Source organism: Teleopsis dalmanni, chromosome 1 (assembly GCF_002237135.1).
Source record: "Teleopsis dalmanni isolate 2A chromosome 1, ASM223713v2, whole genome shotgun sequence".
NCBI lineage: Eukaryota > Metazoa > Arthropoda > Insecta > Diptera > Diopsidae > Teleopsis > Teleopsis dalmanni.
Window position 1 is genome coordinate 211,307,541 of NC_051846.1, and position 144,179 is coordinate 211,451,719.

Genomic DNA, 144,179 nt, shown 5'->3' on the forward strand with positions numbered 1-144,179 from the left:
GTTTCATTTAGCAATCTCATCGAAGATGATTCTGTGGTTTTTAAGAATATTAAATAAAACTATGATATGGAAGCATAAGCTCTATGCACTTAACATGTGTGAGTACTAGAATGCATATGCAGAAACCATAAAATTGCAGTTAAATTATGTAGTATTTAGATTTAAATGGATATTTCCTAGAAGAATATGAGGTTGAAATTAATAGACAGTTTAGCATATATCAGTTTCTACATACATATATAATTTTATATATTTTTATATAATCAAAATCGATACGTTATAAAGCCAAATTTACTTATGTGTATGAGTAATTTAACTAGATAAATTGAACTGGTTGACTTCAAGATGCCTTTATAGATATGCTGCTCATTAACGATGTCATTTAGAGATATCGGTAGTATATAGTAGTTGTAGTGCTATTAAGGATTGCTTTTTCATGTTGCAAATACAATACTGTGACCCCTTTTGACTTCAGCAATGAAAATGCCAGATTTCTCTGTATAAGTAGCTCTTAACTCAGTTTAATCACTGGTTTCTTAATTCAAGTAACTTTTGTGGAATAACACCTTTGAAAAATTGGACTAAAGGATTTCAACTAAGTTTGCAAAGTTTATAAAAATGTTAAATGACTGAATTTTTCGTCCGTCTTATTTGCTTGCTGCATTTGCGAATGTAGCAGTATCTTTATTCAACTTTTATAAGGACGGCAAATATGAAACCAAGAGATATTGCTTTTTTCGTCAACAGCTTATATATGTTATGCATAGAAGGTGTCTCTGTACATGGATAACAAAAGATCTTATAAGTGGCAATGTATTATTGTCTGTGCTAATAATACCTAAGTGTTCAATGAGGTCATCCTTATTCTCTATTTGGTTAGTATAAAAATAAATATCTTTATTCCGAATTTAGGGATTATTACGCTTTTCAGTTTGGCAATTTTTGCAAATCTGTGATATTGGATTACACTAAACAATTTTATCAGGATTATCCTCGATAATACTAGGTATACAAATTGCACATATTTTAAAGATTCTTTTGTTTAAGCATGAACCCATCCTGTTACCTTTTACCTTTGAGAGGTAACGTGCACTCATCATTACTCAGAATTTCTTTGAAAGAAGAGGGAGTACAAAATTAAAGCAACTGGATTTTATATTCAGGGTTATGCAGATAGTTTTGGTTGCCCTAAATGTGTTAAGTCTTTGTCATCTGCCCCCTTCGCGTTTTTTGTTAAAATAACTACTAGAGTAGTATTGCATGTTTCATGAGCATGACGATGTTAATTTAGTTAAAGTAATTATATACCTGACATAATGTGGAAGGCTTTCATATCTAGGAACCTAGAAAATAGGAACTATTCTTTGATGCAATATTTCTCTTACTTTTTATTGTTTGGTCATTTGTTCGAAATTTTCGATTTCTTTTGATAAAATATAACCATAAAAGACCTTTTTTTTAAATAAATTTTTATTATATGATTTAGTTTTACTTAAACTTTTCTTTAATCCATTTAACAATCTGGTTCCAAATGCAAACACAACTTCTGTTCAGTTTTTCATGTTTTCGTATTATAGTAAATACTTAATTTAATTACTAAGTATCAATTACTTTTCCTAGAACCGCAGGAAAAGAAAAAGAAGCAACACAAAAACAACAACAGCACAAAACACTTGTTCTTCATTTAGTGCAGATACTGTTAATTAAGCAAAGATACTTAACTCTATTAGAGACTCTTTTTTCATGAATTTTAGGTCACTCGCTGGTGCCTTCACAGCAAAACGTAACAACAAAAATGGTTGAGGCGCGTGTCTCTCTTCAGCCAACTTTGGCTTTATTGTGATATGGGCACTGCCAGTAATAGCATTACAAGTAGTGCAGTTGTTGCTTTAGTTGTTGTATCTGTAACCGACCCAACCGAGCTTAATTGCAGTATCATTTTTCTACCTTTTATGAGTTGCATTTTTTCTTGCAGTTGCCTTTTATGAATGTTGTCAGTTTTCTGTTTTCAGTTTTTAGTTGTTGACTTTGTTTAACCCTCTTTGGTTAATATTGTTGATTTACCATTATTTTCATTTTTTCTTCGAAGCAATTGTCAACATTGTGCTGGCAGCAATTTTCCATAGCTATGCACTAGTTTGATAATATACGACGTACGAGTATTATGTTGTTACGCTGTCGTCAATATTAAAAGGAGTTACTGATTTCTTAGCACACAAAACACACAAAAGACACAGTTCAAGTGCGTGTTTTCCCCTTAGTTTGGTTCATTTGTTGTGATTGTACTTTAAGTGGTTTAGAAAGTGTGACAATCAAATGATTGGGTTTGACATCATACAAAAATAAGTAATAATGTAAACAACTCTCTTGACAGTCGATAGTCCTACATGAACAAAATTTTTTAATTAATAAACTTCACTTTATTATTTTTAAAGCAGTTGCTGCGACTTAAAAATGGGTGTGTCAGAATACGGTTTAATTAATTTTTCTGATATGGAAAAATTGAAGTTAAATATACGAGTATATTTTACTTAACTCTTTTATACTTTTGTCACCTGTATTTATAAATAAAAATATGGTTTTTCAATATTCATAATATGTATTTTAAAGATTTTCTTAAAATTGTTCTCATTTTTACTTCAGTTTTTTTAGTGCTGTTGGTTAGCATTATTAGTTTTTACTTTTCGGTGTAGTCGGCTAATGTTTTATTTTATTACAGCTGGTTACCGCTGCTTAGTAACAGAAATAAACATAGTACTAGCTCCAGTAGAGTGAAAAAGTGGGCCTATGGTACTACTTTTTAAGTTCCAAACTGACCCCATAAAAATACAGAACACTGACCTGTTCGAATTTAGTTAAAAATGTCATCTGTTAGGATTTTTTAATATCAGACGATAATAAGAGCTCTTTGCCTAGTATTCTCCTTCACATTTAAACCAAAACAAAAGACTGCATTCTGCCTTGCAGAGGCACAGACTATAGTGACCCATCAAAAAAAAAATGCTAAATAGCTCAGCTCTGTTCTACTAAGGAAGTCATGTCTCCCGAAGTGTTACTAGTGATTTGCTTTATTTATAATCGATTTTTCTAGCAGAGTCGTAGTTCTGAATCAACACATTTCGCAGTAAGACTTTTATTCATAAAATTGATTAACTGATCTAGTTCGTGTTAGATTGCTTGTAGATCTAATATTATTGATTTCTATGTGCCTAGGCACTACACTGTTTTTGTTTGTCAGTTGTTACAATATGACATAGCAACCCACCAAGCCTCCCAAAGAGAATATATAAGCGTACTATAATTTGTGTGATTAATTATCTGTAAACATATCGATATGGGTGCCTTTTTATTATTCGGTAATTTTGATTTGATCACAGACCTCAATAGCATGTACGTCCGCTTGGAAGATAGTGGGCTTTAAGTAACGGAAAGTAGTGGACCAAGATTTTATCACTAAATCAAAATGAAAATGAAAATTTGATCAATCTCCAATTATAATATTTATTTTATTCTCACAATTATCATTATCTTAAACTTAATAGAATATCTTTAATGAAATCAATCATTTTTCTTTCTCATAAATACAAACTCTTTAGAAAGCTAACTTTTTAATTAAACCTTATAGTAATTTAAGCAGATATGAGAAAACAAATCATCAAAACCATTTTTTCTTATTATTGTTACTACACGAGTATCTACTTGACTGCAACTGCACATCATTAAGAAAGTAGCTATCATTCATTTCCACGCAACAACAAAAGTTGAAATTGATCTGCAACACCTCTTAATTTCACTCTTTAATGATTACAAATAAAACTCGGTCAAGTCGGGAGCTTCTCCGCATATCAAATTCAACAACAAAAAAATTATCTATAAATAAACGTAGATCATGTTATATGGAATATTGCATTTGTAATCCTATCAAACCCATACTTAACCCGCACATACCCGCTGCTACCAGCTCATGTTAACCTTAATAATATTAGATACTTTTGTATTGGTTTTTGTTTTCAATTGAAATCTGAGTGTAACGAATGCTTTCTTTTTATTGATGCGTTGATTGAAATTGATTTCAAAGTATCGAAAATGAAACCATTCTTTTGTTGTTATGAATTTCATTATTTGCATTGTTTTTAACAAAAAATTTCACAGCTTAAACCGCATATATAATCAGGCTTTTGTTAAACACACTAGCATTTAAGTGTGAAGCAACATGTTGCTGCAGCATGTTGCGCTTGAATATGTAGAATATATAAAGAGAAAAGAAACAATTATATTTCGGTATGATTTTATTTTGTTTTATATTTTTTTTTTATGTGACTTTCAATATTACTACAATTGTAACAATTTTTGTTCAATATATTTTTATTATCAAGTATCTTTAATTTCACGCAATGTAGCAGCAATAATGCGTTTAAGTTTTTATTGCCACTTGTGAGGCTCCAGTATTGCAATTGAAGAAGTGTGTGCGCCTTCCAATGGGTTTCGAGAATGATTTTTGATTTTTTCCATAATCAATGAATCTGCAATTCATTTTGTTTATATTTCTGTGACGTTGGCGTTTCTAATTTTAATAGGTTTTTCTAATTTCCCAGATACTTTTTGGTTGTTTGTTACGTGGTCGGTGCATGACAAGTGCAATTTGACTTGCTTATTGATGCTCATTTATGACTTTAAGCATTTGAGTATATTTTTTTTTATTTTTTTTTTTATAAAATGTTTCTATGGGTCTCATCGGAGCTAATAATGATGCATCTCTCAAACTCGACTTGAAGTGGGAATTATGTTAATCTCAGCCTGCCGTACACTCTTCAAATGTGTAGCCGTTATAGATGATATTTTAAATGCTAAGTGGTTTTAAAAGTAGTTTTCAAGTGACTTGACATAAGATCGATGAAAAATTATTAGAAACAAAGTGCAGCGTTATGTAATGATAATCAAATGTTTGTTCATAATGAGCACACAATGAAAAATACTTGAGCCGATAATCCAAAACTCTAACTATCTGTATCTTATATTGTTAACATTTTGTTACTGTCATGATCTGACAATGAATGAGATTCGCTGCATTTGCTGATTACATAAAATCAGTTTTCAGTTTTCGGTTTGAATTGATCTTTCACACTGAGAAAATTGTTAAATAAATATAATGTAATAATTTTATTAAGTTGTTAGATAAAATTCAAATATATATAACAAATATTCAAATATAAATAAACATTAAAATTACGTAACTACTAATTACTTATTGCAAATAAAGCGAATATCAAAGGCAAACACACTTTCATTTTTACTCTTAATTAACCTCGTGTAAACAGAAAAAGTACATCAAAACTGAAATTTTTTGCGCTATAACGGCTAGTAATCTTTTTTTATTATCAAAAAATTGTTTTATTGCAATTAATTTCAAATGAATTACATAAAAAAGCAAAATAACTCAGACAACAAACCAAAAAAATCAGAAAAATCAAAAAAAAGAAACTCATATTAACGCCCATAAAATCGTGTTTGAAATAATAAATAACAGAAAAGTACAAAAAGCGCTTAAAGCTATGAAAAACATAAATTTTTATAAAAAAAAAACAAAATTAAATAAAAATTTTACAGCAACTGGAACCCCAAATAAAATACACGAATTAAAACATGCAGCAGCGGATGTAATTTTGATACTAATTTCATATTAATAACCGTGTAGATATACAGATATTCAGATACGTAGATACACTGATATGTAGATTTGCTTAGTGAAATGTGCAAAAGTTAACGCACCAACGTATCCACCAAAAGCCGACAATTGTTGTTTTCGTGAAAAACAAAATTATAAAAAAATATGATCACACCATGTCACTAACAATTAAAAAGATATAAATATCTGGATACATAATTTAAAAGATTGAAAGATAGCTAAATAGAAAGATAGACAATAGATGATAGTCTCTCCAGTAGATTATTTGTGTGACAACTGAACTGAACTGAATAGAAAATGCTCAGCTTTAAGTGTTAAAATCAGAATATTTCTCGTCGAGAACTTACCAACATTAGGGCTAGAGATACGACTAGAAATCTGAACCTCTTACAAACAGAAACCTCAGTCTATCAACATGTTGCAAAGATTATAGATATTATAGCAAAGGATATGATGTTATGACAGGTAACTTGATAACAACGAAGGTATCTCATTTTAATCTGCTTATTTTGATCTGATATAATCTGATTTAAACAGAAACTCCATTCTATCAACATGTTGCAAAGATTATTGATTTTGTAGCAAAGGTTATGATGTTATGACAGGTTACTTGATAACAACTTCTATACTACTGACGAAGGTATCTAATTTTAATCGAATCACAATTATATATAAATTATTTAATATTAAATAATATTTTTATTGCCTCATCCCGAATTATTAACCCATATCACCGCTGGGTAAAAAATCTATCAAAAAAACAAAATACATCTTCAACAAGAGAACCTAAATTATATCTTTAAATAATATTAACACTTTGATTTTGTTAAAACAAACAATTAGTTAAAGATACATTATCTGTAAGATTTCTTAGTGTTTGCCGAATAGCATCGCATTGCACGTAATATACTATAGAGTCATTTACCCAGACATACTGACAATAATTTATCATATAATTTGTTACGCACTCATATTAAGTGTATCAGAATAATGAATTGTATAAATTTCGAATAATTTATGACAATACAAAAATAAATTACAGAGCCTGTTATACCATGTATCGCTCTTCTAGGATTCTTATATGCTTTTTTTGGTTATTGACTCCTTCCTATTCTTTAGGTAAAGTGAGCAAATTGAGCCACTGCGTGTATGCCGCTGATTTACATTAATGAACTAATGACTACTCTTCTTCATAGTTCGACTATATATCTTTCTATATTATTCTTAAAGAGGTTTCTCGAACAATAGTGAATTACAACAACAAAAATTTATTTATATTATCTTAATTAATTGAATTTTTGGCTGATCATACAGCTGTTTCGAGTATTGCCAAATACCCATCATCAGTGTTCTTGGGAATAATTATTGTAATTATTCGTAAATAATTGTTTGAGACTGCAAGTACCAGGAATCGAACTCGTGCCCTGCCAAACTTGAAGCTCAGAGTCAGCGCACCTTAATGAACTGACCCAAAGCCGTACTTGACTTTTATATTCGCACATTTTTCTGGAGTTTTGTTAATTTGTTGTGCAAGTTTTATTATTCTTAGTTGTTGATGTTATCCTTAGACCCTTGAAGTTACCGAACTTTCTTATTCTCATATCTATTGCTTTACAACTTTTGTTGGTTTGTATGCTTTAAGATATTTGAAGTAATATCTGACCAAATGGAACTGAGCTAAAAGGTAATCAATTAATATGCTTTGTATGTAATGTAATTGCTGCGTTTTACGAGTAGTATATGAAGTTTAGAGACAAAAATCTATCCAGTGATAGAGTCATTCACATATACACGTATCGAATTATAATGGAAACAACTTGTTGTGATATCTCTTGATTATATAAAACAATTTCAGATCCATTGGGTACTATGTATTGGTATTTTGTGAGGCAAGAGATATTACTAAATAATTGTATAAGTTTATATGAAATAAGCCTTATGAAAAATTTTCTTTTTTACATTTTTAGATGCCTCCAACAGACTGAAACGTCCCTCACCGTCCGTTGAAAAATCGCAAATTACAAAAACTCCCGGTCCACCACCCAAGGTAAGTTTCTATATTAAATTTGAATATTTTTTAATTATTTGTCACATTCAAAATATCACGATCCCATAAAAAATCACTTAAAATGTAGTAAATACTTTGCTAAAGTACAGTGAAATATATTTAATTGAGAATTTTAAAATAAAAACAATAACAAATAAGTAAGATATAACTATATGTATAATATAATTCTACATCAAATGTTTTTTTTTAAACAATTTTTTAAGCTAATTGTTCTAATTTTTTTTTATAATATAATATATTTCACTGTACAAAAATACCTAATTACATTTAAAAATCTATTGGTTTATTATAATAAATTGGTAATTTATGTGTGTATATGTTTATATCATATCTTAACTAATATTTTTCAATATATTATTGTGACTAATTACACATGATCCATTAGAGAAGTCTAATATTTCTATATATGTATATAGATAGTTATTATCTATATAATAATAATGTGATTATTTTTATATTATATATATTTGTATGGAGAGACTCGGCATACACTTCACGAAATTATTGTAAATAAAGTACACTTGTTTATTAATTTTTATTATTTATTTAATTTTTTTTGCACTATTAGAAAACAAATAAATATATTAAAAAGATATAAAACAAAAATTTATAACATCATTAACTAAAGTAATAAAACATTGATACTATATTGATATATGGATATTAATAAAGTTATACCTTATATTAATTAAATGTTCTTAAGTTAATTTTTTTTTCTTGACTTGGATCCATGTTCAGTATCTGGCTTTATTACTTTAGTGAATGATGTGGCAAATTTTAGATAAAAAAAAATATTATTTATTTTTTTTTCTTTCATATCCAACCAATTCTTTATTCAATAATGTTTCTAATCTGCCTTGATTTTACTATAACTTCACTTTTAAGTAGTCATAATTTTATTCGGATTTTTCTGATATTTTGTATATTTTTGTATTTAGAGTTGATTATCTTTTAAGTTCAATGGCAATTACATATCACTATAAAGATATAGGAATAACTGTCAAAATTACTATTATTCCCAAACTAAAATAGTATTCGATCTGCAGTTACCTATAAGCTTAATTGTTGTAATGTTTCGACTTTGGTAAAGTTAGACTATGAGCTATATTGTCAAAGTTCACATCTCTATATACTTCCTTTCACATTCCTAAAAATGTAATGAAAATAGATTTAACTCATAGCAGATTCATGGAATTTCTTGAAATCTTCTATAGAATATTGTTGAAGTACATATGTACATACATACGTACATACCTGTACATGTATTTCTCGAAATTCTTAGTGTTTCTAACTCAGACTCTCTTTACTTAGAACATTAATATTTCCTTTTTAAGCCTTACTTGACATATTTATTTTAGCAGCAAATAAAAAAATCCTTTCCTGGTAACACATTGGCACAGTTCCCCACTTAAATTCAATTGAAATGGCACAAAAACAACAACAAATGAAATAAAAATTCCAATTTGTACGCGATCGATCAACAATAAAGGCAACAGTTACAGTAACAGAAACAACAACAACAACAGCAACAACAACACAACGGCTTCTATACTTTAGCATATTTATAGACAACAACACTAACGACGACAACAACAACAACATCAACATCAACTACAATATACCAGACCAGTAATATACATTTTTATGTATGTATGTCCATATAGAGAATCCTTTTAATGATGCAATCCACTTCATTCGCTCCCTTCCTGAGTTGTTGTTTTAATGCTGACTTTTTGTTGTTGCCATAATGCATTTCAACTTTTTAACGTATTTAACCGGATTGCTAATGGATAGACAACAGCTATGTGGAGTCGTGGTAGCAGCAAAAAACGTTACCATACCGATCATTAAATTGTAGATGTGCAACCAAAAGCAATGCCATTACACAAAAATCAAAAAAAAAAAAAAAATGAATCTCTTAAAGCCTTAAACCAACATGACAACAACTTGCAATGCAACTATTTTGCTTCGGAAACAGCAACAGTTGCGAAATTTGAATAGGCAATAGCGAATACATTGTGTCGCTATTTCACAGGATCTTAAAAATGTTATGAACTAGTGTTAATGTGATTATAGAGGGTTCTTGGTCCGTAGGTGTTCGCTACCAATTGGTAACTCAATGAAATATATTGCAAAGCAAAAAGTATAAGACTATAAACACTAACGTCAAATTTCTGTTTTTTCTAATATTGCTAAGGCTTACTCATCAAAAGAGACCGCGTGAACACTACAAAGCTTACTGCAGTTCTTTCTGGTCATTGGTGTATAGGAACCCATGCAGAGAAACTGCGCATTCCCCATAATCCTAACTGCAGAAGTTGTAGAAGCCCGCAGGAAAAAGATACCATAATACATGTTCTCTGTGAATGCCCGGCTTAAGCGTTCATTAGATGTAGGCTCTTAGGAAGATACTTTTTTGGTAGTTTATCAGACTGTTCAGCGGTGAAGACGAAAGATCTATTAAATTATCTAAATTCGGCGGGATAGGTATAGTCTCTACTCTTCTATACTAGGGTTCTTGCGAGGAATGGTACCAAAACGACAAAAAATTAATTGAGGTACATGGAAGTTATTTATAGCATTTAAAATAATAAATATTCAATATTATTTGCTTTATGAATCTGTGTTAGATTTTGAACTAAACCACTAATCATACTTAGCATTGCAACCAAGCGTATGTTGTAATTTTATAGATCATATGCTTCTATTACTTTCTGTTGAGAGATCTGCAAGTATAATTTGACAATCAAATATTCAGTATTATTTTTCGTATATGATTTTTATTGTCTCAGCTCATTATTGCTTTATATCTACAGTTAGCATCCATTTGTATTATATGGTCTGTTCAAAGTTAAACAAAAAGCTGGTTCAAATAATCACGATTTTTTAATTAGAATTATATATAAATTATTACATTATATATATACCTATGTTACATAAAGAATAGAGCCCTGAAATTATTTACAAAAACGACAGGCTTATCAACACCGCGTTATCGCATCTCAGAATGGTTACAGGCTCCCCGGGGAAGTATGCAGATCTGAGGTCAATTATTGCTTAGTCTGATGAAGTGATAAACAATAATCCAGTTAAGGCATAGAAATGGGTTATGAAAAAATCTCGCAGTTAGAGAGAGTAAAAGTGCTCAAGTGCACTGACTCAACTATTCTCAACATAAATAAATAATAATTTATTAATTACTCAAAAGTTTGTAGTCGACTTTATTAAGCTTTTTATGCATATTTACTAAATATATAAAATTATAGTGTAAATATATTGTTTACCTTTTGTGAAGGATTAAGTAGACATGCCGAATAATTGTACAACAAGAAAAACCAACAACAAAAACATGAACAGTAAAATCAACAACGTACCAGCTGTATGCCTCCTCATTATATCACCTGTTTTATGTTGTAGTGGTAAAATAGTTTATTTTAAGTTGGCAACACTCTCTGCAAGTCTCCATTCAAAGTTATTATATTTGAAGTTAGCAAGTTTTTCCATGCGCCTCCCTAGTCTCGTCTTGTCGTGCCTTTTCCTGCTCCTTACTGATAAAGCGTAAGCGAGTATTAACCAGCAACGAAAGCAACTTGGGCACAGTTTTAAGTGGCGCAGTTCGCAGTTACAGGTTACAGTTAAACGGCCTTGCGGCGCGCTATGCACACTCACTAATTCACTCGCTCACCTCGTACCTCGTACCTCGAACGTCGTACCTTGTACCGCAAAGCATTGCAAAAAATAATAGGTTGCCCATGGCGTTTGCGGGGTAATTGTAAAAGTGTTTTTTTCTCAGCATTTCTGTTTGCGTTAAGGAACTGCAACTGTAAGACGTTCTCGTTCTTGCGATCTCTGGTCCGGTCGGTGTGCGATCGATTGTATGTGTGTAGAATCTCATTTGTCGAGTTTTTAATATTCAACAATTTATTAGTTCCAACAAAAAAATTCTTTCATTGATGAATTTTAAGACTGCTGGATATGTTCACGCGGCCTATTATATACAAAATAGCTTAAGTAATGAGAAAAAAAAATATTTTGTTCTTTGTTCCATTTTTTATTAACCAAAAGTAAAAAAAAAGTTTTTGTTTTGCGATATGGGAAATTATCAAAGCTTCGGGCTCCAACTTTTAAATATTTAGTAACCCAAAATCTGCGATCGTCGAGCTATAATAATTCTAAGCAGTTGACAAAGTTTGCATATTTGAGTATTTAAAGAATTATTACACTCATACGATCAATCCTGTGTTAAAGTCAAGACTATTAAGATGAAATAAGATTATATCGTAAAAACGCTCGGGAAGTAATAAAAGATCAATGGAAATCTTCTTTATAGGTCCCTAAGCAGTTTGTCCATCCTTGTCGACAATTTGCTAATTATCATCAATATTCACTTTAAAAGAATCCTTGGCCAGCATTCAATCCATTGGACGATGCATGCATCTGCGATCAGCGACATTGATGGACAAATGTTCATAAATAATCGAATATATTCTAAACCCATACTCTTCCTTCCATTGATCTGAGTTGCAAAAAGATACAAAAAACTTAAATTACCATTGTGTGCTAAATACTTCCAGGGCACAGGAAAAATTCAATAGAAGTTTTATTCCTTTTATATAGGTTATAACTATTGACCTTTTATATAAGGGTCAATAGTCATCTTATTCAATTTTCATTGATATTAGCATTTCGTCTTCGAAAAGTATCCGTTTTCCTTTCTTCCAAGTACTTCCAAGTAAAGGTCAAAACTTAAGCATTGCATTATTTGGTAAAGAGTTCCTGAAAAGAGATAAGAACCAATTGAAGTCTTGCCTTATCATTAAATAACTATTAATAGTATCTAAATGTCATTGATCTCACCTTTTCTGTCTTTCTAGCCCTTGCTAGCATTAAGTTTATCTGGACGCACCATGGAACCAAATTTTATATCTTACATATAAAAACAAAAAAAAAATAGAAAAGGAGGAACGCGGAAAAAAGTTGTTAAGTCATAATCAAGTATTCGAAATAAACTACATGCGTTCCTCAAAGGTGTTTTTCATGTAGCACAACTTAGAAATAGGTAGATCCTGTTCTGGATCATTCAATTAGGGTGTTTTATCAACCGTTCCAGGATCTCGTTGTAAATCTTCTTTTAATTTCAGTGTGATGAAGATTTTTCTTCATCAGGTTCTTTATAATAACCGTCAAGACGCCGGAATCATCTGTTAATAACGGTTAAAAGGTTATTTGTTAGTTGCTAAGCAATTTTTCTTCAGACGAATTACTACAATAGTTTCTCCAGCGCCGACGAGAAACTGCTAGAAGGATATATTCAATTAATTATTCACTAATTTCTACTCAGTACTAATAAAGTTACGTACCTTGAGATTTTTGTTTTCGATGTTTATTTTAATCTCTTCTTAGCATTAGGGAGCCATTACTTACTTTCTTTAAGAAATTTATTTTTTTTCTATGCAAAGATTTTGGCTCATGTAGATGAAATAACTTAAATTTTAATCTTTGCATAGTTTTTGTATTCTGCGTTAAAATCGTGTTAGAAAAATGTTTTTTCTGATTTTATACTGACAATATAATAATATTTTCTTACCTGAAGTTATATTCTTCGATTCTTTTTACTTCAGTTTTTTAGCCCGGCGAAACTTTTTGCCGGGTGTATTCATTCTACGTTCAGCAACATACTCATCGTCCTCACCGTTGTCCTCATCGTTCTCATCATAATTACTTAATTTACCGGTTTCGGCATTCTCCTCATCTAAGCCCTCTAAGGGCCCAATTAGAATGCCGCGTACGATATCTTCTTGTATCTATAGGAAATTTATGTATTTATATCAGTATGTATATGTATCAGTAATACATTGATTTATATAAATATTTGTCACAAAAAGCAAATATAAATAAATTTAATTTATATTTATATTATTTATATCCGTCATTTGTTTTTTTCTTTCTTATAAATTAAATTTTTTTCAATAATGTTCACTTCTTGCTTGCTGGCAGTTCAGGTTTATTATAGATACATATAGATATATTATTGGGTGTTTATAAATTAGAGTTTCTATATCTCAGTTTGGTTTCTCCAATGTGAAATGTTCAAAAAATCACTTACGTTGTGCTTCTTTGATATGCGCTTGATGATCTGGTCGTTTGTGCCGGGCCTACAGTGGTCAAGTGCTGTCGTAATTGTTTTGATTATTTCATCCATACTTTCGCCTTCCATTTTTTTATCGGAAGAATTAACCACTACAAATTTTTTTTAAGTTTTGAAATATTTTACAAAATAAATATATTTTTCTTTTTTCTTGCACTGAAAATTTCGGAACAATACTTAAACGAATAAATTTTAAAATGAGATATACTAACAATATTTTATCCTAGAAATTTTTGTTAATGACAGAGCCAACTACTTTAAAAAAATTTTTGTGATGCACACATACTTTTTTAATAATTTGGATTTTACAACATAGCCAATTAAATATGCCAGGGCCTATCTATGGCACTCAGTTTTAGTCCGCTTAATGAAAATTTCGTCATCTTGCGTAGACTATGCAAAAATTCATCACTGAAATATACTACAACAGCATTAAAACAGTTTCCCTATAAATATTTGTCTGCAACATTTTACAATGCCCTTAAAACTGTTAACAATTAAAAAGATCGTATTGTTATTAATATACGGTCTCTGTGTCTTTTAATTAATGTCATATGTGCTTTAACTACGATTAGTTGCCTAAAATATAATATTTTTGCGTGATCGCAAATTTATTGGTTATAAAATAATACAATTTACCACGTAATTCCTTAAGATATTTTCAGTTTCCGAATGATATGTAGTCTTTATATTAATGCGTAATAGCTATTCTACTCGAATATACAAAACTTTTTTTATGCAGTACTCTACAAACTGTATTGATTCATTTCAGTGCATCCAAACTGTAGAAAAACTTTTGTACTGTACACAGCGAAAATCACAAAAAGGTGAAAGTATAAAATTATTGCCACAGGGCAAAAAAATAACTTTTATTTATTTTTGGTGGAAAAACGCAACAATATAATTTTTATCACCATTCCTAAATATATATACTATATACATAATCTGTTACAAGCGATGTTACATTATTACAGTTATATGTAAAACACAAACAAGTAATGTATTATGTGAACTCAGTTGAAATATTCTGAAACTTGCAATATATGAAAATCACTGTATATACGATAGATATATATCGACTCCAGTTGTTTTTTCCTATTTTATTTGCATTTTGTGTTATCTTGTGTTTTCAAGTATTTAATGAAATTTTAACATGCATAATTTGTTTCCAGCCAAGATGATGGCAACATCCGAATAAAGATTTTATGCACTTCACAATCAATTTTCAGGATTTTGTTTAGGGTTTTAATTAGTGTCTAAATTCGTATTGTTTTTAAACTCATAAGTTAAATATGACAATTATTACCCTGGTACGCATGTCTTCCTAAATGCCCAATAAAGATGTGTCCAATCTATAAAAATTAAGTTGATATTTTGAAAGCAACTGTTTAAAATATAAATTTTTAATAGGAGTTGCGCTGGGTAGCAAATGTAAATAAAAAAATATTATTTCATATTAAAATCTAAAACCAGTTTAGTTTAAGGTTTGATTTGAATTGATCATATATGATACAGCCAAACAATTAAACATATGATTTGCTTCATTTTGCAGCAGTGTGAATAATTTCCAATATCATAATTTAATTGATCTTTTAATGCAGCTTTAGGTTTTGTGTAAAGATCGTGGTTGTTATATAAAGTAAAAGCTAAAAATGTTGTCTTTTTGTTCAATGTATGTGTAATATATGTATATGCTTTAGATATAAATGTTGCAATTAATCACGACAGCATATAAATTTGTATACATATATATTAAATGATTTATTACTTGTATAATAGAAATACTTAAAGGTGACCAATCATTATTGTTATTACTCTTAATAAAATTATATATCATTTTATATATTATTTATCTCTATACACTATTTACTGAAACAGTTATATAGTAACGTTGACTCGAATGAGAAATTTATACTCTTGGCACTAAAATTATTTTTTAATAAACAAATATTGCTGCATATGCAGCAAAAAATGTTTATTTAATTATGATATATTAAAAATAATAAATTTTAAAACAATACATAAATAATTATACTATGGAACTGTCAACAATTAATGAACATATGTAATTTATACAAGTGATTATATATAATAATTGTTGATTTTATACTTCGCCGTAAATTGTTTACCGAAATGACGAATCCAACGGCCTGGCATCACCATTCACGGCGAGGCAACTCTTTGTACGGCAAGTCAGTCTTGTTTGTTTTTTCAGTTTCTTTTTTAGTTTCGTGGGTTGAGGTTTGTTTTCGCATAAACTTTTCTTCAGTTGAAATATTCTCCATGTAGTTTCAATAAACTTCGTGCACTTAATAAAATTATACGCAAAATTAAATGTTTGCTGTCAATAGTCAATAATTCAAGCAAAATGCATATTTTCAAAATTTTTTGTGAAACGTGAAAACTCAAATCAGCACAAAATTCTAGTTGAGTTGAGTAAGAAAAAAACTGTTTTTAAGAAAAAGTGCTTAATAATTTATACAAACCACGACGACTAAAAGTACACATAAAAACTGGCATAAAAAATCATAAAATAGCAATTTTCGTCTTCGTCTTCGCCTTTTGTTGCATTTAACAATAAATAAAGCGAGAGGAGCAGCGCAGCAGATTCGAGGCAAGACAAGACAACAACAAAGCAAAGTCAAAACAAAACAACCGTAAAAGCCGCGTAAAGGAATTTGTCGTCTCTTTAGGGAAAAGTGAAGCAGTGAAGCAGCGAAACAGTCGAACAGTGAAATTTGTATTAAATTGCAGCGTTTATTGTGCTTTTTCGCATTGACGAATTAATTAATTAATGGCATCGCATTTGTAAAAGGTGAGAAAGCATTCATAATTCAATTCAAATCAATTCAATTTTGTAAAAATAAAAAAAAAAAGCGTAAAGTGAAAATTCTTATTGGAATTTTCGATCGAAAGTTAAAAACGTTGACTGACGTTGTGAGTCATTTTGTGGTTTCGCTTTTCGTCAACATCCACGTCATGACCTTGCTTCGCATAGAACTGCAAAAAAAGGGTCGCTTATCAGTTGCTTTGTTCCAAGAAAAGAAATAATGAGGCTTCGATTTCAGTGATTCAACTTTTTAGAATGCGAAGCGGTGAATTTTAGATTGATTTTTCACTTCATTTTCAAAAAAATTCACATTTATTTATACTGCATTTTCCTATAAAAGTTATGTTATATTCATTTATATTGCAAAGGTCAATGAAACATTACAGCATTTGAGAACTGTTGTGCTATTCCTGAAGACAGAGTACTATTGATAATTCTACAAATATCTCTGATTGCAGTACCACAGATGTAGACCTATGGTTTATTCCCAAAGAAAGTCTACTATTAATTAATCTTACCCAATCCCTTAGTGCTGCATTCTAGATGTCATTTGGTTCAATGGCAACCAAATAAAGGTATAAGATCTGATTCCTAATAATTACCAGAGACGGACAGCCTCAGCATTTCACTCAGCGTTTCACAGAACGCGCAGGTATAAGTGTGGTGTAAGACCATCACTGATAGTTGATACTGAACAGTTACGTTAGATTCTTTAATTAAAGTCTACGCTATAGTGACTGGTTCTCACTTTACAAGCCCATATCGGTTTACATGCCTATGAAAACTAAGAAGTTCTTGAAATATTTACTAGGAATCGAAACAAAAATGATCTATATGTGAATGATTGATACCGGTTGTACTTACAAATGTAATATTAATCGACTTAAGAAGCTAGTGATAATGAGGGGTTTGATATACAATATATTTCAGTAAATAGTAGTTGTATATCTATATATATTTATATCAATTAGAAACGTTAGGTGACATTATACGGCTTTTAACTATAGTTGATGTATTATTTGATTGCTATAAGTTCAGTTCTATTTTAAAATTTTATAATTAAATACATGTATAGAAACAAACTGTTTCCATTTAAAAGTTCATATTACTCATTATACAAACGTACAGATTATAGTCCAATAAATAAGATCATTTACTGGTCCATTACTATACCACTTACAGTTGAAATTCTTTCTCATTTTTTCTTATTTTAAAAACTGTCAAGATTCTTATATGAATTGTGTCTATTAATTTGTCTATTTCTATTAGTCATGGGTTCTTATTAAACAGTGTAGCGATAAACTGTCAATAAATATTAAGAATTATTTGATGTGTTGCTCTATAAATAGAATAAAAAAAAATTGAACAAATATTTTCTACTTTATTCTAATGAACTCTACTATAGCATAAAAGATACGACACCCTTAAATCTGACTTTGTTCAATGTTTGAGTACAGATGTTATTCAATGTTTTGCAGTAATAATGTTTTCTTTATCCTGATTGTTTCACCAGTTCTACGGCTTTCTACAGATTAAAATCTTAGAATCATAGTGCCCTTTGGAGTTTAAGTATAGATACCATGTATATATACTTTTCTAAGTTAATAGTTATTCTTCAGGTGCAGAGTAAACGGCCTCATTTAAAAGTTTGAACTTCCGTTCGAAATGATATTAAGCTTAAATATCATTTTGACTAAAGTATGCTGTACACTGATTAAATTTGTATGCTCAAGAGATTATTCGTTTTTAGATTTTGAATCAGTCACTTGGTTAATAACTACTCTTTGTATCATATTTCAATGTAAAACCTTAGTTTTGGGTGTGTGTAACTCATCTATTACGAATTGGGTTCTTTAATTTCCTATTATATACCGAATAGGTTTGTCCGGCTTCACAATTTTATCTTGGTCGGTTGTTGCAACCAACATCTTGAATATATTAGTTTAATAGACTTATTGGTAAAGAATTGGATATAAGAATTTGTTAACTTGGTGCATTGCTAGGTTCCTTTAATAGAGAAGCACAGATTTTTCATTGGAAGTAAATATTGGTTTAGTTTTGAACCATATATGAAAGTTGAAATTTAAAATTTTTGTGGAAGATGATAAAATGTTTCAAAATACAGACAAAAGTTTTACACAAAATTATTTTATGTATTATAAAATACCGTCTTTTCAATTATAACCTGCAATTTTCCTCTTCAACAATCTTGAGCTTTATTATTATTTTTATTATTAAGAGAGTAGACGTGAAAATTGCCCAACAGCCGGTACTGCGGCCAGAAGAGACCTATTGTACCAGTTTCACTATTGATTAAACAAAGCTTAAAGCTTTGTGAATAAAGTCTAGAACTAAATCTAGAGAAGAGTTCTTAATCTGTTCTGGTGACAGAAATTCTTTATGAAACAGGTTTCTTCTGTGCGTTATTAAAGCTGGACAGTCACAAAGAAGAATGTGCATGCAGCTTAAGTTGCATACTAGTTTTATTTAATATTTTTGGTTGAAGATTTTATTTCAGAAATCGATTGACCCAATGGAGTGCAGAGTGCAGTGATTTTGAGAACGATTAATTTATATATATTTATGTTTGTATATAATTTATATTAATTGATATATAATTCGTTATATTTGCATAATAGAGAAATGAAAGCGAAGTAATTTTGATGTTTCGTATGCTTAACAGTACGAAATAATATTTCTGCTGACCCAATTTAGTGCTGCTACAGGCCACAATTAAAAGCCAATCTCAATTTACAGTGGAAAAGAGGCTAAATAGTGTTTTGTGCAGGTTTGCAGTTTAACCCTGAAATGCTTAAACTTAAACTGTGGAGTGACACGCAAACCCATTTTAAAAATCAATATTTTAACTTAAATGTTAATAAATCTTTTTTGTTAATTTTTTTTTTATTTTATATACATTTTTGTTATTTCTGTATTTTTTCTTAATGAAATATGACTCAGCGATAAGCAACTATAATCTTTTCTTAAAAAAGCCAAAAACAGCCAAAAAATAAAATAAACGCAAAATAATTCAAGTTCCATTTTGATTCCCAGCAGAATTCATAGCGTGTTTGGGGTCGTTACTATGGGCATTTCTAAGCACGCTACGGTCCACACATGTTTCTGTGTTGCTGATTTGTGCTTTTTCTTTTAGGAGCTGTTAGCAAAAGAAAACGCTGCCAGCCCATGCCACACCCCGAAGCAAACCAACCAAACCCAAATGAGCAATGAAAAGTATCTTTCAAATAATATATGCAGTAGTAGTTGTTGTTGTATTTTGTTTTTTATTGTACCGCATAAAAATGATAATAAATAATATTTATTTAATAATAAATAAATGCGAAATTAAATTACATTAAAATAATTACATGCTTCAATTATTAAATATTAAAAAAATATATAAACTTTTTTAAAAATTTTTGGAGCGATAAAAATGTTAAATTTAAATAACAAAAAAAAAAATGATATTTATTATGTGAGAGGCTTAAGATACACAATTTAATTTGTATTTGAGTTAGATTTTGTATTTTATACTAAAAAAAGTAATATTAATAACAAATTTTGCGTATCGTCGAAAAGCAAATCAAATCAGAAAGAATATTATGAGTAATTTGAAGTCATAGGTTGTGAGTTCATAAGCGATCTTAGATATTATAAATACAAATAGCTATTAATTTTATTATTTTGATAATGCTGAAAAGATCAGTTACTATAACAACTTATTCAAATCGAAATTCAGAATCAGTTTGGAACGTTGGAGCAGTCTCTTTAATAAGTATATTATTTTCCATGATTGTAGCAGTGAAATCCTAATCAATGATATTTAATAAGTCTCTTAGCTTACAAATTAGTTTTATAATTTTTCTTGTTTTTGTTCATATAATTTTTTCTAAATTTCTTACACACTCTTAATTTTCGTTTTAGTAATAAGCATTCACTCTATTCAGAATCCATTCGAAAGCTTGCTCTTCAAAAAATATATGTGAATTACACAAACCATTGCTTCTTAACTTTAAAAGTAATGTAGATCAGAAAAATATTTAAAGTGCTTTATAAAAACCGGTACCAATAACTTCTCAAAAGTTATTATATCATTAAAATTGAATATACAATATTTTAAGAACTGATGTTTAGAAAACATTGATAGAAGCAACAACTGCTTTTGTATGACATAAAAGATAGAATAATGAAAAAAAAACATAGTGTTGTTAATAATTTTTCTTGCTTGCTTTCAAGAACAAGTATTCACTCATTCGATATCTATTTGTTAGCTTGATATGTGCATTTTATTCATTACTATTATTCATATAATACAAACAACAATTGCTTCTGTGTGGCACGCTAGGTAGGACTAATACAAGAAAAATAGACGTTTCTACCTAACAAATCGATTCGCTATGCCATTTTCTCAATGAATAGATACTGTGATAACTATTGTACACATATCCTTTGAGATATAGTTTTAATTATCGAACACTTAACATATTTATTACTGTTTTACAAATATTTTACTACTGTAAATATGAGTTACTCTTCAAACACATTGTGGTGATAGAGTTTATATATAACGTATAACGATGATATTATTACTCGTACCTCTCCACTCTTATTAGGTTTAGTATTGCAATTCTGTTTGTCTGTTTTATTTATGTTGTTCTATTTTTGTTTTGCTTTTTTTTAAGATTTGTTATAGATTATTTTTTTTCGTTTTTAATTACAAGTCATCAGAAATGTTCTAGAAACAGCAAATCTAAAATTTTGAGCATTTACGCTTCAGTGCAGATTCACAAAATAACAATAATTACTGAATGATTTTGCACTTATCTAGTGAAGATATAAATTTAATAGTAGATAAATGTTTTTTATATAATTAAATGAAACTCATTTTTATTGTTATAGTTTAGAAGGTTTCTGTTGTGCCACAAGTGTTCTAAATAATAATTTTTAGATACTAAAGTCTAGTCATAGTGCCTAAGCAATCTATGTATGTTCTGAATGTTATGTATTAAACTATATATTATTATTAAAACCGTATCATTTGTCGAATTTGTTTATTATGTACAAAATGAGACCATCTAATTTCTGTGGTACAACGTCGACGGGACGTTAATAATAAGGTAATAAGGTATCACCTATTTTGGGTATAATCTTCATATATACAAAACGATTGATTTTTTTAAGACAAATACTGAATACTTCAAAAAAATAGTGAATACTTCAAAAGCAAGTATTGACTTATTCGATATGTATTCGTTAGCTTGCTAATATATGCTTTTAAAATTAAGCAGCAGCATACGTACTTACTTTTATGTATATGAATACTCAGTAATCAGTACATCTAATTGATGTTTTATATAATTTAGAACTTGCCACAAATAATTTAGTTCCAAAGGGCATTAAATAGAAAATAATTGAAGTTAAATTCTTTAAAGTAAGTTAATTGTAGGTTTATACTGCATATATCGCTTCACTACTCGTTTTTCAGAGCAAAGGTTCTTTCATCGATTGAGTAGGTGTTAGGTGGAAGCAATATAAAAGACGGACATAAAAAAAAAAACCTTAAGGTATAAATAATGTGGAAGTAGAATAAATAAAAAATAAATAGAATAAAAAATAGAAAAGTCAGATATGTAGAAATTATATATATAGAAGTTTTTACGCTTCTATATATATAGTTTTTTTTGAAACCTTTTTTTATAGACTTTAGATTTTGATAAATATTTAATGGTCTTGAATTTAAAAGCTAAGAAATTGCTAACAGAATTACGACCAAAATTTATTGTATTCGCATTAAATATCATATGTTAGCTGTGATATTGGTTTGGTTTGCTATAGTTCTTTTTTCGTTTCATTTGTTTACTAATTCTAAGTGATTTCTATCTTGAAATAGTGTAGGTTTAGGAAATCAAATAAAAGTTTCTAGACAAAACTTTCCTACTTGGCAAGTAGAAAACTGTGTGGTCTGTGGTTTATTAGAAAAGAACAGCGAATTTTATGGATAATAAAAGTTTCTATTTTATATTTTAGTGATAATAAAAAAATTTAGATGGTTTGAAATTTTAAAGTCGTACTAATTACAGTTTCTACCAAATATTTTTTTGATGAAAAGAGAAAATAACCTTCTATTAACTGATTTTATAAAACAAATATTACTAAAAATAAGTTCAATCCATTTTCAATTCAAATTGGAACTAAACTCATGATGATTACATGTTGATTATAGCCTTTTCGAAATAATTTAAAAACAAATTAGAGATAAAATCTACAATTGAAACGAAGGTCGACCCCGAATTAAACAGTATTTTTTATATTTTTTGTATTTTTTGTATTTTTTGTATTTCAGTATTTGAAACAAAACTCATTGTTTTCGATTGTTTTCTATATGAGATTTTGAATGAGCATTAAATGAGTTTTACGATTGAAGCCTTTCTCAACAGCAGCGTAGGTTGTGGAAATTGTTAAAATGAAAGGCATTTATTGCATTTGGAGGTCTTTCAACCAATCATAAAGACCAATCATAAATAACTGTTTTTAAGACATTTTCCATAAAACATCTCAAGTTATTGCCTAAATTTCTGGCATTAGTAGATTTGTTTAAATATTTCACATAGACAAACTCAGTTGTATAAAGAAAGCCATTGCAATCTGACACCGTTAGCACTATTCAAATAACCGCCACAAACATTAAAAACGTAAACACGATACGATACAGGCAGATGCAACTGTATCTGCAAGATACTTGTCAGGTATGCTGGATTTTCTCATGCTTGCTAGCTGTCTGTGTTTGTCTGTGCTTGCACTGCTTATCTAACAGATGAACGCGAATTTGTATGATGAATGAAACAGATTTTGTAACTCAAACTGTGGATTAGATTGTCTTAAGGGCAAATAGATACAAGCAGCTTAAGTTCGACTTGCCACAGGTTAACTTTAACTGAGCTACATGAGCTGCTTATACACACTATATGGAAATGCTGTTCTTCTACGCTGAAGTGGAATTGTGGAGTTCAATGACTGTGACCACTTAACCCCAAATCATTTCCCAAAGAACCGGTTTTAAAGATATTCAAAGATTCAAAGATTTTTCTTACTTAAATGTTGTTTCATTCTCAAAGTATGCTCTGCTCTGCTCTGCTCTGGTGTTATTATTGTTGTGGCTTCTTTCAAGTCTCTTGTTTATCTCAAAGAAAGTCAAAATTTAATTGCTTAATAATGTTTTTTTTTGTTTTTATTATAAAAATAAATTTCACACTTTATTAGATTTCGTAATTGGACTTTTGAGATAATCAAATGCTGCGAATTTGTGAGATTTTCAAATAGTTTCCGGTCTGCGTGCAATTACAACGCAAAGCGTGAACAATTAAAGTTGCTATAAAATGTTTGTTAATTGCTTAGAATGATAAGTGCTCATATATATATAATAAAGATGGATGTTTAGAATCTTCTACTTATTGTTCTTTTATTATATTATTCTAGTTCACACAAAATACTGATATATGTTTCTGTTTTCTCTTTTAAATAAGAGAACTGATAAGCATTAAAGTATGAACCATATAGACTATTTAGATTTGAAAAAGTTCTTGCGGCAATCTTTAAGATATAGGAAACAATGTGTATTTCATCCCATTGTGAAATGACATATAGAAAGTTTTAAAAAAAATATTGGAAATCATGAGCTTTTCATGTTTTTTTATGTTAAGGAAGATCCCGACTTCGTACTGTTTTTGAAATGAACATTTCATATAAAGCGCAGTTTATTATAGTTAAAATAAATGGAATTTATATACCTGGGATCTCATTTTTATTGTAATCCATGGATATAAGTAAATTAAATGGATGAATGTTTCCCCTCTTTCTTGTTAAAATCCTGGTGTTGTTGTTACAACTCTTATCAATCCGTCATTATATGAGAGAACTACTTTCTTATTTTTTTTTTTTCGCTAAAAAATATCAACGTTTGTGATATACAATTGACCAAGGAATTTAGTTTGGTTCTATTTAGGTTATATATAGATAGATAGATAGTTTACAGATAGTTTTTTAACCATTACGGAATTTTGAATTCAGTCACAATCCTTTAACCTGTGGTTATGAGATCTCTTTCAGTACAAAATAAATATAGATTCTGTTCGAAAAACTTTTATAATCTGTGCATGTATGTTGATTGAAACAAAAGTAGAGTAAAATTGATTTATATAGTATTTATCTAAATCGAAATATTCTTTGTTAATGTCATCTAATTGCCTATTATGGAAGATAATTTAAAAATGTAAAATTATTTCAAGCCTTAAACTTGACTTCGAACGTATTTTCTGCTAGTTTTCTATGTTATATACTTTGATCTTTAGAATTTGTAAAATAATTTATTTAAATACCAATAATAAATTATTTGGTTCTTAAATCATTTATGTATATAGGAAATTAAGTAGTATACATAAAATTAATTTGCAATACTAAAGTATACGAGTATTGATATTCATAGTTCGGATGCAGCTTATTTCCTTCTAATGACTTTATTTTCAATTGCTTCAATTGCTTATAAAAAATCTTTATAAATATCTTTAACTACTGAGCGATAATTAAAGAACAACAAAAGAATTTTAAAAGCAAGAATTCGTTTATCTTCGGTCTTTGGAATTAGTGATGTCTAAAGTCTCTGTCTATTTTCATAATGAATGCCTCTTACACGTATTTAAATTCGTTGCACTTGTAAATTTATTTCAAGTGTTCGTATCTGCAATTTGCAAAATTTAGACATCAAAAATGACCTTTACGAATGTTCATTTAAAATTAATTTTCACTATTTAAAAAGCAGTAGCTTAATGAATCTGTCTGGGGTATCGGCCGATTATAGTTTAGCGGTTAAACACTTCTCAAAATGAATGCCATTCTTAAGACTCAAATACCAACGAACAGCAATAAATCAACCATATCAGCAACATTATATAGTTGCTTCTGCTGAAAATCTGTTTTGTTAAATATTTATTGGTAGTCAATGATAATTAGAATATCAACAATAAAATGTAATTTTTTTAGACATAAATGTTTAACATTTATTGTAGATAAATTTAATTACCTGAATAAAAAAAAGATACATTTGAAGTATAGATTTACTCTTGTATCTTGTATCATAGATTGGCTATATTTATCGTCAAGGTTATGTGTTAAGTTAGGTCACCGACATAACAGTTCCAATAAACACAGACTTAAATAAAAGTTGTATTATTGCAGCTCAGCACTTATGTTATATACCACTTCCTGGTTAATCCACCTATCATAAAAATAGATCCTCGGAAAAATCCTCATCAAATGAGACCGCGTAAATACTGCAAGGCTTACTGCAGTTCTTATTGATGTGTAGGAACTCACGCAGAGAAACTGCGCATCCCCCATAATCCATTTTCTCTGTAAATGCCCGGCTTTGGCGTCCAGAACATATAGGTTCTTAGGAAGATACTTCTTTGGTAGCTTATCAGGCTGCTCATCGGTGAAGACGAAAGACCTATTAAATTATCTAAATTCGGTGGAATGGATTTAGTCTTTACTCTTCTATACTAGGATTCTTGAGAGGAATGTGTTAGCAAAACGGCGAAAAATCGCTAATTGAGGTACATGCAAGTTATTTGATGACATGTCACTGCAACCAACCAACCAACTACATCTCAGATCATTTAACTTAGTATACTAAGTTTGAGCAACATTCTTAGAGTAATAATTAGGAGAAATAAAGTAAAGTTCTATTCATATCTCACTTAACATAGGTATTCTTCTTCCTCTTATCACATATTAGAAGAAGTCCAATCCTTCAATTAGATATATTAATTTGATAACAAAGACGATAAACTTCAAGTAACCTTCTAAACTTATATCACATTTAAGGTGTGGCTTCTTTTTATTTTTAAACTGGCTATATTAAATTAAATCAAAGTGCTTTTATTAAAACTTCGGTAACACTAGAAATATAGTTCTACTCTTCTATGAAAGAGAAAGAGTAACTTCATCTTATCACTTAACTGGCTATAATACGTTACACTAATGTTCTCATAGTAACATTCTAGATAAACTTAGAAACTGATATGCTTATATGGTAGTAAAAATAAAAACTCTACTACTTATTCATATTCTTATATTCTTATTCAGTGTATTAAGTTTGATTATTTTTCAACTTTTATAGATTAATTCAGAAAAATTTGAAGTAAAATTTCTTTTTTTATCTGACAGATAATGAATATGTAACCTGACTTTGTTAGGTTACACCACTGTTCGTTCTCATAGTTCTCTAGTTCTCCCATACCACAATGACTATATTAGATTACACCACGGCTCCATTCTTATATCAAAAAAGAGTTTTTTCTTTTTATCGTTTCACTTGGAACAAGTTTTTGTTCGTTTTTCATTGATGGGTTCTGCTAATATTTCCTCCAATGGAAGAATGCATCTCTTCATACACATGCAAGCTATGACTTGCAAAATAATAAGTGTCTATGATATTCCATACATCTAATCACTCACTCCAACTTTCCAGACAAACTTTATTGTGTTTTTGTAAAGAACTTAACATTTGTCGACACCCTTAATTGCATTTGCATTGCATTGCATCATCGGGCAAACTGCATCATCATCATCATCGGTATTATACATTATCGGTTACTGACCGCCTCGCCCTCGCTCTGCCCGCCATATCAATTTTCAATGCACTTCTATTAATTTTTTACTTTGTTTTATTTTTATTTCTTTGACTTTTTATATTTTTTTTATTGAAAAACTACAAAAATAAATTATTTTGCATGAGAACATCTCAGTATGTGTGCGCTGAGAATAGTTAAGTGATGCAGATACTTACTTGCCTCAGCGCTACACTCCGTCCACATTCACTACTCCCTGCCGCGTCCATAAGGCAATTGCCTCAATTGGCTTCAATAGAAACTTGAGTAAATAAATTGCATTTAAAAAGTGAACGTCCTTAAGTCTTTCAATCTGTTTAAATATTGTATCTTTATGTGGCGAGAAGTGTCCAAATGTGTGTGTAATGCAAATAAATATGCGTTTATTATCAGCAAATATAAATATTTAATAAAGAAATTATGTGTTCCATTTTTGTGATTTTTGTGATTTTTGTACTCGAATTCATCTTATTTAGTTTAAATATTTTTGTATAAATATTTTTGCAGATCGCTAAGTAAAAATTCACGCTCAAATCGAAATCATTTTCATTTGTGTACGAAATTTTGCATTCTTAAAATAAACTTAAAGGTGGTATCCATATCTTTCTTTACTCACTAAATAAAGTATCTTTTTTCGATGTTGTGTTTTGTTGTTGCCGTTGCTGTTTCTGTTCGAATCGTTTTTTATTATCTTCACAAATACTCAAAGTTGTTGTTGTTTATTACTTAAGCATGATTTGCATTTGCATTGCTTGCCTGAATCAGTTTTTTTTAATATTTTGCTTCTTAATGACTAACGCAGTTGTATAATTACTTATGCATATATTGAGTATTATAAGATATTTTACTATATTGAAATTTTAAAGCATAAATATAAATCTCTTACTTGTCTTTAGTTAATATACTATTTATAAAAATAAGTTAGTATAAGATGTAATTTAATAATTGTTAAAGAAATGAATAATAAGCTTAGAGACTAGTTGCAACGAACATAAAATAAGTTAAACACCTCAAGTAATCACGTCAGACATTGAATATTAAGATGTGGAATTACTTACATGTAATTGTATTCATGTTTTAAAAGGAAATATACGATTTACAAAATCTATAATAAAATAAATACCTTCACTTCACTTACTCATACTCACTCATTGTGTTCATCTACTCAGTTGGAAGTAATCGAAAAAGTCCTAAAGATATGGATATATACTTCAAAACCAAATATCTGATGTTATGTGAGTAATATCTGAAAAAATATAAAGCAAGTGGAAAAACAGTTAATTGCATCCAAAAATTTAAAAAAATTGAAAGGAGTGGCAACACTGTTGTCTAAGTAATTGTACTAGAAACACGAATAAAGGAGACATCTCACAAAATTTTATCTTAAGAAAGATATTTGGCACTAGAATAAAAAGTTCCTGCTTCCGTTAGTCACAGGCGAAAATGAACAGAAGATTACTTGTTGGGCTATATAAACAGTAATTTGTTTAATATTACTTCAGCACCTAGATCACAGGTGAATAGATCTATATACCCTAGAATTTATGACTCAATTCGCGTGAACAAGAAAGTATCTAAAATAATCTCACAAAATATACTACTATAAGAATACCATATATGGGATCAGGCTGTGTCTGTCCTACTTAAATTTCTGTAGATTGTATTTGTCCATGCTAGAGTAAGAAACTCCGGAACATCTACTATATTACTTTGCAGTCTTGTTGAGATCCACGTTTAAGCATATATGGATGCCTTTTTCTTTAAGTCACGCAGCAACATTTGCAAGATAGAAATCAGTATATAGTTTATTTTATTAGTTTAGTCTTCGTGTTTCTCTAAAAAACATTAATAGTTACATTTGTAGTCATAGTAATTATATAGTTATTAACAAAAATTTACTTCCTCAAAAGTTATAAACTTTATTTGTTATTATTGTGGTAAAATATTATTACTTTGCGTCATCTCCCTTAATTGGGATTCATAAGACACAAGTGAGTTTGGTTGCCTACTTCTCATCATTCCAAGTAACGAAGCTATGTCGCTACTTTGCCTCGACTGTCAATTTTTATTTTTTAACCTCATTCACAAAAAATTTGTTATAAATTCTTTTTTATTTTTTTTTCCAAACCACATCGATGATAGAAAATGTATATTATTTTTTTTTCAAACTTCAGTTACTTTTCGTGAGCAATCACGATCACGTTCAGCTTTATCGTGAACGATTGTTTATGTTTCAATAACAGGCACGTTTATTTTAAATAGTTTTGAGGCTGACGAAAGAAACACAAAAATTTCAATAAATAAATTATAAAATACAAATAAATAAAATACTTTTTATTTTAAGATTTTATTTGAAATATTTTTTTCTTTTAAAATGTCGTGTAATATATTTAGAAATATTAACTGCAGTTTACAGTTGATGGTATAGTTTCATTTATTTTTATTATAAAAATATTTGGGTCAGTTGGTTAAGGAGCGCTGACTCTTACCTTCAAATTTGGCAGGGCACGAGTTCGAAAGTTGTTAACGAATAATTAAATACAAGAATTATTTCCAGGACCACTGATGATGGGTATTTGGTAATACTCGAAACAGCTGTATGGTCTACCAAAAATTCAATTAATTAAAATAATATAAAAAAAATTTTTGTTGTTGCCGAAAACCTCTTTAAAAATATTTTCTGTAGAAAGTTCTTCAAAAACTTCTTTTTCATTAAAAATGAAATATTTAAGCAAATAATATTATAAATAAAATATTGAGATATTAATTTTTCTAAAATATTATTATTTTGTATATAATAATAATTAGTGTATATAATAAATTATATTATATGTATTAATAAAATTTTTAAAACATTTTTCCCATCAAATATTTTTGCTTATTTTCCACAGTCTGTTTGGAAAGTAATCAAAACTAATTTCAAAGGAAGTGAAATAATTAATTTTTATATATATATAATTTATATGTAATTATATGTATACAATTTTGTATATATATATATTCATTTAGATACATTTTCTGTCAAATTTGACTAGTTCTGGAATATTTAATTTAATTTATTTTCATGTAGGAAGCTAATTTTTATCGACTAACGCAGCTTTAATTGCTTCTGTGCACGCTCGAGTTATTTTAATTTTTTTTGGACTCTAATAAATGGTTCTGATAAAATTGGATGTTAAAAAGTTTATTAACACAAAAGCTGTTTCTCTAAATTCGTGATAAATTATATATATTAAAAAATATTTGCTGCATGAATCTCAGATTTTAATTTATTGTATATAACAGCTGGAACTTTAAGTGAAGCTGCTGATATAGCTTAGAATAGGAAATCAGTTTTAACAATAATCGAGTTTAAGTTCCGTAGCTATTGTATATAAAGAAATATGTAAAAAAATCTATCTATATATTGATTAACTTAAAACAAAAAATAAAGAACTGTATGTAAACATTTAAAGTATCTAAGAGTAAATAATTGAAATTTTATAAAGCCTTTCGGAGTACTTTTGGAATGCACTCGTCGAAAAGCATTAACAAAATTGCTGCTGCTTTAAAGCACTAACAGAAATTTTTTCTCTAACATTCTTTTCATAATTTCGTTAATTATTGTATTTTTATACTAATAATAAAAAAATAAGTATATTTTTGTAGAAATATATAAGCACGCTTTAATTCTTACTAAACAGTTTTTAACTTTGTACACCAATATTAACAAACCCTAACCTGAACCCTTAACCCTCGTTAATTTCGCAATTAAATTTTGACATTTACTATATATTTTGTATTTGTTAAAAAAAGTCATCTATAAATATTCGTATTTTCTCTTTTTTTCATTCATTTTTGGTACAACACAGGATGATAAAAGTCTGGACATAATGGGACAATACAAACCAGAAATATTTTGTTAAGAAATTACAAGAACAAAAAAGAAAAGAATGCTCAGTTACTTTTAGAACAAAAAGTGCTAATCGAACAAATGAAAAAATAAAACAAAAATAATTAATAAAAGCATCCAGAACAAACTTAAAACACTTGAACAATTTATTAATAAAAAATATATTATATATAAACAAATTAAATAAAATTGAATCTTAAAGATAATCATAAGCAAATAAAAGTATCTCACACATCACCTTATTATATATCATTATACATGTTAAAAGAGTTTATTAAATAACAAAAAAAAAAAAACATTAAGTTCATTATAATTAAGTTTAAATTAAAAAAAAAATTAATTGATTTTATTTTTTTAAATGATTTCGCTTGTATGTGTTAAATCTGAAAATATATAAAAATAAAATAAATAATAAATAAAAATCGAATATTTGAGTCACTTGAGTCACAAGAGTAAAATCTAAACAAAAAGTGCGTCGCTTCCAACTGCAAATGTTTCAATTTTAAACGTTTCGCATTTTAAAGCAATGTAAAAAATCTTAGTATCTTCAACTATTAATGCATATTTACACACATTTACATCTACACTTTAAGTACACGCACATAGATACACATATACATATACAATAACAACTTTAAAATCGGCTTTAAAATTGCGTTGAAATACAGGTAAGCTTAATGTAAAGTATAGAATAACAATAATTACTAAAATCTGTTACTAACCTACTTTAGATATAAGTAAGTAACTAAAACATATAGTCTAAAATAGATATTTAGCTCAATAGAATGGTGTGACTAAAAATCTGTGTTCTATATTGTCTATCCTTCTCTGTTTTGCTTTTTTTTTTTGCAATTTTGCTTATTTGTTGCTTTCTTTCTTGTGTTCTTCTTCGTTAGTTGTCATCCATCTCTCACTCACATTTTAACCCATTCTCATTGTTCTGTATCGATTTATGTGAAGAGTGAATACGCCTAAAAATGTTTATGGTAATTCATGTATTAATTATTGTATGTTAAGGGTTTTATATGTTGGCGCCTGAAAGTATGCAACGATTTATCGAACAAATAATGGTATATTGTTTAGCATGCAAATAAATCGTAGTTTGAACAATTTAATTGTTATTAATAATTAATAAATTTTAAAAAAATTATTATTAATATACAAATACTTATATTAAATACTTATTATCTTTATTCTGTTCAGTTAGAGGGAAGGTTAGCAGTACAAAAGATCTGCCATTGTCGCATTGCTTCGTTCCACTGAGAATCAGTGCCCTCTTCATTTCTATTTTATTTTAGTACCATACATTTATATTGATAGTAAGAAAGTAGATTTTATATATATTTATTTTTATTTAAAACCTAAATATTATTTTTTGCAGATTTATAAGCAAAATTAGTTTTGTCATGTTTCCTTTGAGGCTACTTAATGCTAAACAAAAAATATCATCAAACAATTCGTTTAGTTTTCATAAAAGCTTAAATCCTCAATTTTTACAAACCAATTATTTATAATAATTAGTTAAAATTTTGAATAGCATCAATATTAATAACTAATGATCGTTATCTTAACATAATCTATTTATTACGAATTAAATTTATTTAGTAATTTCAATCCCAACTCAGGGCCTTTGTTGGAATGTAGATATAGATATTGTCTAATTCTGTCACTTATTGCTTTGTAAGTCTTAAAATAAAAAGAATTAATCCATAGCATGTACTGTACTATGTGACCTAGAACTACCTACAAATAAACAAAAGGAATACATATTCGGATGAAGACATTTTTTCATGATAATATACAGAGTTCACTTAAATAATTGATTTATTTTGTCCAACCAATATCTCTTAAATATATATTTATATATATATATATTTTTTTTTTGCGGCTCTATATTTTATTATCTTTTAACTTCTGATATGGTTTTAAAATTTTTCAGTATAGGCTTTGAAATGTTAAGCACCTCATGAATGTTTGATGATAAGTTTTATATTTATATTTATAATCATATTCATTGTTTCTTTTTATTATCGAGTTTTAAACATTCTGGTATTTCAAAATTCCTACAGTTGATCTATGCAATGCCAAAGAATTCTTTAATTTTGAAATTGTTTATACTTTTAATTATATTACTCAATAAGTGCTAAGATAAACATAATTGTTAGAATGGGTTTTTTTGAAATTATATTATGAGTTCGATTAAAGTTTTCAAGTAAAATATTAATAATTTTAGAAAGAATTTAGTTCGGAATATTTCTATAAAATTGTTTATATATTAAATAAACACAATAATTTTGTGTAGAAGTTGCTTTCTTTTCAATGTATACCATCGATTAATTATTATCTTTATAAATATTTGATATTTCGAAAATATATGGTATATAGTTAGATTAAGGTATCTACTTTATAAACTTTCGAACTATTGAAAGCTTATCATAGATATCATAGATGTGGAACTTGGAAATAAATCTTCATTTTTAAAAGAGTAGATCAGCTTTACAAAAAATAAATCTTCTTGAATTTTAACTACGGATGGTTTGAATATAAGAGGAGAATCTAATTTAATTGCTATAAGTTTTTGTATCCTAAGAAATAATTTAAGACGTTTAAAATGTTGTAATGTAGAGAGAAGTCCAGCAAAGCCATATTTATTATTTTTTGACTATCATTGAGAAATAGGGTTCCTTTTATGTGCAAAAGGTCATCTGCAACTCCAAAAAACCTTTAAAATATATTTCTTTACTGAAGAAATTTAAATGAATGAATTATTTATTTACTCTAAAAATGTATTAATAAAGTTTACTAATAAAATCTAATAAATTTCTTTAAATCTCGTTTTCAGTAATAATAATTGAGTTTTATTATTTGTAGATGGCTCACGTTGGTGTTCCCAGGCGTGATCCCTGTCAAAAGTGTCAGTTGCCAGTGTTTTTAGCAGAACGTCTAACAGTTGGCAAAAGAACTTATCATCGTACTTGCCTTAAATGTGCACGATGCGGTTCACAACTCTCTCCAGGCAGCTTCTATGAGACAGAAGTAGATGATGAGTACTGCTGCGAAACTTGTCCAGATGAAGAAGTGCTCGCTGCTGATGTATCCACCAGTAGCGTACAACTGCGTACACCCTTAAGTGATCATACTGCAGACAATTTAGCAAGTACAAGTACAGCTGTAGCTTCTGGTCCGCAGTCAAGAAATGTGCGTAGTTCCATTGCAGATCGTTTAGCTTTCTTCGAGAAAACTAAACCAGTTGAGGATAGCAAAACAATTCAAAATCATAAACTGCTGCAGAAGAGTGTTAGCGATGAGGAAAAATCGAAGAGTCTTAAGCACATGGAAGCAAATGCAGCACAATATAAAATGAACAGTGCTTTCAATACATTCCTCAACGATACTATCGATGGTGAAAATGAACCAGAAGCGAATAGTGAACCGATATCCGTTACTGAAGACAGTAAAACTGACACCCAAATGGATACTTCAGATACTGAAACTGACAATGAGACACATGCTGAATTAAGTTTAGACAATGCGCCGCCACCAGCTTTGCCGAAATCGCAACCACCAGCGGAAGTAACAGTTTCTGCTACAACAACACCAATAGCTAACAAAAGGTTCACAGCTACCGCACAACTGCAATTAAGCAGCACAACAGCACAGCACGAGAAAACTACAAAGACCAGTAACGAACATGATTCGCCGGAGAGAAGGAAGAGTGAATTGCAATTAAATTTAAATACCACAACAACACCAGTTGCGGTACCAAGAATAACAACTTCATCAAGTGACAATTCAAATAACAATCACAGTTATACTCCCATCCTGGACAAAGATCCTACAACAACAAATGAAACAACAACAGCAACAGCAACAACTACAGCAATAGCAAGCAATTTAACACAAAAAAGCAATGAAATCAATTTAGTCTTAAGTGAAACTAATGATAATGATTGTGTTACCAAAGACATAGCTGCAGATACATTGAAAACTGCAGCGCAGACACAAAGCGCTGACAACAATACAGAAAAGTCTGCAGTAGACGTTGAAATGAAGAATGAGAGTGCAGAATCTATTGATGCAGACACTGTAATGCCAGACACTGTGGAATTGCGTGAAAAACCTGTGAAGTCCATAGAACAGCATCAATTGCAGCCAGAAGATGCAGCAACTACAGAACGTCTGAGTGTAGTACGTGCGCGTCTGCAACAATTTGAAGTAATTTCAAATAACGAAAATAATAATAATAATCATATAGATATAAATAATGAAAACGTAACCTTAGAAAATAATAAAACTATTGCAATTCCCACAAATTCTAATGCTGAAGAAAATGCACATGAACTCATAACAAAGGAAAGTGACGACAAATCAACATTGCACGTACATGTGCAGCAAATGGAAACTGAAGTTGCTACTGAAACTAAAAAGCCTGAAATCAAGCCAAGCCAGTCAGCCGTTGAAGAAACCATAGTTCAACCTGAAACTGAAACGCCAAGTAGTCTTAATGAAGTGCCTTTATATATGAAAACAAAAGACAATGAAAATGAAAATGAAAATGAAAATGTAGAATTTAAGCAAAAAGAAATTGAAAGTAACAAAAAAGTAATGGATACAAATCAAACTGTAGAAGTTAGTACGAAGACGGCGGATACAAGACGTGCAAGTGAAGACTATCCCGAAGATTTGAATCCATTCAAATCAGATGATGAAGATGAAGATGAAGAAACTGTAAATAAGGAAAACCTTGGACATTCCGTTAACTCAAACGCTTCGTTTAGTAAAACTTCCAAACAAAAAGCACAAAATTCAAATCCGTTTGATAGCTCGGATGATGAGATTGAATTGGAGAAATCACACAGTTCCACTGCAGCATCGACGCCATCATCAGCGAAAGTACCACCACCACGTCCACCGCCACCACGCATATCACGTAATCCATTTGGCGATGACACCGATGATGATCAAAACTTTTCAAGACGCTCAAGCCTGTCTTCTTCGCTTACTAAAAGGACGCCTGTACCCACTCCCAGATCGCATGTGTAAGTATTTTTTTTAATAATAAATTATACACACTTTATCTTCATACAAAAATTGATTTTAAAATGAATAAGCAAGGATTTTATTTTATTGCATTTATAATGAAATATTTATTATTTTGATTTTCAAATGGACTGCTTTCATTGCGTTATTATTATTATTGTTGTAGTTGTTCGTACCAAAGCAGTTCCTATACAGAAAGATTATGTCGACAATGTGTTATAATTGAGTAAATTACAATATCAGTTTTATAGTACTCACTATGGATATAGTGTAATCCAAATTAGGGATATAGTGGTGTATACATCCAATTTGTAGGGTAATAGGCCGCTGGCATATTTTTCGACATTACTCCGTTTACTGTGAAATCATAACAAAAATTGCCCACCCTTGTAGTAAAAGTTTGAAAGATTGTTGCTGTGGTCCGCGACGTGATTAATGAATGGAAGTTGATAATTGATCATCTCTGTTATTGACTGACTTGAAGAGAAGACCCGGTGTGTAGTGTATTAAGTTGTTGCTGTTGTAGCCCGCCCGAATCTGCTTGTGTGAACTCTTTGGGAGATGTTGAACGGCATTTGGTCGTCTTCGATGAGTGGTTCCGGGGCGTAGACCCGGCCGTTCTTGAAATCGAGTTCATTATTCCATCATTATTGCGAATGGTACAATAATTCTGGTGCATTATTTCTTAGCTGCATTTTTGTAATTAAAGTCGTGCTTAATCGTCGATAATGATAAAGCTCATTTGTTTACAAGTTAACTAATGACGCTTCGTTCTTGTAATTGTAAGACGTGCTTAATCTTCTAGAACTTTTACTTGGGTAAAAGTTGATTAGTCTAACCCATGTTTGACTAATCAAAATCCATGTTGTAATAGGTTTTAAGTTTATTATATCTACTCTTCGTTAGAGTGTTATTGTAAGTAGTGCTTAATATTCTAGTATGCTTACTGTTCGTAACTAACTTTTAGTTTTCGAATATATACATAATTTATAGAACAGATTTGAATTTTTTTTGCAATATAAGTTCTTTGTGAATAGTTGCAGCTAATATACCTTAACAACTACTGTCGCAATTGAAGGCTGATGAAAGGATAGAAAAATATTTTCTCTGCCACTATCTGGGACTCGGCACAAGATCCCTATTCATTATTTGTTCTTATCTTTTAAATCTATGTGATATTTCTTATGTGTACATTGAAAGCACAGTGGTTCTGCGGTCCAGGCTATATAGTAAGAAGAAAGAAATGTTGGTAAATACACTTTCATGTTGGTAAAAGCTCCCGCATCTTCAAAATATTCACCTTTTACCCGACACAGTGGTTTTCTGGTTTAGAATATGTAAAGTATGTAAAATTTGTACAGTCAGCTAATACCTTAAAAGTTCTCTGTGGGTTCACTTCATAGGACTTAAGCAAGGTCGTCTTCGCTGAGACGGGATTCTGCGTTTATTTATCTATTTAATTCGCTTAAGAACTATTTATAATTATCACTATTCTTATTAAATGCTCAAGTTGCGCTTTTGAGTTTTTAATCATCTTAAGAGAAAATAGTATTCTTAACAAAATAAAGGGATTCGTCTATTTTTATTCCATTCTAAGTATAAAGAATGACCTCTGTAGTGTAGTTTACGGTCGGCTAGTGTGAACTACATGCAATTTGTATTGTATATTAATTTATTAATCAATTAATTTATATTTATTTATATGGTGGTGTGTTTAGTTGCTCTAGTAAACGCAATAAGACTTTGATCTTTATGTAAATTATAATCGGTTGAACTCTAAACAACTTGAACTTGAAAAAAAAACACTAAAGCCAATTAAAAATCATTGTAAAAATATGAATTTTAAGTTGTCTAGGCAAATATGGCAATTGAGCTTAATTTGCATTTGTATGGGAACCTAAAACTTGAAAATGGATAATCCAAGTAGCGAAAAGATAAATCGAAGTGTAATAATTTAAACAAAACTGCCCACATGCAATTAAAAGTTAAATGAAATTATAACAAATCATGCATATCGCAAATATCTTCAATAAGCAGCAGTTGATTGAGTGAGTTGCGTGCAAATACAAGTCACTCAGATACTCAGATACATATCTCACAGTTAAGCGTGTCTCAAGCACATTCCACTCATATCGCACAGCGCATATCGTCGCATATCGCCGCATAGTGCAAATGCAGCTCAGTGGAATAAACGGCTACGAATAATAAAAACTTCATACCTCATACCTCATAGTACCCGTAGACTTCATTCAAAATAGTTGTGGCGCGTTAACCGCATTTAACGTTAAACGTTGAACGTTTAAATAAACTTTAAATGAGTTAAGAATAAGAAACAAGAAAAACAATAAAAAACAAGAAAAAGTTTAAATTATTTGTCACTTGTAAACGGTTTAGCGGTTTATTGTGCGGTAGAAGAAGATTCATTGTCATACTAAATTTTACACTCAAAGCGCCGCGGGTTTAACGAGTCAAGAACGGAAAGTACGAATTCGTGTTGTGGCACTGGAGTTTTGAACTTTCTGCATTGCTAATGACAATCACATGATTTGGAAAGAAACTTCAAGTGAAAAAACTCTTAAGCAAGCAAATCGCCATTTAACTTCAATTAAAGACTTTTTTCAGACTTCCCATATATTAAAGTCTGTGCTGCGTCTGCTCTATTTGCCGCAGTTTTCTATTAAAGTAAAAAATAGATAATAATTGTGAAGAATTGTGTTAAGTAACCTAAGTAACCGAACATGGAGTAGATAGTTTCACTTCCGGTGTAATTTTTGAATACGATCGTATCTTGTGCTACTCCTTTTTTATTGATTTGTCACGAATTGCTATATTTATCATAAAATTGTTTCATTTATCACAAAATATTCATAGATCATTAATGTCATTGTATCTGAAATCAACGGGAAAAGAAGTTGTCTGGTCATTTGAGTATTCGTGGAAAATCTAAGTAAATGAATAATTGAATAAATAGTTTCACTTCCGGTGCATCACATATATATATATTAAGGAATTTGCACTGCGACCTATAAATCTATTGTGCCTCTTTCATAAACTTAGATATATTTATCCTCTTCCGGATTTGTTAAAGTGTTGTATGTCAGTTTTATAATTGAGTCTGGTGTCACTAGGAGTTTGTAGAATGTAGAGCATTTCTAGGAAAAAGCGGTTTCATATATTTTTTTCTTGATGTAACACCTTTACATTATCAAGGTCCGTCCGAGTCTTGTTTTAATGTGATACAATGGGCTTCACACTGTGCTCTTTTTGACTTAATATTATTTTTATACTTTACGCTGTGTTTATGTCTGGCTATAAGCGTCTTTATAGTTTTTTTTATCTATATCCGATGTAAGATAATCACGTAGTTACTTATTTCGTTTCTTTTAAGCCCTTTGATTTCCACAGCTTTACTTGTCAAATAATAGGTTTAGATAATGATAAAGTATTTCCGTTCAATGTCAAAAGGTAAACATAATTCAATAGTTGTGGAATAAATTGCGCCTAAGTGACCGAACTTAGAACGAATATAGTTTTATTACTAATCTATTATTTTATGATCTTTTTGTTATCACAAAATATCTATAGATCATTGTTGTTATTTCAGAAGTATTAAGAGTAAAACCGACACCTTAATAGGTGCTGTCTGGTCAATTGCATGCTTTTAAAACTAATATGAAGAATTATATTATTTAATTTAAATTTTATTGTTTCATTTAAAGTAGCATTAGTATTAGTTCACTATAATTAAGAATTAATAGATTTTGTATTATAGATTTTTTGCTATTTAAGCTCTTAACACTTATTGGACTTTCCTTCCTTTTGCAACGCGTCGCCTTCTTACAACTAAAAGTTTTTAATTTAAATTGCATTTAATTGCATTGCTCCGATTACTGCAAATAACGTTAATGTTTTTGTATTTTTTTTACATATTTTACTTCATTCAGCTATAAAGATTGCAATTATTGTTAATGCCACATGTGGCGGCAGTGACATAATTTACCTTAAAAAATGAATAGTAAAAATTTTTGCACTTGTTTTAAGCTTCATTTGAATTTTATTTTGCTTAAGTTTACTTAAAATGTTAACTAATTATGTATTAATTACTCATTATCATAAATTTTAACAATTTTTACAATGTCTTTAATTGGGTGAATACCATTTTTTTCCAATTAATTTGGTTTGTTGCATGTGAAACAGCTTCGTTTTCAAGTGTGACAAGAAATCTTCAAAATGAAAACATTTAAGGTTTTTAATCTGGATATGATATGAGTAGAACTTTTTTCAATATAGACTATTGTCAATTTTTTCCTTCTCAGAAAACTTATAAAAAAATTTGATGAGATAATATGTGGTTAGAAAAATGACCGAGGCACAGGTTTCAGTGTTACCATGTAGTGCTTTTCTTTCTACTTAATTACACTGGGATCAATGGCAATTTCACCTAGACTGTATTATCTATTCATTTCTGTAGATCGGGGTCTTATTGTGGATAATTTAGTACGCAATCAGTCTCCGATGAGAAGTCGGTATTAAATTAAAGACCTCAGTGCAGTATCTCAACAGAGCTGGTTTGTTTCTATAACTATGTAAAACCGTTACTTTACTCACCTTGGTCTCACTGACCATCTCAACAATATAGGTTTGCTTAACGGGATGATATGATGCCTTTGTTTGAAAGATATGCCAGCTCTGTTTAGAAGCTTTATCATTCAGTCACATTCTCTGTCAGGCTTGACAGGCTTTGATCTGTGCCAAAAGAAAGATGCTATAGCGTGAGCATTAACTAATAACGATCTGATATCAAAAAATTATTGGGGGAACTATTTTCTTCTGGTTAGTTAAAGTCGGACGACTGTAGCATTAAAGGCATGTTATATTCGTAAAGCTTTGATCGGTCGAAAGTACCCTATTAACCCTATTTCTATTCTTTTCTTTTGTAAAAATCTGAACAACCTTAATAAAGTTGAGTCAATTAAGAATTATAGTTAGTTGCCAACCAACCAACTATAGTTAGTTGGTTTTCTTGTAATCTTTAATTGTGTGATTAGATCGGCTTTATCATGCGTACACATTTAAATTGTAGTGATTGTGTCTATGCATTTCGTAGCACCTACTCTAGATTTGAACTCTCTAAAATGAATACAAATTTTAATATAATCTATTTATTATATGTTGTGGATAAAATATAGTGTTTGAATTTCTTCTAAATATATTTGTAAAATTTTTTGTTTTTGTTGTGGAAACTGCATGATACGCGTTATTCATGAAACTTTCTCATAAGAAATGTTAATAAACTTTTTTAGTATAAAACAAGACTTATTTTTTAATTAGTTTAATAAGCATTTATCTAATAATGATATCCTCTTTTTTATATGATTATGTTAATACTCGTGGTGAATAAAAAGGAAACCATTTCCTTCACATTATTAATTTGTCTGCTTTTTTATTTTAAGTCTTCAACTTATTTTATAAATGATTGATACAATATTATTAAGTAAACTTTCACGAGGTGTTTGTTTTAAATAAAAAGAATAAAGCTAAAATGCTATTATTGATGCTGTGGTCTTTGTTGGATATTGCAATGATTTACTTATCACAATTCTTAATTGAATTAAATATTTAAATGGAATTATTTGCATTTGAAGATATTGTGTTGGAAGATGAAAAAGTTTAAGATACTCGTATGATTAAATACTACTCTTGAGAATGAATCTGCTCTTGGTCAACACTATTCGGTATACTAAAAGCCTCTTAATTTGTTATTTACTTCAAGACCCTTCTTTGTCGTTATATATTTTGGGATGAGTGATTCGTACGGCGCGAGTGGGTAAGATAAGCCGCCAATTCGCTCTGCACTTCACAGAATCTGCAGTTGTCGGTGTAGGTTTTGTTTCATCTTTGAAAGATGGTAGCAAAAAGCAGTATGTTCAGTTAGAAAGTCAGTGAATAATTATTCATAGTGTGACACTAGATTTTCATTTTTATCTTACTGTGTTATAGCTTAGAACTATTTAGGCTGAACTATCTGCCATTTTTAGTGTTGATTCGAATGTGCTTTTGGACATCTCTGCTGGAGGTACTCTCATACAGTTTATATACGATATTTTTCAGCACAGATGTAGTTTGGCATATGATTCCGAACCAGTGAATAGAGTTGTTTCACCCCCCTTTTATTGAGGAATCTCTTATATCCAGGTATACAAGCGTGTGTTACTTTATTCGTAGTAACTAACTCAGAATATGAGATTTGTACACCTTCTTTTTCTAACTTGGACTAAGTATTCTAGGATTGGTGAGATCGTTTGAATATAAAATAAATATTATATATATAACACAATGGTTTACAATAGTGTACACTTCTGTTGTCCGAAGACACAGATCCGACCTTCTACTCTAATAATTATAGTGCACAATTATTGTGTAATTTATGCACAAAACAATATCAAGAAGAAGATTTATTTTATGTATAAGTTCTTTAAGTAAAATATACAGTATTTGATAAAGTTATAAAATATCAGTTGGAATAAACTGTTGGAAGTGTGAAATCTGTTGTGACACCTCTTCTCTACTAGATTAGGTAAGTCATTGCTCCTAATGAATATAAAGTAAGTTGTTGTTTGTTAAATAAATATCTTCTATTGCGTTCTTCCCTTATCGTTTTCATTTGTTAGTTCTCACATTTCAAAAGAGATAACACAGACATTCTTTCGACGACTGCTTCTGTCTTTACGCTCTAAGATGCATTGACTGAAGATGTTTCGTCGTATCTTTGTATCTTTGTATCTTTGAATTTTTGTAGCCACAGCGGAAGTAAGCAATTTTTTCTAATTCATTTGGTTTTTTGTGTACTATGAATATTTCAATTAAACACAATTCTTGTTAGTTTCTTTATCTAAAGTTTGCCTTGTTCTTCTCAGTACTGCAGCGGAACAATTTCCAAGTTAAGAAACAACAAAATTAGCAGGTGTGGGCGTGCGAGCATTTAATGTAGCGTCGTTATAAGTGCTTTGTAGGTGTACTTTTGCCAGGTTTCTTGCCTGCTTTATAGTGCCAATTAATATAAACAAAATAATGATGTACTTAACCGAGTGTTTTATGAAATAAAATTTGCTTTATGAACACTGCTTATTGTTGTTGTTGTTGTGCGTAATTTATGAAGTTATTAAATTGAAATTCTTTTTATGAAACTTTCATATACGCATTTTGTTTGGAATTTTATGGTTCGTGGTTAACTATAGTGTTTCTTATGTCATAATTCTAACTGTTATTGTTCCGCTTTTGTTGATTGGTAATCGGAGTCCACGTACTCTACTCTCACATTCATGCCGGACTCACCTGGTTGGTTTATTGTTTGACCATTTCTTAATTTATATTGTTATTAAGTAGCTTTAGATATAAACAAAAAAAAAAGACACAATAGCGTCGCATATTAATTTCAAGAAAAAAGAATTCATTCAAATTATGCTCTGTTGCGCCTTTATATGTCTTCTCTGTTCCATGTTGCTCTTCAGCTTTTAACCAGTCTTTGGTCTATTGTTAGAGACAACAATACACTTGTTGTTTATTTGGTTTTGTTATTGTTAATGGTGTGTTTGGTCAACAACCTAACAAACTAACAACCTGACAATCTAACTACTAACTACTGAATGAGTTGCTGACAATAGGTGTCACTCGTCACATACAAACGTATGACTGCAATGTTTTCCAAATTTACAAGTGCTTACATAACTACCACTGCTCACTGCTCACTGGTCACACATGTACATACATACATTCTTCCTATGCGATTTTCCATAAAGTACCTGAAGACCTATTTCTGCAATTTCTGGTTTGTTTTTTAATATCAAATGCGTTTTCTTTCCATTTCGTGCGTTCATATTTGTTTAGGCGTTGAAAAAACAGCTGCCGGTGCTCTCCGCATTTTCCTACATGATTTTTAACAAATAAATAAATTTATGCTTGTTAATTCAGTTTTTTATTGTTGTACTTCGAAATTGTACTTCAAAAGAAATAAATATTTTTTCTACTTCTGCTCCGCGGTCAGTCGGATTCATTGGCAAGTGTTGGCCGGTTTGCTTTAGACCGACGAGCGGTTCAGTGCGGTTAGTGCGATTTTTAATAAGAAAAATTTTGTATACTATTTTTTGATACACTTTTAATGTGAAATTATACTTCATTATTAATGTTTATTTTAAATTCAACGGAGAAGAGAACATTAATTAAGTAGCCTTCTGGATTCTAAAAATATAATGCAAAGTAGCCTTGATATGAAAATCTAACATTGTAAAAGTTTTATTTAAAAGTAATTCAATAATTTTTAATTTTTTTAGTAAATCCTTTTATGCTTATTCATTTTAAAAATGATTCTTATCAATCACATTTAACTACTAAACAATAATCATAAAAAGAAAATAGAAGTAAAGAAAAAATGCTAAAATACAAGTATATACCACCACACAAACTTAGATCACAATCACAAAATCCTACACCGGAACCAACCCCACGTCTTAGCACAAAATCCACACAAGAAAGAAACTCACAATTTGTGCTTCAAAATTCCAGCGACTATTACGGCAGTGTCAACTCGCTTGGTACTTCCACGCCGCAAAGCCTACAGCGTAACTCCGATGTACGTGGTTCAAATAACTCGCTCACATCTTCTTCCGGTGGCACCGTAAGAGGGCGTAAAAGTCGCAAGGCACCAGCGCCACCCCCACCAACTGTCAAAGAGCTGTTTGCAAGTAATGCCTCTCCGAACGGTTCCATTACATCCACGCCCAGTTCGAGTACAGTAGGCACGCCCAAATCCAGTAAGAAACGTTTAGCGCCAGCACCACCAAAACCCGCGCGTATGGATCCGACTTTGTTGCCACAAATCACATTAGAACTTAGTACGGAGTCAAAAAACTTGCATAGTTACCCTCTGCAGAGTGAATTAGACTCGGCATTATCCGACGAGGAAAAAGCTTTGTTGGAGGGTAAACAGTTGTCAAGAATTGACAATAAAGAGGAAGATGATACAAGTCGACGAAGTTCGAGACGATTGATACCATTAGATGCAAGCCTGCTAAATGATGAGTATGTGGATGAAGAGAATGTGAGCAAAAGTGATGACGTCAAACATGAACAACAGCATTTGCATAATGAGGAAGAGTCTAATGTTGTTTATCGTCGTGTTATTATACCTCCAAATATAGACACACCCACACACGACAAGAATCCTTTGCTAGACGATTTGAATGGTGAAGTGACTCACGATCGGCAATTAGAGAAGTTGAAAGACAATAAAGAGGCCAAAAATCGTAATAGACAATCACAGATATCTGCTTCATCTGGTGCTGAAGATGGTGAGACATTGCATTATAATAAATCAGTGCATGGCAAATGGAAAAGACGTAAAGGTCCGGCACCCGCATTGCCTATACCTCCTAAAAAAGTGTTACAAATGTTGCCATTACAAGAAATTCGACACGAGTTAGAAATAATTGAGGTGCAGCAACAGGGTCTAGAGAAACAAGGTGTCATATTAGAGAAAATGATACGCGATCGTTGTGAAGGGCAAAATGGCGAACCTATAGGTAAACCAACTGAAGATGTGAGTGATGGTAAAACTACAACCGCAACTGATTGTGTGCAGAACTCCAAAGAAGTTGAAGATCTTATCTTACAGTTATTCGAATTAGTAAATGAGAAAAATGAACTCTTCCGCCGACAAGCAGAGCTGATGTATTTGTAAGTATTTTAGTGGGAGAAGTTTTTTTACATGCTTAACTAAACTTTATTCCCCTTGCAGACGTCGTCAACATCGTTTAGAACAGGAACAAGCTGATTTGGAATATGAAATACGCGTGTTAATGGCGCAGCCAGAATGCAATAAAACTGATACAGATAAAGCAAGAGAGGAGGCGCTTATAGCACGGTTAGTGGAAGTAGTGCAATTGCGTAATGAAGTAATTGAATGTCTAGAAATGGATAGGCTGCGCGAAGCAGAAGAAGATTTGGTATGTATTTTATTAAATTAATATTTTCTATATGTATATTTTATGCTATTCTTTAATAATTATCTTCTGTTGAACTTTACACATTCCATGTGGACTGCTAATGGGTCAATTGCATTACTTTTAGGCCACTTGTTTTATGATGTCCCCTATTCCTATTTTCTATTCCTATATATCCCACTTTAGTTAGTTTTCTAAAGCGTTTCTATAATGCATATATTCGTGATTCAAGAGCTTCATATCAGTTCAGTTTAGAATATTTATTTGATTTTCTTCTATCAGTTAGTACTGATAATAATAACGCTGATATTTATTTTAATTAAAATAGAGCATAAAACAACAATTGGAACTGCATAGTGCCAAGCGTGAGGATGATGAAGAATCCCGAAGAACTTTAACAAAGCTATCGAAAAAGGAAAGAAAAAAACAGAAAGAAGCAAAAAAATTGGGTAAAAGTAAAAAAATCGACGCAGATAAGGTATTTTTACAATTATATACATTTATGCAATATGTGGATTTAAGAGTTGAATTTTTTTCAGGATGCGGATGAATCTGAGCTAAATGCAGCAGAGAAGCAAAAACTTAAGAAGAAAAAAAGGAACTTTTTTTCCAAGCTAACTTAGGCTGCAAGCTATATATAGTAATAGCAAAAAATGGATAGTCTTAGAGCTAAAATTTACTTGTGATACAAAAAACGTTACGTTTAAAATGAACTTATTGATTTCCTAACTGGCTTAAAGCAATTCTTGCATTGATGGCTTTAATTTAAAGATAATTCGTTTGAGATTTTAAACTGCACTTCAGTTAAATATAAATTCATTTGGCGATGTTCTCAACAAATTCCATATTTTTGGCATTTAATATTTAAAATTAAAAAAAAATCTCTGTATCCCTTCTGTAATAATTAAGTTAATTTGAAAGTCTTTTTGCAATTAAATATATATTTATTTAGTTTATTTTATTTACCGTTTAATGTAGTTTTAATATACATTCAATAATTATTAATAATTAAAATTTCATTTGACTGTTCTCCAAATTTCGTTCGTTCGTTCGTTATTTTGAATTAGTTTTGCTATTTAAGCTATTTTATTGAAAAAAAGAAATATTTTCTTTTGTAAAAATCTTAACTTAGTATTAAGTAATAATGTGTGAAAAAAAATGTTCTTGAACAAAAAATTATTAAATAAGTATAACATCCACTTACCTTATTTTACACATTTAATTAAAACGTTTGTTATACACACACTCGATTACACACTCACTCATGTATATGCTTATATATGTATTTAATAATAAAAATATGTATCTTTTTATGTTATGTATAAGACTTGTATTAATTGAGAATAACATAATGTATTCACGAGAATAAGTCTGTGTACTTCAGACAGTAGGAATGATATTTCGAGTTTATTTGAATTCGCAATGTTTCTTTTTATTCATTAATACCTATTTGAATGGGGCTAATATCAGTGAGTTCAAGTATAAACGAGAGGGAACAGCCATCTATACACGTCTAAGCACGTTTATACTGCAGCAAAATTCACAACAACCTTCTGCCTGAAAACTCTACACAAGAAAGGCACCTTCTTCCAACAACAAGTGCTGTACTTGCCTAATCGAAATCACGATATAGCAAAGATCTAAATAAATACTTAAGAAAGTATAAATACATAAATATATACATAAATTGTTTATGCCATCGACTACATGTTTTCATGCCTTCATCCAACAACTGAGATGAGTGCTACTGATTGATGGTTTTGCCCTATTGCAGTGGGTAGGGAACCACACTTAGTCCGGTTAGCATCCAATTAAACTGTCATTCATGCTCTTTTTACACTCTTCATCCTAATAGGCCCACCGATTGCCTCGTGTTACCACAACAAGTGTTTCATCTACTCCTTATAATAATGTGTTGCAGCAACAAAAAATCAATCTGATGGTTTTTATAATGACTTGTAAAGGTAATAAAGACCACTCATGGCATTATGTTAAGCAGAAAGAGTATATTATATTATTCTAGTAAAAAAAAAAATATATGAAAATCTGATAGTATATTATTAAGTTATATAGTTATCAATTTTTTTTTTAAATATTCAATCAACTTCTCATTTAACAACTTTTTGTAGATATAACCTTTGTTCATATATTTATACATTTCAGTGAACTTCGTTTCTGATTTTATTTTAAAAAATTAAAAAAATTAAAAAAGTTGTTAACTTCAAAAAACACAAAATTGTTTGTCCTTTTCCAAATTAAAATTATACTTTGTCATTTTGTCATCCGTGATCAGTTCTGAAACCCTTATTTTCAAAAATTTTAGAAACCTCAAGCTATGTCCTATCAAATCAAGTCCACACCTTATTTTCGACGCCTAGTCGCGACTAGCAAACAAAATGGGGAGCTTCAGAGACTTAAAGAAGAGTATGATCGCATAAAGGAGTTTAACGAACGCTCAATTGAGAAAAAAATGCGACAAGTACGTCTAAAGCGTCTCTTTAAGGAAATTGAAGAAATTAAGGAGAGTAGCTTTTCTGGTGGTCGTCGTATAAGAAGAGAACGCAAAAAAACTCAAGAAGATTTACGTGCTGAAATGATACGCAGGGCCAACGAGTTGGGTAAGGAATATTCAAAATTTAATGGTTTACTTCAAAGTGGCAGTTCTGCGAGACAAACTCAGAGTATAGGTACTGTACCTTTGGAGAAAATCTTAGCTGAAAAACGTATTAATTATGGTAATTCTATATCACGCTTGAACATGCAAAAAATGAGTGTTCCGAAGAAAGTGCCACGCCCCTTCAATGACTCACCTAAAAAAGTACAAAGTTCAATTCTGTATAAAAAACGTATACAATATGGAAATGGTTGCATGAAGAAGTTCATGTCTAATGGGTCACGTATAGTGAATTCTGCAAAGATAGAATTCCAGCATCTTCCGGAATCAAAGCCAGCTGACAATGTCTTTGGTAGAGAAAACTTTATTCTTCAGAAAAAGGGTGTCTTAAAACCATTATCAGCATCAAGAGCAGAACGTGCCAGAAGCAACTGGAATGTAGCAATAACAAGCATATTTAAAGCCATCGATTATTTGGATGGCGAAAGTTATGTGCAAGCTCCCACTACGGTGGAACCAATTGATTCGTGCTATGATGTGAAAAGTGCTCATAGCAAAATGAGTATTAGTGATGAGGAGGATGTTGATGCTGAAACTTCGGACACTTCAATATCCTCATACCATGATAGCAGCAGCGAGCTAATCGCCGTCGATCGGTATGACTCTATTTCTCACCCAGTTTCATCAGTAGGCACGCTAGATTTTCAAATTTTGCACGAAGAAATAGCAAAACTCGATCCAATACCAACAATAATAAAGCCATCTGCCATACAAACAAAATTTTTGGAAAAAATGCCCAACGGTAAGGATAGTTTCGAATATGGTGTCAAGGAGCTGCGGCACATTTTCGAAAATCAGAATTAAGGGGCATAGTTTGTTACCTAAATTGACAGCTTGAAAATCGTCTCCCTCTGGTAGTACAAATAATAAAATTGTTTTTGTATTTGCTACAATGTAAGCTTATTCGAATAAATTATTTTGGAGTAATTGGAATAAAATAAATACAAATTGTAAGTTAACAAATCTTAAAAATGTGTTCTATGCTTTAAAATAGTTTTATTTCGAATAAACTTTTATTGTAACAAATCGATAGCTAGACAGACCGTACTACAGTTGACTAAGTACATTGCGCATAAAAATTCCCAATAAAATAGAACAACCCACACCAAGGCAATATTTTTATTTTAAAGGAAGCGCACTGGGTTTGTCACTGGGCACTGGGTTTGTCAAGGAAATGCTTGCAATTCCACACGAAATCTTTTGTATTTAAAACTAAAATTTTCGTTTTGCAAACTTTTTCTTGACTAACAGCTATAGGCGTAGCTTTGAAATCTATAAGGGATTATAATGTTGAAGAAATATTTCATAACGAATGGAATGTAAAAGTGATATTGTACTTCACTATCTTTTTCCCAATATTTAATCAATTGATGACGACCTATCCGTGTGCAGCAATTTATACAACAAATTAATGAAATGAGGTAATTCATACCTCATTATACCTCAGCAGAGGTAATATACCTCTGCTGTGTTTTTAACAAATAAATAGCATAAGGCCAGCTTTTTTGATTTTTCATATCTTACTGCATTTTTTGTTTTTGGTCCCCAGTTTCATCAAATATAGATCTCGCTTCATCAGTTGCTTTAATGTTAACATCTATAATCTACAATCATCTATAATCTCGGTAATCGTTTTTAATAATGAAGTTGTTCAATAAGTTTTATGTTAGTTTGCGAATATGTTTCTTAGTTATTGATTAATGTTGTTTTGCTATATACATATATTGCTATATAGTCATTTCATAGTTCTGAAGAGTTTCTTAATATTCGTGTAAAGTCACATGATCATAAATTTAATAATATTCTTAAAGATTAACATTCTTTTCGATTGACATAAGTTGGACGACATTCCGTTATGTCAATCGAGAACAAGTTAATAATATACAAGCAGGTACTAAGTCCAATTTTGGACTACGGATCTTTACTCTGGGGTTGCACATCTGAGTCACATAGACAGATAATCCAATAATATTAAAACTACATTCTAGGAACAATTACCAATGCTCCATGGTATATCCGTAACAGCGACCTTTTGGTGACTTGTATGTGTAGTCCGGCAGTAGCTGAAATAATCACTCTTCAGGCTGAAGCGTATGAAAAAAGATTTGAGGTTCACTGCAACACAGAAGCTTCCTCACTCCTTCAAACAGAAGACCTCGTACGACGGCTTAGAGAACCAAACCGTCTGATTTAACTAATTAAATTAAATATTAATCAATATACTATAATATTATAAATAAGGACTTAGATCGACTATTTTAAGTCTCCGATATAAAAATATTGCTAATTAGTTTTTATTTATATTGAATAAATAATAATAAAAAAAAATTGTTTTTAAAGGGTTTTCAATAGTTTGTACGTTTGTTGTTCTTATCTGAAATTGGCTGATAGTAATTTTAAATATGGATGTCAGCTGACCTCAAGTGGATGCGCCGCTTGTCTAAAGTTATTTCTTTCACATGGATGGACAAAAGGCAAAGCTTCTTGGAATCCATTATATTTTGTGCAACGAGCCCAAGTATATATTCATAATTGTCGGTTGTAGTTTCAGCTTCTTAGCTTCTGTATTTCTAAAAAAGTACGAGTACTTTTGATTTTATAAAGGAAAGATACATATTATATATTTCAATGGGCGAAGAACCTACTGGTTCAGTTTCTTATTCTTAGTTAACTTCAAATATGATTTTAGTGTTAACTTGAAAATAAATAAATATATATTCCAATCGAATATATATCCGAATGTTTTTAAAATCGAATATGTTATTATAAAATAAACAGACTCATCATTTTAAACTTCACAGTATTTTATTTACATTAAATTCATATACAATATATATTTAAACGGCACAGAGTTCGTAGCACAGCTTTTAATTACTCTTAGAAATTTTACATGCCTGAGTTACAGAATATCACAGTGATTTCATAGTCCTAGAAACAGCGACATCTATCCACAGGACATTCAGATCCGTAGTTAAGACATTCATCCATGCAGTAAGTATCCGCACCTTCACGCCCTTCAATCTCTCCAATAGCCACACATTCTTGTCTGAAACCCAAAATTTTATTACCGATTTATTTGATATGCAAAATATAATGTATCTCATTTTATTAAGTGATGCTTACGGGCAATAACAGGCGGATTCTGGACAATTGGGTGGATAGCGTAGACAATTTGTTTCACACCAGTTATCCATGCCGGGTAGGGAACGAAACGCTGGTGCGGCAATACATTTCTGGTCACTGAAAACAGAATGGAAGAAGGAAAAAGTAAGATAGTAAATAGAAAGAGGATTGATTCTGTTGAGGTGCAAAATACAGGATCCAAAGAGTATATAAGTATTTAGAATTCTCCTTTTGTTGTTGGGAAATATCATAAATCTATAGATAATTGCAATAAATGAACGTGTTAATAAGGTGAGTATGAACAAAATGAAAAAGAAATGTTTAAGGTGTACACTTTATTAATTGGGTTGTTAATTCACCACTAAGAAAAAATTAATGAAATGAATAATGGAATACTATGTTTACACTGATATTTATCAAACCTCATTAGTACATTTTGTGGGGATATTGTAAGTGCAAACGTACTGTTAAAAAGATATGAAATAATATTTTTTTGATTTTATTTTTGAACGTTTGCTGACAGCATTTCTCTAATTGAAAACAATTATAGAATAATTTTGCCGTGTTGATTTAATTGTTTGAATATTTTTAATAGCTATACAATTACTATTAAATTCCTTTTATCAAGATGAAAAACTTGCTGTGCACACGAGAGCTGTCATTACCGCTCAGAATAAGAATGCTGCGATGCTATATATTCTCTATATTTCTCTATGAGATAGAGGCGTTGACTCTGTCTGTTGCATCGATGAATAAACTCGAGGCTTTTGAAATATGGTGCTATCGACGTATGCTTAAAATAAGCTGGACAAAAAAAATTACAAATACAGTGGTACTTCGGCGTGTCAACAAAGAGACAGAAATATTAGAGACAGTAAAATGCCATAAGTGAGAGTTTTTTGGTCATATTCTGAGGCATCCGGAAAAGTACATACTACTGAAATTAATCATTGCAGGCAGAATTGAAGGCATAAGTGGCCCTGGAAAACAAAAAATATCATGGCTGAAGAACTTACGTCAATGGTTTAATAAAAGTACAAGATCACTTTTTCGAGAGGCTGTACATAAACTCAAAATAGCAATCAAAATAGCAAGCCAACGTACAAGGCACCTAGAAGAAGAAGATACAATTACTAACATAATTATGAAGCCACCTTAATTCAGCTAATGTAAACGCACTGCTAATTAGATATATTGATTTAATTAATACTTTTGTAAAATATTTTTTTTATTTTCATCATATAGACCAAGTTTTTCAAATAAATCAATAAAGAGAGAAATTAAATAAATTAAATTTATTTTTACCAGAGTAAGAATCAAATAAGAAGCAGTAATTTATAAAGCTACATGTCAAAATTTTCTAGGTTATTAAATTATTTTCACCGATTTAAAAAGGTCTGACGCGATTATAGCCTTAGTGGAACACATTTATTTCAAAAAAAAAATTCAGTGAAATAGTTGATATATTTATTATTCAAGACTATTTCAGGTGTATTCCATTAACACAGGTTTGTCATCATGCATCGCACAATGAATAAGCTCGGTAGCTATGTAAAGGAAGATAAGGAATTCGAGAACCAGGATATTAAAAAAAAAATCAAAAATAACCATCGTGGTGAGTACTAGATTTTTATTTGAATTTAATTATGTTGAGGCTAGTTGAGTTAGTGCACTTGAGCACATTTACTCTTTACTAACTGCGAGGTTTCTTCATAATACCTCTCTACGCCTTGATTGGATTTTTGTTTATCAGTTCAACAGACTAAGCAATAACTGACCTAAGATCTGCATACCTCCTCGGAGAGCCTGTAATCATTCTGAGATATGATAACGGATGTTGGTAAGCCTGTTAGTTATTGAAGTCGTATTAACGGTGTAGGATATGAACATGATGTGCTCTGTAGGCCGTACTTGCAAGGAGTTAATATAAAAACTTTCTAATGAATGTTATTTTTTTGATTTCTAAATTTTTTTTTGACAAATTCCGGAATGTATAATAAATATGAATATATTAAAGTCAGCATAGTCACATTATAAAAAGAAAATCCTAAAAAGGGAATGAAGGATTAATTTTGAAACATTATTGCGTCAATATTGCGTCGAGGTCTGTTCAGATAATGAAGAAATACAAGTATTTATAAAAAAAAACAATTTTTGTAGTAAACATATTTGTAGCCGACTATTTAGTTTGAACCTGTCGTTGATATAATTGTATAATATATGATATATCGTAGCGTATATAGCGTAGGATATATATATGTTATATGTAAAAACATATCCTATATATATGGAGTAATTATGATATTGTTTCGGACAATGGCATTAGCTTTCTTCATTGTATGCAATTTTAGATCGCGTCCTTATGGCCAGACCTTTGACTGTTTGGGAGCGTTTAAGTAAAGTTAAGAAGGCAAGTAGTTTAGAACATGTGCCTGAACAACGGCGCGGCCATGCGCTAAATCGTCTTGGACCGCCAGTTTCAAATAGTGTGCCATGGCAACAAGAATCACACGAACAAGAACCAAGGAAAACCGGTGTGCGTCCTATTTTGCCAGAGTCAAGAAACATACGACGAACCACAGTACAGCGCACCGTTATATTGCCTCCACGTAGTGAGAATGAAAACACAGGTGTCTCTAATAACTCGAACAACTCCGCGAAAAATTCAATAAAGGAGTTACTGCAGGCTCGTAACATATCTTCTTCATCTTCGCACACTAATTCGTCGGAAAATCGCGCAGACAGCAGTATTAATGTAAACGTGATGACTTCCATCGATATTGATTGCAAATCGATTCAAGAACTCCAAAAGAAAGAATCAAATGACTCAATGGAGGAATATGTTATTGCACCCCTTATACCTGTGCCCACCAGAACTTCTCTTAGCAATGCATCGCGTTGCGTAAGTAATTTCTGTCACATAGTAGAGCAGCAAAAGCGTTTGACATCTAACGAAGATACTGAGCTGTTGAAGAATGTAGTTAAATCAGATGAACGTTATACTAAACTTCGTGAGAATGATCCTGCCTTATTCAAGGACATACTTAAATCGAAACTGGAAAATATAATGCGTCAGGAGCTCATACTTAAGAATGCATTATTTTCATTAGATATGAATGCACATGAAATCGAGCACTTAGAAAAGGCAGCTGTTTTGGAGAACTCAACTGCATCAAAAAAGCCCCAAGTTGACGTTATCTTCAAGAATGTGCCCACACTCGAAAAAGAAATCATTATTTTAAAAGCGCTTGGTGAAAAATTGGAGGCTACCTTACGACGCACAAATGCAGAAGGTAAAAACGAATCAGAGAACGAAATTCCATTTGTTACTTCTCTTCCTAATATGGAGTCAGCACATTCTTGTGCTTGGATTGAAGATATTGCAAAAAGTGTTCAGATTGAAGCGAAAGTTGAAGGTGTTAAGCAAGACATAGGTATCGCTAAGGAATATAGGAGAGCAGACAGAACCTTGGGTGAATTAAAAGCAGATGCTGACTCTAAATTTTGGATGTTTAACGGTGAAGAAAAAAATAAGATGAAGTGTACATCGTTTAATAAACTTGCTCAGAAGCCAAATGTACTATTAAGTTGCTTGAAGTCGGATGGACTTCTAACACCATTTAATCTTGTAGATCAAGATCCAATGTTTCTTAACAGTTATTTTTCTAAAACTCTAGGAGAAAATTTCTTTGCTGATGAAAAGCTTTCCGATTTGTCTGAATGTTCATCCGAAAAAGCAAGTTTACTAGGTGAAAGCGGAGATAGTACACAGGACATACAGTTAAAAGAGACATCCGAAGTAGAGCCACCAAAAATAGAAGAAATTTTTGAAACTGCCAAACAAAAGCTTGTAAATAAAAAAACGCAGACTAAGGATAAAAATAGTGTTGCACGCTCCAAGGTTGTAAGGGAAACAAAGAACACTAAGAAATGTGTAAAACGTCCTAAATCTACTAAGACTGATAGTGTACCCAAATTACATGGAAAGCGCCCTAAACGTGTAGTGACTCCCATGCCACTTGATAAGTTCCTGATCGAGCCCAAAAATGATTTAATTAAAACTATTGTCATTGGATCGGTGCAGGTGTCAGTTTTCTTGTTGTTCATCATGGCCTTCACCTATCCAGATGCCACTTGCTAGCAACTAATAAAACCAAAAATCCGGTCAAATAAATATATTTTTTTTATATACTACGAAACTGCTCCAATATTTTGACATTTGTCGTAAAATTTTTCCCAGTAATTTCTATACAAATACCATTTTACGTGAATATTTGTGTTGTGATTCTCATGTGGGATTCTTCAAAATTTTTGTAAGAAAATTACAGAAGTTAAATTTAAAATTTTAGTGTCAGATATAATAAATTTAGAATCTGTAATTTTTTTATTATAAATTTATTGTATTGTTAAATATATACATATTTTAAAATAAAGTGATTATTTGTTGTTCTGATGATGCAGTAAATAAAAGTTTTAATTGTATGGATGTGCGATGGTAAGGTGGTTAGAGTATCTATGTATAAATCAGGGAATCGGTGATTCTAACTCATTTGACAGAGAGCGAGAGAGAAACAGAGAAAGATGGGATAGGAAATAAGGAAGAGAGAAATATATAGCAAGACAAGAGTGAGAGAGGGTGAAAGAAATATAGATAGAATGAGTGATTGAGACAGAGATAAAGAGAGAGGGATATTAAAAGAGATATATAAATGATAAATTTTGAAATACTAAATATTGTAAATATGTAGGGATCGATTTTTTTTTCTATTAAAATATATTGGAGAAAATGATCTCAGGCATCGTTGGATGGAATTTACTTAAACTGTTTTTGGCTTTTGTAGAAGTACTCTAATATTTTACTTTAGAATATTTTGTTTAGAAATATTTGAAATAGCACTTATTGAAAAGAAAGTGGATTTTTGTTCTGTTAACTGAGAAAGGCCTTATATATCAACTCCCGATTAGTATCGTAAGGGTATTAGGTAGATGGTACTGAAATACGGTAAGTTAACTGCGTGCTAGTTACAGTTATATCGGCATGAATAGCAACTTAAAGTACAGTATGATATAACATATAAGATTGTGTTGACAGTGCCTATCGCCTTGAATATGGTGGTTAATGACAGAAAAGGAGACAACAACTCCTGCTATATCTGATATGAAAATGTTGGAAATACTTATTTCGGCCAGTTCGAAAGGAATTTATTTATAGAAGGAAATATTATCTTGACTTGCACTAACTCATAGAGAGTAATGTAATAACACATTAACAAAAAATCACAGACTTTGATGGCTACGACATAAATTAGAATTTTTACTGAAAGAAACCGACTTAAGATAATCGAATGCGAAAAGCTACGGATGCGCAAAAAAGAACGATGAAGACAGATATGGAATAATGCTGTTATATATGATTTGAATACATTGCGGACAAAATGTTGGAGAACTTCTGTAACAAATAGAGGTTAACAGAAGAACATTGTTAAGCAGCTCCAGGTATAAAATAAATAAACAGTGGAAGAACACTGAACGTCTCGAAAAACGAACTATATTAATATACAACGTAGTAGTAAATGTGGCTTGAAAATGATGTTTGTACCAAAATCCGTTGTCAAATGGGTGAGCCCGCCATATCGGAATTATGCCAAAATATTACATGAATCGTGATATTTTGGATAATGCGCTGCACTTAGAGATTTTCAGTATTTTCTGTGTACTTTATGAATTACAGTAAAAGTCAAATAAAATAGTTAGAAATTAATAATTATTCAACAAATGCTGGCACAACCTGTATTAATGAACAGCACCCTGTTAATTAATAATTATTTTCTTACTTCCTTGTTTATTTGTTCCAGAGAAATATTTTCATATATATGTCACAAATAATCCCTAATCTTATTACCTAATATGACCATCCGTGTGTGTACACAGAATTGTATTTCTTAAGTTCTACTACTCATTATAATTGTTTTTATCCACGACCAAATTTAAATAAAACAACAATGATTTGATTAATTAAAAATGTAACAATGAAACATTTATTTAATAAAGTTGAATATTTTTAATACCATTACCAAACGCGATTTATGTATAAAGCACTTAAAACTAGTTCAAAACTTTAACAAAAAACTTATAGTGTATAAATGCGATATTGTAGTGTAATATAATATATGTATATTTACATATATACGACAAGTAAAAATAAAAATATTAATATTAATTTTAATAAAATAAATCTTAAAGCAAACGAAACTGTTAATTTATTTGGCATAAGTAATTTTGTTTTGATTTGTTTATTAAATAATAGTTTTTTGGACTATTGCGTTCACCATTAATTACGAGTATTGTTGATAAATTTATAATTAAAAATTAATAATTAAACTAAAAGCATAAAAATTTCCTAAAAGCAACTAAAATATGCGTTATCTAAAAATATTTGTGTGTTAAGCATTTACAGCGACTTTCTGTGTAGCGGTAGTTCACGCTTTTTACTTTACATATTTTGCTAATGCCTTGATGAGTTGCTAGAAGCAAAAGCAAATATTAAAGAAAAAATTATTTTCATTATAAAATATTTAAAATTTTTTAAGCTGAGATTTGAAAATAATTTATCGCATCCTTTTCTCCAAAAAACAAATAAACAACTATAATAAAACAGCTGAATTAACTTACCGTACAATCAAGGGGAATATATTGTTCTCCTCAGGTGCGCGATAATCCCTAAAAATATTTAGAGATTGAAATTTTCATTTTTAAGATAATAAACTACATTAATAAAGGTAAGAGTTCTACCTGTAATACAGTAGGTATGGAGATTTATTGTTAACAAATATTGGCGGTACACCACCGCCTGTATTGGAAATAATTGCTATATCAGCACAATTGCGGAAGGTTTCTATAATTAAATAACAAATTATATATAATTTCAAATTAAATTTAGAAATAATACAATTACCTGCTTTGCCGCATCCTACGGCTTCAGTGCCGTTCTCACAAGTACCCCACATATTAGCCGTATAGTAGGTCCATTGAAGCACACACTGTGTACATGTGACGTAAGCCGGTAGACGTACTTGGTAACGGAAAATGTCTTTCTTTTTAGCATCTCGTGGTATAAGGAATCGATGTTCTCGACTACTGCCAGATATGTAAAGCGGATAGCGATCAAAACATTCTTGTGTGGCTTCTTGACGAGGATTATTATTCGGACATAAGAACATTTCGAACCGGCCATAATGATTTGCGGTAAGTTCCACTTCCACATCGATTTCCTAAAAAATAAAACATTGTGTGTATATTATTTATTGCTATAATATTAAACAATATTAGGCAATTAATATAATAAATTTAAACATTTACATCAGTTCTAATGTATATTACATATTGTAATATTTACTACATTATATATTACAAATTTATTTATAATAATTTATAATGTATATGTTAAGTACTTTTTTTTTAAAATTGTAAAAAAAAAATAAATAAAAAATATTTATAAAAGGTATATAAATAAAAATATATACTTAAAATAATTGTAATTTACTGTCATTTATTTTGGACGCCACTGTCACTATTGAGCTTCAAAAGCAATGATGTGAGCTTACAAAGAAACTTTGATACATAATAACAGTGAAGGCAACAAATATTGAACCCTTTATATATATATAAAACACATGAAAATATAAATTTTATTATCCAGTAGTATAAATAAATAATAAATAATACTTCAAATATTATTTAAATAACTATTTTGCGATAGGAAATTCGTGACTTATTATGTTAAAATAGCGAGATGTATAAACCTCCATACTGTCCTAATCCTAATAAATGGATGTCTATTTTGGGGGCTTCACAAAATGCATTATTCAAAGGTTAGTTAAATTGAGTAGATATATAGCATTGAGATCGTTTCCCACTAGCGCGGGCAATGATGTATCTTCCATTGATATTCACATTAAATAAATGGGTACCCTTATTTTACAATGGTTTAAAGATATTAACTGTTGCCGCTCGATGACACTACGACTACGACAATATTCTATCAAACTATTCTAGTACAAATTGTATTGAATTGAATTACTTATGTCATGGCTTATACTTTGATAGCAACTTTGCTACCAGTACAAAAGGATAAGGGGAGGCAAGGCTTATTGCAACGATAAAAGATAAATAGAGGCAAGTAGACAGAATCTATCTCTCAAACCTAGGGATTTGTAAATCCTACCATCTTCTCAACTCCACTTCAGTATTTCAGGCAGAAATTTTCATCAACCGACATGGCCTTTATACTCAAAATGTAGAATCTCCAACTTAGTTCATAGAAGAGGATTAAAAGTATGTAAGTAAATATCAGTCCTAACAGGACTTTGCCTTATTAAATCTGACATATGTCTACCGTCGTTCGAGGAGATGACACTAGCACACCTATTGTGTTTATGTCCAGGCTTATTAAGAACCAGTGTATCGTTCTCTAATAATTTCAGAGATATTTCCAATATTGGCGTTGGCCAGATACTTACATTAATCAAAGTATCCGTTTGGTTGCTAACTTTCTACCCTCAATACTAGATAATTGGGAAAGATTTGATTTTCCTTTCACTATAACTATGTATTTAAAAAAGATGCTGTAAAGTGTTAGGACACATATTATACTATTATATACTGCAAGGAAGTTAAAGGTTGCAATTTTATAACAGACACATTTGCTTACTGACCTATATTCTCTTACTAGAATAATTTTCTTATTGAATACTTACTTGACCAGCTGTATAATATCTTGAAATTATTCCCTGCGCATATTCTCCACCTGCTTCATGTGGTCTCGGTGTTTTGACATGGAATGCATCTCCACATATGCCACATCTGCCCTTATTCTGCTCCCATTGCACGGCATAGCCTCCACAAAATAGTTCATTGTCATTGTAATTCACTGGATTTGGATACCCAAAACGCCACATAGCATTACGTGCAGGTGGATCCATCAAACGTCCATGACCTAATACAATGGTAGGATATTGTAAACAGCTGATAACAGCCTATTGAAAAGAAAAAAAATAGAATATACGAAATTATATATGAAGCAAACTACTAATTGTAGGCGTGTTACCAGAAGGACTAGTGAAGTTAGCATGCTTGGTGCTCAGGAAACTCCAATCGATGAACTACAAAGAAAATAACATAGAAGAATTAACAAGTTACTCGCGCTTAAGAAAGAGGAAGTAAGTAGCAGAGAAAATACTTAAATAAAATTTAAAATAACTGTAAAAAAAGAAACTTATAAATAAACTTACAAAATATAAACTTAATATAAAAACTTAAATAAAAAAATCAATTTCATACTGTTGTCAATGAAAGTATTTATGAATAAAATACGCACAATGCCTTCCATCAATCTTTCAACTTCATTACAGAGGTTATTGTGTATCTTCAGATTGAATCTCATAATCATTAAAAATCTGATAAAAGAAATTAAATTTGTCATTTTCAATTAATGCGACAACCTCAACGCCCTCCGACTACTTCGCCATCCCATTCCATCCAATTCAATCCAATTGAATCGACGCGAAAACCATAAACTGAATCAGCACACTTCGAAAAACTTTTATTATTCCTGTGTGCAAGGACAACTGCTCGGAGATATTGCAATGAGTTTTACGCCTTGCACCTTGAATTCGAGTGCTCTACTCGTACCTGTACTGCCAGTACTGGCACAATTCATGGCGAGCAATTGTCATATTTCATTTGGCAAAGAAATTCGAAATATATGAAAAATTTAAAAGAATTCAAAAAATAAATAAAAATAAATTTTATTTTAAATAAATAAGAAATCAAAAAAGTTGCTGCAGAAACTTTGGCAATTTTGGAAACCCTGCCGGCTTATTCAGGTTTTCAAGTAACTCATTGGCCAGTCATCAGCCCGGCTGGAAGGAAAGCGCGTCAAAAAGTTGTCTTCGTTGACAAAACGTTCGCTTGTAGACAGGAATTAATTGAGTCTGTTGCACATTTTGTGGATTCTTGGATTTTGATGAAGTTGCGACGACAGTTCAGGCAACGCCAGTATGGCAAATATTTTGAGTAATGACCGGAGATGCCAAAAATTTCAAGCAATTTGCTTTTGTGATAAATTTTTGGTAATTTGTTCATACTATGAAACTATAATAATATGTTTAATCCACAAATCATTTTTTGGTGAAAAGAGTTTCTAAAGAAAATAAAATAATTAAAAAAATTTGTTACTTTTAGATGAACTGGAGACTGATAGCAAATGGACTTCTCGTAAAAATTGCAGCTTGATATGTGTGAGTTATCAGGGCAATATTCATTGAGAGCAGCGGATAAGATTGTCATACAAATTTTTGAGGTGCTTGCAGTGGAGTTTCTTGTATAAACACCAAAAGAAAGCGCTTAGGAAGGAACTAAAAGTGGTTCAAGAGAAATCTTTAATTATCTATTCCAAATATAGATAATAATAAGTAGTACCATTTCAGTAATCTTATCGTTTTTTAAGTCTTTCTAACTTAAAATTCAATTAAATAAACCTGAATTTTTAATTTACAGAGAGAGAATACGAGTATTAATTAACAAGAAGAAGAACACTAGAAAAAATTAGTGTTCACTTATACGTTTTCATGAATTAATCTTTTTTCATTCATCACATTTATCACTCCCGGTGGAGAGTAGGACTCACGATATACAAATATATACCAGTAATGTAATAGTGCTAATTTTAAAGGCAACGTTTGGATTTCTGGGCATAAAAAAACAATATTATGTAAAAACAACTGACAAATTTGGAAAATAGTGAACCCTAAATACTATAAGAAAATTCGAAATTTTATATAGAATACTTCCGTGACTACATCAGAACCTAAAAACAACAAGAACTTCTTCAAAATCAAAACAGTGCCTGTTAAGATAATCGGCTACTAGTCTGGACTGTAAAAATATGTTCTATTAGAATTTCTGCAGATACAAATATATATTCAACATCGTACATTCTGATGGATGTAGTCTACCTTTAGATCTAGTTGCAATGGTACAAGTATTTGAATTTAGTTTATATTTTTTTGTTGTGTGAAATATTTTTCCTTGATTAAATATTTCACAGCCACAATAAATGTATCTGGACAGTCTTTATTCGAAAGGATTTGTGTGATTATACTTAAGCTAATTGTATTTCTAATTTTTAATAGTATTAGCTGGATGTTGGAATGAAAATTTATTTTATTGAGCGACTTACAGTATTCAGTTAAAGACGCTATTTGTAACCGAATAAGTCACCTGACTAATCTCATCTAAACGGTTTAAGGCTTTTAAGGCTTTAGGTTCTCATAATACACATACTATTCCATTGCTACTCGTATTAAGGCGGTGCTTTCTTTACTGTGGATATATTTATTGCAGATTGACTAATCTAATCTAAACAGTTTAAGGCTTTTAAAGAGGTATCAGATTCAGATTCTTATAATACACATACTATTCCATTGCTACTACGTATTAAGGCGGTGGTTTCTTTACTGTGGATTTAATACATTTACTGTAGAACGATAACATTCAGTAGAATCTGCTAAATATCTTACATTTATGTAATAGTGGTTATGTTGATTTAATTTCTTTTCTTTTTTTTTGTCGGAATACTATGCATAATTAATCGTTCATCTGCGCTAATGAAGACAAGCCTGAACTCATTGTTTATTAAATCGGTTTCGAACAAAAAGGTTCTTTCACTCCGAACCGGTCTTCTGCAGAAACTGATTTAAATATTTTATTCTAATAATTTTGTTATTTTTAGCGTTCTTTTAAGTAATTTAATTTTGTTATCATGCAAATTGGATGAAGGAAAAAAATGTGATGCGATCAAATTTCTACTAATTCGCTTTATATTTTGTCGTAAAGTTCGAAAAATTATGTTGGCGCGCCTCCATTTCGAAGTGCTGATTGGAATGATGAATGTTGATTGTGTGTCCAGAGGGCACATCTAAAAACTTAATTGACTAATTGAATTAAAATAAATATGATGATTTAGTATCGAATTGGGAATTAAGTTATAAGCTAAATGATGATGATTAAGTGTTTTGATGAGTAAGGCAAGGGGAATGAATACATTTATTTATTGTCTACAATCGCATTGTAGATGCAATAACGATAACATGTTAAAGTTTATAATATGTTTAGGTGCACATAAACTAAAGTTTTGTCTCTATTATGAGATTTTTAAATTAAAAGTTTTATGTTTAATTTTGCGTATTACGAAATACTTAAAGTTGTTAAAACTTGCTGAACTTTCATGCTCAAGAAAGCCACAAAAAGACTTCAGCATATTCGTTGATTAAGCAGACCAGGATAAGAATTTTAATTAGCAAAGCGAAGTTGAAGTTTTAGGTCAACTCACCGACATCGAATAAAGGCGCTCACATGCGAGTTTATGTAATTGGAAAGCATAAGTAATTCAACGGATTGCACCGAGCGTCCCGCTGCCGGTCACTTTACGCAACTCATGAAGTCACACATGCAAGTTTTAATAATTAGCAAACTGCAATCGGACAGATACTTACGCATGCAACATGCAACGAACAACAAAAAGTTGTTATTGTACGGCACATGCCATACAACGAAGGAACTTAAAAGTGTTTGTTGTTGTTGTTATTGTTGTACTCCTTGCTTTCAAGGGTTACATAAATTTTGTAATTGACGTGAAGTTCGGTATTTTCTACAGCCATGACATTTTGACACTCATTAAGGACTTTGAAGATATATGTTGAGACGACCGATGACGATGAGAGGTGCTTGAAAGGAGTGTAAGGACAGACACCAGCTAAATAATCTTTCATATCTATTTCAAGTTTTATTGTACTTACTATAATTAAACTAAAACAATAACCAAATATTATTACTGCATAAAAAGAATTTGAAATAAGATAGAAAGTTAGGTTTGGCTTTATAGAAGCTTTAACTTATAACTTGTCACGCAGTTACGTTCTGTTACGTTGAAAAATGTTATTCTTGATACATTTTGAAACATCTGTAAACTAGGAAGCTAATTTATTCTTATAATCACAAAAAAATGTCTCTACTTAGTAGGATAAACCTAGAGTTACTGACAAGTGATCTCGCATCTCAATCTGTGCTATCATATCAACAAGAAACGAGTAGATCTCTGCTTGGAAAAAGTTGGGACTTTTAATCGTAATCTTTGTGGCGATCTAGATTAAGATTTCAACCAGTCCTTATTTGATATTAGAGATATTTTTACAGGGGACATTCAGGTCTTTATTTGAAATGCCATTCGTTTTCGGTTTTGTTAGAGGCAGTTATTGCATCAAAGTTATAGCACATTCGCAGTGGTTCGACTCAATAGAAGTCTAAATCCAATATTTTAAAAGAAATTTCATATATACCGATAATTCATAAATATTTGTAAACAAAAAACGTGATATTAGAAAATTTATGTATACATAAATCAAAGGAAATCGTTCAGAAAGGCTATTGTCGAGCCTCAAATTAGATTTAAAAGTAAATTAGAATAAAAAAAAAAATAAGGGTGAAGGCATATTCTGTATAAGCTGTATAATTCTATATATAATATGTAAAAATCTATTCCTAAATAATCAAAGCATTTGAGTTAAGAAATTCATTCTGTTTCAAGTTAAATGGAATAAGACATTGCACTTATTTTATTAGGATTCGTTTAACATGCGACCGCATATCCAAATTATGATTATGTCCTAAAGGTAGTGAAGTATTTAATAAGTAAAAGACTATATATATATGTAAATTTTTAAGTGCGAATATTAATTAATAAGTATATTATTACAGTTTTACTACAGCAACATAAGTATCTCAATATTACTGTTCTTAATATCATTTAATAGTAACTACGTTTGCCTCAGATGGTTTTTATGTATCTGACTATTAATATATTTTTGTTATTGTTCAATATATATTTTTATTGACTTCACTTTCTCAATATTCAATAAAAATTTTGTAAAATTTCGAAAGTATATTAAAACCTATGTTAGTCAATAATTTTAAGAAGTTATGCGAAAACCGTTCTAATAGGCCAAAATCTTTTTTTTAATCGCAAATAAAATTATGCAAAATAATACAAAAATAACAAATTCCTTAAAGATTTTAAAATTATTAAAATTGGGTACAATGAACCCGAATGGCAACAAAAAAAAAAAATATAAAATTTAAAATATTGAACAGAAATTAATGCGACAAACCTGAACTTGTTCGCAGAGATCAACGCATTAGTTCAGTGCTGGAGATAACCAATTATGACCCATTTTACTATTTGCCTCTATCGACACCAATGGAGATTGTTACGCAAATGTCAGCGCTAATTTATTTAAGCATTTATCATCGAAATTTTTATTGATTTTATTGATTCGTTTGATACCTCGATGGCATTTCTTTGAGCTTTCGGTCGCTGTTGGTCTTCCAACAAAGACACGGGAACCTGTTTTATCTCGAACTGTTAAACTAAGAAGATTGATAGTGCGAGTCAGACACCCACGTTTATGGAAGATTGTAGCTTTTAAGGGATTTGAACGAAATAAATTACATTTTAATTACATATTTCGCGTGAAAGATTTGTAAATAAATAGAATATAAAATTGATAGTTAATACAAATATTTATGTTCATCTTAAGATAGGTCATCGTAACTTGTATTTGGAGTAATTTCAATAAATTTAAAAATATGAAAAAAAAACAATAAAATTAATTTACTTAGTCCGCTCCGAGTGACATCACTTCGAAAAGTTGAGGTCAAAATCAAGAATTGTAAATTTTATGGGCAGTCACAGTTTGGTTTATAGGAAGAGAACCGATTGTAGTTCAATACAACACATAACTAACAAGCACAGGATGCACTATAGAGCCTTTATTGTCAGTGGCTGCTTGTCCTTAAGGAATGTGAGTCTGCTATATTCATTGCTTGAATAATAAGTAACCCTAGATATACCACTGTAAATAATGACAGACAATTGATAGTATTTATCATTTGTTTTATAATAAAATTTACTTATTTTCATAAAACTCATGTCGAGTACTAAAAATACAAAAAATTTTTTTCTCCACAATATTCAAAAATATATTATCGTAATATTTTAAATATTTTTAATGGAGCCTGAAGGCCTCCAGTGTATGTAGTAACTCTAACCAAGTGGAAGAAAATAAAATTGATCACCATAAATAAAAAAATGTCACAAATTATCATGCATAATTGGACAACTTAATCGTGACAAAGTTGAACACACAGACAGACAGTGTATGTAGCAGTTTGGATGTACGGCAGTACGAATATTGGAATTGGATTACATAAAAAAATATTATGACTGCATTTCGTCTCCACAGCACGGATCTCAGGAACTTAAAAAATGTGCTCCGTAAAGCGCCACAAAGCTGTCAACTGATTTATAGGATGAAGCAGGATAAAAGAACTGACTACCGACTTTCCAAGAAAGAAAGTACGTACATTGCAAAAAGCTTGTTTGATAAGCGCATTAAAGAAGATAAGCTTAAGTGAGGACTGCCGCTGAGAAGGGGCTATGACAGAAGACACATCATGTGTCGAGTTTGTCGCCAAAATCTTCTGTGTCTTTCCGTGGTCTGGTGCAACGATTTGAAAAATTTCTCAGATAACAGCTTTAATGGCTTAAATTTGTCAGACTGTCTGGTTCCAAGATAATTTACTGTTTCACATATAAAAAAATTATTTAATTGAATTTTGATTTATTTAAATTTCTTTCCCACTTAAGTCGTCATTATTGTTATTGTTATTTATGTTCTCATTTTTAAATTTCCGACTGATATCGATTTGTCATTTTTTCAACTGCAATAAATTTGAAAAACTGTCACATATTAATAATTTTTAGTTTCTTTTTTAATTTGCTGAGTAATTTGAATAAAAACGTGACTTGTGGCTTTTTTTTGTATATTTTTCAGATACATTTTTGTGGTCGATTTTCTTTTATTTCTCATTGTCAGAGCTGAACTTACTCATTTTGGCTGGTTGGTGGCAAAAAGTCGTAAATTAAAATGCAATGAAATACAATAAACGCCTTAAGGTAAATAAAAGACTAAAACATAAATAAATAAAATCATTTTTTTATAAATAATATGAAGTTAATACATTTTAGATGATCATTGACGAACTTGAACTTATCAAGGTTAAAACAATACTTGCATCGGGTTATTGGGGGCCATTACAAATCTATATGTAATTTTTTTATGAGATAAAGTATATTATATTAATATTAATAATAATTTAATAATATTAGAGATATATATTTTAAAATCATATTTATATTATCTACAAATAATAATCCTTTGTGAATCAGTCCTTAAATGTCCTAAAAATATCGAACAAGAGTCTTCCAATCCTTTAGATGTGTTAGCTTTTCTTCCCATGAGTATTCTCTGCAGGTCATTATTCACTTCATCCATCTTCTGCGAGGTTGTTCTCATCTCCTGTTACTCGATAAGTTGCTGGTACAAATTTTATGTTGTGAATCCAAACAATATGGATGCTATTATATAAGCTTAATGATAACTCTGCAGACATAACATAATATAACATAATTCAACTAGTGAATATGAGGCTAAGTTACTAATCAGTTACAATTCTTATGTAGGTATAAGTAGACATATGAATCATAGCAACCGATGTTGTTTTCAAAAACACAAAAATTTCGAGATAAGCCAGGGTTGCTAATTGAGTGCCATCTATTGATACTATATAACTGATCTCTTTCGATCTATATGATGTATATCGTCCCCTTTTTACGATATATCTATCGATGACTAATTAAACTGACTGACTTATGCGACTTGATGCAATACTAATACATACATATCTTTTCAGTAACATCACCACATCATCCCAACGTCGCGTATATTTGGACATCTTGTAATGTTTCTGTTGTAAAGGCAGAGAGTACTTCCTGAGATCTGAGCTTATCTTGAGAATATTTGCAGATAGTGGAAGCATGAAATATCAACCATATGATAGTCTGGAATCATTTAAAAAGAACAGACACCGCAAAGATACTCTCTGTGCGGTGTCGCCGAATAAACGTAAAGAAATTTAATTCACCGAATTACCAATAGTGAAACACTGCTTAAACGCAACGATATTGAAACATTTTTAAAACGATTGATTACGAGTGATGACATATAGATATAGATATAGAGAATATTAAACTGAAACAATCAGGGTCAAAGGGTGGTGATATTTTTGAAACGACTTTAAAACCTTGATCAACTGCAAATAATGTTGTGTTGAGTGTTTGATGGAATTGGGAGGAAACAGTTAATCTCTTGTTCCCTACTTTTAAAAAGTCAACTCGACTACTTCAACGAAACAATCATGGAACAGCGACCAGAGTTGTGTCGCTCAGTACACTCATCATTGTACTGTTTTGATTAATTAGTTTGGTGGGCGTGTCAATGAGATTATAATGGAGTGTTTGATGGAATTGGGAGGAAACGGTTAATCTCTTGTTCCCTACTCTTAAAAAATCAACTCGACTACTTCAACGAAACAATCATGGAACAGCGACCTTAGTTGTGTTCCATCATGATAATGCCGGATTACACATATCTTTAATGTTTCGGAAGAAATTGACGGAATTTATCATGAGTTCCATCATGAATTTGCCGGGCTACACATATCTTCGAATGTATCCAGAGTATAGCTCGAGCTTTGTACTATTTCTATATCATTTGCTTTTTGGTCTCTACAAAACTATTATAATAGTAAAGAAATAGGTTGACAGAAAGACCATAGGAAAACACTTGGTTGGGTATTTCGTCAATAAGCTACAGACGTTCTACACTGTTGGAATTATGTAGCTAACTGAAGAATGGCAAGAGGTTATAAATAATAATGGGCAATATACCCATTATACTTGATTAAAAATAACTTTCAATAAAGAAAATTTGTGTTCAAATGTGTATCAGAAACAGCGGATACTTTTTATATCACCTAATATTATCACCTGGGTTTTTCTCTTTAATTAAATTAAATTAATTAATTAATTTAATTACACTGTTAATGTCTTTTCCTGATAATTTGATAATATTTATATTGAAAAATAATTTTTATTTTTATTCTCAGACTTGAATTAAATCGAGCAGTGTGAGGTTTGATGTATGTATATTCATCCAGAAAATCTCTTATAGTAAAATAAAATCAGCAGGTAAGCAAAATCGCACTTTTAGCAAGAATTAAAGCAAAAATTAAAGCTTTTTTTTAATTCACTTCAATGCATTTTGCAACAAAGGACATCGATTTGGCTTTTATTAGAGCGCAACGTGGAAGAATTGTTGAAAGGCATTCCTTTAAAATCACAGCATATCGCAGCTTAATTACGTGTGAATTTATTGTTTGAGAATTGCTTGGATTGCACGGATTGCTCGGATTGCTCCTTCGACTAGGGACGAGTTTGAATTTTTAATTGCGACCGAAATGAATGTAAATGAAGGTGCAAATGAAGGTACGGGAATGGAGCCGTGAAAGCGTTAAAATATGGTAAAATGGTTAAGAGGATTTATGGGAGAAGTTGGAATTTAAATTACGTTTACATAAGTAAAATGTGCGAGTGCAAGTATCAATGGAAATGGCTGTGACTGAGGTTGGAATAGAGGTTGGGGCTGAGATTGAGGTTGATAGAGTCACAGTGGAATACGCGCAGACACACACAAACAACGTTGGTGTTTAGCGGTGAATGCATAAATTAATCGAAACGAATTAATTAATATTTGCTGCGTTTGAGGTGTGAAAGGAATTTCTGCATTGATATTTACAACAAACATTTTTTTCTGTCGTTTTGATTTAATTATGCTGAAGTTAAGAAATCTTGAGAGGGTTCTGCATAACACAAAGCCGATTACAACGACAACGACAACAACCGCAGCATATGTAAGCCCCAGATGAAATTATTGATAATAAAAGGCAATAAATTGAAATTTAATCACACAGAAAACTTTTAACCAAAACAAGATAAGATGGGATTACAAAAATGCCAAAATAACCGAAACCCATATCGGGACGGCATCTTATTTATGAAATCATTTTCGGTTATGCGCATCCATAAATAAGTGCCCGCCGCATGCGGGCTAAGTAAATATATGAGCTGCAATAATCGTAATAACAATAATTGTAAGCTAATTTATGTTAAATCTTTGAAGTCAGTTGCATTCTTCTGGATCTTCGTGGTGTTCAAGCTGCCATTACTCCTGTTTTTATATGATTTTTATCGGTTTTTGTCTTGGCAATTCACTTAAACGTCCTTGCGTGATTGAGTCGTAATTGCGGTCTCCTCCTTAACTGTGGCGGCGAAGATTCCCAGCGTAGGCATTGAAACCAACAGTACAATCGAGACAGTACAATCGAGATACCCGCACTTTGGAGGTATAATAAAAATTAAAATGAGTGATGAAGAAGAAAAATTGCTGTAAACAACAACTAAACAAATACAGTAAAAACTGTTGCAAATGGGCGAAATAACGACATTGATGTGTGAATCAGTTGCAGATACAAAGCATCATTTAGATTTATGCTTTTTGTAGTTACTTTCCTGACAGAAGTTACGCAATAAATGATAAGTAGCCACAAACGTGAGTGAAACTGCATTGAAGTTCGGGAACTCGCTCGCTCGCATACCAAACAAGTACCGCGAAAAGTGCTAGGCAGTATGCAGTGTGCAGTGTGCAGTATGCAAACTCTTATCTTTAATCTTCACACAATTGCCTCACGTATCGCGTGCATACATCTGACAATAATAATAACAAGCGTAACAACAGCGAAACTGGCACCGGTTCCTCCAATCGGCCATACCAACCGCAGCCATGTTGCCTGCAACGCTCCAGACAAGCCGTTCATCATTGATAGGGTGGATGACTTGACAAAGTTGACTGCTACTGGCCAAGTATGTGCGATTTTGCATGTGCATTCTGCACTCATTTAAGCGCATCTCATTTCGGTTCGCAATGAATTATGCGATTCAATTTAAATGTCTTTCGTTTTTATTATTTTTTAATTTAATTCGTTTTTTATTTGCCTTTTCATGCTCCATTTTTTCCGCCGCAACAACAGTCCGCGAACAGTTCGCGATACGCAAATGCAGTTTCAGACTGCTCTCCTCTTAGAGCGCCTCAGATGCGGATGCTGATGTCAATGCAGTTGCGGATTGCCGCCAATATATCACGAAGGGCAGACAATTTCGGCATTCGCGTACACGGCATACCACTCCAAATAGGCATAAATATAGATTATTTATCGCACAGTATGCGCGCCTCCAGCTATTGTTGGCTGCGCTCAGCTCCGCTGCTTACCGATCAGGACAACATTAAGTATCCTTTCGGTGTTTAATGAGTTTAAATGTGAATGCATGTAGGGATGTAAATCCCTGCAAATTATTGCAGATGTAAAATCTGAAAGCCGCTTTGTAATGAATTTGTATGCGGTTGCATAACACACTCATCATTACATCAGTACTGTTTTGATTAATTAATTTGGTGGGCGTGTCAACGAGATTATGATGGAGTATACGCAAGCAACCTTGAAGCCTGCACTTGCTGCCTTAATTTGTATTTAATAACAAAGTACCTGTTCACACTTTTCATACCTATTTGCTAACCAGCGGAAGAAGCGGAGGAGTTCAATGGGTTACCCCCTTCGTTTGGCTTATGAAGTTTGGTAAGAGGCTTTAGTTGGCCATTCAATTGAACATGAGTGTTCCTGATTGTATGTGACAATGTGATTTTCAAAATTCATTAGAGATTTTAAATAACTTTTTAAGTATCATGGTATTTATGAGTAGTCCATAAACCATAAGTTCGAAATGATATGATAGATATGTGAGTCAACCATAAGTTCGGAATGATATGATAAATATGTAAATATTAGTTATACATTATATGTAATATAGAACATTTTTAGTCATCAGACTAAGAAGAGCTATAATGTAAACTAAAATGGTGTACCATTGATTTACCGTACCGATGTCCATGCCAAAAGCAAGAGAAAAATGATCTGGATTTTATATATTGTGTAAACGTTCAATCAAAGAACTATCAGAAGCTAGTCTTGAAAGTCTTACTGAGTTCTCAAACAATTGATTAAAAATTGAAAAGAATTAGTTAAAATGACATATATCATATATCACCGTCTAGTGATTTAGTTTTCTACACAGTTATAATGATACATAAATTCCTAATACAAGACCTACATCTATTAGGGTAAGATTCCTATTTCTATAGAACTACCGTTTATTCTGAGCAATTTTTTCACTATGTTATATGCCTATATAGCTTAGTTCTTCAGATATCGATGTTTCTTTGAAAACTAAGCTATATTAGCTTACAAAGTTTAGAAAGATGTTGTTTATTTTAATTGGTAGTCCATTTGGAGCGCATCAGAAATAGAAATAGAAGTTCTTTAATAGAGAATTCAAGTATAATAGAAACCATTTAAGAGGTAAGACTTCATAAAGCAAGAATTTTAAAATAATTAAACGGAGCCATAAACAGTCAACTCGCAGTTTGTCGTGATTCGCCCTTAAAATTTGACGTAACTTATTGCAATGTGCCAATATAGGTGTAAACTTATCCAGTGTTCAAAATGTACCTATGTGACATATCGTCTGAAACAATAAATCTAGAGCTAATTGTTCCAACTTCGCGAATTAAAGATTCATTATATGTACGTTCTTCAGAGACCAACCTGGAAAATTAGTAAAAAAAAATATATATAAGATTACGAGCATTGGATATGGGGTTGTATCTTCCTTTTCCTTTCGATTAAAATCCGAGAAGCTGTATAACTAAAACATTATAACTAAAAGTATTACAACATATTAAAGTAGAATAGAATACGGTATTGTTTTCAGAATCAATAGGACTAGATATGTTTTATATAACTTAAAAAGATATGGAACTGCGCCCATATATTCACTACATTAGAAAATTTTATTTTATCGAAGTAAAAGACTATTATTATTATCATTCAGTCAAAAATTTTAACTTCTATAAATTAATGTCTACGTCGAATGAAGTGAATTTGGAGACCTTAGAGATTATCCAATATTGATATGTGGGCTTGTACAAGTTCAATTAGAGTTACAAAAGAAATACTTAAACACATCATATAGCAATATAGCTCGGTAGGCATTTAGGGGGAACCTGTAAGATTTTAAAAGAACCATAGAACTGGGAGTAAAAGTTACAAATTATATATAAAAAAATATTGTTATCTCTTCGATTTAGACTGATAACAAAAGTTCTATGTTTCACATAGGATGATAGAATCATATACATATCAGCATACATACATACGTACATACATACATATATAGTTTTAGTTGTTGCACGCGAATAGTGAAGTAAAACGTTAAATTGACACAGAATTTTAATTTTTAAAATAATTAATTTTTATTGATAATTTTAATAGTAGTTTACATAAATTTTCATAAGTTTTAATAACTTTAATATTGTTTTCAATTTTGATAATTTTTGATATTTTTCAATTTTAATAACTTTGAATATTTTAGATTTTAATAACTTTTAACATATTTGAATTTTAATAACTTTTAATATATTTGAATTTTAATAACTTTTAATGTTTTTAAATTTTAATAACTTTTAATACTTTTAATTTTTAATAACTTTTAATATATTTGAATTTTAATAACTTTTAATGTTTTTAAATTTTAATAACTTTTAATATATTTAAATTTTAATAACTTTTAATATATTTAAATTTTAATAACTTTTAATATATTTGAATTTAATAACTTTTAACGTTTTAAAATTTTAATAACTTTAAATATTTTTAAATATTAATAACTTTAATATATTTTAATTTTAATAACCTTGATATTTCAATTTTTATATTTTTTAATAACTTTGATATTTTCAGTTTTTATAACTTTAATAATTTTTTAATAACCCGATTGAAATCTTTTTCAATAATACGGAACCGAAGGAGATAATTGTACTCTTTAACAAAAACTGGATTTAACATAAGTGATCCTGGGTTTTATACCCCTAATAACAGTGTCAAAAATCAAGCTCTCAACTCTGTTAAGTTGAAGCTTTTGATTTTGTATGGACGAGAGCTTAAAGTTTTGTTCTAACAGAACTTTAGCATAAAGTTTTAATGTTACTTAAAATTGTAACAGAAGCGTCCTCTGTTATTGTCATGACAACGAAAAAATGTAATGCTATTTACATAGCGTCATCTCTCAAGCTCTCTGCTTGAAATTATGCTATAATCAGCAGAAATAGTACAGTTCATCTTTTGACTGTATGTGTGTCATGAATTCTTAAGAAGATGATCACGCGATAGAAAAATGCGTGTATCTTCTTAAATGTTTATAGTAGCGTTTCCTGCTGTGGCTACTTACTGTCCCAAGTGCGTTTATTAGGGTTTTGTTTATGTTTCATTGGAATGTTAAGTGTAGCAAGAAAATGCTAAAGTATGAAATATTACTATACTTGGATGCTGTATAGATTTTAGAGTTTTGTGAAATGATATTTTATTTAAATACTGTATAAGGTTTTAGAATTTTGAAATTGAGTGACCCTAATAAATTATGAAATTTATTAGTTAAATTTTCTGGGTACAGTGGGGTAAATAAGTAGAGGAATATTAGCATCAATGCTAATATGTAACTCCTCCCCCCTTAAGATTTTGCAGTCTCTGCAAAAGGATCATGTTATAGCATTATTTAATTTCCTTCTATTTAATTTAAAATTTTGTTTCTTTAATATTTTACTTTAATTTATTTAATTTCCCTTTATTTCTTACTTCTTTTCTTATTATTTTAAATATGTTTTCTTAGATATGTTTTCTATATAATATTTTTAATATTTTCTTTTACAATATTTCTACATTTTATTATTTTCCTTAAATATAATCCTTTAATTTCTTTAAATTTTTCCAATATATTATATTAAATATGAATTTATATATAATTTTCTTTAATGTAAAATTTTCTAATTTATTTTGTTTTAGTCGTCGTAACAGGATTATTTGAGGTTCTATTTGTTTCTATGTTTTGTAATGGAAAAATCTCTTTAGTTTCTATTTTTATTTCTATTGGTTTTTTATGTTTAACTATATATTTTAATTTTTTTACTATTACATAAATTATTACTGATATTATTACTACGAGTATAGTTGTGTACGTATAATTATGAATTTTATTTGTGTCATAAATATAATCTATTTTTTCTCTATTTACAATTGTATTTAAATTAATATTTTCTAATGTGACATTGTTAATAATTTTTATTATTTTATTACTAGGCATTTGAATTTTTAAGCTTATTAGTATTTTAGATTCTTCGTTTACAAAATTTAGATTGTCTATTGTAATTTGACATGAATGGAAGTTTATTACAGCATTATCTTTTATGTAAAAATCGTTATAGTCGCAGTTCTGTTTTAGTTTAATCTCTGGTATGTTTTTAATAATTATTAATTTATTTTCTAATTGAACAATGGAAGTTTTATTGTTGTAAATGAATTTACAGGTATTTTTTCGTTTTAAAATATTTTTGTCACAATTATTTTTATGTATTTTAAGTTGGTTTGTGTGTGCTGTTCCTTTGATATTGTCGTAAACATTATTTTTGTCTTTAATTATTATTTTTACTATATCTGAATCTAATTCTTCATAATTTTTATTTGGAAAAGGTATAAGTAGTCCGTTATGATAAGTGTCGTTAGAGAATTTTGGTATTTTTAGTGCTAAGATTATTAAGTTGTTATAATATAAAACTCCTGTTTTAATGTATTGCATAGTTTCTATTGTAATGTTATAATTAACTATTTCTATTTCTGTTAAAATATGGTGTGCTAAAATATCAAGTTTGCTTAATAGTATTACATCTGTTAACTTTTCTATATTTTTATTTAATGTTTGTATAGCTATGTAGATTTTCATAAAATTTTCTAATTCTGATTCTAAGTATGTTAATTCGTTAGTCTTATTCTGCATTTCTGCTAGATATTTGTTTAGTGTCTGTTGTTGGTCATTAATGTGTTTTGTAATTGTGTTCATATTTTTTATTAATTTATCATTTATTATTGTTTGTTCATTTAGGTTATCTATTGCGTTTTTGTTATTCTTTTCTAAATTATTGATATGTTCGTAAATTTCGTCAGCGTCGTCGCTGTCCATGTTTCCAAATAAGTATTTTATACCTTTACCTATGAAATTTATTAATCCTCTTTTGAATCTACTTTGTGTTAGTATTTTTGGTTTGAGCAAATTAAAATTAATTTTTAGTGTACGTAATTCATTTTTAATTAAATTTTCTTCTTCTGTATTTGTTTTAAAGTAATTTACATTATTTTCTATTGTGTTTATTGCATTCTCGTAATCTGATAGGTTTACAATGTGTAACATTTTAGTGTATGAATCTATTACTGGTCTATTTTCTAATTTTATGATAGTGTAGCCATTATCTGCTCTAACTGGTGTTATTTCTATTTCTTGTCCTGTAGCGAGTGTTATGGTTGTGAGTGTGAGTATTATTAGGTGGAACATTTTGGTGGTTGTTGTTGTTGTTGTTGTTGTTATTATTGTTGTGATCCCTGTAATTATAATTTTGATATTTATATTTTCTTTTGACTTGTGTCTTGTGTATTTTCTTAAATTTGTTATCGTTTGAAATTATGTGATTGTTTGATACCTTATAATTTTCTATTGTTTTGTATCTAGGTTGTGATTTGCTAATTCTATTATTCTTAACGTAATTGTTTTCAAAATTTACTGTTTTATCATTGTTTGTTTTGTTAATTCTTTTTATTTTATTGTCATGTACTTGTTTTGATATCTCTGCAATTTGTTCTCTACTTAATAAATTATTTATAAAGTCTATTGGTTTAAGTTTTGTTGTTGTATGTATCGAATTATTGTATGCTATTAATGATTTGAATATTTTGTCAGAAAGTTCTTCTTTATTGTTTATATCTGCGTTAAGTATTCTAAGATGTTCGTTTAATGTTGAATGTAGTCTTTCTACATCCGCATTCCCTGTCTTTAGGTATGGTGTTGTGATATGTAATTTTATATTGTTATCTTTTAAAAATTCTTTAATCATTACTGTATCTAGTTCGTTGTCGGTTACTATCGTTTGTGGTTTGCCTAAGTATTGAAATCTTGTTTTTAATGCGTTTATTATTGAAGGCCAAGTTCTATCTTGTAAATGATGTGCTGTTGCATATTTAGTTAGTTTATCTATGGTAGTTAGGTACATTATATTTCTTTGCGGAAACCAGATATCTATGTGTATTATTTCATTGTGTTGTGTTGGTGTTTTGGTTATATTAAGGTTGTGTTTTATGGGTTTTCTGTCAAATTTGGCTCTGTTGCATATGTCGCAATTATTTATGTATTTGTGTATTTCTTTCTGTAGTTGTGGGTTATAGTATAGTTTTTTAAGTTCAGATAGTACTTCGTTTATCCCTCTATGGTTATTGTTTTTATGTTCCTTGTCTATTATATCCAGCAGTCTACCTTTGTCTGTAATGTTTTCTAAAATTGTGTTGGTTTTTAGTACTTTAAGTTTTTTATTTCTTGCGAAAAAAGTTGTATATAATTTTTGGAATTTCAAAAATATTTCTTTATTGTTGCAATATATGGCTATTAATCCTTTATTTGGAAGTTTATCCCTTATATAATTTAATAAGATACTTTCATCATTATCTTTTAATGTGATTGTACAACATAATTTGTTTTTAAATATTATTTCTGATTTAATTTTATTTATTTTTCCTTCTTTTATTATTATTTGATTCTGGAATAAATTTATTGGTTTTTCGGAGATTCGAATGAAATCCATGCTGTCAGTTTCTGCACTGTGTACAGTTTGATTATCATCGAAGAGCTCATTTACATTAATATCAATTTCATCATTTTCCTCATAATTTGTAGTTGTATTATTTTTATTTTTTATTTCATTGTTTTCAATAATTATTCTACTTAAGCCGTCGGCTACATTATTTTGTTTTCCTTTTATATATTCAATGTCAAAATCAAATTCATTTAATTTTATTTTCCAACGTTGCAATTTACAATTTGGTTCTTTTAAATTATTTAGCCATATTAAAGGTCTATGGTCAGTTTGTATTAAGAATTTTCTACCAAATAGGTACATTTTAAAGTACTTAGTAGCCCAAACTATAGCTAAGAGTTCTTTCTCTATGGTGCTATAATTTTTTTCATGATCATTTAGGGTTCTACTTGCATAGGCAATTGCTTTATTGTCTTGCATCAGTACTGCACCTAGAGCATAATTGCTCGCATCAGTAGTTAGTGTGAATTGTTTATTGAAGTTTGGCCTAATTAATATTGGATCTGATTTAAGTAAAATTTTTAATTTATTAAATGAGTCAACATACTCTTGGTCTTTTATGTTAATTTTTGTATTTTTCTTTAGGTATTTCACCATATGATGGGCTATTTTGGAGTAATCTTTTATAAACCTCCTATAGTACCCAGTTATTCCTAAAAAGGATTTGATCTGTTTGACCGTTCGAGGCAGTTGAATCTTATCAATTGCTTCTACCTTTTTGGGGTTTGTTTTTATACCTTTGTCTGTGACTACATGACCTAAGAATTCTGTTTCTCTTGCACAAAATGTGCATTTGTCTATTTGTAATTTGAGATTTGCTTTGTGAAGTGAATTTAGTATTTTGTTTAATGATTCTAAATGTTCTTCTAAACTGGTTGAGAATATTAATATGTCGTCAAGGTAAACTACACAGATTTTATTTATATGTTCTTTTAGAACTTCGTTCATTAATCTTTGGAACGTTGCTGGTGCGTTTTTTAATCCGAATGGCATTCGTAAAAATTCGTAGTGACCATGCTTTGTAGAAAATGCTGTCTTTTGTACGTCGTCAGGGTGCATTTCAATCTGATGAAATCCCTTGGCTAAGTCCAGCGTTGTGAAATATTGGCAGTTACCTAACTTACTCAATAATTCATCCATATAAGGCATGGGGAATCTATCCTCTACAGTTACTGTATTTAATTTCCTGTAGTCAATCACTATCCGCCATTTTTGCGTGTTGGAATTATCTAGTTTTTTCGCGACCACCCATATTGGACTATTGTATGGGCTATTGGATTGTCTGATTATTCCTTGTTGTAGCATTTCATCTATTTGTTTGTTGACTTCGTCATTGTGTATTTCTGGATATCTGTATAGTCTTGAGTAGATTGGGATGTCATTTTGTGTGTTTATTTTGTGTTTAATGTCGTTCGAGAAAGTTAGATTATCATTTTCATTATAAAAAATGTTTTTATGCCTATTTAATATTTTGTTAACTTTTTCTATTTCAAATTGTTGTAGTTGGTCTGTTTTTATAAATGTCATACAATTGTGTCTATTTATTTCAGTGGTATTTATTTTTATTGGGTCTTGTTTAAATGTAATATCATTGTAGTATTCCTCATCTTTTGACAGGTATAGTGTTATTACTGCATTATCTGTAATTAGTTGTCTATTGGGTAAATCTATTGTAGCATTAATGTCTTTCAGAATATTTATACCTATTAATCCGTCAAAATTATTGTTAAAATAGCATTCTAAAAATTCGCATTTGTAATCTGGTAAGTTAAATTCTTTAAATAGTGGGAATTTACATAATGTCTTTACATTTATTATGTTATTTAGAGCAGATATATTTAGGTTTATGTTGTATTTCCATTTAGGGTTGCATAGATTAGGGTTTATTATACTGTGTTCGGCGCCTGTGTCTATTATAAAGTATAAGGTTTTTATTGGGTTTTCTATTCTTATATAGGGAAGTTGTTTGAGGCATTTTCGTGAAAATCCTTCTCGGTATGTTCAATGTGTACGGGCGTGTTTACAATTGTTCCTATGTCCATTGGTTGTGGTCCATTTGAGCGTCTGGTTTGATTGCTTTGTGGTACAAAAAAGCTTCTATTGTGGGCATTTGTATTGTTTAGGTTATTATTAATTATTGGTCTCTGTCTTGCAGGTGTATTCGGTAATGTTCTATTATTATTATTATTAGAGTTGTTAATATTTGTATTATTTCCATTATTTCTATTGTTTCTATACATAAATGAGTTATTATTATTATTGGGGAATGATGTGTTATTTGGTCTGTAATTCGTACTGTTATTTGTATTAAATTTATAGTTGTTATTATTATATCTATTATTATTATTATTTTGTCCATTGTTATATCTATTATTATTGATTCTATTGTTATTTGTATTATTATTGAAATTATCATTTCTATTATTGTTATTTCTTGTATAGTTGTTACTAAAATTGGTGTTTATCCTATTGTTATTGTTTCTGTTTGGAGGTCCATATTGTGTGAAGTTTTGATGCCTGGCTTCTATTATAATTTGGTATGCTGCTTCTAAATCTGTTGGGTTCCTAGCAAGAATTAGTGTTTTGGTTGGTTCAGGTAAGTGGTTCTTGAATGTGTTGAATGCTATTCTGTTTATGTCTTCAGTTGTGTAGGTCCCGTCTTCGTGTGTTAGATTCCTGGTATTTAATCTGCTTACTATTTTATTTATTTGAAAATAATAATTTTCAATAGTTCCAAAAAGATTTAGAGTTTTTAATTTATCCATTAGTTCGGTGCTAGTTTCTTTTTCTCCATAATATTTTTTTAAAGCTGTAACCAATTCTGGCCATGTTGCTGTGTTTTCCTTGTTTAATGTGTGTCTTGTTTGTCCTGTACATTTATTCCTAAGGAATGAGAAGGCTATTCTCGTGTTTTCTTCATTTAATTTATTTAAAATTGGATTGAATGATTCTACTTGTCTTAAGAAGTCTGGTAGTTGAGCTTTGTCAGTTCCGTCAAATTCGTTCACGTTTTTAATGAGTTGTAGTAAGAGATTTAGGGTAGCTGTGTCTTCCATTTTTAGTTTTTTATTTATTTATTGTAATATATGGGACTCGGAAAAATTTTTTATTTTAATATAGAAAAAGAATATTTATTTTGTTTTGAATTATACTCTTTTATTTAGAATTTTTTAAATTTGATTATATTCGGATAACATATGGAATTATGATTGTGTTCAAACGTGTAGAAAAGAATAATATATATATATGACAGAAATACAATTTTATTAGAAAATGAATATTTTATTTTTTAATTAATTTTAATATATAGAGAAGGAATAATTTTTATTTTAATATGTAGAACAGGAATATTTTATTTTTAATTATAATTTAATAATATATGTAATTATACTTGTATTTTAATTTAATTTGCACATTCTATTTATAATTAAGTTTGTTTATTTTTAATTAATATATTAATTACAATTTATTGTAATACATATAAAAGAATATTTAATTTAATTTAATATATATAAAATTTATTTTAAAAATTTGTTGTAGAATGGATTGTACTTTCCTTATTTGGTCCGTCTGTCTTTCTTTTAGTTGGCTGGTTCTCTGTTGGGTTGTTGTCTCTGCTTTATTGTTTTGCTGAAATATTACAGATGGCAGGTTTGCTGTTTGTTTTCTGGAAGCTGCTGGTGTGATCGCTATACGATCTGTGCTGTCTGTCCTTGCTTGATGGCTGGTTCTTTTGTATGTTTTTTATTATTTTTTTTTGTTTGTTTTTTTTTTTTTTTTTTTTTTTTTTTTTTTTTTTTTTATTTTTTATTATGGCACTGTTTGGTGTTGTGTGTACTGCTTCCGCAGTTTTCGCAATGTTTTAACTTTGTGTATCCTTTCGATTTATTTATTACGTCTTTTATATTGTTCATTTGGATACACGAAATTTTTTTTTTTTTTTTTTTTTTTTTTTTTTTTTTGTTTTATTTTATTAGTGTTTTTGTTCGTTGTTTAATTATTTTTATTATTATTATTGTTTTTATTGTTTTTCACTTTTTATTTCACTTTTTTGGTTTTTTATATTTATCGAATTTATCGTAATCGATATTTAAATAAGCTCTATGCTTTTTTAAATATTCATTAGCTCTTTTCCCTTCTTCTGATTTATCGTATTGTTTACAAAATTCGCGGTGTTCGTCGCGTAATTGATAGCTAAATTCCTCTAGTGCTTCGTCACTAAGGAATTCGTTCACTTCTTGTTCCGCTTTCCCGAATATTTCCTCGTGGAAATTCAAGTGATCGTCTAGATTTCGTTTGGTTTCGAAATCTTTACCGCAAAAAGCACACACGTTATGTAATTTTATGTGAAGTTCGCGTTCTTCACTTGTATTAAAATCTAAATCGCAAAACCCGCAAGGAAAAGGCTTAACAAAATTCTGCATTTCACTTTTACTTAGTTTTAGTTGTTTTATTCACTATTTTACTTTATTAACTTTTATGTTTTTTCTCTAAAAATTATCTTTAATTTTCTGTTTATTTATTGCAAAAAATTTTCTTAATTTTTTGCGTTCATCCTCGTCGCCAGTTTTAGTTGTTGCACGCGAATAGTGAAGTAAAACGTTAAATTGACACAGAATTTTAATTTTTAAAATAATTAATTTTTATTGATAATTTTAATAGTAGTTTACATAAATTTTCATAAGTTTTAATAACTTTAATATTGTTTTCAATTTTGATAATTTTTGATATTTTTCAATTTTAATAACTTTGAATATTTTAGATTTTAATAACTTTTAACATATTTGAATTTTAATAACTTTTAATATATTTGAATTTTAATAACTTTTAATGTTTTTAAATTTTAATAACTTTTAATACTTTTAATTTTTAATAACTTTTAATATATTTGAATTTTAATAACTTTTAATGTTTTTAAATTTTAATAACTTTTAATATATTTAAATTTTAATAACTTTTAATATATTTAAATTTTAATAACTTTTAATATATTTGAATTTAATAACTTTTAACGTTTTAAAATTTTAATAACTTTAAATATTTTTAAATATTAATAACTTTAATATATTTTAATTTTAATAACCTTGATATTTCAATTTTTATATTTTTTAATAACTTTGATATTTTCAGTTTTTATAACTTTAATAATTTTTTAATAACCCGATTGAAATCTTTTTCAATAATACGGAACCGAAGGAGATAATTGTACTCTTTAACAAAAACTGGATTTAACATAAGTGATCCTGGGTTTTATACCCCTAATAACAGTGTCAAAAATCAAGCTCTCAACTCTGTTAAGTTGAAGCTTTTGATTTTGTATGGACGAGAGCTTAAAGTTTTGTTCTAACAGAACTTTAGCATAAAGTTTTAATGTTACTTAAAATTGTAACAGAAGCGTCCTCTGTTATTGTCATGACAACGAAAAAATGTAATGCTATTTACATAGCGTCATCTCTCAAGCTCTCTGCTTGAAATTATGCTATAATCAGCAGAAATAGTACAGTTCATCTTTTGACTGTATGTGTGTCATGAATTCTTAAGAAGATGATCACGCGATAGAAAAATGCGTGTATCTTCTTAAATGTTTATAGTAGCGTTTCCTGCTGTGGCTACTTACTGTCCCAAGTGCGTTTATTAGGGTTTTGTTTATGTTTCATTGGAATGTTAAGTGTAGCAAGAAAATGCTAAAGTATGAAATATTACTATACTTGGATGCTGTATAGATTTTAGAGTTTTGTGAAATGATATTTTATTTAAATACTGTATAAGGTTTTAGAATTTTGAAATTGAGTGACCCTAATAAATTATGAAATTTATTAGTTAAATTTTCTGGGTACAGTGGGGTAAATAAGTAGAGGAATATTAGCATCAATGCTAATATGTAACTATATACCAACATACATGCTAAAAATGTTCAGAGAATGGTTTTGTTTAGAACGGAGTATGTGAAAATCTGGATTGAGGCTGCACGAAAGAAGTAAGATGATGGGGTCACATGTAAGTATAAATATAAAAGGAAGTTAAAATTAACTTAAAAAGGCAAACAGTGAATTTTATTTTCGTACTGCATTATCCGTTTCGTACGGTAGTCGACTGATTTTATAAATAAATTGAACTTAAATTAAATCACATTATGGCCCGATATTCCACACTCAATATTATTATTCGGAATATTGAAATCAATGAATAATGAAAACAAAATAAATGGCATTTTCGAAACGGCAAAGGTTCATTAACATGGCTTTAATCAGAAACCATAAAAGTGTCGAATATTTTAACCGATGTTTACATTAGAAATTGATGAATGTTTTTGATTTTAATTAGGGACTCACACCCCTGCCACTGCCATTTGCACTGTCACTGCCATTGATAATGCAAAGCCGATTATTAGCTTATCGATTTGTGTGTTCGCCATCAATTAACGAAAATATTTAAAATTTATGCATGTCAACTCAACTGATTTCGTTTCGGCCAAATGCTAAACGGCCAAAACTTCAATAAAATTGCTTTGTTATTATTGTTGTTGGTGTTGCTACTGATGAGCTGGTAATAAATAATTTATTGTGCAAATAATTTTCCTAATTACGCACATAAAATGCTGTTACAAAGCACACATTTCAAGTGTTTAAAATATTCGAGATAATCAGAAGTTCGGGCACGTCGTCTGGAACAGTAGTAATGGCCATCGATTGCTATGCTGGCCACTCGGCCAATCAATCCATCAGCATTAGAGCGATATATGTGGGCATGGGCAATGAAGGCCATGTCAACATAAAAAGTAACGGATTAGAGCAAACCGAACGATGTGCGAATTCTCTAACCAAAGTCACTGAAGTTAAAATATTGACTCGAGTTGATCAAAATTCGAAACATGCATCAAGAAACAGATATTAGGTTTTTTTTTTTGTGAAAAGTCAATAAAATTCGGTTTTGTGTTATGGCAAATCGATTGACAAGCTAAAAATGCTATTGGTTGTCAATAAAATTGGATGAATCAACTTTCGTTCAAGGTGCTGAGTTTACACGAAAATTATGTTCGCTCGATGAAAACAGTGCAGCACGTAGGGGTGTGTACTTGTAACAAGATATCTAAAATCATCCGAAATAAACATAAATTGCCTACCAGCAACCTTGATCTATATTTTCGATCATGTAATACGAGCATGTTAAGTTTTGATTCATTGTAGATCAGTTAGCAAATTGTATGTGGCATGCGTGTTAAGAGCTACAACATCAACTTAATATCTGTATATGAAATATGAAATATTAATTTTAATGAAATTAATTAATATGATAATTTTTATACATTTCAATGAGAATGATTCTGATTTTCATTCTCTCTTATTTCTCTTCAGTTAGTATCGATTACATACAAGATTCCATTACTACGATTTACTAGAAGGTTAAGGTTTTGTTATTTGTTTGTCTTGATGCATTTTTTATAAATATTTATACTTTCATATATAAAAAATATAAAATTTATAAAAAGTATATTATATTTTTATTATATAAACTATATATATTTACTTTAATAAAACTTTATTGCGAATCCAGCAACCGAATAAAAAGCGAGCTCTACAGATAGGATGAGAATTTGTGGAATCAACAGAATTAGGCGTCATATCACTTTTAAAAATGTAAAGCTAATCAAATGGAAACTATGAGTAAATATCGGAAGACAACAGTGAAGACGTGAATTTAGGTATTTTTAATGAAAAAATAACAGTATCTAATTTATAGAATATTTATAAATTAATAAATATTTACAAATAAACATTTATTTGATGATCTTGATATTATTTGTCTGACACATAAGTAACGTCTTTATTCGTGATTTTACAATGCTATATTCTTTGTACTCAAATTGATATAACCTTATTGTGTTAGGGATTACAATTGAGATGAAATGTTCTCGTTTTTAATATGGTAATGTATTAAAGGGAAATATGCGAGGAGTTATAGAAATAAAAACCAATACGGGTTTGAGTGAATCATTCATTTAAATAAACTACTGTGATCATAATACAACAATTGAGTTAGTGTAGTGTGTATAATATTGGGTTTATTTAGCTGATCGCACTATATTTATTAGTGGAATTATTCTATTCCAAAGCTAAAAGACTCTATTGATAACGACTCAACGTTGACCATCATGAGCGATGCATTAACACTAAGCTAGCAAGTCTACATATGTGGACATATATCAGTTTAAGGTATAGAGCATCAATAGAGTATCAATATACATCAGTATAAACTGAAGTTGATTTTAAACCAAAGTAGATACATTTTGAATAATAAATAAAGACCTTTTAAATTTCTAACTGTGCTAGCTCATTTTTGCGGGCTAAGATGTACGTAGTCCACTAGATATTAAGTCTCTTGCTCATTTCTCTCTCCTGATTCTGGAATAGAGTTTATACATTGCAGTGGAAATCTTCCCCATTCATTCCTAAGGGTTTGTTTCATTGTGTTCAAGTCTCACACTGTGGGTTTCGATAGACAGATAGTTAGATAATAAACGGGTTGGGAACTTGTCACCACGTTCCATAGACGAGTATCAGTTAAGAACGCCATTATGTCATTTGGAGAGATGTTGCTTAATTCCTGTAGTTTTCCATACTTTTCAACTACTGCAAGACTTTTTAAACTAGCAATCGACTCTAAACAAATCGAAGATATTCAGTTCCTTGAATGATGGTTGGAATGTTACCCGTTGAGGATTTTCTAATTTTAGATACTGTAGGTAACTTTCGGTCAAACAGTCAAAAGGAGTGTGGCTTGAGCTTTAACTTTCTCAAAGTCGAAGTGACATTCTTTCTCTTTATACAGACCAATCTTGGTAGGATGGTAGTGATTCATTACTCACTATAGTATTTTTCTTCACGTCCAGTTTAAAGTCAAACAGTCAAAAGGAGTGTGGCTTGAGCTTTAACTTTCTCAAAGTCGAAGTGACATTCTTTCTCTTTATACAGACCAATCTTGGTAGGATGGTAGTGATTCATTAGATCACCTTTCTGCAGCTTCAGCTCTGCATATACTAATAAGAATAAATAAGATGATCTCATTGCGGTTCTGTATGACTGAAACTATTAATCACTCTGTCTGTCTTTAGTAGAACTTGCATCTTTGAAATTTAAGTTGGAATCTATTAACTAAAGTTCAACCTTGATTTTAAAGCAAAAATCTGTGCACATTTCGTTTAATTAATTAATTCAATGCGGCCGAGAGAATAATAGCTAAACAGACACTTCCACCGCATTTATGCAGATGTATCTCGGTGTCACCTCGCCCGACCATAAACAGTGAAATATTTATGTGGAAATATTTGTTTACTTTAACACAAATCCGACGCATTAATTTATTGATTTTGGCTGAAATGCATTAATTTGCGAAAGTACGAGTATCTGCAGTTCGGCGTATAAATTTCCTTTGATTTCGTTTTGTTCGCTCATAAATTAAAATAATTCGGTGGGAATTAAAATGCGGTTGGACGATTGTGATAGCCTTTAATTTTGTTGTTTTATTTAATTATATAATAATTTGAACATGAAACGAAAAAAACCTCCTGACACTTTGACGATTTTAAGCTGATTAGAACGAATTAAATTAAGTGTTATCTGTGCAATTAATACTTTTGTATTTTTTATTGTTTAATTGCGATACGAGTGTGATCTGAATTTTAAAATCATTTTCTCTCGCCGTAGTTACTGCATTTCGACTAATTAAAATGAAATTTAAACGCTGGTGGGTCGCTTTATGGCACTGAGTTGCCACGTTGTCGTCGCTAAAATCAGCAATTATCCACATGTAAATTTTATAGTTGGAGCGTCTTGAAGCGACGTTCCCGGTGTAACCGTAAACCATTACACATTCATTAACGGCTGAATTATTATTATTATCTTGTTTAAAGGAATTCGTTTATTATCCCTCTTAACTTCGTTTACGTGTTGTCTTGTTGCCACTGAGTTCACCTGTCAACATGTCAGGCCGCAACCTAAACTGGTTCCGATCCATCTCACATTCGTGCATCTTGATTCAACCGTCAAGCATCAGAAAGTTAATGAACATTTTATGAATTACCAAAAACATCAATTAAAAGCATCAAGATACTTCCCCTCTGCTGCTTTAAAGCGTTGAAAGATATCTTTTATGAATACATTTTTAATGTGAATCTCTTTTTATATTTAAAAAACACTAATTTCATTTGTAGATACAAGTATGGTTCCTTAAATGTCTAGAGAAGATTTGAGGACAGGAGCAACTTTGTGCATTTTAACTTTAAGTGCTAAAGTTAGATTTTTTAATATACAGAATTTGTGATAATATAATTTTATAACATTTAAAAAATAATGATTTGGATAATCCAATGAAATACATATAACAATCCATCACAAACATTTTGCACTGTCAAATAAGTTAACGATTGCTAAGAAGATAGATTAGACAAACTAAAACTCTCTGTTTTCTAGATACTAATAAAGTTTTATATAAAATATCTGCAGTAAATTTTTAATTTCAAACTAAATATATAAAAATGGTACACAAAATAAGAATATTAATAGAAGGGTTCTAACAGTAATGAAGAAACAACAACAAAAATTTGATTAATTTATTGTAATTTACCTGACCATATAAGGCTGTTTCGAGTATTGCCAAGTACTTATGATCAGTAATCTTAGCAAATATTCTAATATTTTTTTTAAATTAGTTTATAGTCCGTATATGATTTGTTAGACTGCAAGTGCTAAGTAGCCACTAGTAGCCAAGTGTTGAGAAAGCGAAGGTATCAGTTAGATTGAACGTCACAAAATTAAAATTCAAACAAATTAAAGTGAGTTCACAGTTAATTGTGATTAAGCAGCAAGCATATGTATGGATATCTATTAAAGTCTTTCAGAATACCATATGACAGGGAACTTATATAAGGATATAATACTTGCATATGAAATTATGTATGTTATATGCTTCTGTTTTGAACATAACACGAACCTGAAGCTACTATATAGTTTTAGAACTTACTTGCAGACACAAGAAGACGCAGAATTTACAGTAGCGAAAATTAAAAATATATTTCAGCTTTTATTGTTTAATAATAATATTAATGTTGATTTCTTCAGATGTACCGAAGGCGTATCGTGCGTGTCTTTGACAAATGCTGCTTCGATGTCTCTCTCCTACAACTACACTATATATGAGAAGCTAGTTATTGGTTGCCTTTATCACCTTAATCAATAGATATGCCTTGAGAATATTTTAAGGCTCTTCAAATCAATTTATGTAAGTTATTTGGAGTCTCTGAAAACGTATTTTCCATAAGATACTAAGACTGGGTATTCACGCTATAAACAATAAATTATTTGTGATAAAGTAAAAAGCACTAAATACATACTTTTCATTGAATTGACTAAGTTATTTTGACATGCTCAATTTTAATTATTTATGTATTTTATGTCAAAAACCTGTTGTACAGAGATTATGATATAATAATCTTAAACAATATATTTGTTATTTATATATTTTTTTATTAAAAACTTTATTCTACAGAAATTAATACAGGCTGTCAACCGCTACTGTTTTTCATCTTCCATAATGAATTCTTAAATTTATTAATATCTACGCATTTAAAATAACTCAATTTGGGTGGTCTTAAAGGTTTTCCTTTTTCTACTTCAAAGATACACAGTAAGTACCTTTTCAAAACGAATATTAATAACAATTTAATGGTTATTTATTCCAAGTATCTGCAACCAATAAAGAATCTCGTACTACAGTTTCCTTCAACCTGTTTTAAAAATTGTTAACCAACGAAAAAATGTTGGTGTTATGTAAATTAATAAAACTTCAACTCCATTAAAAAACAATTTAATATGCAAGATACTTTTTTTTAAACAAGTTACTTATCTGTGCCATTGGAGGAAACAAAAACTTGAAGGTACATTTTCTGAGGTTGCCTGAGATAAGGTTTAACTTTGATAAAAGGATTATTTAAAGAGCGAGAACTATTCATATAAAAATATGAACATTTTTTTTCTCCTGACAGATAGGTTAATTTAGATAAATCCATAAGCACTATTAATGGATACAAAGGGGCTTATTGGAAGATTGTAGCTATTATTATTATTTATTAAAATCATTTAAATTTTATTTTAGTTAGAAGAGTAGGTACTAATTGAAGATGATTACATGAGCATTTCAGAGACAAAACACTAAAGTTTATTTAATCCTAATCATCATTCCCTATGTAAATCGTAATCGCCAATTTATTATTTGTACTAACACATTGGCTAGAAATACTGAGTTATTATGAACATGAATTGCTTCAAGAAGACTATGGGATCGCCTTAATTAGGTAGGAAAGAACGGGAGACATTTAAGGAATCAGCAAAGTGCTTTTAGGATAATGGATGGAGAGTAATACTACCTTATAGATGTGTAGAAGCTTTCATGCTGAAGAGGTATATGAATCCACCCAATCACTATTTATGTTTTTGTTCAGGACCACAGCTTCTGTAATGTTTAGTTACAATAGATTTTTCACTGGCCTGACGGAGATAACGAAGATAGACTTATTACATCCTTAACTTTATTTAAAAGATCAAATGGTTTAACTAAGGATAAAAGATGTAGTTGTAATTGAAACAACTTCTTTTTCTTTGCACTTCTTGAGGGTATTACAACACTTAGAACGTCTCGGAACCACTGTTAATATTTGTATGGACATATGCTCTTTTAATTTAAACACATATAACTGTTTTTAAATCTATTAAATCTCTTATTACGCTGATAACCCCAAAAATCATACGTGAGTATTGATGGAACTGTAATTTTTTAGAGTGATAGCTTGAGGTTGAGCAGGTGGTGAACGTCTTTGAACTTCATAAACCACTTGCTGAAATCTTTCCGAAAGATTCTATTAATTGAAACTTCTTAATTATTATTTTTAATAATTAAACTGTGGATAAAACCTAATAAAAGAATTCCTAAGTTGTATTATTTTTCAATCGCCGTTAACATTTTTTGGCATTTCATTACGAAATACTTTTACTTTTTTCTTGAAAGTGCATTCAAGAAAAAAAAAATTTCAGTCACAAAATATTAAGTCACCAATATTTTTTTTATTTGTTACTTCATTAACTTCAATATTACTAATAATAAAATTATTTTCTATTTGGTTTGAAGAAACTTTCTTTAAATTACGTGCTAAAGCCTTAAAAGTGGGTTTAATGTATTTCTACGAAAACGTTTAGTCAACCTAAAGACAACTTCGATTAAAGATAAAAATGAGTTTTTTTTTATTCGCTTAACATATTGAGAAATATGTGAATGAAATTTATGAAATAATTCCATGAAATAATTATGAACATACATACATCAATATAAATATAAACTATTATTATAACACCTACTTTTACAAAGCACAGTAACGTAAGCCCTGTTGATACAACAGGGTTTAGAGACTTACTTTAAACCCATAAGGGGGCACAATAGATCCGACAGACGCAGTGCCACATCGCCTAACAATAATAATAAATAATAATAATAAGGAAAGGCGTCACTCTTAAGAGGGTACTTGAAGGTCGATTTATTTATGCATAGGATGTATATATTCTGTATATGTATAAATAATATACTATTCCTCTCGGCAGTTTGGAGTAGATATGTTGCTCCGGGTTAATGTAATTATACTTAACACATCACTGATATTATATATATATATATATACTATATATTACATTCTTGAAATTTATATTTCTGGCGAAGAAATATCAAAATTTATGAAGGTGGGACTTATAAGAAATACTAATTTACTTTCAATAGAGAATAGTTCCTAGTAAAGTGTATTAAAAATGTGAGTGGAGTGGATATGAGTTAGTTACTAAAGCTTATAATAATGTTGAAGTATTTAGATTAAATTTTGTATATTATACTATGAAAATATCTTAAACAAAGATTTCTCAATTACTCAAAGTTAATATTAATATTAAAAAGATTTCTACAAGTGTTTCCTAGCAATTTTTTAAGAAATTACTCTTCGTTTATTATTTTGCTATTTTGGTGCTTTTACCTGACACATTTAATTTTTTGTTTGTTTTTTAATTTGTTTATTTTAATATTATATCTAGATAGGGCATTGTTCATGTGTTCAATGATTGGACTGAAGAGATTTATTTTGTAACAGATATAAATTGAATTTAATAGAGCAAAACTTTTACAAAAGCATTCTTAATTTTGTAAAAGTTTGAGGTAATAATATCAAAGATTTAAAAAAACTATTTTCAAGAGCAAAAAGCTTATACATAATCTGAGTGTATTGACAATGTTGATTGGATGTGACTTTTAATGGACAAGGAAGCAGACGAAATATAATTTCATTGAATATGTATTTTATGTATTTTATAATATGTATTATTTTTTTTATAAATTCTACTTTTTATTATTATATACAAATAAGCATTTAACATATAAGCATTTTAATTTATAATAATTTTAGTTTGTATTTATTTTATTATTTAAATGATTATATTATTATTTATACTATTTAATCATACTTGTTTTAATAAATTCTACTTCTTAATATTATATACGAATAAAAATACAATATATAAATACATTTTAATTTATAATAATTTTAAACTTACCTTAAAAAGTATATTTAATATTTTTAGCTGACGTACGTTTTGAATGAACTGCAGCTTAAGGTTATTATACTTTAATAAGAAAAAATTTAAAATTAATAAAAATTTTTTAAAAATAAAAAATTACAAATAAAATTAATAAAATTCGAGTTGTAAAACATTTAACATTTAAAAAAAATTAAAACAAAAATGTCTTGAGCTTTATTGAGAATCAAAAAATATATGAAAAAGCCATAAAGCGCACCGATTGGAACGAAACGGAACGGAACGACTACGAATTCGGTTAAATGAAGCGGCAAAGTTGAGTCAAAAACTTCTTAATATTCTTGGCAGGACGCGTTGCAGTACAAATTTGACTTTGAAAAGTGGTGTCGAAATAATTTTCGTGTTTCTTTTTTGCACATTTGTTAAATATATTTTTTGTGCGAATTAATACAATTTTATTATTTTTAGGCTTTAAAATTTTAAACATTTTCAGATTTAGCACAAGATAATGTTAATGAAAAATTTTATATTATGTTTAAATAGATTCAATTTTATTTTTATTAAATTTATTTAATATAAAAAAAATATTTATTTATTGTTTTTAATTAATTTAAAAAAATTATTATTAAATTTAAAATTTATTATAAATTCAATAAGCAATCACATATTTTTGTTATTGTTATTGTTATTATTTATACCTTTTATATATATTTTATATACACAACACTTTCTTTAAAATATCTTAATAAAATTTTATTTAAAGAACAAAGGGTTTTTATAACCGTTTCGTTACTTGCGCACTTTCGTCTTATACGCTTGCGCATCCGCCGCGTTCTGATATTTCTTCACAAAATTTCTTCTTTATTTTGCGCTAATTTTGGGTTTTTTAAAAGAATTACAAATTCAATAACAACAAAAGCAACAACAACAAGTATCAATAAAAATAATCTTCGTTTCCGATTCCAAATAAAAACAAAAAAAAAAAAGAACGTATTTATTTCAATTTCGTTTCAAGTTCGTTTGACTTTTCGCCTGTGCGGACTGTTTTTGTTTATCTTCGTTCGGCTGTCGTCGTAGGACTGAACGATTTGCCTCGTTGATGGCTTGCTTTGTTTTTGTGGACATTGAATTTGTATGCAAAGGAATCGGTTGTATTGGCTAAAACACCTCTTAAGTGCTTCTTTTTGTTTTTGTTTTTGGTTTATTTAAGACCCAACACACTTAAAAGTTGACAATTTACGAATGCGCAGTGCGTAGTGCGTGCGGCAAGACGACAATTAAAATGCTTCATTGCAATGCTGAAGGTGTTAAAGCAGCCAACACTGCACATGCGTGGACGGCAGAGTTTAGAAATTGTCTAGTTGGTAGGTTTGCCCAGTGAGGTTAAACAATGCAGGCACGTTTTCAAATTACACTTACAAAAATCTATTGAACCTATTACGATATGATTTTACTTAGAATAATATATCTACCTTAACTTTATTTAATGCTATTAACTCATTACTCAGATCTGGATATGCAAATCTTCGACGTAATAAAAAACTTCAATGACAAATTAAATACTGTTAAAAACGCTTCCGACTGGTGGAATCTAACAGAAAATTTCAAAATTAGTCCCCTTAAGGTAGCTACTTCTCTACAATGTGAAGACTTTCGTATTCACTATGAATCCCTACCTCTATGCAGTTCCGACTTCCAAGCTATCTCTTGGTGTCTTCCACTTTTTGTTAGTTACCAAAGAACTAACTGACTCCTTTTGTACTTCGTGAACTCCAGCTTGTGCTTGCAAACATCAAATCTTATGAAGCTCCAGCTAACGACCGCATTCCTTATGAGTTCTACAAAAACACTTCTCCTGGTTTCTTTAACGAGTTACTTATCTATAAGGATCTGACACTAAATAGCATTTTATGCTTCGCTAAAAGTTCTAGGTCGTTTTAAACCCCGAGTTTTTCCTATATATATGATAACACAATGAGCCAATAGGCCTAAGTGGATCTACTAGGGATCGCCGGTATAACATAAGCTAACCTAATCATATATATATATATTATGTATTATAATTTTATATTTCTTCACGGTGTCATACCATCTCCCAATATAGGTGATCCCAATATAGTTCACAAAAATATAGGGCATTATTATTGCTCGACTCTATCTATAAAATAATTACTGGTGTAATACTTTCGCGTATGAATAGCTGGGTTCAGTTCAATAATATCTTAAATGAATACTAAACTGGATTCCGCAGATCCTATTCAAGTTCCTATCTCTATCTTAACTTTTAAAATACTATGAATTGAGTGAAGATTTTGACAGTTGTTCAGGAATTTTCTAATTACAAGCCCACAGGAAGATATACTGACCTACGATCCGTCATCAATTAAAAGATGAATAAACAATATGAATTCCTGCATAGTTAAAGCCTAGTGTGGGGTAGAGATAAGCCCCCCAGCCACAAAAGAGTAAAAGTGCGCAATAGCAATAACTCAAGAAACCACAACAACAACAACTAGATGCCAAATTATCTGTAATATTTTCGTCAATAATTCTGTCAAAACTACTGATACTATGTATATCAAAACCTTTATTGTACTTTATTTTTATTGACTCATTAGCTCAAGACTACCTAAATTATAACTTTACTAAAAACGACACCACAAATCGATGGAAGTAGTCAACTAGTTATAGGAAGATGATCTAAAAAGCTTCTTAAGAGCGGAATGCTAATTAGCAATTATGCCTTTTCTCATCTGTATTATATGTACAATATTGGTGTTCAAAACAGGACAACTCATGTTTTTACTCGAAATGGGGAAAGTGGTTGTAGATACTGGCGCTTGTGTTCAGCTGTTATTTGCGATAGTATCTAAGACCACCAGTGCTCTCTTTGCAGGAGTGGACAATTCGCGGCGTCTCACTGAATATAGAATTTAATTAATACATAAAACAGTTCTTTGGTCCGAGGTTGGGGTCTACCCGATCTGTCTGACAAATTTTAACTATTTGCCAACTTGGGCACTCGTTCTGTAGAAATATAATCGCCCTCTCTATGCATCAATCTAATGTATATAATATTTTTGTAATAATATCGAAAGTTATTTTAAAGTGTAACTGCTTAAATGTACGAATTTTTCATACCATAACCCGAAATACAGCTCGTGCTGTCAAATCACGTTTTAAACAAATTAAATAATTTCGCATAGATTTTGTAAAATTTGGTAGTCAAATTTTAACTGTAATAACAAAGTCAATATTCAATTTTCGACTACAATTAACACGTAAAAAAACAATAAATAAATAAGCAAAAGTGCCGAAACTCATATCTCAAGACAATTAATATCATTGAACGGATTTGCTGGGGCTATGAGCGCTTTGAGCGCCTCTTAAAGTGTGACAACTGTCAAATCGATAGGTTTGTCGACCTGAATGATCGACATAATCGACTTGACATTTGTAAATCATTTAAAAATAGCACAAAATTTTAATAACAAATAAAAATTATATATTTTTTAAAAAATTCATTGTATTTAATAGCAGCGTAAGTGGTTCTTGAGGATTTGGTAATGAGCAATGGAGTGTGTAAACCGACAATACAATAGGAAATGATGTATAGCTTCTAACTGGCCACATGCATAACTTCTGTTATGCGATGCCAATAATTATTCGATACTTCTACGCATTTCACAAAGCGTAGAAAAACACTTAGGAACTGTAAATATATTTATTCATCTCAAACTTGCTTGCTAACCAGATACAGATTGATTTATTGATATTTCACAGATAAGAATTTTAATTTCGGTGTCGGATTGGAGACACAAGATTTATTTCTTATGCGTAAATTTCTTTGGTTTAGTTAATTTTTTTTCAGAAATGAAAATGTATTGACAATTTGCAAATTAGTTTCGTGACTTGAGGATTTAGGCGAAATACTCGTAATTAAAAAGGCTATGGTATAATATGCACGAATATGTAGTGATACCACAGAGCACTCTTGAGCTTTAAGACGTCAATAAGATCATCATTTTTGGTTAATGGTTAATGGCTTCATTAATCTTATGTGTCATCAAAACCTGTGCGATGATTAAAACAGGCCTACAATAATTTTTCTGAAATGATTTCATAATTCTGGAAAATTTTAGCTAAAATGTTTAATTTCTTAGAATCTTATGGTTGTATGATATAAGATAGTAATAACGATATATATATTTGTTGTTGAAAGAGCTCAATTTTAATAAAGTTAAATATATATATTTTACTAAGTAAAGATTTGTAGTTCTATAGAACTATTAAAGCTTGTTACAATAGTTGTAAAAAGAGAAAAATTTGAAAAAGTTGTATAGAGAGATAAAAAATGCTGTCCCTGGGGAAAATCTGGAAGAACCTATTTTTAAAGAGTTAAATGAGTATATTTTGTTACTAAGAAAGTTTAGTAGTAAAAAAAAATCTAATGTGCGATCTCCTTTTGGAGAAAAACTTTCAGGAGAAATTGTGTCTATTGATTTTTAATTCAAATCTGCAGACCTTATTTATTTCAATTAAAGTCAGATTAAGGTACTAAGTAGAAAGAATGAACGGATATTTTATTTTGTATTTGAAAGACTTTACACACTCAATATACCCTACAGATCTCAAATGCCATCATTAAAATAAGAAAGCAGTCATTAATCTGAGTTGAAATCAATGTAGACTGAGCAAACCTATTAGTATATTTGCTATTAATCCGAATGAGACACTCGCATTGGCATTTAATTTAGGATATAATCAATGATTTTTAACACTAATGCAGTCTGAAAAGTGGGTATCTCATAGAAGGGTTTGCGTTTTATAAAGATAGGCAAGTTAAACTTGTTTTATTAACTGTTGATTTAAGTCGAAATTTACAAATGCTGTAAATTTAATAAATAGATAGATAAATAGATGATAAAAGCTGTCATCATCCATCTGGTTATTGAATGATTTCCATCTGGTTATTGAATGATATTTGCAATGATAACATTAGATATAAGGACATTATGTTGTCCTTATATATTTGATCTGTAAGTGTATTCATATGTTAATCTGAAATAGGTACCGACCCGGTATGATCCATACTGACTGTAAAGTGAACGAATTGATTCATAATAATATCAATTAAAATATCTATTCTAATAAATATTGACTTTCATTTAGGTTGAATTTTATTTAACATACATGCAGAGTTTTGAAAATAATGTCTAATAAAATCTCTAATAAAATCACTGCACTTTAGAGGGTAGTGTGCCTCTAACATTGTAGTATCATAATGGGCTTGCATAAAGTGTGGTACGTCTTCTTATGCGACTTGCTGTAACTGGTTTCTTGGAAAATTAAATAATTTTGAAGTTCGTATGTCGCCTCTTAAGGGACTTCTAAGTAAAAATGTCAACCACACAAATTTTTGCTTAAAGGACGATGTGAAAGCTTTCTATTGAAAAGATTGGAATGCATTTTTTGTATAAAATGCTGTAACTATTTTTATCTGAATTTCCGTTACTTTTTTGCTCCTTAATACGAAATTTACGTTTTTATATTTACTTTAGAATACACTTTTCTCTTATACAAATTATTATGTTCCACTAACAGCTGTTATCCTTGAATATTTCGTCCTAAGCACTGTCAGCACTGCACCAACACAACAAAATAACAAATGTCAAAGTGACAGTAACGTTAACAAAAAACGGTTGTCCGCTCAGACAACAGTGCTGATGAGAGAAGAAATTAATGCAATGTTCGAAAATGAGTATTTTCCCTCTCAACTCAAAGCTTATAGCAAAGCTTTATTCAAAGGTTTATTACTCATTGAGAAATACAGAGAAATATAGAAAGTTCCACGCGTTTACAATGTTAAATAAAAATTTCGTACTACGCGTGTTTATACAAAATAAAAGCAAAAAGAAAAACTATAAGAAAACAAAGAATGAGTATCAAAGACAACAACAACAACAACAACAACACCAACAACCAAATAAGAAATTACATATGAAGTCACGATTTTGGCTCGACAAACGCTCATACAACTTCTGCTGCTGTTCGCGTAGCAGCTGACGTTGCTGCTTCTGCTGTAGCTTTTGTTGTTTTTCCACAGCAGTCAACGTTCTATTGCTACTAGTGTGCTGTTGTCATATGAAATATTACTATTTGTTTGCATGTTAAAACGTTTGCAGAGCTGAACATGTGTGTGTGCGTGTGTGTGTGTTTGTGTCATATCGTTTTATAATAGTTTAAATCGCTGCTAAGGTGAGTTGACTCAAGACAACGTGGCTTTTTCCACATGAACATGTAAAGTAGTAAACCCCGTTTTGTGTATGTGCGCCTTGCCTTATGCAATAGGCAATAGGCAATGGGCAACAAAAACAAAAACAAAAACAGAAAAACAAAAACTCGCCTACCCTCTTGCAAGACCTTGAAATTAAGTGGAACCACTATAGACGCTTTCACTTTGCTCATATAGCGGAATTACTTGCAAAGGTGATTTGCTGAGGGAAAAGTGCTATTTATTCGAAAGTGTGAGAAAAAATATATTCCTAACTAATAGGCACTTGCGACTCTTGAAGGGTTACATTAGCACAAATGAATTGGGTTAGGGTTAAATTGCTGACTGTAAGTAAGTTGAAATGTTATTGCTGTTGTTATTATTTTTTTAAACTTTTTGTTTGTTTATTTGTTGTTGTTGTTGTTATTGTTGTTGTACCGTGTAATTTGTGTGTAATATTTCGTGATATTTTGTGGTTTCCTGTTAGCGGCGGTTTAGTAGAATTCGCAAGTACATACTGTGAATGAAAAGAATTTAAGGACTCAGCACTCTTTTGTCTGAGTAAATATCTAAAAAGGGAGATCAAAAAATGCATTAAGGAAAAAGTTTTACTTTGTAAAAAATAAAAAAAAATAAATAATAATATTTAAAGTTTAAGGAAATACACGTAAGTACTTGAAAATATGATTTCCTTTAATAATTTTGTTGAAAAGTGATTGATTTCTTATTTCCTCGGCGAACGTTCGAACTGCTCATGGCTACGTATTGAAGTTGTATATATTTATGTTTCTAATATTTGTAAATGAAATATTTCAGATTTATTATTATTTAATTTCAACCAAGAAACGGAAACACGTTTATGTACGAATGAGCAATTTTACATTTCCTGTCATTGGGAACGTAACTCACATTCCAAGCACAATTTTCATTTACTTACATGACACACAGGCAGCTCCACTCACACAAGCACACACAAACGCACATAGCAGCATACGAAATTGTTTTTACTTTTGCCTTTTGCCTTTTGCTTTTGTTATTTTTATTTGCTTCCTTATTGTTTTTACTTATATTTGTTGTTATTGCTGCTCCTATTGGTGTGTAATAGTTGTTGTTATTATTGTTGTTGTTATCATAGTTGAACCAGGTCAAATGAGGTTATTACTGTTGCTTGAAGGCGCTGAGGTGTTGAGGTGATGAGGTGCTGCTGTCGCTTGTTGCGATTCGTTGGCAGAGAACGTACGTTTGCCTTCAAACATTTTCATAATTAGCAAGTGTCTGACTGCGTTTTCACCAGGGAAGGGAAGGAAGTGAAGGAAGCGAAGGTGAGAAGTATGAAGTGCGACTTGCTTGGTTACGTGGTTGAAGGTTGAAACTTTCTAATGAACTAGAGCGAATGAATAAGAGTAGGGTGTGAGGTGAAGTGAGATGTGGCAAAAAAGATGCTTATGAAATTTTTGCAAGTCCTTTGATTTTAATTTCGCTTGCTTACGAGTATTTGAATTCTATTCTGTTTTTCTATTCAAAAATTGTGTGGGAGAAAATTGTTCTGATTTACGATTTAATGGTTTGAATAGTTGGTCCATGAGTTTCACAGAAATATTTTGAAAATGATATGAGAAAATGAATGCAAAGTACATAGAAATTATTTGGGCATATTTTGAGAAAATTTTCTGTATTTAATTTTAGTTTCTTAAGTTTGAATATTTTTCACTTAAGCCCCAAACAGCTTAGGACATTAAGGGACCTTAAGTTGAAATATTTGTACGTAAATAATTAATAAATTTATAATATTTTCATTCGGTAAAGTTTTCATTAAAAATTCGTCATGAATATAAAGAAAGAGAAATATTTTGAATAAAATAAACGTATACTACTAATCTTCTTCAACATTTTTATTAGATGCAGTTGGAAGTAAACAGGACCTTTTAAAAACAGACCAGTGACAAATTCTCATGTGCGGTCAAAATTTCAAGATAATTAAGCGAACAGAATCGGAGTTGATGCCCCCCTTCCCTATCTAAAGTACTTCAGCGATCTCATTAATATACCATTGATAAATTCATATCAATTCAAATCGGTACCAGTGCTAAAGTCTTTTAAAAAAAGAAAAGTTTACAAAGAAAAAATTAAGAACTCAGTTACAGTCTATGGGTGGGTCAAGGGAGCAAATGACACTAAAATCTTCACGTATAAAATTGTCAATAAGCTTCTAGTTTTTAACATAACACTTAAAATTGTCAAGTTTGGTCTACTGCGATGTTGTGAAGTCTACTGCGATGTATATAGCAAAGGATACCTATTCATGTAGGTGAAATTGAAACAATATGGAGATGTTGATGCCTTCTAAATCTTACGATCTCAAAATGCATGACCAACAACACATACTTATCAAACGAAGAAATAATAGCGAATATATTGTCTGGTACATAGATGACTTCAAAACAGAACAATGTTCGCGCTCTGGAATCTACAATCCAAAGAACCATTCTTTATAAAACTATTAGCTTCACTACTCCAAACTATAGGTATCTAATAAAGTTCAGGAGAATGACATTTAGTAGTAAAATGGCAATATTTAGAAGTAGTGGAATAATATGAGTAAATTAATTTTTTTAATCTCTATCCCTAGTATGGTATAAAGAGACAAGCATTTTTTTATATCATTACGATAAGCATCATTACCTTTACTATTATGTACTATGAGTACTTGGTTTGATATATAATTAGCATTAGAAAAAAGTTCTCAACTCTCAAAAAATAATGAAATTTCGTATGTAAAATTTCATTCGAATATTTTTCAGCCTGTTAGCTCCATATAATGCGAATGGCATTTTTCTAGTCAAAAAAGACAGAAAATGTTCAAAAGTTCAACAAATTTAATTGCAACCACTTAACCTACAAATTAACATTCTTTTGAAATTTTAATCTGAAAATAGACAGAACCGACAAAAATGTTAAACCCATCTAAACTCACATTTGGAGTGACATAATTAAATCGACAGTAGAACATATGCGACTGGCATTTGGAATTTGGCGCCAGGACGAGTTTCCAGTTCGTACAATGCTAATTTGCACTTTTCTCTTCAATTAAATTGCAAATGTTGCTTTAGAAGTGTCCGTATGCAGACATGCACTTGCAAGGATGCACTTCATCATCATTAAAAATATTATTATCACCAAAACACCAACAAGAAGAAGCACGACAGCTGCGAATGGGACTTATGTGGGACAAGCTGGCTTTTATGGATGCTCGAAGGCAGCAGCTAAGCTGCCACAAAAATACATTTACGAAAAAATGTCGAATCGTAAAAATTCTAATGTCGTTTCATGAAAATCTGTATAAAAAAATTATAACTGAAAAAATATTGCAACACTTTAAAGTGTTGACAGCAATAGAATTTAAGTTTGCCTATGGATATCTCATTAAATGTATCTAATGCTGTCGTCATGAATGCTGCGAAAATGTGCATCCTTTGAGTTTCGCTGCTCTGGTGAATAGTCATTTCGCTTTCTGACTTCAGAAGCCTGCGACCCTGGCCTACTTGAGGAGGAAAACTGTTGAAAGCTATTCAATGCGGTTTCACTAAAATATTTAGAAAACTTTTCCACTTTCATTTCAATTTAAATGGAAAATTGAAATTTTTATTTATTCCCAGGATAGCAACCAACAATTCCTTCTTGTGCTAATTATGTTTTTAAACATAACTGTTGAAGCCATAACAATCAAAATAGGGACCGGAAGAAATTTTGACCACAACACTTAGAGTTGACCTAGAGTAGGAAGATGAAAATAACGATATGAACACGAAAGGCGTATTTCGATCGTGATTATTTGTTGTGCGAATAATCATGTTATGCCTTTAGTTTAAGAACCTTATAAATAATATGTTATTATGGCTAATAACTGAAAAAACAGTAAAGATTTGCATATGTCTCAGATCCTATGCGCTAACATTCTTCAACATCTGAGATATATGTGGGATATGGGATTTAACAGCTCTCAGAGTTTCAATAAGATTTCAACTTGCATATTTATAGATTTTCATAGATTCACGAGTATTGGTGTGCGAAGCACATGACTTTGCGCCTCACTATATCTAAATATCGGTGGTGGTAATTGATAGAACAAAGATTAATCAGGAAGGGAAAAAGTACAGAAAACGCAAATAGGTTGAATACATTTTGATGAAAGTTTTAGACGAAAACGAGCATGTCGTATTGCAATGGAATTTTTAAGTGAGGTTAAGTCATATCGGCAACCCTAAGGCCTATTCACCCAAAATGTTACTGTTTGAGAACTTAGAGGTTAAAAACTTCATTCAACTTTCAACATAACCTAAAACGTTCTTTAAATGGAGGTCCTGGAGTTAGCTGACATCCTTAAAAAAGAGGTGAGGACACTTTCACTGTTCTTCTGTGTTAAAAATTGATCCAACGGAATATTCTGTTTGCTAAGATTGTTCTTCAAATGGCTACGATCTGTCAATAAACCACGAGACTGGTATTTTTACGAAGCATCTTGATATGATTGCTAGTTCTTTTTCAATTCAAAGGATTCTTGAAGAAAACCAAGCGGATATTTGATGGCTTTAATAGGGAAACCATCAAATTCTAATATAAACAGGTACGAACTATAATTTGTTAATTTTTTTATATGTAGGTACTTTCATTAGTTGCAAGACCTGTTAATGATAATCATGATAATATAATAATATTGTAATAATATTGAACTTTATGTATATAAACATCAGGGTAAATGTGTATTTTGATGCTTCGTAAAAATATCAGTCTATTGGTTTTAATAAAACTGCTGCAAATATATCTTAATATGCTAATCATTTTATTATTTGAGATTCATTAGATAAAATAAAATCTTAAAGCAAGTCATTATAATTGAGAAGATCTTGTACTGTAACCTTAAATATGCATATCCCTCATGGATTCACAATTTCCTTTCTCACTTTCTTAACTCAAACTTTTTTGTATATTATAGTATCTCCTATTTTACTGAGTGATGCTAATTCATCTGGTGTTAGATGATAACCCAATAATTTCTTTCTTTTTTGTATCAGTGTAGGACATACTACTTCCATATTTCGTGGTGTCATCCATTTTTCTGTTGGGTTTGTAAACTTTCTTAGAGTTAATTCCCAGTTTTATTAGATGATAATTCAACCGACAGTGTCCTATTAACATTTCTGTAATGATTCTCAAATTGTTTTGGTGGTTTCGTACAATCTATAAAGGAATGTAGGTTTAAGAATCATATGAATCTAAATGTGATAGCTCTGATAGGTGGACAGAGAACTATCTTCTCTATATCTCATATTTCTTATCATTACTTTAGAATGAAAATAACTTTTTCTTTGCTTACCCACAAAAAGGTTCAAGGTATCTCTGCAGCTGGGCTACTCCTCAGTGCTCGAGGCATACCGTGACCCCAGTCTCAAAATATTATTAGAATAATTTTTGCTAAACATAAATTTGCAAGTTAAAAGTTTTTGTTGAAATAAAACATTTCATTAAATTCCCTCATAAATGCAAGTTCATAATTTTGATTAATTCTTTTAAAAAAAAAAAAAAAGAACAAAATTAAAAGAATGGTGTGAATACTCGTGAATACATTTATTCACATCGCATTTTTTTTATTCAATTTAATTTTAGTTGTGCAAATGAATTTAATGTAAAACTGAGTTTTCCGAGTCCAGGGCGAAGCAGGCGGCTCGAGAGTCACGAGCAGCAGAGCATCCTTAACATATTTCAGAAATTTGTTTGCACAATTTAGAAATTAATGCGATGTAAACAAGTCTGTTTTTCATTTTTGATGAACTTTACATTACACAACGTCACATTACACATTATACCCGCACTACGTCACACTACAGAACGTAACGTTACATTACGTTACGTTACATTACATTATTTTATTTGATAAGTGGTAGAGGCTGGCTTTCAGAATGGGCGGCAGGCCAAGAAATGGTGCCAAGGGTATGAGCCGCGTTCAACGTATGCTCAATTAATTTACAGCAATTTAAAGTAAGCAGCTTTTAATGTTTATTAATGTATAAAGTACAACAACAGCAACACAAACAACACAAACAACAACAACAATAAAAATGTTAAATATATTTCAAAAGTGGTAAAAACTTAAATTTTGTTAATTAATTTGCATTATTTATGTGGGAATTGGGAATGTAGTGACGTGAGCTCGCATGAGCTGAGCTTCAGTTGAATTAAGTCAAACAATCGTTTAAGTATTTAAGGATTTTATTGACATCCTTCGCTTTTCAGATGAAATTTTATCGGAACTGAATTCGGGAGCATTATGCCACCTAAGGAATCTTTCCAAGTTAATGCGTTCACTGGTTTGGCTTTATGTGTTTCGCCTAATGCTCGTCGCTGGGAGCTAACCTCACTAAGCAATTAACCTAAAGCTGGATGGTGTGTAGGAGTTCGGAGTTCGGAATAGGATTGGTTTTAGTTGGTTTTGTAATTTGTGCAGTGCACGTTCCGTGACATGCGTAAATTTCGTGAAAATCAACTGAGTTTCGTGAAGTGCCAAGTTTGTGCTGCTCGAGAACGTGGAAAACATACGCGTATTTGCAGAATACTTACGAAAACGAAATTTGATCCTTGCGATTTGAAAATGAGCTCCATGCTGTTCTGATGGAACGTGTTGCAATATTTGGACAAGAATTTCATTTTCTTTCCTTAATGCAGTTTAAAGATTTTAGTTTTTTGCTCGCTCCTAATGTTTTTTTTTGCAGTTTTTGTAGATATTTAAGGGGAAAAGAAAAATATTATTTATGGTTGAAGAATTTTGAAGTTAGTTTGGCTGTTTTATGGTATAGATTATTTGTATCCGATACTAAGCGAATTTAATATATTAAACTAAATGACTCTACAGAGATGGCTGTCATTTTTAAATAAGTTGGGCGGGGATGTATGCTTCGACGAAGTCCATCTAAACATCCATTAATCATACGACAAGCATGTTATTTATTAATTTCAAATTGCTTCATTAGATTGGAATGCTTAACAGAAATATGTATATTAATTATGATAGCCAAATCTAAGAATCATCACGGGATTATTCACCGGTCACTGTAGACTGAATAATCACCTAACGAAATTAAAAATTCAATCCAACTCAGACTGCAGATACTGTAGAGAAGAGAGAGAGAGAGAGAGACTGCATACCATGTGCTTGGGGTGTGCCCGGCACTGAAGCGTAGGCATACTCCTTCAAGTGAAATATCAGCGTAATAAGTCCTTAATCTAGAATGCATTCTAGTTTGTAGGTGCATTTCATGCACGATGAGTTAAACAGAAGTATTATCGACCTAAAATTATTCATTCGATTAATATTTGATTTAAGTAATTCCAAAACGTATGTTACTATCATTCATCTGACAATTAAATTGCTTCGTTGAAATGGTATAGGTTAGGTTATGTACAGAAGACGCAACTTGACAGTTGTCAGCACTTTCACTCGTAGGCATATATTGCCCATTGTTATGCCGTCAAAAATTTTGGCGGAAGAACCCAGTTGCTAACATTTGTTATGCTTGTTAAACCATTTGCTTTCCCAGATGAAGTTGAGGAGATTCGATAAGTTTGCTTTCGATATCTCTTCCAAGCCAGTGAAAAAGCGATCCCCTACACATTGAAGTCGCCTTGTCTGCAGTCCTGGACAGAGACACAGAAAGTGGTTGATTAGAATGGTTGGTATATTTTATCGTTGGTGAAAGTCGGTCTGACTTTCATTGACCGAATCAAGTCCATAGGTCAGTGCTAAAAGGTAATGCCAGATTCTAATAAAACCGAAAGAACACTAAAGAAAATGTGGTCTTCCATTGTCCCTTCTAATAATAATACTGGTAATTATAATATCAAATAAATATTAATCAGTCCGAATTGTCAATGTTTATTAACAATCATCAAAATTTTATTTAAATTTTTTATTGAATTTAATTTCAGGTGATTGAACTGTGAAAGAAATTTATTTTAGAAAAAATAATTAATTTATTTATTTTAGTGAATGAATTGTTAAATATTTAATTAATCAAAATATAATTTCAAACAGTTTTGTGATAAAATATTCAAAATCATTCAAAGTCATAAAAATTTATTTAAATTTAAACAAAGCTGAGAATTATTTTTGTATGTAATTAACAAAACCAGTAAAATGACGCGTCTTAATTAATTAATAAAATTTTCAAAACAAAAATGTTTTACAGTAAAATTAATAAAGTTAAGCAAAAAAAATAATTTTTTTCTTAAATTTAACAATTTTTATTGTTGATGTTTTTAAAAATCACTTTTCAGGCGAGAAATATTCGCTTGCAGCTGCCTCGAAATTATTTTATTAATCATTTTATTATCGCAAATGTTAAAGAAATTAACAAAATAATTATATTTAAGCAATAAATATTTATAAGAGTTCACACAATTAAAAAACAGAACAAATTTTCAAGGAATGTCAGTGAAAAAAAATTTCTGAATAATTATCCATTGCGATTAATTTTTAATTCAATTAGGCAAGCTTCGGCGTGAAGCGTTGATGTTTGCCAGAGTTGCCAGCGTTGAGTATAATTAATGGCAATGTTTTTATAAGAAGAGAAGGAGTAATTCATTTGGTATTAAAATTAAATTATTATCTTTTATGCGTGTTTTAAACATAAATGTTTTTAAATAGCATAGATTTGATGGGTTGAAGGAGTTGTGGAAATGATATGGTATGGTTTCGAAGTTGAGCTGAAATGCTAAAAGCTGAAATGCTTTTAGGGACTTACAAACTAAAACGCTTCAAAGATTGCATAGCACAATCCAAAAATTACCTAAGAAATATTGCGGGATTATTGACCGGCCACTGAATAATCACCTACCGAAGTTAGGAATTCAGTCCAACTCACACTGCAGATACTGTAGAGAAGATAGAGAGATACTGCATACCATGTGCTTGCGGAATACCCGTCACTGATGCAGAAGCGGCAGAAACACCTAGGAGAGTATTTCATAGATCATAAGGATCTAAAACTAGAAAATATAGGCTATATACTGTCTTTCATTAAAGAAATCGGACTTGAAGAAACTCTCTCATCTGACGTAGAGGTATAATAGATCTTTTAGGTCGCAGTGCACGATTCCTATTTTTCAATAATGATAATAATCACTGGACACTAACTATTATAATTAATAACTTATACTCGTATTAAAAAATCAGATTCAAGTTTAGATATTCAATGTATTCCTGCCTAATTCCCTGTTCCTTCTTTACACAATCTTCATTTTTGTTATGCTAATTACACAAAAAATGTTTATATCTAATCACATTGCGTAAGTAATCCTTATCGAGTCCCACGAATCGTTATCTGGAGCATCTGATATCGTTCAAAATGAACTGCAGAAATACACTGCATGTAAACACTAAGATTTACGGGCATCTTAGAGTTACTTTAAGCGGAAGTAAGTGTTCTCCTTTTATTCTCGACGGAAATCTAATATCGCATGAAAATATAATCAGATACCTTAAGTTATATCTGTACTGTTAACACCTACAAATCTGTGCATGTCACAGTTGCTCTACGTAGAAATGATTGTCCTATTTTTCTTAAAAAAATCTAATATAGCATGAAAATTCAATGATGGGGCATCGTAATCGCGCTCAACGAAATTAAGGGTGAGATATTGGGAAGATGTGTAGCTCAAGTCTTGTACGATACTCGCGGGAAGTGTGCTGGGGATAGAGACGTCAGGAGGGAGGTTGCGTAACCATTCATACTAGCACATAGTATATATAACTGAACTCTCAGAATCGTTTGTTTCAAGTAAAATGTAAGAAACATTTTCGGCAACAACAACAACTCATACCAATTTATAGTTACAATTTATAGATTATATTGTTCATCCACAGTCCGAGAGTCTTTTTTAGTACATAAACTTTTTATATTCATAATAAAACATCCTAAATTTAGCGAAAATCCGATTCTGCTTTTGAATGCAGATCAATGCTGCTAAATTTGGCACACAAAACGATCTGAAACCTGAACTTTGAATTTATTTTTTCTCGTCTTCTGATTGAATTGAAGAGATTTGGGGGCTTGCATTTTATGTCATCGACTGAAATATGAGTGCAGGTAATAAAGTCACCAGAACTCCTTAGGATAATAAATTGAAAAAATTATTGATTGCATTTTGATGCTCAGCTTGAGACCAAAACTGAAAACTGAAACCCCTACTCATCGATTATGGAAACAGAAGCCGCGCCTTTTCTTATCAACTTCGTTGTTTACAATTTTTGATTGAGCGTAAACCGCTTAATTACAAATTCATTAAAAAATTGTATTTTAAAATCGTATAAAAAATTTATTTTTAATTTTTTAATTCATAAGCAAAAAATAAAATAAATAAATATTGTTTTGATCGCAAAGGCAGAGTTAATGAACTTGTCACAGAACACAAAAGCTCGTCCTGTTTTCTAATTAAAATTTTGATACTTTCAAAAATATTGATATTAAAAACCGAAACGAATTTCAATTTCAATTTTTGAAGAAGCGGATCAATAACTTAAAATAATTAAAAATTTAAATATAAAATTGGAATAAAAAAACTGAAACCATTAATCTTACCTCAGCACAAATAATAACAAATGATAATCGTAATCACTTTCGGATTTTGACTGTTAGTAATTAAAAAGACATTAGTTGCACAAAAATATTTTTTAATAATTTTTTTAATAATTCCCAAAAAAAAAGAAAAAAATTCCATAAATAATTATTGCAAAAATCGCAAAAATTTTGGATGCCAAGATATGCCTGTGAGCTGAATAGGTACCATTGCCTAGCAAGCAAGGATCCCACACTCTTATGCCCATTGGTAATTACAAGGAGAGGAGGAGAAGAGAAGAACTTGAAAATGATTAAAATCTTTTTCGGCACTTCTAGGCATAGATAGCTGTTTCGGCACAGATTCCGCATATGGGCGAGTTAATATGCGGCATGGCACATATGAGTTCGCCTATGCAAATTAAGGACAATTCATAGACACAAAAACTCAACTCAGAAGTTGCAAAATTTTGCGCTTTTTCTGCTCAGCTTGGCTAATTTCCATGTTTGCATTGTTTTTGTATGTTCGGGTAAAATTTCTTTCACTTTTTCCCTACAAGGACTACGAAAATCCGTTTAAACTTTTAACCTTCTGTGGAGTGGCCTAACTTTTCCATTTTTCCATTTTTGCAGTTCGAAATTCCTGCAATCGCTCGATTCACACTTCGTCTCTTTGTGGTATAACTTCATTACGTCGTCGTTGTTGTTGTTGTTGTTGCGATGATTTTGATGTGAAAGCGGTAAGAATATGTAAAAATCAGTAACGGAAACAGGATGTGCAACTGCAAGCGACAGGCAGCCAGGCAGCCATAGGTGAAGTTAAGTGTTTTATGCAAGCAGTTCAGTTCCTTTGGAATGTGGAATATGGAATATGCATATGCCATGAAGTTAACTTCATAATTTCATAATTTGAAGTTTTCGCAACTGAGTTTCACGCAACAAAAGATGCAAAATTTTAAATAGTCAAAGTTTTGCAGCAATTAAGCCCATTAGCAGGTCAACAAACACACGCTTCTGAAAAATTTTTTAATTGAAAATATTCATAAAATTAACAATGAATGCTGAAGAAGCAGCAAAATTGTTAATTCATATAAGAAACGCGATGCTATTGTGAATTGTCGTATAAAAGTTGCTCTTATGTCTGGTTGCTGTCTGCGCTGTATAGTGCAAAACATAGAATTCGATATTTTAACCATAATAATTATGGCTACATTTATAGGTGGCGTGCTATGTATTTAGCAAATTTCAAATGCTATGTTTTGGTTTTGTGCAAAGACCGTTGAACTACAGTAGCGGTGAAAATATTGATTAAATCAAGTGGGCAGAAGCAAAGTTCGTACTTTAACCACCAATACGCAAATCAAAATATTCTCTTAAAAGGCAATACCGGCGATAGACCTTAATTCTTCAAATACTAAGCTTCTTATGTTCCTCCATTAATTCTTATATATTGAAGCAACGCTCCATTACTAGAATACGTTTTTAGTCGCAAGCCATCTTTCACAGTTTAAGGTTGGGATTTTTTCTTTTCTTTTACTGGGTTCAAGTCTCAAACTGTGGCTTTCCAGCTGCCTTAATAAGGTATGATCTACTCTTAGGAATAAATTGTCAAAATAATTAAACCACCAGTAATCACAGACAGATACTCAGGATCGATAGGCTTAATATTAAGTAAGAGAGTTAGAATTATGTGACAAGGAGAAAGCTTATGGTGAGTAAAAAGAATCGATTTAGCAACAAAAATGCGGTTGGGTACAATTGATTATACAATGTCCACAATCAGGGATTAAATTTAAGTACGAAAAGAGCTGGGCCTTTGAGTTGAGAGATAAAGAACGGAGAAGTAATGTGCTTCATGGTTTCAAACAAGCCAGATGATAGTAAACAATGTCGGCAGAAAATAATGAATAAATATTTTGAAGTACCTGTTTGTAAAAACGTAACTTAATCACGAGTATTATCTTTTCAAACCAATTTTGTTAGAAGAATGTTCCATTTTTTTTTAATAACTTACTCTGATATATATACGATACGATATGTGATACGATACGATACAAGATGTAGACAAACGGTTTTTAGTGAAACTAAGTGGTATATATATTATAATCCAGTATCATTATTGAGTCCAAATGTTGTGTTATATGGCTCTACTGTTGCTAAAATTAAGTTATGTAGATATGAATTATACCAATCCCCTTCACTTAAAGTTATAAAGTCTGGTAAAGTGTCATATAATTCCATCGATTATTTTACTGCTGTGGGAAATATCAACTCTATTAAAGGCTGAAGAGTTTCTATGTAATCCCTAAATCGTTTTCAGATCATTTTAATATCATAACATATTTAATTATTGTTACAAATAACTATAATAAATAAAATAGGTAATAAATAGGCACTGGGTTTTGCGTAGAGTCACAAACTTATTAAAAAAATAATTAATTTTATTTAAAATACAAAATATAAGCAATGAAACTGCACTGCAATCCACAAAAAAGAACAATTACTTAACAAATAAATTTTAACTCTGCCATTCATTTGGATTGACGTACATGTAAGAAACACTACCGCGCAAAGTAAACAAACCACGATTCAATGGCACTGGCTTAGGTTTCTTATCTACATCACGTAACCATCTCTCAAAGGCTTCTTTAGCGAGCTGTTGTCGTACTTCTCTTTCTCTATTTACACGCAATTCATTTTCATATTCCAGAAGACGCTTATGTTTCGCCTCTGCCCACTTCAATTTTTCCCATTGCCTAATCTTCTGTTGAATTTCTTCAGTGCTCAAGTTATGTTTCTGATTTTCAAAGCTCTTTAAACTCTTTTCTTCTTCTTCTTTTTTAAGTACCTGCAATCTTCGCTGAACATTTTTATTGTGCAACCACTCCTTATATTTCACATCAGTCAATTGAGAACGTTGTCTCAATTCCAGCAATTTTTGCTTCTGCATTTGTCTGCGTCTCTTGGCTTCCAGTGCTTGTTTCTTACTTAAAATAAGTAAAATCAAATAAAATATTTACCAAGAAATAGTAAAGTTTCTTACAGCTTCTCAGCAACCCAATTTCGAAAAGCCATTTCTGCTACTATTTTCTGCGTCTCTGCATAGTGTCGATCAAACGAGAAAGGCGTTAGACTCGAGAAACCGTCAGTCAAGCGTTGGTTTGAATTAATATCTGAGCTTATACCATCACCACTGGACCGGGGAGTGATTGTTAATCGCTTGAGATTCGTGTACAAAACTCTGCAAAGAATATATTTTAAGAATATTTATTGCATTGGAATAATTAACATACTTTATACTCTCTTTAGTATCAGTTGATTGCGGACTTATTTCCTTCTCTAAATTTAAAGAATCACCCTGATATGAGATCACGCTTTCTGTATGCCGCAATTCTGACATCTTTAAGAATTTAAGCCCTGCTTTGTTATTGGACTTTCTCTATGGATGATATTGGTCGTGTTAATGTTTTTTTATAGTTTGTTTTTAAATATGTTTTTCATCGATCTGTCAGAAATTATTTTGAAAGAAATTTTCCACACTAACTTGATACAAAGTTGAGAAGCCAAATTTGAGTTACATATCTTATATTTTGTGATGCAAACCTTCCTTATGTTCTTCTCTATTCGTTTCTATAAGTAAGAATAAAGAACGTTTGGGAATCTGTTCTTCAACTACCACAAAATATGAAAAAATAACAATTAAGCTCTTTTTGGTGCTTCAAGGAATAGCTTTTAAGGGGTCATTTTCTCTTTCATTCGTTATTATATGCAAAACTACTGGTTGCTTTGACATATCTTAACTGACTGTCATAAAATATGATAATTTATATGGTATCTATGTTAGTATGTGATTGTCTCTCTATGATTATCGCTCTTTGATTATCTCTCTATGACTATATCTCTAAGGAATTATCTTTGTATGATTTTCACTCAAGGGTTATAAGTATGTTATCACCCGGCAGTCGTGAAACTGTTACCTACCTTCACTTTCTGCAGCTCGGTTTTAAACTTGCATGGAAGATTTTAACATTATGTTTAGTTTGCTGGCTAACTTTTCATTAAAACCATAACAAATCATGAGAACTAATTTGTAGATGTAGATGTCACAGTAATATTGCGCCTGCTCTGCAGTAGGGGGAAAACCATTAATTACAGCAGTCAATCTAGTGAGATATGTATCCTTTTTGTTTATCAGTGATAATATTGGCTTTTAATAATAACCAAACAATACTAATCTGACATTTTACAAGACATTTTCATCTACCATCCGTTATTTAAAAGGATTTGGTATATCAATAGCTCTTTTACTTCCAAACTCAATAGAATGATTTCAGTCTTATGGTACCTGCAGTTATTACTTGTGAGGATTATAGTACTAAAACGACGAATAGTGACTTATTATTGGAATAGAAAGAGATGTTCGGTGATCATGAATCCATAAATAAGAGTGAGAGAGTCACTCACTCTCTTTTTCAATCAACTTTTTCAGTGACTAAGTTTCTGCTGTATGTAACAGAACTAGAATATCTTCCATAATCATATATCTGACAGCTGTATGTGCTTATCAAAATACTTGTCATATTACTTTACATTATATTATTTACATTATATGGACTCTGTGACACTACAACGAGCCGTGCTCAAGTGAGCACAAGTGGCACAAGGTCGCCACTCCAACCAAACCTAACCTAATTTATACCAATTCTAAGTCTATCTCTAGTTTTTTTTCTAAAATCTTATTCTTTATTGTTAGAAAGAGGACTTTAAGAATTCTCTATTCACATTTACACATTTACACATTATTAATTTATACAATTTCAGAATTACATTATTTCCAATAGCACAAATATTAAAATCAATTGAAAACACATATTTCACTCAAGTGTCCAAATCAGGATTGGGCACAATTCCAAATCGAAATTCATTATAATAACAATCGAAAGAGGCAAAATAAAATATTGAAAATAAAAAGTAGACGAAAAAAGTAGAAGTAGAAATAGAAGTTTTGTGTGCAAGTGAAACCCTCGTCAACATTAAAATTTATTCTCACTGAGTTTGTTCGTATGCAAATGCAGTAGCAACTCAAGTTCTTCGAGTTGCCAACAAAACTAGGCATCCTCTAATAACTTCATCACGTCGAGTAAATGGACGTCTTCCCTATACTTTGTTGCCAAAAAGTACGATATTCTATCGCTACGAATGCGAAGAAGTTGTGGCTGTGGCATAGATCAGAGGGTGAGGAATTTTAAATTGATTCAAATTCAATTGCGACAAATAAAAACGACAACCAGGACAACAAAGCTGTGTAAAACTGAAGCGGATATACGCAGTGGCAGAAAAGCAGTAGGACGAAATCATTAAAGTCCTTTCTGCCCTGTAATTTTATTGTATTCATAAGCTGTGCTCTCTTAAGGAGGAGCACTTTGAAGTTGTTGTGTACAATAACTACAGAAATTTATTAAGCGGATTTAGGTGTTGTGAAATTGTAGGCGTGGTATTAATAAACAAATTATGCTAATTTGTAACAATTAAATATTTACATGACTTTAAGCAAAACCAATTTTTTAGTCTTGAATTGTAAATTTTATTAGAATCTCTTGTTAAATTAAATATACATGAAAACAGCAATAGATTATTGCTGATATGACGTACTTAAAGGCATCATTATATGAAACAAAAATCGCAGATTTTTTCAATAAAAACCCATACAATCCGTGTGAAAACTGACAGCTTGCGTGAAAGCGTTCAAATCCATGAGTCAAACAGTTGAACCATCCATCTAACTCAAAGCGTTCAAACACTTTCTTGCTGTATTTGCATAGGATAAACAGCAGGATATGAGAATGTGTACAGGATACATGCGAACTGGCGGTGCTCATTTAATAGAACAACGGAAGTGCGGTTTATAAAACAAATTTTCGTTCAAAAAGGGTCAACACACAAACGAAAAAAACTCAAAAAAAAAAATCCAAAAAAAGTAAAAAGGATTTCCAATGATAATTTGAATGTAAAGTACAAAAAATCTCACTCATAGCACAGAGCCTTGCATATAAGTAGAAACACACGCACACAAGTACGCACTTGCGGAATGAAATCGAAATTGACGTTGCATACTTTTCGGCTGCCTGTACGCTGCTCTGCATATGTTTTAGAGATTATGGTGGCCACTTTACGCTTCTCTTTGTTGGGATTCCTTTTTTTTTTTGCACATTTTTCGTATTCATTTCAACTTCGCTTTGTGTTTTCATTTTTTCCTTCTATGTCTGTTGCGTTAACTGGGATTTATTGTAAACGGAAGTAATTCATTCGTGTAATTATAAGGATTTTTTTGCACAATAAAACAAGAGCTGAGCAATTAGTCAGGCTTTGTTGAGTATCTGAAGTGCGAAGAAGGAAATTGATTAAGTTTACGTAAAGTTTTAAACAAAATTTAATGAAAATCGTATTATGAATGCCTAAATAAAAACGCATTGCGAGGAAATACCCGCCTTCAATTATGTGGACATATAAAAATGTTTAACAAAGAAAAAAGAACAAAAAAAAGAATTTTCTCACTAAAATAAATTTAATTTATTTAGAATATGCACATTTATTTATGCCTTAAGTAATTTTTTTATTAACTAGCGTAGTTCTCATATAAATTGCTTGTGACTATTCAAAAAGAATTTCTGTTAAAATTAATTTGTTACAACAACTATTTGGGCTCTTCTCCCAACCATAATTAGCATTGGTACTTTCAGCCAAGTAAAAGCAGCCAACATCTTTCCAACAATTCCCAAGAATTCCCAACAATGGCTCTTATCAAAGTAATTCAACAAATAACACAAAAACGAAAAACATTCATACACCATTAACGGCCGCTTTAATTTATTATAAAAAATTAATCAAGATATTAAAAGACAACAACAAAGACGAAGAGATGAGGGGGTCTTTGTTGTGAAAAACACATTTCTACACTTTCAACAAAATTAAAAATATATAAAAGATTTCATTAATAGCCATAATCCTCAAGCTCAACATAGATTTAGCGCACAAGTATCTGCTGCGAGCGCCTTTTTGTGAAATTATCAATATCCTGAAAATCCTTGAGGGCTTTTCAAACCAAATGCCCAAATACTTTGTTGCAATTGTAAATTAAAATTGAAATAAATAAGCGAGCTCTTTAGCCCTAATAACCGCACCCATCCACAAATAGTGGGTTAACTGGCCTGAGAGGAAAAGGATACCAATTGACGAGGACGAGGGACGACGACGACGATATCTCGTACCCTTTTTCAATGTTTTTTATTGTTGCTATTTATTATTTGTCTTTTTTCTTCTTTCTACTTTTTTCTTTTTTCTTTATTCGTTTTTGTTAAGGATTTTTCAATTTGAGCGTCGACAAGTATGAGGTCTCGTTGTCGATTTTGTTGTTGTGAAGGAGCAATGCCCAAAAGTGTTGCTACTTGCTGAGTCAATCTGGTTCGCATAATCCTATCTTCGCGCTTCTAATAAAAACATTCGAGGAGGCGAGTTATTTGGGAGCGATTTACAAATATTTGATATGGGTTTAGTTTATTAAAAGTGGTGTTTATTTTGAAATTATTGAACTTGTATTTTCGGCTCCCAAAATTTAAACGATTTCTTTTTTGTATAAAAAGAAGTATATATAATAAATAATCTTGGTTATATGGCGAAAGCTCTAATGAGATGCTTTATTTAGAAAACATATTATTTTATCTTTATTTCGGGATAATAAAAGTGAAGTGTGCGTTATCACTTTATAATAATAATGATATGGATATAATAATGAACTCAACTCTCAAAATTGTATTCCATGTTCGTTTGATATTTTCACAATTGGCGAGCTTATTTAATAACACATAAACGTATTTATTTATATAAATAATTACTACTTATGATATGTATATAATTAGGATAAGATATGCAGAAACGAAATATAAATACGTACGAAAAGCTTTCAATGAAGTTGTAGTAATGACAAGAAATAACTATGCTTTAGATAATAAGTTCATGCAAAAAATTTTTGAAGATTAAATGGCTTTTACTTTCTTGCTTCCAGATTTAATGACAAAGTCTTGATGTCATATCTACATATGAATTGAAATTTCTCAAGCACACTACATTCTCGCTCCTTGAAATGCAACTAATTAAGGTTTTTGACTTCAGTTCAGGTTAAGAAGCAGTTTGAATTTTACTCTAACGCATTTGGAAGATCGTCGGTTCGATCTTTTTCTTGTATGTCCATTTCGAGATTATGTTTATATTTCAAAATGTAAATAAATTTCAAGCCGAATTTGCTAGCCATATGGTTGATTTACCAGGACAAGACTCTGTCCTATGAGCAAGCAAATTAATCAAATCAAGGTGCTGTACAATGAATACTATTGTAGCTATGGATCAGAAAAGAAAAATTTAGTTCATATACTTTGTTTCTGCACAGCGTCCATTCGAAAGGAAAATATCAAGCAAGTTCCTATCCGTTATCTTCATTATAAACATTAAATGCATTACCAGAATAAGACCAAGAAGTGGATTAACAACATTGAAGGTAGTGTAATTAAATATCTGTTAAATGCATTACCAGAATAAGACCAAGAAGTGGATTAACAACATTTAAGGTAGTGTAATCAAATATCTGTTAGCTACTGGTAAAAATGTGCATTACTGATACGTCGAATTGGTAGTCTGGGGCGACTATACTGTCGCCCTCGACTCTGTCAAGGATTTGATGTATCTTGACACTATCGCAAACAACTATAACAATATCAGTCCGGAGATCAGACGAAATATTACCAATAGGAAGTTACCAATAGGTGTTATTTAGGGTTCAGTAGGCAGTTGGGAAAAGTAAACTGTACGAGCTTTATCACAACTTCGATTTAATTCACTGAATAATCTAGGTTTCGGTTGCTTTCTCATGTCTTCAGATTAAATAACGACGCTTCAGCAATAAAAGAATTTACAGTGATAGCTGAAGGCAAAAGGTGTAGAGGTAGACTGTGTCTCTGGTGGAGTGATGAAGTTAAAGGAGCCCTAATTGCATTTGATGTACAAGACTTGAGGGGACGAGCACGCAGAAGAGGCATCTGGAAAGGAGTGGTTCTTGAGGTCAAAAGCCGGTATCGGGACGTTATGGCTATTTAAGTACTTCAAGAAGTAGTGGTTTAAATAGTTAATATTTCCATAGATAGATATAGTTAAATCATTAGTTTACTTATAGAGAGGTGGTGGATTGTCACCCATGATGCTGGTACTTAACGGATGACGAGTAACAGTTGGTCATAAATGTAAAGTATATGCATAATAGTGTAACCATATTAGGAAATCAAACAATATCTTCAACAACTCTTACCAAAGTTATAAGGAAAGAAGGTAAAAAGGGCTTTATATTTGAGTTGTCAATATGCAGTGAGTTCACATTGCTGTTCGTGCTTGAAATTACTTACTTAAGAATATAAAAACAGCTAGAAGATCTTCTTTAGAAGAGTAGTTCAAGCTTTATTAAATCCACAAAATGGTTTTAAAAGCTATGGGATTTATGCGACAGCTCAATGACAATTCAGTCCTAAGTGCATCGCAAGGATCATCGTTCTAACCTAACTTAAGTGTTGTATGGGTTAGTTTGAAAAATTTTAAGGACTTCGGTTAAGTACATAATATTTAAGTGAGATAATAATACACTTATTAATTTTTAAAATTTTGTGTTTTTATTACTTACCCACACAGATGAGATTCCATATCCTATGAACTGGAAGACACTATACATACTGTACACATACGTACTCATATAAAGTTAATTCTTTTCACTTTATGTCTATGTGCTATAATAATCTTCTCCGCAAATTATATGCTTTGCTAAAATAACTTCATATGAAAATCGTTTTTAAGTAAAGTCCTCAATTTATTGGTTTGAATGTCTGCAGGATTCACAACTTATTGTAAATAACGTAAGCGGATTTCGAGCTTTGACATAAAGATACTTTTTTGGTTTCATTGTATGTGGAAGTGATTGTACTCGCAGATAATTGCGAGGCAGCCACTTAAAAGAATTTGCATATGCATATGCATAAGCAATACACACAAACACTTAAAGGACCTACTCACACACATACACAGATCCTGAGAAGCGTTCTCATTTGTATTTGTGTTTAAAGTGCGATTAAGTTCCGTTGCGTCTTTGCACTTTGCACCGAAACGCGTAGTTTAGCAGGTGTGCAGCGCATTTAAATGTGGCAATATTGTGACAATGTACAAGAGTTGCCACACCGTCGAATGCCATTACTCTACAGCCAGGCAGTCATAATACATTGCACTCCGTGGTTCCATTGTATATATGCGTTGTGGTTGTTGTTGTTGTAGTTGTAGTTGGAGCAGTTGTCGGCGCATACGAAATGTTGAGGGTTGTCGGTGCCAAAAACCGCGTTTCTTGAATTATGTACGTTTCCTACCTTTTGTGGACCACGAAATCGTTTTGCATGGAACACATTAAGGTGTGTACGATTATTGTTATTTCTGTACATTTTTGAATGTGTGTATGTGCTTAAATAGTGTGTGCATTGCATTGCATTTCAGCAGACAAAGTAACTATTTCCATTTCTAGTTGTGAAAACGTGCTGGTGATGATGACCGCGTGACATGTAGCAGCAATTGTATGTCAAATACAGCGGAGTAAGGAGGGTGAGTAAGAAGATGAGGATGAGGACTTCTATGATTTCGCGAATATGTTGACAACAGAAAATAGATACTGCGCTTACCTTAAGTTGCCTAAGAGGTTTCTGAACATTTGCATATCCTTTTCAAAATTGTTCATGATTAATCTTATTTGGTTCACAAGAGATATTTGTATATTTTATGAACTACAACAGAATTAATAATAAAATAAAAATGAATTTATAAATTGGATTGTGTTGAAAGTTTATTTAAATTCTCGGAATGAACCAAGACGCCGTCTAAAAATTTTATTTTTATCTTCATCTGAAATCTTCCTCAATTGCGAAATTGTCTTCAGTTTTCCTGATTTATTGCGTCGTCAATTTGTGTATGAATTTTAATTTGTTTTTAACTGCTTTATGAACTGTAAATTTTATTGCAATTTTATGTCTTATCAGTCATTAAGGGCAGTGAAATGCAATTAATTTGCTTATGCAAGTACGAATAAAATTTATGTATTTTATTAATGTCATCCCATTAAGGGTAACATAATGTGGCTAGGATGGGTAGCAATAGAGGGTCAAAAAATTAATTCTTTAATTACTGTTTGGAGATTTTTTTAATTATTAACAAAAAATATAATGAAATTAAAAGCTCATCCATATTTATAAACACCCAATTGTGCATAGTAACTGCGAATATTCCAGCCAGAGTCATTCAGTAATGTTTCTTACTGTTTCTTACATTAGGATTATTAATTATCACAAAAGAAAAGTTATAAATACTGTTATTTATGGATTAACAAGGACTGAGAGAGTCACTCCAAGTCCTTGAAGAGAGAACAATAGACCTTAAGGTCATAAAGATCCATATCCTTTGTTGGTTGGCAAAAGTTAGCTGCTATTTATTGACTAACTAGGACTGAGAGTTTTACTCCAACTCCTTGAAGAGAGAACAATAGACCTTAAGGTCATATAGATACATATCCTTTGCTGGTTAGCAAAAGTTAGCTGCTATTTCTTGACTAACTAGGACTGAAAGTTTCACTCCAAGTCCTTGAAAAGAGTACAATAGATCTTAAGGTCAAATATATCTATATCTCTATATCTCTTGTTAGCCACAAAGTTTATTAATTATCACTTAGGAAATAAGACTATCACTTATTAAGAAATTAGGACTGAGAGAGTCACTCTAAGTGGATGTAGATGGTACAATAGATCTTAAGGTTCCAGTTCTACTTCTCCTTATTAGTAATAATAGTAATTGGAGTCATGAAACCACTACTTCATTAGCATGTTGATGCTCATCTGTAGGGTAGGATCCGCTATAAAATGAGCTCCAACTTAAAATATTCATTTCGTATTAATTAATTTCTGATCTCATTGTTGCAATTGTTAAGAAACTTAAAAGGTTTCTACTACAATGAATAAATGTAATAAACCGCGTGGATGTTATATTTTTAACAAGCAAACAAAAATGCTGCGGTATTTGCATTGCAACTTATATTTTATGCGTTTCATTTTCGCGGTTTCGGTTGTGCTGTGGTAAGTTTCTGTTTCCAAACAAACGCCAACAGAAGAAATATTATTCGCCGTATACATTGAGAGCAGAACTGACCTCAGCCCTTAATATTGCAGCAGTAATAACAGCAACAGTAGCAAAAACAACAACAGCAGAAACAACAGCAATGACAATAATAAAATCACTCAAAAGTAAACGAAGTAACCGGGAAAGAAAGTATAAGAAAATGAATATGCACAAGTACTTCAAATCAAAACAAAATAGAGAGAATTAAATTAAATAAAATAAATTAAATTAAAATAAAATAAAATAAAATTGAATAAAATAAAATATAATAAAATAGTATAAAATAAAATACTATAAAATAAAATAAATAAATAAAATCAAACAAAATTAAATAAAATTAATTGAAAGAAAATAAAATAAAATAAAATACAGTAAAATAAAATAAAACATAGTAAAATAAAATAAAATAAAATAAAATAAAGTGAAATAAAATACAATAAAAAAATAAAATAAAATAAAATAAAATAAAATAAAATAAAAGAAATAAAATAAAATAAAATAAAATAAAATAAAATAAAATAAAATAAAATAAAATAAAATAAAATAAAATAAAATAAAATGTTATTGAAAAATATGAAATACTTAATACTAAAATACTTAAAATAAAGAAAAATAAATAAAACTAATTCCGAAATAAAATAACAGTAGTCAAAAAAAGAATTAACAAAATAAAGAAGACAAATAAATCAAATAAAAAAAAATTAAACTTATGAAATAAATAAATAAAACATAAAATAAAATAAAATTAAAACTAAAGCATTAATGGTGAGATTTTCAAAAAAAATATAAGAAATATATATTTTTGAAAATAAATATAAGTTTCATTTAATTATAAAATAATTACAATTAACGTTGCATTAAAATTTTGTGCTTTTCCAGCAAAAGCAAGCGTAGTACAAACGAAGCTTACAGCAGTGAAGCAGAGCATTCTTCACATTAGGGATAACATTTAAAATGTTCAAAAAACGTCATTCACTACCACAGCATCGTCGTTCAATGTAGCATTTACAACAGCAACAACAATGCAAATGGCATCGTTACTCATTTCGTCGTCTCTGGTGTACGACGGCAACGATGAGCATGAAAAACTGTGCTACTGACCCATTTCGATGTATTTTTGTGTTTACCTTCGCTTTTGGCGTATTTTGTTTATTACAAACAGAGTAGAAAACAACAACGGCAACTACAACGACAACGACAACGACGACACCAACAACAATAACGTTGCCGACAACAACTAACAGAGCATAACAACAGAAATCTTTTATAACAGCAACATAAGCAAAACACACACACACACACGCAAACACAATATACGCAATATACCACGCAGAGTGTAGCACAGTAAGAAAGCTTGAGCTGTGTCGGCAGTAGCGACAATTTTCTTTGAGAAAAAAAGCCTGAAAACGTTTGTAAAAACAAAACGGAAACAGGATATGGAGTTAAAAAAGAATTCGTATTCTTAAGTATTGCTAAAGTTGAGCGACGTTTTAGTGTGGTGAAAATGTTTTTATCGAGGGTTATAAAATGAGCAAAGCAAATGTTTAGTGTGCCTTTTACTGGCTTCTGAACTCAATTGTGCAATAGCGCAGAAGAGATAAGTTTTTGTAAAATAGTTGGAAGTAAGTGAGAGTTATGTTGTTATATTCTCTCAATGTGGTGAATTAAAAGATAAATTAATTCACCACATTGAATTAATTTAAACTTATTGTCAAAAGATGGCGGAGTAATAGTAATGATAAAAAATATTTACAAACAGATATAAAAAAATCTAATAATAATACGAATTTGTAACAAAAAATTAGAACATAAAAATTAAAAACTAATAATAATTTATATATTATTTTAAGTATTTTACTATTTTATAAAATAAACACTTATAAATAAAACTCAAGGAAACTAAACCAAATAACTAGAAAGGAAGACATCCTAAAACTAGAGCACTAGAGTAACGCAACGAATCTATAGATGTTTTATGTGGAGTCTATCACTGACTTATCCTTATACCTAACTTAATCTAAAAGGTGAGAATTTAATATTAAAAAAAAAATGTTATAGGAATTACAACAGGGATAATTCAAAATTAATATTGCATTTCAGAATTGAGATTCTTAGGGTGTTATAGAAAGTTGAACATTTTTTAAAAGTAAATTCTCTGTACCTAATTTGTTTTAGTCCGTGATTTTTGTACATTGCTCTTTTTAAATGGAAGATGCAATTTAATTTTACTCCCACTATTTTAACGTGTCAAATCATAGTGTAACATTGGTTTAAGCAATGTCTCTTATAAAAGTCCAGAAAACTTTATAAGTACCTTACCTTATGTAAACTTTATTTGAATAAAAAATATTTGAATATATCCAAAAGATAACATATTTTTTCAATATCACAGATAAGAGAGTCATTATATACCTTCGGGCCTTTGGGCCTTTTCACGATAACCCAACATATATATCCAAAAGATAACATATTTTTTCCATATCACAAGTAAGAGAGTTATTATATTCCTTTGGGTTTTGTCGCGATAACTCAACATATTTCATATATCCAAAAAACAACATATATTTTGAATATCACAGATAATTGAGTTATACCTTTGGGCCTTTGCACGATAACCCAACATATATATCCAAAAGATAACATATTTTTTCCATATCACAGGTAAGAGAGTCATTATATTCCTTTGAGTTTTGTCGCGATAACCCAACATATATCATATATCATATTTCATATCATATAACATATTTTTTCCATATTAATAACGTTTTTTTATAAAAGAAAAAAAATAAATTAATTATTATAATAACGATAAAAATTCAAGTTTTTGCAATTGTTTTTTTTTTTGGTCGTTTTGTGAAACAAAATGGCCTTTTGATTTTAAAATATGCAGTTGAGAAAAGTCGAAAAGATTTTCCATGCTGTGAAGGATGTGAACCCAAATGCCAAAGAATAGCTCAGAAAAATTAAAATTTCTTTGTTTTCTTTGTCGCCTTAACCACAATTGAAAGTAAGTAAAGCACAACAAAAAAATCTGATGCTAAAAAATAAAAAAAGAAAAAATAGAAAAGTAAGAGACAAAAAAATTAAAATTTGAACTAAAAACTTAGGTTACAAAGGACACATTAAGACCTTGACAGCACAGATTTGTGCTGAAATTCCTATCCGGTTTCATTTCGTTAGCTGAGCGTACGAATTAGGGTTTTTGATGTTCTTAATTTTTTGGTGTTTTTCTTTTAAGGATTTTGTTAAATTTCATTTTTTGCTTTTTGTTATTTATTATATTGCTTTGTTTTAAACGTCCTTGGGTTTCATAAATGCTCTTAGGTGCCTTTGAGCAAAGAAATATGCCGCTTTGTATTGTCTATGAGCAAACACATAATGTTGAAGCAATTTGTAGAGATGTGCATGTGTATGTGCATGTGCCTGTGTATGTGTGTTTGCAGTAAAAACATATTTGTACAGTACAAAGAGACATAATCCTGCCAGCTTTTAAGAAACTTACTAAGTTTGTACACTTAGTAGAGCACATATTGAATTTCGCTGCCAACTCGAAGAAAAACTCGAAAGCAGTTTCACTTTGAAATTTAACCGCTTTTTGTTGACATTGTTATTATAGTAAATTACAGAGGATAGAAATTTTTGGTTATTCTTATCACTTGCAAAGCAAACACTTCGTTCGTATTGATTCTAACTTAATTTGTTCCCTTCCATAATTGACGGAATCCTTTTCAGTTTCAGTCGAACATTCTACCAGTTACTTCGCGGAAATTTTCCTTGTAAATATTTGCGCGCATATCATGCGCTCAATTTCCTTCTTTAGCGAGTGAATTTCCTTAACTCGCTGAAATTTTTTCTTTCTTCCTGTATTCTTTTTTTTTTCTTCAATTTTTCTATTTTATTATTTGCTTTTTTGTTTTTTTGTTTTTGTTGTTCGAGGGCGTTTGCGTTTAATTTCCACAAATATTATTTCATAAATTAACGCATTCCCGCATTCCCGCATTCCCCAACAAAGCGACGACTTGAATGTGAAATCTAAGTAGCGCAGGAAGTAGCGAATGAAGCGGGAAACGGAAAAGCAGTAACAATAACATGGCGACAATAATGCCAACAACGATAGCGCTGATAACATTAGCGACACCCACTTCATTTCATTACATTGTATTTGTTTATCAAAGCTGAATTGCTTGCAACCTCACCGACACCCTACACGCAATCACTCACACATACTTGCACTTTGTGTGGTTGTTCTTGTATGTTTACGTCTCAATGTCAATGAACACACGTTCTCGTGTGTTCGCTGTTCGATGGTTCACTTATTCGTGAGTTTGTGTATGTGTGTGAGTGTTTGTATTTAAGTTTTAATGCCTTTTAGCTTTGCCAAGCTGGCGACACAACAGAAACCAAAGTCAACACTTGTCTGAGCGGTGTTAATTTATCACTTTTTTCAAACATAGTAATACCAACAACAACAACAACAACAACACAACGGCAACAAAACTAGTTACAATAACTACACACATACACATACACAACCAGTAGCAATTGACAATGCTGTAATACAAATTTCACTACTTGTTGTTGTTAATTGTGCAATTACATTTACATATAAATTTGTTTAATGAGATTGAAGTTGTTATTGTTGTTGTTGTTCTTGTTGTTTTTTGTTGCTTTTGCCTTTGCTGTTATTTTTATTGTTGTAATTATGAAATTAGCGTGGTTGCTGTTGGAATTTCTCGAGCTACTTTCGTCAGAAGATGTCAATTGACAGCTGTCAGTAGGCAATTATCCTAAACCGTATAAAAATCAATTATGGTTACTTGAGCCGAGTTAAACAGTTTAATTTTAATTGCTCAAAAGTACATAAAATATTTACAGTGAAATTTTGGAAAATGTTGACAAATTTATAGGCAAATGGAACTGGAGGCATTGTACTTAATTCTTATCATGATATCACAGCTCCTTGTTGAGAAACTTATATCGATAAACACTCACTTCATCACTTTAAATACCAGAATTATGATTTTTAGAAAGCAGTTCCTGGGGTAATTATGTCGTATTAAAATAATGGGTGGTAGACACGAGAATTCAATTTTCAATGCATTAAGAAGATTTTTCTCCAAACACGTTCTTCCAGTCATGATTAGTGCTAAGCAACGATAACAAATGTGATAAAAAGTCTTCTTAATCTGTAAAAAAGAATAATGTCACTAAAAACAACAACTTTTAATAACATTGTATAGACAGGGACGGTATTGTGTCACTCCTAATCATATAAGAGAGAAGTTATCATATTCTTTCGAAGAGGAAAGACTTCTTTCAGAAGCCAGCACCAGCTCTAACTGATAACGAGCAAGTTCTCTGCGTATCTTTATATTAAAAATATTTTTATATTCTCTAGACATGAACAGCGTTGTGTTATTAAGTACAAGAATATTTTATATAGCCAGAGACGGCATTGTGTTACTAAGAACTAACATCTTCATTATATGATATTAGCACCTGATTTAAATAATAATCAGCAACGGCTTTCCATAAGCAAATTAACAATATATCTAGCTATTCATCTATAATGCATAAATGAAGTGTTTACACTTACTTACTTAAGTGACCTTAACAACCCATAACAACCCATCTTTTCCAGTCTCGTACATCAAAAACAGTTAGTACTCACTCAACTTGAACAGTGACACAGTCTACCTTTATATCGTCTTTCCCCAATTACCGGTTCAAATTTCTTTATCACTGCAACATCTTTATTCAATCTCGAAACATGAGTCAGACATCGAAGCTTAGTTAACTTAAGGAATTATATCAAAGTAGTGATAAAGCTCGTACAGCTCGTGTTTCATTCGGATGCGGTAGTTGTAGCTGACTTATAAAGGACAAAATATCTAATAAAGAACTTTTAATTCGAAACTTACAGCGCTATTACGTCATTCTGTGGTGGCTTATATAGACTTTTGTGAAATAGAGCAGCACAGCCACAATTTGCGACCTACAGAAAGTAAGTTTTATCGGTCGAGAGAGAGAGAGAGCTTTACATTCTAATTTCTTACTGATTCTGTAGTATCACCTATTGGTAATCCTTATTTTTCATCTAGCCTGGAGCTGACATCGCAATTGTTTTTTTGCTACGGTGCTAAGATAGATAAAAATTTTAAAAACTTTGAAAGTATATTAGCTAGCAACTAGCTTGGCTTCCGAGCGCCTCGCATTTTTAAAAGTAGCTGACTTTGCACCTATTCTTCGCTTAGCTCATTTTCAAAGACTCCTTTTTGATAGAAACAAACACAACTGCAACATTAGGCTTGCCATGCTTCATGATGAAGATGTATGTCATCGGCTTAAGAAAGTAGTTGGACAGATTTGTAAAATATTGTGCCATTAAGGTGGACATCAGTCCTGTTAATGAACACTTCCATGCCAAAATTATAAGGATAACTTAAAAAGCCTCACCGTATCTGAAGCCTCGCAAGTTGTTAAAAGATTCTGAGAGATTCGATCTTACCTTGACGGAGCTATGGGTCCTGAAGTGTTTGAACTAAAATAGGAAAGACTTTGGTTATATGGTGTATCAGAACTTATAGTAAAATGTCTTTCATTTCATCTAGAATTGTGAGAACTACATAGAATTTAAGAATTAAACTTGATAACAGAATCGTTTGGTGACATTTCCAATATTGACAGTGAACTTTTTTAAATTATGTTATAAGTTGAGTGAATATTGACCCTTATTTTATACTAGACCTTCTCATATAGCATTAATCACAATTTTGTTGAAATATATTAAGCAGTGTGGATGCATAATCGAAGTGGAGGTATAGAGCGTACATTATCAGTGTCAAGTTGCAACATCAGTACACAATGCCAATGAAAAAATAAACATTATAAAAAAAATAATGATGACTATGACAAAGCTGCCTTATGCTACATTGGTTACAAGAATTACAATGCTGGCAACAATGGCAATCGAACAACAACAACAACGTAGAAATGACAACATAGAAATTACAACAACAACAACAACTGAGTCATAGCTTTGAATGAGTTAGGAAATATGTTCACTGTTGGAAACTCGTTACGTGTCAGCATTGTCACGCAGCATAAGTCACATTTTTATGACAGCATAAATAACAGGAACTTATGAAAATTTAGTTCAGCAATACGACTTAATTAAGCGCTATAATACTATAAAGTCATCATACAAAATAAGAGTAAGTGACCTTACTCTTATGTGATCTTATTCGTTTTAGTGAATTAGATTGATAAGGTTTATCTATATATATTCTCTTTAATACACTGAACTAGATCTGGTTCAGTTCTCTTACACAAAAATAACTAAATCTTTTTGTTCATCTAAATATATTATAATATATTATTTTTATTATTATCTGCCCAAAGATCTCAGAAATTTTTGCTGCTTTTGCAGATATAAACCTGTCCCTAAGGTTACCTAAAGAGGCCTCGGTTTTTCAGGCTGCAGTTCAATCGATTACAAAGGCATATCAGCGAATTGCAAGTCATATTAAGGACAGACGTAGGGTTGCCATTTAAATTGACAGTCAAGCAGCAATCCTTCATCATGAAATCAAAGCTAAAGATTGTAGAGAGGGAATTGACGAGCTAAACCGGTCAGCTGACATCACTCTTATCTGAGTTTTTGTATGTACGAAAGTTGATTCCCTAGATGTACTCCTAAGGATTTCTCTTAGAGATCGTTAAGAGAAACACTTACCTCTTCAGTTTGTCAATAATAAATGGAAGACTCTAAGGTTATGTGTATACAAAATACAAGATCTTGGGAGCATCTTGGGAGCATATGCTTACTTGTGTTTGGGAACCAGGAGATTCGAAAACTTGTTCTAACACAAATTCTAAACATTAACATGATTCACGTTTCAGGTATGTTACCTGTTAAGTTTCCCATTTCCATGTTATCACCTACGATGTGTTTGCTTGATGATGGGACATATGTTCCCATCAACTATCGGCCTATTTTATTGGAAATGTGTATTTATTATGAAAAGTACGACTTCTTAGTGTTTCAGAGAATAAACAACATTGGTGAAAGTCCTTATGGATACCATGAATTCAATCAATTTCTGTAGCTCAAGTTTTAATGTTGAAAACTGGTATTACCGAAGCTAATGATGACAATGGCAATGATGGAGCTAATATCGGCAATAGCAACAGCCAGCAACAGCAATGGCAATCACTACAACAACCATCATCTACAAAAATGACTACAACGTCTGTCAAATGTGACAGCTAAGTGCGGAACTCATTGAAGCACATCTTTTCCAGCGTTGTCAATTTAATTTATTTTGCCACTTTTGCACTTTACTACACAAAATACAAAATACAAACTACAAAATACCAAATACAAAACTTGGAAGAGCGACGAGCGAAGAACGAAATATGAGACTGTAAACTGATACCAATTTGCGTTTCCATTATGTGACATTGTTGTTGTTGTTGTTGTTGGTGTTGTTGTTGTGTATTCTATATCAAAGGCGAGTATTTGAGTATCTCAGTATCTGAGCTTAAGTCAACAACCTAAGTGGCGGTGCAGTTGTCACCAAATCAAATTGTTCGTGTTTCACTTTGTGAAGGTGTCTTGCATTTCATCAGAGGAAACATAAAAAAAGAACACAAAAAACGGAATAAAGTGAATAGAATAAAAGAATAAATGTACGAGAAATAAAGAACACAAATATTTCATCACTGCGGAATTATGGCGGAAAAAGGATATTTTTTGAGTTTTGTATGTTTGTGCCATAAAAAAGGTGTGACTTTTACAGCTCAACCACACGTGTCATTCTTGTTAGCTATCCGAAATATCTGTCATGTTCTCGCGTCTCTACTGTGTGTGGAAAAGGAAAAGGTTTCCCTCGCTCGGTAATTGAATGGAATCAGCACTTTCGTTGCTACTGCGAAGGATATTCGCTACTCGGTGTTGGCTGTTGGCTGCTTGCTGCCTGCTTACGCTGTGGTTGATAATGTTTTGCTGATGACACTTTAAAAGGTTGGCTTTATGCTGCATTAACGTGGTTCTCTTTATATTTCCAAAGTATTTCGATTATTCTGAAAACGACAAAAAATGGTGTCGAAACTTTAGTTAGCTTAGAGGCACAAACAAACAAGTTTCCCGAAAGTTTTTTGTGTAGAAAAGTTTTAAGCAATTTTGTTTTTGATGTAGTAAACAGATTTTGTTTAAAATATCTGAAAAATAGTTTTATAATAAGAAGAAACAATTTTTTAGACTTTTAGGCATATCTATTGAAACGTGGGTTATGTTTTTGATTCCAACTTTTATTATAAAAATTCTTGTTTTAAAAAATACTAGAGCAATTACACACTTCTACGTGAATAAATTTTTTTTAGGTTTTTTTAAACCTTCAAAAGGTCAAAATTATGACATTTGCTTTAATACAGCATTTTTATCAACGATAAGTAAATTGAAAGTACTTCTTTCAGTAGCTTTTCTTCTATTAAGAATTCTTAATGCATCAATAGATCTGTTTAATTACTTTAGAAGAAATAGAAATAATTAGTTATTGGTGCGACACTCCGGTAAAATGTCAGGTTAAGTTAATCCTTTTACCTATTACCATATATGGCGTCGTTGCTAAATAGAAGACGGCTGAGGGTATAGCCAAGTTAAAAATATATCAGTATGACCTGCATTACTATCTAAATAAAATATTTCTGTTTAAGAAGATATAATCAGAGCACTACTTGGAAGCAGAAGAGATTTTTACTTACTTTTTTCAAGGCAATTCGGTTTCGATCTTGATCTGTAGCGGAATGTTAGGACGCGACCATCTGTCAACATTTAACTTCTAGGATGGGAGCTTTAGCAGAGACATTTACTTACCTTCTCCGAGACTATCCGATTTCGATCTGGTTCTGGAGGAGTAATAAGGGCGGGACATCTAACATATCTAACATATAGGACAGGAGCTTTACGTAAGATATTCAGTCACTCTCATCGAAGCTATTCGACTTCGATCTAAGCCTGGAAAAAAATAATTTGTTGACATTTTCTACAAACATCTTACATCTAAAAAGGTAGCTTCTTCACATCTAATATAAGAAATCCTTCAATGGTAGACTTCTTAGTCTTCGTGTGAAGAGCTGAGTGGATTCTGCATGATTATGCATCATAGTGTTCTGCTCTGTTGGAAGAATATTAATTTATTATTTTTTTTTTATGTTATGTCTTATTAAAAATGAATAAGTTAAAAAATTAACTAACCTATATAATTAATTGGTTTTCTTTTTGGAAATAGCATTTAAACTTAATTGATTACATCAACAGTAAGTCTACTTTGGGATTCAACTATAGTCCTAAATTTGAAATATTGTAATATTGAGTAACGTTTCAACGAATATATGAATCCTCCTGGCTGAAGTGCTTAGATTAGGTAAGAGTGGCGACTTTGTGCCTGATCTTACTTCAGCCCCAAAAATGGCAGGAGTGTGATATGCTTATTTATTAAGAAGAAGAACCACGTTATCTGTTTTTTGTTTTTGTTTTTAGGTTAATCTTTATAACAGCAGTTCTTTCTTATGATTTGTTGTTGATTGAAAGCTTTAATGCACATGTAGAGAAGGATGCTTACAGTGTAGAGAAGTCTAGAACAAGTATTTCTGAAATGAATAATATATGAAAGTGATAATGTTGGTATAGAAGTCAGGAGCACAATGACATGAACAAATTCGATGTATAAATCCTAACTGGCCAAGTATTCTCGTACAAGTTTTAGTCTCATTAAATACAACCCCTTGCAACTCAATAAGGTATTTGTATAAGGTCTATTCAACTTCTGTAGAGTATTTGTTCATCTATGCATAAAGAAATATATTAATGTAAATACGTCAATAAAACATTACTCATACGCTGTGTGGTACAAATTGGTTATGTTCGTATTTAATAAAACTAAATTAAACATTTGTTAAATTAATGCATATAAATCTCTATTAACTGAGTAGTTGAAGAGTAGATCTAAGAAACTTTTAATAGTATTATTTAAATAAGATTTCAACCTTAGTAGATAATCATAGCGGATAGAGTTGAGATAATCGACACTGATGTTCTAATACAAATTTAATTAATGCATTTGGTTAAACGCTCACAGACTTAATTCATTTGCTTGAAATAATGTACACAATTTAATTTATTTATAAAAACCGCATTTTAATTTATTTAATGAACCATGTGCGATTCAAAGAGTTTTTCTTGATTTGTTTCTCTTGCCACTCGGTTTTGTGTTATAATTTCCACTTTCGTGCTATCATCCTATCATCCTAAGAACTTTTTCAACTGCAGCGAAGGCAATTTCCTTATTCATCAAGAGATGTTAGCACAAGTCAAGGAGGAGGAAAAATGAGATGCAATGATTGAAGGATATGAGTGTAGTTGTCAAGAAGCTGTGCGTTGAAGTCAAGTGGGTGTTTTCCATGTAGCCTGCATGCAGGCAAAAACTAAGAAAAAAATATGCATCTTGCATTGAAGAGTTAAAAAAGGAAAAGGAAAAGTAAAGAAAAGTGCAGCAGCGCCAGGAAAGATGAAAATTGTTGTAAAGGAAAAATGGCGCCAAATGAGACGGCGCTTGTGACAGCCGGCAGTCGGGAGTTGGCAGTCGGCAGTCGGCAGCCGCAGAGGCAAGGAAACAAAGCGAGGTTAGTGCAGCAAATGAGGAGAAAATTAATGGCGGTACAAAACAATTTATTGTCATGTCTTAACGCGTTTATAACGTGCGGCATTTGTGGCTGCCTTTGACGTCACGACGTAAGCTACAAAGACAAATGAAGGCGAGCAAAAGATACTCGTAGTGCTGAGGAAATTTTATAGAGCGCACAAAATGCAAAATAAGCAACTTTGTATGCCAAGTGCGCGTAATTATCATTGCTATTATTTTGCATGATATGCACAAAAAGTGAGTCTTAAATGCTCTCTAAGAATTCTATGAAAAGTAATGTCATCAAATCTTTTTTGCTTTTTTGCTTTTTTGCTTGACTGAGTTAATGGCTTTACAATGTAAATTGAAATTGTGACTCTTTAGAAATTAAAATTAAAAAATAATTAATTTTGTATAAATGAAAATAAAAATAAAAAAAAAACAAAGTTAAAAGTTAAATTTGCGCAGTTGAAAATGCAATGAAAAATAAATTTTTAATTTAAATGGAATAAAATGGAATAAAATACATTTAAAAGTTATCTTCTGTGCTATTTCTATCCTAGAAATATACATAGATATCAATGCATGCTTCGTTTGCATAAATTATCGAGCATATGTGCGTTTCGGTTGTAATTCAGTAGACGTGTGAAGAATAAAAGGTCACGTAAGTGTCTTGTCGTCAATTATTTTAATTCAGTGTTGAAATATTTATGTGACACCAAATAATGGCCCTCGTAGAAAGTTCGCAGAAATTCTTCATATCAGCAGCCGAAAACGTGTAATAATTCTATTTTACGTGCGCATTAATATTGGCGAAAGACAAACATACATACTCGACACCCTAAGAGCTCGGCAAGAGTGTTTGAAGTGTTACGCACAGAACAAAAACGTTGAACCTATTTTACACTTTGACGTCTATATATAGTATTTTGCTAGGTATGTATTTTTGTTTCAGCGCTATTGCAGCAAAAGGGGACAAACGCCTAAAATTATACTTAACAAAAGTTGCAAACGCTCAAAAGTAGGCTTCTTAATTTCAAGACAAAAATTTGACGCAATTACTTGCAACACAAATTGCAAAGGTGTGTTCTCTACTTTACTCTACGATTCGGTATGAATTGGTGTGAATAAGTGTGGGTGCGTTGGTGTAAGTGTAGAAATAATGATATCTGTAGACGCATATGTACGCTTATAAGCCTACGACGTTATAAATGTTCCCATTTGGGTGACTCGAAAATTAATTCGTATGTGTGCAGGTAATGTGCTACTTTTGTTGTTTTAGTGCCAAAGCCACTTAAGAGTAAACCACTTTGGTGTAAATGCGTATGTGCTTCCTATGCCAGTCTTTGCTGGCTGGCATAGTTTAACAATGTGGCATACTTTTAGGCACAAATGCTTTGTGAAGCGAATTCCGCATCTTTGAAATGCTTTTCTTCTATAAACTGCACATGTTAAAGAGTTCCATTTCGTCAGAAAATTTAAGTTAGAAAATTTTTTTTGATAAAAATAGAAAAACAAAATACAAATTGTAGCAAATTAATCGTAAAAGAAATGTAGAAGAAGAAAATTGTTAATTTATTTGGCAACATCAACAAATATTTATACTGTTTTTTATTAAAAGGAAAAGCAATTTTCCAAATTGCTAAAGGAAAATGTTAACACTAAAATACAAAAGTTGGCGATAAATTTAGTAAAATATTTTTTAAGTTAATAATGTATTAATAAAATAACTGCGTTGGAAACTAGATGTAAAGGCAATTACTGAAATAGTTGTGAGTTGCAGTTTTATTTTTTATTTATTAAGATATTTGTTAGTAATAATGTGGGGACACTAAAAAGTGTTATTTTTAATATTTACGCACAGATATTGATTGTTCGATGATTCTTTACACAAAGGCACACCGGAAGCACGTTTCCGATCTTATCGACAAGATGAGCTAGCTATTCATAGAGTAAACTGGTTGAGTCGTCGTTGAGACTAGGGTCGAGAAAGTCTGTAATTTATTAATTTTACATTGTTCAGAAGAAGTTAATCATTGACATTGTGAAAGATTTTGTGCATAGTTTATACCTTAACTCTTTACAAAACTTACCTGATGAAGGAATTTAAGCTGTATGATTATTATTTGCGTCAAGTCTTCAGTGAAAATGCACAAATGCACGTTGATCATTAGAAATCGATCGAATTTTAGTATCTGACCATCCAAGTGGTACAAGATTTTATACAAGGATCTTGGTTTATGCATTCACAATATGCAACTGATGCGGAAACTGTAACTGCATAATTATGGCTTGCATCGCTACTACATTTAATAGGACCTTGTACTTCTAGAAGACGAATCCACTTTTTTATCTTTGAAGTTTTCCAATTACCAAACTTACCGAATTTAGTGAATGAAGATATCATTGAAATCTCTTTGGTACAGATACAATCTTAAGAGTGCGCTTTTCGTAGTGATCAATTGGTTGTTGACATCATCGAGACATACTGTTGAATAACGAAGGAAATGCAAGTGACACCGTTTATGACGCATGACATTAAGCCAAGTTACGTGATCGGACTACATGCCATAATTTCAGGAAAATCAATAATTTATTGAACATCTATTCATTCAACTATATATAACTATACATATAACAACACAATCTCTATAAGTAGATCGATATCGTGCCAGCAATATTGTCTGAATTGAAGCCGCTACTCAAGAGTTACTTTAGATTTTTGTTTGAAGGGGAACTTGAAGCCGTTGATCTAAACAATCAAACCAGAATGGGAACCAATGCGTGGCCAACAATATTGTACTGTGAGAAGTCACTGAGCTGTTCACTGACGGGATATTTGAAATCGATGATAAAGGCATTCAAGCCACTGGAGATAATACTTTTGGAAGCCAACCATGAGTTCACTATATATCAGTGAAATTTTTGTCAAAATCAAGAAGAATATCCATTAATAAGAATGAACGCTGTATTCCAAATATTATTGTGCTATTTTTAATAAGATAATTTTTTATTTTTGCTCACATTCTAATAATAATATAAATTCCAAGTAATTCATAAGTGTAAAATAATGCAAGTTTACAAAGATAAGAATTTTTCACTTTAATTTAACAGTATTCAATGTACTTAATTGTATTCAATCCACATTGAAATATTAAATCCTTCGGAAGCAAGAGTCCGCAATGAAATAAAAATATATGAACAAATGTGGTATTAAGAAATAATATCTGAATTTACACATCAAATACATATTTAGACTAGACTAAAGTATTTTAATCCGAAATCGATTAGAGAACTCATAAAACACAATAAATGACTTAAATTGCATTTAGCAGGCAAATGATAAGATTTGCAGCAGCACAATGGAGAGTTCTGGAAGTAATTACAGTTTGCATCGTTTGCATATCACAGCAAATAAATCAGTTTGGAATGACTTAGCAAATGCATTTGATTGTGAGTATTAAAAAGGATTTTATTGTTTTTATTTTAATTGATGTTGAAAATTTATTACATAGATTTCTCCTATAAGCACTGCGACTACAAGCATTTCGAGAATTGTTAATTTTCAAGAGGAAATCCATTCATGCAAGTACGAGAAGTCAATATCAACTCAATATCGATTTGCGGATGAGGATATATTTAAGTATCATTTAAATAGTGTTCGATTGCAAGTAGTAGTGGCAATTTTGGTAGTTATGAGTTTTGCATTAAAAGGAAATTTAAAGTATTAAGATAAAAATAATAAATAATTTTGAAAATAATAAATAAGCTATTTTGAATTATATGTTTAGATCCTAAAACTTCAACTGAATATTGAGATAATTTGAAAGTGAATTATATTATAATCCATATTGGGGTTAAGATTTTGACAAATTTTTATAATAAATATTTGAAAAATATTTATTAATGTATATATTTGTTAACAGAAATAAACAATAAAGAAAAAAGGAAACACAGTTCTGAGTTTCATTATGTAAAGAACTTTTATGGAATTTAATTTTTCTGATTATTATTGTTCTGGTAGTCGCAGATTTATAAATTTTATAAAATCATATAAGTCAAGGAAGTTATATATGCACTACAAGCCACTGTGTTGGACTTGAACTCACGAAATCCACAACTTAGGAACAAGCTGAGAAGTTCTCAGCTATTAGATCGAGGAAGATTTACCGCTGCAATAGCATTTCAGTAATCATGGAGTGACACATAATAAGTTTAATGTTTCAGTTTGAAATTAATCTAAGCCAGAAGTGAAAACACATTTAAAAAGTATACTCTTAAAGTGTATTCCTAGAGTGGGTTAATATAATAGTGCGAGGAGGTGAAATCTCGTTGAAATAAAAAGCAAGGGGTAGGCAGGCCTTTGGAAAAGACGTAGGAGAAGCTCAGTGGAAAATTTCTGGGTGAGAAGAACATCAGAAGATAGATTATGGCGATGAGTTGAATATCTGCGTATCGAACACAACAGGTTTTTTTAACCTTTTCTGTAATTAAGAGCGCGAAGTCATAGTTTAGAAACGATGTACTGTATATTAAGGCCAAGACATATAACAGTAGCAATATATGCTGTATATTGCTACTATTCCTTGACGTTCTATTGTTCTAACATCTAGCAGAGCTGAGCTTTAAGTTGCCGAGTTGAGTGCAGAGAAAAATTCTAGCTGTGCTTGTTTTCGGCACTTTTTACTGTGGAGAATTTTAGTTGTACTGGAAGCGCCGTTAAGCTAGGTTGCATCTACTATCAACACAGTATCATATCTGCCTAAAAACCGAGCTCAACAATTCCCATCTGAAATAATATGATCCTGACCTTCATTAGTTTTACGGGGTTTCCTGTACTTATTTCATTGAGAGTTGAGTGGCACAGCAATGAAATTTGTTTTTGGATTTCAATGCTTAAGTAAATAAAGGATTACATTCTTATATAGTGAATAAATTCGAAGAATAAATAAATTAGAGGCATATTTACTCAAATTTAGATTTTTCTTAAGTAACACAATGATAAGAGAAAACAAAGATAGGAAATTATAAAATTCAGTAATATTGTTTGTATTAAATTAATATTTGCCTAATTTGGGTTAACTTATTAACTTTGTTTTTTTCACAAATTGCCTTGGGGATTAGGGATGAAAGTGAAAATTTTGGAAATCTCTTTCCCAAATCTCTCCTACAGCTAACCCCACTAAGTTTTAGCGCAGTGGAGTAATTATTTCTCATTAGCTTAAAATGCGGTTATTTATTTAAATTAAAATTAAAATTAAAATATAAAGAAGTAATAAGCAACGGAAAACCCTTTGCAGAAACTAACCTAAATTTATTCACACAATTAGCACAAAAATTAGTACGAAAAAATAAATAACAAGTTTTTTCTCATTATTTTTATTAAAATTGTGTAAATACGGTTTGCTTTTGTTTATTTATCATAAAAGCTCATCGTTCATCGTTCTTCGTTCTGCGTTCTGCGTTCTTCGCTGGCAACTTCAAAGGCGACCCATGCAAGTACGGTAAGTACAGTAAGAAACAGAGCAAAGGAACGAGCGAAACGGCACGGAACGAAGGTCAAACACCACAAATGGAACACAGACAAAAGTAACAAAATGTTAATGAAATTTCGCCTGCAACAGCTCAAAACAATAACAACAAGCAAATTTAAAAGAAAACGAGCAAAATAAATAAAAACAGAAAATGTGTATTGTGTGTTCCTTACAACAATAATAACAACAAAAATCAACAACCGCAAAAAAGAAACAATTTCGAAAACATGAAAAATATTAAATAAAATAAAAAATAAAAAACAAAATTATGGAAGAGGAAAGAGGAAAATAAGGAAAAAAGGGCAGCTAAGAAGAAAGCACTCACCTTAGATGTTGGCTTAGGCATTTCATAAACTAAAGGGCGAACGTAACCGGTGTGTAGTTATGGTGGGATGAGGTGGAATTTAGTTGCATGCCTCAGCATAGTTGTTAGGGGATTTCGTGTGAAATCCTTACAGTGGCAAAGCAAAGGAAACGTCTGTATGGATACCAACGCGGTAACTTCGAGTCAAAACACCTACAACAATAAAGCCAGGCAACGGTAACAGCAACGGCAATGGCAACGGCAACGGTGAAGGCAAAGGCAACGGGAATAGCAATAGCAATAGCAACATTATTATAATGGTTACTTAACATTTAATTTATGCGAATTATTATGAGAGCGCGCCAAGGTGAAAATTTTCAAATTAAAATTCAACATGGAAATTAAAACAAAGCAAAACAAGACAAATTAAAAAATAACATGAAGTGAAAAAATGCAGCGTATAGCAGAAGTATAGCAGAAAAGGAGAAGTTCTTATAAAGCACATCAAAAGGTGCGCTTTACATGGCTTGGAACAAGCTTCAGCTGCCAGATAAGCCACAGGATATTTACATGTCGACAATAAAGCCTAACAGGCAGTTCAGCACTGACGATTAGAAAGTACAAAATAAACAAAAGAAACGGATTTTTACCGCTGCCAGAAGCAACTTTTAACGTTTCTTTTCTTTTTCAATGCCTTATTAAAAATCTTCTCCATATTATTTTTTGAATGTTAGTAGTAGATTAGTTTAATAATTTAGTATAATTAAAAATATGATCTTGCTTTGCTTCTCATACCTAAACTTTGATCTATTACTTTAAAGATTGTATATATAAGAAGCAAGCCCTATATATCATTTATATATTACTTATATATTATTATTATTCTAAAAGGGATAGTGCGTTGTGACCTAAAAGTGTGTTTCTCCAAGTCCGATTTTTTTAAGGAAACACAGTATAGAGCCTATCTTTCTTAGACTTGAATACTTATGATTCGTGAAATACCCTCCTAGGTATCGCTTCCGTTTGTGCATCAGTGCCGGCCATTCCCCAAACACATGGTATGTAGTTTCTCATTCTTTTCTACAGTATCTGCAGTCTGAGTTGGATTCAATTCCTGATTTCGTTAGGTAATTATTCAATCTACAGTAACCGGTCAAAAATCGCGTGAAGATTTATTTATAATATTTAGTTTACCTTTTATGAAAGCATTTACAGTGAGTTCAGTGAGTGCCGTACAGCTTATCATTCCATCTAATTCAATGCTCGTTGCCAATGTGCAACGGTCCAAAGATCTTCTAAAAAATATTATTTTTCTCGAATACTTGTTACGCCTTGTCATCAACGTTGGTTTTCATCGAACTTTCTGTATCTAACAGCAGATTAGAGGTCTTATGGAGAATGATTATTTTTTTGTGCTAAGAAACGATTTTATTTCCTAATTTCATGCTTAGTCCGAAGTAATAGCTGTGTGATTCTTCGCTGAATCTTATATTTATACTTAAACTTATTATTGCTATCAATTTAAAATATATAAAAATGAATAACTAAGTCGTTGTATCTGTATTATTTTCAATTCTAAACCAACTCTGACGAAGTGAAACTACAACACCTGCACTTAATGTTTTTTAAAATCCATAAAAATTCATTGCTTAGCTGCTCTTCTGGGACGCTGTTAAATATCAAATGAAACATTAATTTAAAGGGTTTCATAATTTATAAACTTTATTTATTCTTCGCATTTTTCTGTTATTTTCCACCTGTTCTACTTCAAGTTCCCTCTTTCATTTTAGTTATTTGTTATATAAGTTATTATATAAATGTTGTGTTTAGGACTTCTGTTGCTGAAGCACTTTTGGAGTTTATTTGACTTGTTTGATTTGTGCCGTTTGTACTGCAGGGGCTTCCCCTAGCTTCCTGAACTTACTTCGTTTCATTCTGCTGGCATAAATAATTTTTACTTCTCTCAGGTTTCATATCGCTGAGTTCTTTTGCTTATTTACAGCAAGAATTTAATAATGCGTAATTGTGAAGTTCATAACTTTTATTCTCATTTCAGCTTTTAACAGTATTTTTTGCTCAACTTCTTACTGAAAAGTGAATTAAGTAAATTTCTAAAAGCCATAAATGTTAACTTTGAAAAGATGAAAAATTTAGTCTTACAATTATTTAAAGAAGTTATTTTAAAATAAATTTTATTTCAGTTCATTAGTTGGCAGCAATTAAGCCCGCTTAAGGTATGCTTGGATTAATGAGGAATTATCATTCAAATTAACTTTGAATAAATGACCCACTTAGTCCATTTCATAGACTAATGGACTCTAACCTTAAGTGTTGAAAGATTTATTAAAATATAAGTAAAGATAAAGTAGCAAGTAATGCTACAATTCTGATTATCTTACGTTTATTCCAACTGAAACTGCATGATTTTTTTATTAATTTTTAAAATTTTCTTTTACTCATCTGATATATATTTTATCTATATATAGAATAAATTAAATAATTACGTTAAATTTTTTGTTTACTTGTAATCACTTTTTAGAATTTTGCAACAATTAATCCTTTAAATTCAAAAACTGTGTTTTAAAGATTTTATTTGAAGACTCACAATAAAAACGATTTGAATTTTTATAAAACATTAAAAGTTTTTTATTTAAATCAAATTAATTATGCTTAAAATGCGTCTCAAGCGATACGAAGTACATCGGCACGTATGAGTGACTTGTAAATGGGATCTGTTAAAGTATGCGGAAAACAATATCAACTAATTATGATGAAAAGCTTATTTACACGTGTAATCTTGAATAAATAATTAATAATACTCACACAAATACATGCACTTCCAGAACCACCTGTACACACACACTCAAGCAATAAAAGAAGAACATTTGTCTCAGCAAAAGTGTATGTCGTCTAATTAAGTTGCCTAATAAAGATTCGCGTTTACTTTGCCATTGCTACTGCCGCTATTTGATGTTAGCATTGCTTTAAAGCGCCACCGTGTCTTCTGTTAAATTTTCTTTATACAGCCGCTGTTAGTGTGCACTAATTGCATGAGACGCGGTTGTGACAACAGCACAAAGCAGGCAAATGGCAACAACACAAATTACACCAAAAGACAAAGTCTTAAAAATTTCCGACATTTTTAAGCTTTAATGACTTGCATACAGTTGTGCGCACCAATACATGAGCACACAAACACATTCACGCAAATACTTGCAAGCGAGCTGTACCAACAGCTGAGCTGTGGGTAACATTATAAATTCCCGACGGTAGTTAAATTCATAATGCATGCTCGGCATACACAATAACACTGATCAACTTTATACTCACACACACACAATCGCTCCAATGCACCAAGCAAGCTTCACATACGTTTATGTTCCGTATACGTAGGCAGATACACATGTTGAAGATGGTTACTGTGTTTGTACGTCTGTTTAGGCTTTTACGGTGAGGCTTAATGAGCTTTGGTATTTATTTCCTCGTTTCTTTGTGTTTTTTGGAACAAACTTGGGTTTCCTAAAAGCAAGAGAACTCAAAATTTGTTTATCTAATTTTTAAAGTGACTTGAATTAAGAAGCAATTTTTAAGGTTTTTAAACACTTTATGAAATGAGATTATTTGAGATTTAAGTACGTTTTTGATCGTCCACAGAATAAGGTATTGACGCAGTGGATTGTAGAAAAAATTTATATGTTTCTGAAGTATTTTGATTAATGGATAAAATTGCTTAAATAAAATTTAATAATATATAATTTAATTTTTAAGTTTAATGTCAATAAAAGTGAAAGAAGAGAGCATTAGTAATTACATTAAGTTAACATTTTAAATACTTTATAGAAAACATTACACTGACTTTTATTGTAATAATCTTGAAAGAAAGGATAATGGTACATTGTCAGCTAAGAGATTTATTATA

At 30.7% G+C, this 144,179-nt stretch overlaps 6 protein-coding genes across 9 annotated transcripts; 3 read left to right on the plus strand and 3 right to left on the minus strand.

Annotated features, from left to right (window-relative positions):
• Window positions 1-7,653: 7,653 nt before the first annotated feature.
• LOC119671749 (MICAL-like protein 1) lies at window positions 7,654-47,236 on the plus strand (the record flags this gene model as incomplete). 2 transcript variants are annotated; one of them, XM_038082510.1, is given in 6 exon segments in its annotated part: window positions 7,654-7,733; window positions 34,160-36,327; window positions 44,795-46,060; window positions 46,122-46,329; window positions 46,655-46,804; window positions 46,866-47,236. In XM_038082510.1, coding segments are annotated over 6 exon segments (3,956 nt in total), but the record flags the coding sequence as incomplete, so codon positions are not given.
• LOC119671751 lies at window positions 13,342-14,092 on the minus strand. The gene is made up of 2 exons (XM_038082512.1): window positions 13,861-14,092; window positions 13,342-13,558 (listed from the first exon to the last, which is right to left on the minus strand). Exons 1-2 carry the CDS (start codon window positions 13,969-13,971, stop codon window positions 13,367-13,369), a joined length of 303 nt encoding a protein of 100 aa, XP_037938440.1. The 5' UTR covers window positions 13,972-14,092; the 3' UTR covers window positions 13,342-13,366.
• A 1,284-nt stretch (window positions 47,237-48,520) lies between the features above and the next one.
• On the plus strand, window positions 48,521-49,933 carry LOC119671752. The gene has a single exon (XM_038082513.1). It carries the CDS (start codon window positions 48,662-48,664, stop codon window positions 49,802-49,804), a length of 1,143 nt encoding a protein of 380 aa, XP_037938441.1. The 5' UTR covers window positions 48,521-48,661; the 3' UTR covers window positions 49,805-49,933.
• Window positions 49,934-51,783: 1,850 nt separating this feature from the next.
• LOC119671754 lies at window positions 51,784-94,493 on the minus strand. Of its 2 annotated transcripts, XM_038082517.1 has the most exons (9): window positions 94,316-94,489; window positions 93,636-93,704; window positions 61,230-61,284; window positions 60,880-61,158; window positions 59,079-59,394; window positions 58,916-59,018; window positions 58,796-58,843; window positions 52,124-52,240; window positions 51,784-52,046 (listed from the first exon to the last, which is right to left on the minus strand). In XM_038082517.1, exons 3-9 carry the CDS (start codon window positions 61,251-61,253, stop codon window positions 51,929-51,931), a joined length of 1,005 nt encoding a protein of 334 aa, XP_037938445.1. In that variant the 5' UTR covers window positions 61,254-61,284; window positions 93,636-93,704; window positions 94,316-94,489; the 3' UTR covers window positions 51,784-51,928. The 2 variants fall into 2 exon arrangements, with proteins under 2 accessions (XP_037938445.1, XP_037938446.1); XM_038082518.1 differs by lacking the exons at window positions 51,784-52,046; window positions 52,124-52,240 and adding an exon at window positions 58,519-58,647 and having other exon boundaries at window positions 94,316-94,493.
• LOC119671753 lies at window positions 53,414-56,474 on the plus strand. Of its 2 annotated transcripts, XM_038082516.1 has the most exons (3): window positions 53,414-53,518; window positions 53,613-53,738; window positions 54,475-56,474. In XM_038082516.1, the coding sequence occupies exons 2-3, from the start codon at window positions 53,642-53,644 to the stop codon at window positions 56,262-56,264; spliced, it is 1,887 nt and encodes a 628-aa protein (XP_037938444.1). In that variant the 5' UTR covers window positions 53,414-53,518; window positions 53,613-53,641; the 3' UTR covers window positions 56,265-56,474. The 2 variants fall into 2 exon arrangements, with proteins under 2 accessions (XP_037938444.1, XP_037938442.1); XM_038082514.1 differs by having other exon boundaries at window positions 53,414-53,738.
• An 18,473-nt stretch (window positions 94,494-112,966) lies between the features above and the next one.
• LOC119675575 (coiled-coil domain-containing protein 34-like) lies at window positions 112,967-113,964 on the minus strand. The gene is made up of 3 exons (XM_038086784.1): window positions 113,792-113,964; window positions 113,542-113,739; window positions 112,967-113,485 (listed from the first exon to the last, which is right to left on the minus strand). Exons 1-3 carry the CDS (start codon window positions 113,896-113,898, stop codon window positions 113,017-113,019), a joined length of 774 nt encoding a protein of 257 aa, XP_037942712.1. The 5' UTR covers window positions 113,899-113,964; the 3' UTR covers window positions 112,967-113,016.
• Window positions 113,965-144,179: the final 30,215 nt, after the last annotated feature.

Excerpts from the sequence above, each read along its gene's own strand:
- LOC119671753 (XM_038082514.1), top strand. The coding sequence starts at position 53,642 with ATGCATCGCACAATGAATAAGCTCGGTAGCTATGTAAAGGAAGATAAG. Across the intron at positions 53,739-54,474 it reads AATCAAAAATAACCATCGTG|ATCGCGTCCTTATGGCCAGA; the intron begins GTGAGTACTAGA and ends ATGCAATTTTAG.
- LOC119671751 (XM_038082512.1), bottom strand. The coding sequence starts at position 13,971 with ATGGAAGGCGAAAGTATGGATGAAATAATCAAAACAATTACGACAGCA. Across the intron at positions 13,559-13,860 it reads GCATATCAAAGAAGCACAAC|ATACAAGAAGATATCGTACG; the intron begins GTAAGTGATTTT and ends AATTTCCTATAG.
- LOC119671752 (XM_038082513.1), top strand. The coding sequence starts at position 48,662 with ATGTCCTATCAAATCAAGTCCACACCTTATTTTCGACGCCTAGTCGCG.
- LOC119675575 (XM_038086784.1), bottom strand. The coding sequence starts at position 113,898 with ATGTCAGAATTGCGGCATACAGAAAGCGTGATCTCATATCAGGGTGAT. Across the intron at positions 113,740-113,791 it reads GATACTAAAGAGAGTATAAA|AGTTTTGTACACGAATCTCA; the intron begins GTATGTTAATTA and ends TATTCTTTGCAG. Across the intron at positions 113,486-113,541 it reads AATTGGGTTGCTGAGAAGCT|TAAGAAACAAGCACTGGAAG; the intron begins GTAAGAAACTTT and ends ACTTATTTTAAG.
- LOC119671754 (XM_038082517.1), bottom strand. The coding sequence starts at position 61,253 with ATGCTAACTTCACTAGTCCTTCTG. Across the intron at positions 58,844-58,915 it reads CCATACCTACTGTATTACAG|GGATTATCGCGCACCTGAGG; the intron begins GTAGAACTCTTA and ends AAATATTTTTAG. Across the intron at positions 52,241-58,795 it reads ATATTCCCCTTGATTGTACG|TGACCAGAAATGTATTGCCG; the intron begins GTAAGTTAATTC and ends TTCTGTTTTCAG.